General features: G+C 42.3%; 1 protein-coding gene and 2 pseudogenes across 3 annotated transcripts; 1 reads left to right on the forward strand and 2 right to left on the reverse strand.

Moving 5' to 3' along the window:
- Positions 1-2,933: 2,933 nt before the first annotated feature.
- Positions 2,934-71,908, reverse strand: ACSL1 (acyl-CoA synthetase long chain family member 1). 3 transcript variants are annotated; one of them, XM_087418358.1, is made up of 21 exons: positions 71,769-71,908; positions 48,640-48,866; positions 35,022-35,136; positions 30,704-30,768; positions 27,787-27,888; positions 25,358-25,457; positions 24,960-25,138; positions 21,167-21,199; positions 20,961-21,012; positions 20,367-20,440; positions 17,186-17,263; positions 15,282-15,416; positions 13,502-13,636; positions 12,768-12,863; positions 11,763-11,835; positions 9,859-9,947; positions 8,778-8,894; positions 7,044-7,187; positions 5,586-5,687; positions 5,406-5,477; positions 2,934-4,560 (listed from the first exon to the last, which is right to left on the reverse strand). In XM_087418358.1, the coding sequence occupies exons 2-21, from the start codon at positions 48,832-48,834 to the stop codon at positions 4,420-4,422; spliced, it is 2,097 nt and encodes a 698-aa protein (XP_087274484.1). In that variant the 5' UTR covers positions 48,835-48,866; positions 71,769-71,908; the 3' UTR covers positions 2,934-4,419. The 3 variants fall into 3 exon arrangements, with proteins under 3 accessions (XP_087274484.1, XP_087274481.1, XP_087274483.1); XM_087418355.1 differs by lacking the exon at positions 17,186-17,263 and adding an exon at positions 17,322-17,399; XM_087418357.1 differs by lacking the exons at positions 17,186-17,263; positions 71,769-71,908 and adding exons at positions 17,322-17,399; positions 71,083-71,273.
- Positions 71,909-83,424: 11,516 nt separating this feature from the next.
- Positions 83,425-84,401, forward strand: LOC101397762 (S-adenosylmethionine decarboxylase proenzyme-like; annotated as a pseudogene).
- Positions 84,402-96,183: 11,782 nt separating this feature from the next.
- Positions 96,184-97,188, reverse strand: LOC101398013 (non-selective voltage-gated ion channel VDAC3-like; annotated as a pseudogene).
- Between the last annotated feature and the right edge of the window lie 46,991 nt (positions 97,189-144,179).

Raw genomic sequence — 144,179 nt, forward strand, 5'->3', positions numbered from 1 at the left:
GCTCGATTCATGAATTGTTGAATAAAGCCAATTAGATCTTTAAAATTTACTCAGTTGAATTTTATTTTTTTATTTTATTTTGGTGAGGAAGATTAGCCCTGAGCTAACATCTGTTGCCAATCCTCCTCTTTTTGCTGAGGAAGATTGGTCCTGGGCTAACATCTGTGCCCATCTTCCTCTATTTTATATGTGGGACGCCGCCACAGCAATGGCTTGACAAGCGGTGTGTAGGTCTGTGCCCGGGATCTGAACCTGTGAACCCTGGGCTGCCGAAGCAGAGCACTCGAACTTAACCACTACACCATAGGGCCGGCCCCTGAATTTTGTTTTTTAACAGGAATAATAGTAGCATTTGGCTCAAAAGGTTGCAAACTGAGTCATCTATGTAAATTGCTAAGAACAGTGCCTAGTATGTGGCAATATTCAACAGTTAGTTACTACTGTTATTCCAAATAATGTAAAAATAGAGAGTGGGGAAAAAACATTTAACTACAAAATAACAAATTTACTTAAAAACAAACTGTTTTTCAGAGTTTAGATATAGAGTGAGGGTGTGTCACAGCTGCAGGGAGGGGCAAGACAAGCGCAGGGGACAACAAGGCTGCTGCTGAGGATTGGCTCTTCCCTGCTTGGGCCTCCCAGCTCAGGCTCTACTGGGAGACTCCTGCCCTCATGGCAGTTACTGGAAGACGCTTAGCACACACTGGGGCCTGGACATTAGAAAGGACTGCCTCATTCCGAGTCAACCACACTTCTTTTCTGTTTTGGCTGGAGAGAAGGATTTGAGATGGGACCATTGGGCTTTCGACGTGCAGTTTTGATTTGTGGGACGGAGAACCATCGTATATCTACTGCTGTTGAGCAGGCACTGACCCAAACCGTGCACCATGAAAGTTAGGAACTGAAAAGTGTTTGGGGATTAATATCCAGCAAACGTAAAGGACTCCTATAGCTCAATAACAAAAAACCAAACAACGATTTAAAAAATGGGCAAAGGACTTGAATATTTCTCCAAAGAAGATATACAAATGACCAATAAGCACATGAAAGGATGCTCAACCTTACTAATCACTAGAGAAATGCAAATCAAAACCGCAATGAGATTCCATTTGACATCCATTATGACGGCTATTATCAAAAAAACAGTAACCAACAAGGAATAGTGAGGATGTGGAGAAATTGGAACTCTTGTGCATTGCTGATGGGAATGTAAAATGGTAGAGCCGATGTAGAAACAAGTATGGCAGTTCCTCAAAAAATTAAACACAGAATTTCCATATGAAATCAGCAATTCCACTTCTGGGTGTGTATTCCCAAAATAATTGAAAGCAGAGACTGAAACAAATATTTGTACAAACCCATGTTCATAGCGGTATTACTCTCAAGAGGTAAAAGGAGGGAACAATCCAAAAATGTCCATTGACAGATGAATGGATAAACAAAATATGGTACATATATTCAATAAAATATTATTCAGCCTTAAAAAGGAAGGAAATTCTGACACATGCTACAACACGGATGAACGTTGAGGGCGTTATGCTAAGTGAAATAAGCCAGTCACTAAAGGACAAATACTGTATGATTCACTGATTTGAGGTCCCTAGAGGAGTCAAATTCACAGAGACAGAAAGTAGAATGGTGGCTGCCAGTGGCAGGGGGGAGGAGAAAATGGGAGTGAGTGTTTAATGGGTGGAGTTTCAGTTTTGCAAGATGAAAAGAGTTCTATGGATGGACGGTGGTGATGGTTGCACAACAAAGTAAACGTACTTAATGCCATTGAACTGTTCACTTAAAAATGGTTAAGACAGGGGGCCAGCCCCATGGCTCAGTGGTTAAAGTTCTGCGTGTTCTGCTTTGGCGGTTTGGGGTTTGTGGGTTCAGATCCCGGGCGTAGACCTACTCCACTCATCAGCCATGTTGTGGAGGCATCCCACATACAAAATGGAGGAAGACTGGCACAGATGTTAGCTCAGGGCTAAAAAAACAGGAAGATTGGCAATGGATGTTAGCTCAGGGTGAATCTTCCTCACCAAAAAAAAAAAAAAAAAAAAGGTTAAGATGGTAAATTTCATGTGTATTTTCCACAATTAAAAAAAAAAGGAAAAAACCCCTAGTGTTTCTATCAACCTCATTGCAAGAAGGGCTTTGTTCAAAATTTCAGGTCAGTGTTCAAAAAAGATGTATTTAATGAACACCTACTAGTTCCTAAGCCCAGTGTCCCATGCTATGGGAGGGAAAGAAAGGTAATACCTACTTTTAAGAAGAAAAGAAGAGGAAGGTAAGACGAGATAAGACAAGGACCTTGAGAACTAAAATGAAAAGGCAGAATGGCCTAGAAAACTTACCAGAGATACATGCATAGGGCTCAGGTTTTAGAGAAAGAAATCAAATGTCCTCACACCCAACACGAGATTTAAGGGACAGAGGGAGGAAGACATTGAAACACAACAGGCCACATAAGAAATTGAAGTTAACACCTATGGAAAAGAAAATCTTTGGAATGATAGTGTAGCGTAGGGGTAGAGGAAAAAAAAAAGAGAAAGTTGGCTGCTATAAATGAGACATCTTCTAGAACAGTTGTCTAATAAGAGAATTACTAAAATACAGCAGAGTTGAATCCACTCAGAACCACCAACTACAACCAGTGTCTCCTGAAATGTAGTTTTCCAGCAAAGTTTTTGCCTTTTAAAGAATATCCATATTATCCACACCATGATCTTCTCCACAACACAGTAGGACTATTCCCAGAGAACCTGGACAGAGGCCCCAGATCAGCATCTGTAGGTGTCAGGATGAAGGTGTTAGAGGAGGAAGACCTGAGAGGGAGGAGGCAATTGGGAGGGGCGTGAGCCTGAGGGCCATTCCTGCTCTTTGCTTCTGTACATGGAAGGCTGTCCTGGATATTACACCCGACATAAAAACAGAGGCTGCGCTCACTTGAAATGCAGCAAGATTTATTTTGGTTTCCTTCATTGTTTTGGGAAATTGTTTTGGTTTATAAAACATAGAAATAGCCAACACTTAAAGCAAACATTCAAAACCCCAATGTGACAAATTATTGACTTTTTGTGCAATTAAGAATACACATATGAAGTTAGGCTACCAAATAGTGTTATTACAACGACAATTCTTTAGTGCAAACCCTGTTGTGCTTCTATAATACATATACTCTCACATATCCAAAAACAATTGCTTTAAATATACAAATGACAACTTAATTCAGTCACATGTGGCAAAGACTTGCAGTAAAGTGAAATGCTGCTAATTTCCCAAATTAACTTTAAAAAAAAAAAATCTCTGGGGAAGTTAATCCCAGGAAACGAGTTTTCCAGATTTCTACACCCTAGAATTTTGGCTTGTCAAATACGTTTCACAGAAATCAGGTAGCATTATGATAGAAGAGTATTTGTTTATTACTGTCCATTTCAATAAGTATCCAAGTATATCCATTCCCTTAATATTTTTAAAGACATGCCTTGCCTGAGAGTTTATTCTGGGGAAAAAAGCCAGTTAATCACAACATGATCTTTTGATATGAAAACCACATTAAAAATCCGTTAGCCATCACAAAGATTGACTGGTTCAGTGAAGATAAAGTGGACTGTTATTTAGGCGTCACAGTTGAGCATGGCTGATTTGGGTAATTATTTCCTTCTTGAAATGCTTGTCTTCACTGTAGAGTCTAAGGCAGATCTTTTTAATAACCCCTGGGAAGGGATGGAGGGAGTCCCTCTGGTGAGAGGCCATTCATCTGAGACTCAATATCTGCACCGTTCTGAGTTGGGTCTGTCCTTCGCTTCACTGGGAACCTTCTGCGCCAAAGGAACAATAGAGGACTGTGGAGAAGGTCATGGGTTTCATAACCCTTAATCAGAAGGGTTGTGAGAGTGCATATGGGATGGGGAAGGCAAGGTGGCAGGGATTGAAAACAAATCTCTGGTCCACTTGTGACGTTCTCCAGCTGGGACAATTCTTTTTAAGGGACAGTGTCCCTCCAGTGCACTGTACTCTTCAGAGCAGCAGACAACTGCAGAATTTTCAGCAAGCAGCAGACATGTCAGAAATAGCAAAGTCCTAATCCCTTGGCTAGAAAAACAGGGAGACAGAAGTTTTCACACCCCCCTTTTTAACTGAGCAAGTCGAGAATAACTTAGCACATTTATAGTTTCCTCTTTACAATTTTTAAGGCTCGTTTTGGAAATTGTGTATCACCATAAACATGGTGTGCAACACGAGGTGGCTGTAAGGCAGTGTTCCATTTCCTCTAAGATTCCTGTGACGTGAACCCCCAATGCATAAGTCAAATACGGACATTCCCTTCCCTAGGCTTGCCGTCTTCAAGATTACCAATGTGAAGGCCATCAGGAGAAGAGTGGGAAGGGGTGTGGTTTTGGTTTCTTCTGAGCTTTCTTCCTCATCCTAAACTTTGATGGTGGAATAAAGTTCATCTATCTGTGACCTGAAATAATTCCGAAGCTCTACCCTTTTAGCCTTCATTGTTGGGGTCAGAAGGCCGTTGTCCACAGAAAATAATTCAGGGTGAAGAGTAATGCCTTTGACCTGCAAATAAACAAGGCTATTAAGGGAGGAAAGAGGACAGAGGCAACCTGAGTCTAAAAAGCACTTAAGGCACTGAAAGGGATAAAGGCTCTTATGGGTGATCCAATCCTTTCTCTCACCACCAAGGGTGGTGGCCTATTCTTAGGATACAATTCAGGATTGTATCCTGACCTCCAGGACAGGAGAATTCATATCCTTGATTAAAGAAATCCCTATCCCGGCCAAACCACTCCATTATTCATTCCTCAGGGATTTCTTTTTTTTCTTTTTTTGGTGAGGAAGATTGGCCCTCAGCTAACTAACATCTATGCCAATCTTCTTCTATTGTATGTGGGTCACCACCACAGCATGGCTTGATGAGCGGTGTGTAGGTCCGTGCCTGGGATCCGAACCTGCAAACCTGGGCCGCTGCATTGGAGCGCACGAACTTAACCACTACACCACCAGGCCAGCTCCCAGCTCAAGGATTTCTTTAGGCCATCTCATCCTCTTCTATAATCTATTCATAAAAAAATATTCAAATCCAAAACTTTTTTTATGCCCACTCATGCACTTTTTTGTTTTGTTTTGTTTTGAGGAAGACTGGCTCTGAGCTAACATCTGTTGCCAATCCTCTTTTTTTTTTTTTGCTTGAGGAGGATTAGCCCTGAGCTAACACCTGTGCTCACTTCCTCTACTTTGTATGTGAGACGCCACTACACACGGCTTGATGAGCGGGGCATAGGTCTGCGCCTACGCCATAGATTGAACCTGCGAACCCTGGGCCACAGAAGCAGAGCACGTGAACGTAACCACTATGCAACCGGGCCGGCCCCAGAATTCATGCACTTTGATGCAAGTCTTACCTGTTCAAATGGTTTTAGGCCAGCATCCCTCCCAAGTTTCACCATGTCTTCTAGGATAGCTTTTTTGATATCCTAATAAAGTAAGAAAAATAAGACACTTTCTGTGTTGGAGGTCCCTGCCCTTTACACCTAATGCAAAGTGAAGATACAGAAGGCAGACAGCATACATCAGAACCTCACCTTGTTTCTGCACAGTTCTTCAAAGGATCCTTCAAATCCTTTTTTTTGGGCCCATGCACCTAGTGTCTCAGCATCTGGCACCACAATTGCTATGAGAAATGCCTTTAACACAGACAAGTGAGTTATTACATGGCTTGTTCCAGATGGTCTCAAATAGTGGTTCGTTATTGTTCTGCATTGTGGACCCTTGGGAGAATCTGATGGAAGTTATAGATCCACTCTTCAGAACATTTTACCAGCCCCAGGAGTCCACGGGGCCCATGTTAAAAACTCCTGGCTCTAAAATACAGACAGCATCAGGAATTTTGCAATAAATGTTTTAAAAGAAACACTGGGAATCAAAATCTAAAAAAGCCCTAATTTTCACTCACTTTTGTGTGTGTGTATATATATATACACACACACTTTTTTTTTTTTTTTTTTGGTAAGATTAGCCCTGAGCTAACATCCGTTGCTAATTCTCCTCTTTTTGCTGAGGAAGATTGGCCCTGGGCTAACATCCATGCCCATCTTCCTCTACTTCATATGTGGGATGCCGCCACAGTATGGCTTGATAAGCAGTGCATAGGTCCATGCTCGGGATCCGAACCTGCAAACCCCGGGCCGCCGAAGCGGAGCACACAAGCTTAACTGCTACGCCACTGGGCCAGCCCCTATGTATATATATTTTTATAAAACAGGGTCAAATAAACAAAAAAGGTGATAGATATCAGATACTTGCTTCAAAAAAAGAGAAATAGAAAATGTATACAGATTCACTTTTTAAAACTCACCAACACCTCATTCTTTACAATTTAGTAACAATAAAACTAAATAAATATCAAAGGTATGGTAAGATTATAAGTCAAAGAAAAATAGGTGTATTCTCTCATAAGATAAGAAAATCTTCTTCTAAAATTATTTAAAATCTCAAGACTTGTAAAAAAGATTAACCTTCAGGAAACCAGACCCCATTCTCTTCCTTGCCACTATCTGTCCAACATTTCGGCAAACAGACGTTTTACTGCAACATTGATCTTGGTTTTCAGCTTTAAGTATATGTTGGCTTACAACTATGCTCAAAATGATTTAGGAGGCATAGCAGAAATAAGTTGGGTTTAATATGTTTGAAAACTCTAAACTTCCTTATAATCCATATATCCATATTTTCCCTCATAATTAAGTTAGAAGCATATTTTTACTCTCCCACCCTACCCTCACCAGTATTTTTATCCAACTTTGCTTGGTATACCAGATCACTCTAGTTAAAATAAAAACATAGAAATTAAACAGAAAAAATTTTTCTGGATAAGAAATGCCAAGCAGCAAAAACCAGTAACGTGTCAATAATAATCCAGCATGTCAGATGTGAAAGTCAATTCATACTCATGGCAAATTTGCCGTCCCATTTAAAGCCCCTGGCAGACTAGGCACCTGCCCTGCCTGTGCAACAGAGCTCACCACTTACAAAGCACATACCTGCAAGCTTTCGCCGTGGACAAACACCTGAGCGACAGGTTCACTCCGTATGTAGATGTTCTCAATCTTTTCAGGTGCTATGTATTCTCCTTGGGCCAGTTTAAATATGTGCTTTTTCCTGTCGATAACCTTCAAGGTACCATTCTGTTTATCAGAGGGGAGGGGGCTGTGAGTGGGTCCATGGCTGGTTTCCACCCAGTATCAACCACGCAGCAGGACAGGGCATTTGATATGCACTATCCTTTTATCCTAACAACATTCTGCAGGGCTCAGTTATTAACCCATTTTACAGGGAGGGAAACTAAGGCTGAGAGAGATTAAGTAACTTGCTCAAGGCCAGTGAGCCAGGTAGAGAGATAGAGAAGGGACTCCGGAGCCCACGGTCACTCCACTTCACCCTTGTCAGCCAATGAGCAGTGCTCGTTTGCAAGCTCGTTTGCTACCTTCGTTTGCAAGCTTCGTTAGTCTCATAGCTGATTTAGGAACATACATATCTGCCTATCCTACTTAGTCAAGTTCCTTGAGAGCAGAGACACAGACTCATCCTCCCCCAGTGCTCTGCAGAGTGAGGGCTCAGTAAATGTTTACTACACAAAGGCAGAAGTTCAGTTCCCTTTATCATTGTTTCAGGGCTGGGGTGGGAGGGTAGGGTCAGTCGATCGCCCCACATAATAACTGTGGGGATACTAGACTCTCTGGAGCAGAGGAGCCAAATGTCAGAGTGCCCACCTCTGGTAACCACTCCCCTCAGTCCGACTTTCAACACATCCCCACCCCAGGGTCACTCTCATGCTTCCAAAAGTCATCAGTTGGAAAGTTCTAGGGTTCTCTCACGCCACATCAGTTCTCCTCCATTTTCAAAAGGAGCAGAAGGTGGTCCAGAGAGATTATGAGATGCGTTCGTTAGAGCCAGAGCCAGAATTAGAACTGACACTTAATCCCTCTTGAACCTGGAAAGAGCAACTTAATTTATTTCTAAATAGCTTGGGTACTCTGAAATTGAAATTAATTTGGGGGGGCATTTTTCAAATCAATAAAAATTTCAGAGTATTAAGCACCTTAAATCTGTAAGAATCGAACAATATACAATAATAAAAATTACATTAGCCGTTTTAATGCTTGCAGTTAAACACAGTAATAACTTAGAAAAAGCAAGGGTTGTCAGCACAGCAAGCAAAATTGGTCAAGCCTATGGGTGGAGCTTCTTTTACAAGCCTCCCACTCCTAGGACGGACTCTGGTCTTTCTCTACAGTAAACAGTTCTGAGACTAAATTCAAAGGAGTTGGCCTAATCTGTGAAATGCTTATCCTATTTTTAATGAGATGACAAACCAAAGAAATATGTGTATTCACAAATTCTTGCCCATCATACATTCCTGGCAGTCTACTGCGATGTCCCCCATACCTCGTTTAACCAAGGCCTTGACATCAAGGCACGACATTGAGATGTAAAAAGCCATAGTCTCTCTGGATTTCAAATGGGAAGCGGCAACCAGAATTGATGTCAAGCATCAAACCAAAACATATTTGCCACAGTTCAAATGAAAATCCCACACAAGCATGCTACGAGTATAAACCTGTTCCCTGCAGGCAATGGAAGCGTCTACAGCATACCACTCAGCAAGGAGAAAAAAGTTAGGGTGCCACTGCAACATGGCTGTTGTCCAGCAAGTAGGATATTTCTTCCTGACAGTGGAACAAAACTATTTGTGAACAGGGGAGGTGACTACTTACTGGTAACCATTTTCCAATGTCCCCTGTGTGTAACCAGCCATCTTTATCCAGAACTTCTGCTGTTTTTGCTGGGTCCTTCAAGTAGCCTTGAAACACAGTTGGCCCTTTCACACATATCTGAACAAGAAAAGATTGGGGGTGGGAATTGGGTGAAGGCAGTCAAAAGACAAAAACTTCCAGTTACAAGATAAGTAAGTACCAGGGATGTAATGTACAGCATGATGACTAGAGTTGACACGGCTGTATGGTATATTTGAAAGTTGTTAAGAGAGGAGATCCTAAGAGTTCTCATTACAAGGAATAAAGCCATTTCTTCCTTTTTTTTGTATCCATGAGAGATGATGGATGTGAAGTAAACTCATCGTGGTAATCACTTCACAATATATATAAAGTCAAACCATTATGTTGTACACCTTAAACTTATACAGTGCTGTGTGTTAATTATATCTCCACGAAACTGGGCAAAAAGAAAGATGATTGGTTAATAGCATTTACTGGGGCTTCTCCAGAGAAAAGTGTGTGTGTGTCCCAATCTTTAGCTAGAAGCCCTGAATTCCAGGATCCAGAAGGAGCTACCACAGCCCCACCGCGATCTTGGCGGTACCTCCAATGTCCCTGCTTCCCTTTCTTAATGACCTCAGCTGCAGTCAAGTTCTAGGGCTAATGCTCGTTCTAAGTTCTGGCTCAAAGCTGCTAGAAAGCCCCACAGGGGATGAAATCACTTTGTAGTAATTAGGCTCTCCTTCCTCTGGCCAGTAGCTTACTAATATGGATCCAGGGTAATTAGCAGATGGAGCCGTGCCCCAGCACAGGCCACTGGAGCCTTTGCACGCTCTTGGGCCCAAGTTCCGATAACGTCTGGCAGAAGAAGGCAAGTGTTAGTGGCCCCCCTCCCCAGTACCCCTGGAGAATTAAAACATAAATGTATCTTCAAAAAGAAGCCTGTTTGACTCCAGGATCACCAATAACACCAAGCTCAATGGCTTTCCATGACACTGTGCTGAGAAATGACACTGCCCTCATCACGGCAGCCATTAGAGGAAATGACAATGAGGGTGAATGACTGATGGATGCCACTCACCTCACCCTCGCCCTTGGCAGCCAGGTAATTCATTTCTTCCACATCCACAAGTTTTATAATACAGCAAGGCATTGGGGCACCAACGTGGCCTGTGTATCAAATAAAAGAAGGATCATTCCTAAGGCGACTACTAAAATCCTTAGGCCAAATTATTTTTATAACAAACAAGCCTGCTCATCATAAGAACAGCTGGTGTAAACTTCTGGTTTCTGCAATTTTAGCCGCTCTCCCCCTGGTAAATTAATCTAGAGAGTTTATTCTAGAATAGAGACAAAAACATTCAAAAGTCTCTTAGGGACCTTTCTCAAGTGTGAGGCTCTGAATTACTTTTCAAAGTATAAATAATTTGGCTGCTGATTTTAAGGGTTTCTACAAATACCTGGAAGCAAGCTTTCTAAAACTTCTACCTGGCCTCTATGATCTGATGACCCCTGCCCATCATTTGTCCCCCCTCCCTCATACAGACTTCTTAACGTCCCTACTCTCTATAAGGAGAAAGAACATATGCCACTTTGGCAAACCTTGATTATTCTCTCACACACCACTGGTTCCGATCGATATCACATTTACTTCCTTAATATGAATGTACATATTTTATACTTAGGTTTATTAAGACAGAAGGGTGCTTCTTTTCACAGCTAACTTATCTGTCTTGCCAAAGGGCATTAGGATTGGGTTCTTTTCCCAAAACAAAAATCACAGAAATTAGATATGTTTCTAGAATGTCACAAATAATTCTTCCTATGTTTTAATAATTTTAGCTTAAAGAGATCACTATTCCAAATTCTCTAGCTGGTAAGGAACCAAGGATTAAAAATTAAATAAACAGGGCCCGCCTGGTGGCGTAGCAGTTAAGTGCTCGCGCTCTGCTGCTGGCAGCCCGGGTTCGGATCCCGGGCGCGCACCGACGCACCGCTTGTCAGGCCATGCTGTGGCAGGCGTCCCACATAAAGCGGAGGAAGATGGGCACGGATGATAGCCCAGGGCCAGTCTTCCTCAACAACCAAAAAAAAAAGAGGAGGATTGGCATGGATGTTAGCTCAGGGCTGATCTTCCTCACAAAAAAAAAAAAAGAAAAATTAAATAAACATCACGAAAAAGGTTCATATGCTGTTAGTGCCAATCTCAGCAGAATTATGCTACTAGATAGTGCCAGCTAATAGAATCTACTTTATCACATAGTACTCATATTTATAATACACCAAATAAGTCTAGGAATTTATTTATCACAGTGTGGAATACACTACCAGTGTGGATAGGGGAAAGCACAGAGGTTCTGCAGTCAGACCTAGGTTGGAATCCTGGCCCCTAAGCATAATGCTATGTAAATTCTTACACATTATTTACATGCTTTTTAACCAACAATCAATCATTTCCTCTCGGAGGTAACAGGACTTATCTCACAGGGATGCTGTTGGGATGAAACGCACATAATGTGCATCGTAAGCACCTAACACAGAACCTCATCCACGACAGGTGCTCAATAATTATTCTGGTGTTTGTCCTCCTTTTTTTCCTTTTGGGAAAAAGGACTTGTGTTTACTTCTTTCTGTAGTCTCAACACCTAGCACAGCACACAGTGTAAATTTAATTAAAATTTACCAGCAAATAACTAGACCCCAATCAATAACTGGAAAGCTCTGATAAAGGGCATCATCCTCAGATGTCACCCTCAGGATCTAGGTAAGTCCCCAGTGCCACCCAGCTTTACAGTCAGAGCCTCAAAATTACACGCCACTCTGCCCCAGGAGACATGTTCCTCAGGGCTCCCTGATTTACAAGATTGCTTGCCCCAAGGCCTAATCACTTGAGACGTAGCACTTGTTTAAGTTGATTAATGACCGAATCAATGATTAACCCAATTCCAACAATGAGCTTCCAATAAGGCGTCCCACCAATCGTACCTGCTGTCCAGTCTCCAGGCACAGTCAGACAGCACCCGGCTGTGCACTCGGTCTGTCCATAGCCTTCGTAAAACTGGGTCACCAAGAGATGAAACATTATCAGAGGGGGGGGCAGTTACCCTTTTGCTGGAAGTGCACAGGTAACTAAGTTGCTCTAATTCCTGAATAATGGCTGACTATGGTGAAACCTCTTTTCAAATTTTCCCTTTGGTAAATTCGTTCAATACTACAACAGGCTTTATTACAGCACCCAAACATCTTCACCCCCACACCAAACACGAGCAGCCATCCATGTTCATTTCCTACTTAACTTCTTGCGGACAGGCGAGGGAGAACATCGATGTGGCATGACAGGTCACCCACACACGACCTGCCCAGGAATGCACTTGCTCTGTCAGCTCCTGGCTCTACCCCACATGTCCCATTTGTCACTCAGTCTCTGCTGCCTCCCCTGCCCCCTCTGAAACAGGTTTGCTTATCACTTACGACCCATTCCCGTACCCTCATGCCTGACTCTACAGCCTGTTTTGTGCCTTACCCTAGATTAAACTACATAATGCTGGACACCAACACATATTCTCCTGCCTAGGGTCAAAGATATCTATATACTTCTTTCTCCAAACAACTATGAGTAATATGATCTTCCAAACAAAAATAAAATACACAAGGAGAGTAAGAATGACTTTTTTTTTTTTTCTTGTGAGGAAGATCAGCCCTGAGCTAACATCTGATGCCAATCCTCCTCTTTTTTGCTGAGGAAGATTGGCCCTGGGCTAAAATCCATGCCCATCTTCCTCTACTTTATATGGGACGCCACCACAGTGTGGCTTGACAAGTGGTGCATCGGTCCCCGCCCGGGATCCGAACCTGCGAACCCCGGGCCGCCGCAGCGGAGCGCATGCACTTAACCGCTGCGCCACCGGGCAGCCTCAAGAATGACTTTTGGAAAGAAGATTCTTGGGCCTGACAAAGTCTGAGACGATGAACTCAATGGAACCCACTCACCTGACAGCCGAGCGCTGCCCTCAGGAACGTCAGCACGGTGGCAGACACAGGCGCGGCTCCCGTGACCATCAACCTGACTTTTCCTCCCAGGCTCGACTTAAAGGCAGGGAGAGGGGAGAGAACAAGAGTCAAATGGCTGGAAGTAGGCGGGCTCCGCCAAGATACCCGCTTGACACCCTGCGTCCTGACCCACCAGCTCCTTCTCTGCAGGCTGCACAAAGCTCGCCAACGCCCGGGGAACTCAAAGGCGTTCATAAGAGGAACACCTGACACTATTCCATTCACTCTCACAGGTATGGAAATAAGCCAACACCTCTGCCTGCAGGGATTTTAAGGAATTAGAACAAGCGTGTAGTGGATTTGTGGCCACTACCACACTTTTGGCATTTTTTTAGACATAATATTATTCCACATACTTGATCACTCACGCCTGAAAAATTCTCTCAAGAGTGACGTACTTTTTCCAGAAAGCGAAACGAAATGTAGAATTAGAAAGGCTATGATATGCTGATTCCTTTTCTGCCCTAGAGAGCTACAATATTGCTCAGATTTATCTTGGATCCTGAGGTTTAGCTAATGGCTTTGTCCTTAATTTTTAGAAATGTGCCCGAATTAATTAAAATGTGTCGTTCTCTCTCTCACCTTCGTACCTCTCTTTAAGGAAGAGCCCCCACAGAAATTTTGAAACTCAAATTATTTAAATGATAAGTAACAGTTGTGAGTCTATTTGTCACCTGTATTTTGTGGAAGATGAGTTTATCCCACAGGCTGTTGTTTCTAATGATGCAACTGCGAAGCTCTGCTTCTTTCCTCTTGGAGGCAAAGTCCAATAGCCACCGCTTCAGTGTGGTGTTTGCCTGCCCAAAGATCTAACGAGTCAAGAAATAAGAATATTTCACAATCACTAGGATGACTAGAATCAACAAGTCAGATAACAAGTGTTGGTGAAGATGTGGAGAAATTGGGACCCTCACCCAGTGTTGGTGGGAATGTAATACGGTACAGCTTTAGAAAACAGACTGACAGTTCCTCAAACAGTTAAACACAGAGTTATCATATGAGCCAGCAATTCCACTCCTAGGTACACACCCAAGAGAAATGAAAATATATGTCCACACAGAAACTCATATACATATGTTCACAGCAGCAGCATTATTCATAATAGCCAAAAAGTGGAAACAACCCAAATGCCCATCGATGGATGAATGGATAAATTAAATGTTTTATATCCACACAGTGGAATATTATTTGGCCATTAAAAGGCATGAAGCACTGATATAGGCTACAACACGGATGAACCTTGAAAACATGCTAAGTGAAAGAATCCAGTCACAAAAGATCACATATTGCATGATTCCATTCATATAAAAGTCCAGAATAGGGAAATCTATAGATTCAGAAAGTAGATTAGTTTTTGCTTAGGGGTGGAGATGGGTGGCAGGGTGGAGGATGACAGCTAAAGGGTAGGTACAGGGTTTCCTTTTTTTTTTAGCTTGGGGAAGATTAGCCCTGAGCTAACATCTGTGCCAATATTCCTCTACTTTATATGTAGGTTGCTGCCACAGCATGGCTGACAAGTGGTGTAGGTCCACACCCGAGATCCAAACCCGTGAACCCAGGCCAAAGTGGAGCACGCCAAACTTAGCAACTACGCCATGGGGCCAGCCCCCAGCGTTTCTTTTTGAGGTAATAAAAACATTCTAAAGTGGACTATGGTGATGGTTGCAGAACTCTGTGAATGTACTAAAAACTTTTGAATTGTACACTTTAAATGTGTGAATTGTATAGTATATGAATTATATCTCAAGAAAGCTGTTTAAAAAAGATTTTTTAAAACAACCATTAAAAAACGAGAAGGTTCTCATAGATGACAGAGCCCTGCCTCAAAATAAAGAGCATTAAAACTGCCCAGTCCTAACTCATTTTGGAGACAGCCCACGCCACACACCAATCTCGCCCTGGCTGTGTGGTCCATGCTGTAACTGCCCACCATAGAGGACTAGCCTCCTCTCAGTTCCTGGCTTGGCTTAGTCACTTCTCTTAATGCGGCTAAGTAAGTAATATTTTACATGTACATGGAGCTTTCCAATTTACAAAACCATTTTTTATAATTTAAAAAAAAATTTATAAAACCATTTCATAGTTATTATTTTCATGTGATGCAGTTAAGAACTTTATACGATAGACAGCAGGGGGAGGAGGTAACAGTCCGTTGTATAGATCAGAAAACAGAAGCTCAAAGAGTTTATTGTACAAAGGAAACGACTTCCCACCTTACACTTGTATTGTGCCTTCCAGTTTACAAAGTGTTGCATGTGTGTTTTCTCTTATCATCCTTACCAACAGCTCTGTGAGGTAAATGTATTCTAGGTTTACAGATGAGTAAACTGCAGTTGTGGGAGAGCAAGAGGACTGTCCGTGGTCACACAGAAGGTACCCAGCCAAGCCCAATTCAAACTCAAGTTTCGGAACCAAGGGCCAGCACTCTGTCCCTGGCTCTGTGCTTGAACTTACTCGGTCAAACATCCGGTTCAGCAGTCTTGGAACCACAGGAAAGATAGTGGGTTGAAGCGCCTTGAGGTCATCCATAAGCAGCCTGATATCTCCTTGGAAAAACCCTATTTTAGCTCCATGACACAGCATTACACACTAGAGAGGTAAACAGAGGTCACCAACATTTTATCATTGCAGCAGGGCTTACACAACAGACACGTAGACACACAAGGCTTCAGTTTTAGCATTTCAGACCAGTTTCCAGAAATCTTAAAGTTCCTAAATGTAGGGAGCTTTTAAAAAAATGTTCTTGCAGTCTCCAGTCATTGTACTACATGAAATGTGGTATTTCTCTTGATCATCCTGAAGATAAAGGAGCTAGTAAGAAACCAGGGTATGTTGTTTTGGATGATCACAGAGGTTCTGCTAGTTTAGCTTCATGATAAACATCTGTTGAATGAATGACACGGTATTGTATAACCCAAATATTTTTAGTCTTCCAGAAACTTTACGTCTAATTTACTCTCAAAACAAAAACTTGGCTACCTGCCTGTAGTCCAAGCTTATTAAAGTCTCATTTTCTTGTATTTGAATCTAACTAAAAATTTCTGAAAAGCCACTGAATATGTTGCAGTTGAGACATGAGGACATCTAATACCAGAGTGGCTTGCCATTCAGCTATAACCTATTGCATGAATTTTTTCCGGTCTGATGCAAATTGCACTGGCAAGCCATATGCACTTGACAAATAGTCTGCCTATTTTAAATTTTAAAAAGAAAAAGAGATTCAAAAAGCAATGCAATGGAAGTACCAACAATTCCAGGCTTGCAAGCAGAAACCATGAGAAAGATACACCATGGTTCATTGTTTAAAAATTAACGTTCAGGAGGTTTTTGTTCAGTGGGGCCTGCCTCCCAGGCAGACTTCTAAAACTACAGTTAGGTACGTATGGTCCACCATCAACTTATTTGAGATCACTTTATAAACTCACAAGATCTCCTGAGGTGTGCAAGAAGCAGAAGTAACAGATGGAGGATGGGATCCAATGATCCTCGATCCTTTAGGGGTAAGCCAATCCTACAGCGCAGTGGCCAAAGGGTCAGCTCTCTATCAGTCACCTCGCTGTGACCAAGCCCTAGCATAGTGCCTTGTGTACGGCTGATGCTCAACAAATGTTTGTTAAATGAATGAAGGGTGCCCACTGTTTTTCCTATAAGGATACAATCCAAAATTGTCCAAGAAGAAAAAAGATTGTTCTCGGCTAGTTTTTAAATTAGTCACACAGTTGTGTACAGGGAGCCCGGGCAAAGGTCAGCTAAAGATCATCCTGCTTTTCCAAGGACACTCAGAAGATTGGTGAAAAAATGAGTCTTAAACCAACTTGTGCATTATGAACAAGCACAGTAAAAAACAGAGGCTTCTCACAGAGGCAGAAGCCTCATGAGGCTTTATATGATGGTCTTCATAAAAATTCTACTTTTACGGTTAATCTTCCTGGAACTATGTCCATACTTGTATCCTTCAAAAGTTTGAGCTCCTAATTTTTTTTTTTTTTTGTGAGGAAGATCAGCCCTGAGCTAACAACTGCCAATCCTCCTCTTTTTGCTGAGGAAGACTGGCCCTGGGCTAACACCCGTGCCCATCCTCCTCCACTTTATATGGGACACCGCCACAGCATGGCTCGACAAGCGGTGCGTCGGTGCGCGCCCGGGATCCGAACCTGCAAACCCCGGGCCGCCGCAGCGGACTGCGCGCACTTAACCGCTTGCGCCACCAGAGCTTCTAATTTTAAAGTGAATGATTAACGTTCAAGTATCCAGACCCAGAAAAAAAATTTATCCTCTTTTAAATAATTTGTCCCGTGCCTAAAACAGGGATGAGCAAAGCATTATCTACGGGATGACAGTCTGTACATGAAACTTACCTGCAGGAGCTGCTCATACATGTGTGCAAGCGGTAAAAACGAAATGTGTGTGTCACTGGCCTTCAAGGTCATCACTTTCTGTAAAACACAATGACGCGGCAGAACACAAACAAGAAAAATAAAACTCAACGCCTACCTCGACGACTCTCTCAAACATATGGGCGAGAGGCAAGAAAGATATCAAAGTGTCATCTGGGGAAGGCATGAAGGCAGTCTGTAAGCAAAGAACCAGCAAGGCAGAAAAGCATTAAGATTACCAGTAATTTCCCATTTTATTTTAGAGCATATAATACCTCAACACTAAGAAGAAAAAGATTTGCTTATGATCTGCAATTATTTCTCACCAAGGAATGAAATGAAAAGTCATACTTTAATTATTCAAATAGAGTGGAAGTCATTTTGAATGACAAAGGAAATCCATTCAAGACTTTAGTCAAAATAATAAAAATTTTGGGGGCCAGCCCAGGGGCTGAGTGGTTAAAGTTCCATGCCTTCACACTATGGTGGCCTGGGTTCATGCGTTCGGATCCCCGGTGCGGAACTACTCCACTTGTCAGCCATGCTGTGGAGGTGTCCCACATACAAAGTAGAGGAAGACTGGTACGGCTGTTAGTGCAGGGCTAGTCTTCCTCAAGCGAAAAAAGAAGAAGATTGGCAGTGGATGTTAGCTCAGGGCTAATCTTCCTCACCAAAAAAAATAAGAAGAAGAATTTTGCCCAGGGTCTGGCCTGGTCGCATAGTGGTTAAGTTCAGCGCACTCAGCTTCAGCGGCCTGGGTTCACAGGTTCAGATCCTGGACACGGCCCTGCACCATTCATCAAGCCATGCTGTGGCAGCAACTCACATACAAAATGGAGGAAAACTGGCACAGATGTTAGCTCAGGGCCAATCTTCCTCAAGCAAAAAGAGGGGCATTAGCAACAGATGGTAGCTCAGGGCCAATCATCCTCACCAAATAAAGAAATAATAAAAATTTTGCCCAAATTGGGAGGTTAAGGGATCATATGCTCTAATAATTTAGTGTTTCTCTTATCTCAAGCAAGCTCCAATTTCACCTTAAGGTAAGAAATATAAGACTCATTCCAATATAAGAAAGCATATTATGTTATAAAAGGAAAGTTAGACAGAGGATAAGAGAAACTGGATTTCTAAGCTCCTTCTATCTATGGTATAAGCACATCTTGAGTATCGTATTTTGATCAACACCTTTACCTTAAAGCTCTACTTTACCCCACGATAAATATCCCAATTTGCTTAACGCAAGCTCTAATCTGGCACCAGGGGATTTGTTCTCCTATGAAATGCTGATCATGATAGGCCTGCATCTAGATTAAGGTTGGACATCTGGTTTCCATTCCATGGCTACAAACGGGCTTTATGTAGGGTCAGGCGAGTGAGGCTTTGCCTGGAATGTTCACGTTATTAATACAAAGAATTCTGGCCAAAACCAGGGCTGCCAACAGCAGCCGCTGCCACACAGACACAGAAATGAAGGTGCTGTCCAGCTGCCTCAGGGGGCACGCACCCACTTCTGAGCCATGCCCATCCCTTCCCCAAAGCTGGGCCATCCTTCCTAATACTGTGATAACAGGTGAAAGTCCTGAGCAAACACAGTAGCCCCGGAAGCATGTGAGGTAGCCTGAACACGCTGTAATCTCAGATTAATCTTATTCAAGTGTGATCTGCATCCAAACTAGTTTCCTACTTCTCAGTAGGAAACTGTTAACGTCGTGAGAAACAGACTCAGTAATATCCATACTTTTCAATTTTCTGATTTAGTACCAAAAATAATGTGCATTAGCATGATTAAAAGTTTTACAAAGTTGCAAATGCCCCTGATAATTAATTTTCAACATAGTTTTGTAATTGTTTGCCTCAGTGTGGTGCTAATGCATTTGAAGTTTTCTGTGAAGGCCAATTAGTGAATTAAAATTTCGCTTTGCTACTAAATGTTGAATTCTGTTTAGAAAGTATATACCAAAATAGGTATTTGGCACTAAGAAAGGGTGAGTATAAGTAAAAGTGAGATTGACCTTCTGCAGCCACCAAAGATGCCGAGTCTCTAAAACCATTAAGCAGAGGCTCCTGCCACAAAAATTAGGGCCTATAGAATCCCTCCAGAGACTACAAAAGCAAATTATGTAAAATGTACAAAGGGTATGAGGGAAAGGCTTTATATTGTTCAATAAGTACCTTTTTAAAGGGCAAGTTTGAAATATACCCTTGGTGTTATGGATTGAATTATGTCGCCCTCAAAATTCATATGTTGAAGCCTTAACCCAATGTGTCTGTATTTGGAGACAGGGCCTTTAGGGAGGTTATTAAAATTCAATCATGTCATAAGGGTGGGGCCCTGATCCACTAGGGCTGGTGTCCGTGTAAGAAGAGGAAGAGACACCAGAAGCCTCTCTCTCATTCTCCATGTGCACACAGAGCGAAGGCCATGTGAGGCATAGTGAGAAGGCAGCTGTCTACAAGCCAGGAAGAGAGCCCTCACCAGAAAATGAATTTGCCGGCCCCTTGATCATGGACTTCTAGCCTCCAGAACTGTGAGAAAATAAATGTCTGTTGCTTAAGCCACTCAGTCTGTGTTATTTTGTTTTGGTAACCTAAGCAGACTAAGAAACGTGGATAGCAAACTTAAAGATTACAGGAAATCCACGGAAGTTCAAGACCTTAATCCTCATAAAATGGAAGTCAAATCGACCATAAAAAATAATAATAATTCAAAAACCTTCAGCAGCATTTAATATTTCATTGTTATCTTAAAGAAATTATTTTTCCCACACTGGAACAGTATTTTGTAAAAGCACAGAGAGTCATTTCTTCTGTTTTTTCCTGGAAACATTTATAGGGTGGTATCCAAATATACTTTTACTATATAAAAGTTATTTTATAATATTATATTAATATATTAAATATATAATATTTAAAATAAAATATTATTTTTAAAAAATTCTGTCAATTCACCTTAATGGTCATAGGCAAGAGAGATTAGTCCACAATGAAAACTATTTGAGAGAAGCTGATCTTAGATTGCATAAAAGTTCAGACTTTATCTATATCTCAGGAAGTGTTCCAAATACAGCATGGACCTAAGGCTGCCTTTAGCACTTTCATTCTTGAGGCCTAATGCTAGCCAATAAATATGAAGAAAAATGACAATATCCCAAAAGTTTACCTCTGTCATTTTCACAAAACCTGAACAGTCGCTCACTACATTTCGATGAGTGATCATTGCTCCTTTGGGGTAGCCTGAGGAACACACATGAGCGGAACAAAGTTAGAGGACATCTAAGAGTGACAGAAACTAGCAAAGCCCAGAAACCCGGTATAATTAGGGCCTCAAATGCCTCCCACGTTAGGTACACCCATGAATGCCAAACGTTGAGTAACAGTAAATTCCTGAGCAACCTGCAATCCTTTAAATGAAACCTATTATCTTAAACAATCTGTTTTAACATGGGCAAGTTTTAGAGTACGTGTGTGTAGCAATAAGAGAAGAAAAACCAGGAATTTTATTTCTGGAAACCACTGATATAGTTTGCCCCAGGAAGATGGATGAATCCACCGTTGCCTTCAATAAATGTTTGAGGAAATACATGGCACTCTCAGATTCTGAGAATGTCTTATAGAGTGACAAGAAGACAGCGCTTGAACCATTTCTGTCTCTTCTGCTCTCTGTCCATCTATGGTTCAAATAAGTCAACCAAAAAGGGGCAGGGAGTATACACTTCCAGATACCACTTAGAAGCTATTCCATTTCAAAACTTACCTGTAGTTCCACTTGTGAAACAGATTACCGCAAGATCTTCAGGGGCTGGAGGCTACAGCACATTAAAAAAAAGACGGTATAAATCAGAATAGAAAACAAAACTCTAAGCCATCAGACATTACCTAAGATTTCTATTTGTCTCCGAAATGACTAGATACTGGAAACTACACAGAGGGCTGGGGCAGGGTCTGACACAGTATTCTTACCTTGGGCTTCTGTCTGTTGGCTCTTCCCAAGTCCTTAATTAGAAGAGAAAAAAGTCTCAAATGAAAAAATTTTCTAAATGTAAAGAGTAAGGTCACATCAAGTCACTTCAAGCTGACTTTACTGTGGGATTCACTCATAGCTCAAAGACAACATAAATTTCAAATTAAATAAACTATGGCAATTATAATTAACCTGAACCGAAATATTTATCCATTGTTCTAAGAAGCCATTTTCCAGTTGTCTTCTCTCTTATATAAAACCATATAAATGGTATTAGAACTGGCCTTTGAAATAGGATTTATTCAAAAGACAGGAATCAGGGCCGGCCCTGTGGCTTAGTGGTTAAGTGCGTGCGCTCCGCTGCTGGCGGCCCGGGTTCGGATCCTGGGCGTGCACCAACGCACCACTTCTCCGGCCATGCTGAGGCTGCGTCCCACATACAGCAACTAGAAGGATGTGCAGCTATGACATACAACTATCTACTGGGGCTTTGCGGGGGGGAAATAAATAAATAAAAATTAAAAAAAAAAAAAAAGACAGGAATCAAAGTCTTCTACAACGTATTTCTTGTCCTCACTCCCACTTCCTATTCTGGCCTTTAACAAAGCCCAGCTCTTAACCATAATCCAAGAACTGCAGATGCTCTGCACCCTCCCAAAAAGAGAGCACAGCACGACATAATGATCACCCAATTCTGCACAACTGACATCTTTGACCTGAAGAGAAAAATCGATCTCTGCCAGATTTAAATGCTAGCCATTCTGGAGAAGATCCAATATCTGTACTCCCCACATGGAGCGGAGAAAGGATTTGGCAATCACCAGTTATAAAACAGGCCAGGCTGGAGGATCTAAGACCACTCTTTTTTTTTTTTTTTTGTGAGGAAGATGAGCCGGGAGCTAACATCCATGCCCATCGTCCTTCACTTTACATGGGACGCCGCCACAGCATGGCTTGACAAGTGGTGCGTCAGTGCGCACCCGGGATCCGAACCGGCGAACCCCTGGCCGCCACAGCGGAATGTGTGCACTTAACCGCTTGCACCACCGGGCCGGCCCCTAAGACCACTCTTGAATGGACACGAAGCTCAAGAACGACATTTCTGAGGTGCTGCAATTCCCAATGGCTGGCTCTCAGTGCCCACCAACGGTTCATTTTGATGTTGCTCAGTTTACGGCACAAGGCAGTCTTGGTGGCCACTTTAATATCTATTAATTTTTTTTAATGAGCTATTTCTATTCTTTTCCTATTAAAATTGAACAGCTTGAGGGAGCATATGCAGTGAGCAGGCCCAGAATTAAAGGGAAATTAAACGGGTGTGCTCAGGGCTGCGTGAATTTCTGCCCAGCTCACAGTTTTAAACAGTTTTTAATCTTAATCACATTTTAAATTATATATATATAACAGACCACTGATTAACAACAGGTACACTGATGTCCAAATCGAGGTCAACCAAGAGCTAGAGCAATAATAATTCTACCATTTGTTTTTCCAAAACAATCTTTATCCGGTCCAAATTTTTACTGATCTGTTCAAAATTCTTACATAACTTCTTGAGAGCTTCAAAAGTTGATGTTAAATAAAATAAAGCAATATTGTATGCAATTCGGCTTTTAATTTATTGGAAACAAACATTATCCAAATGAGTACACTATTTGCCGAGAAAGTTTTACAGCCTGAAACCTGTCTTATGTTATCATTTAGAATAAAGTACACAGCAAACACAAAAATAAACAAGTTTCCATCTTTAGGCAAAAAAAGAAGATCCCTAAACAGAAGAAAAACTGAATTCTAGTTAATAATTAACATGCTCACGTATTTAGGGGTGATAAAATCTGCAAACTACTGAAAATGCATTAAAAAAGGATAGATTGATGAGCGATGGATTAACAGGTGATCAAGTAAATATATTAAAATGTTAATTGTTCAATGTTACTGCAATAAACAAAAAATTAAAAAATAAAATAAAATGTTAATTGTAGACTCAATGGATATATCGTGGTCTACTGTACAATTCTCTCAACTGGTTTGCATGTTTAAGAATCATCATTAATAAAATATTGAAAAAAATCCCAAAATTCCAAATACTAATGTTTCCAATCTTGTTCCTATAAAAATATACATTAATAAAAACTTGATCACATGACCAACCATAAAGCTAATTCAAAATTCATTTTTTAAAAATTTAACCTGTTGTTCATAAAATTTTAAAAAACCAAACATGAATTGTATTAAACAGATAAGTATAAAACAATGTCTTTTATAAATAAAGATTTTAATAAAAACTTTATATTACAATCTTCAGTCACTTACTCATCTGAATTTTTTAACCTTAAAATTACTTCTTTATCATATAGCAGTCAATAAAGACCAAAAACTTCCCGTGTGTGTGTCTGTGTTGAGGGGCAGGTAGGGAGAAGAAGGAAAAATGCAGGAAAAAGAGATTACGTTACTGTGAAAGGGGATTACAGACAAAAAAAAAAAAAACAAAAGTGGGAAAATGCTAGATTTTAAAAAGCTAGCTAAAAACTCAATTTAACAAAACTGCACACCCATTAGCTCTTATGGACTCATGTTCTATGCTGCCTCGTGTGCCTCTGTGTGTGTGTGTGTGTGTGTGTGTGTGTGTGTGTGTGTATGAGGCAGAGGCCCTATTAGAACAAGTGACAGTTTCCTTATGAGTACTAAGTTTCCCAGGAAAAGTTTTATAGATCCTTACTTGTAGCCTCAAATTCTTTGTAGAAGGAGAACTATGAATAAGTTTTAAAAGCCTATTTAGGGGCCAGCCCGGTGGCATAGTGGTTGGGATTGCGTGCTCTGCTTTGGTGGCCAGAAGTTCACAGGTTTTGATCCCAGGTGCAGACCTACCCACCGCTCATCAAGCCATGCTGTGGTGGTGTCCCATATACAAAGTGGAGGAAGATGGGCACAGATGTTAGCTCAGAGCTAATCTTCCTCAGCAAAAAGAGGAGGATTGGCAACAGATGTTAGCTCACAGCCAGTTTTCCTCACACACACACACACACACACACACACAAAACCTATTTATAACAGTTCCAGGAAAACATTTACAACATTTTCAGAAAGAGAATGACTTACTCGAAATACCTATGACTTCCTATTACTATGATGTGTAAAAAAAAGAGCCTCCTCTTGCCAGCTCCTTTGGATTGAATTCTAATCCACGTCCAACTGAGGGAATCAGCTTCTTAGATGATCTGATGTCACACAACCCATTTAAATACGGACCACACTCAGTTTCCTAGAATGGTTTTTAACTTCAAAGTGGTGATTAACGTGACTCTTAAGAGATTTAATATGAAAATAAACCAAATCAAACATCCATGCCGGAAATTCACCAGGACTCTACAAAAGCAACCTGGGCAAAAGAATAATGAGGCTGATTTCTCTATCCGGCTCCATTTTACAGAGGAATCAGTAAGTAGAAGCCATCAAAGCCTAAAGAGGACGAACAAACTTAAATCTCCCCCTGAATATGAAAATCACATCTCCAGCATTTATTGGCGTGGCTTGTCAGTGCTCCACAATAAATGTGGCGCTGCCACTCACTCTATGAGAGCACTTCCTGCACGATGAGATGGATTAACACTGGGCATGCATGTAGAATTCCTCTTCCCAGTCATGAGACAGGAATTTCTGCTCTATATCTTTTACGGGTTGCTGAGACAACGGGCCACAGCTGGGATTGCATAGTCACACGGGATACCACATTTGAGCCAAAATGACCTCAGGGAAACCGCCCGGAGAGGTGGGCAGGGCAGAATGACTCACCTCCATGGCCTTCATGCTGATGATCTCCACCCCACACTTCTTGCCTCGTTCCAACAGATCAATGCCATAGGAGTCCATGAGAACTATGATTTTAAGGCCTGGGGTTAACTTATTTTCGACGCCTTCTAATAAGAGGTTGGCCTTATCTGGCTTGTCAACAAAAACCAGCAAGAGATCAGCTGGAAATGAAGAGATACAATGAGGAAGAAGCTCCTGGATATTAAAAGCTTGACTGTAGGAGATCTGACACCAGGTTATTTTAAGGACTACATTCTTTGAATAGAAAGGTAGATGTGCATTTAAATATAAAATCCCCATCAAATCAAATATAAGCAAACATAAAGTCATTGAATCTAACCAATAACTAGGCCAACATCCCCCCAAAGACGCGGACATACCTTTGTTGACTATGTAGGTGATTGCTTCGGTTCCCAGGGTATCATAGAGGGGGACAATCACCATTGAATACGCAAAGCATCCCTGTTCAATGATGACCCACTAAACAAAGAGGAAAGTCGGGGAGAGAGAACAAGATGTCATCACGGAACCACTCCAAGGAGAACGATCCTCTAAGGTGGAGACACTGGATGCAGCAAACTTAACATTTGTGTATCTATTACTATGTGCCCGGCACCAGGAGGGATTCATAATGAGGACAAACACTTGCTCCCTTCTTAAATGGAAAGTGCAATTTGCCTGAAGAATTGAGGCAAATATGCGAAAACATAATTAACAATACAAGAGAGTGACTGACTCAGAGACGAGAGAGCCCACGATGGGCCACCTTTGTGGGGGACGTAACTGAGATTGCCCCTTGCAGGAGAAGCACAATTTGGACAGATGGAGAGAAAGGCAAGGAGACTTGCACAGCAATGACTGCACAACTGAAAGCAGGGAGGAGGTGAGGGAGCAATCTGGCTGGCATGGAGGTTCCAGCAGGGAATGGCAAGGCTGGAGAGGTGGGAGGGAGCAAGCCTGTGGCTAGAGAAGCCTGGCTCTATTCCTCAAGCCACGCACAGCCACGGAGGGTTTCTCAGCTAAACAGTGACTGCAGGGTCTGAGGAAGCTCGATCTGGCAGCAGTGTGCAGGAGGGCCTGGGAATAAGGGAAGGAGAGACACACTGATCTAACAGGAAAATTGTTCTGGCAAAATCTCCCCAGAAAAGTGATGAAGGAAAGAAGTGATATCATAACTGGTCATCTTATCTCTAAACTCATCAGCCACGTAGTAACGGATCTGCCTACAAGGCAAATGGGGCAAGCTCACCCTTTCAACTATAATCCTCAGTGGCACCCATTATCTCCAGCTGCAGTTCACAAATCTCCTGCAGAACTCTGACAGGGCACAGATAAAGGCACAGCTGCTGTGGGAAGGGAGCACAATCCACCCATATTCACTTGGCCTGGAACTGATTTCCCTCCTTTTTTTTTTCCTGGAACCGATTTCAAATTACCAAAGTGGAGGTCAGGTCCAAGCTCCTTAGTAGGGTACAGGTGGCACACGTGGTCCTCTCTTCCCTGCCCTTTATCCTGCCACTCCAAGCTTTACCCTAGTAAAATGCTTCATTCCCCAACACAGACATGTTGCTAGATGCAAACATGAGGTTGTTCCTGACAACCTCATATCCTTCAAGATTCCACTTAGATGCCACCTCCAGGAAGTCCTCCTTGACTGAGCTTCCATAATCCTTTTGCCCTGTGTCCACACCTACCACGTTACAGAGAATGCATCAGCTTATGGGCCTGTCTTCCCTTACGCGGTACCTTACGAAGAGGATTCAAGTCACTGTCTTGCTTTGGTGCCTCACAGTGCCTGGCATACAGTAGGTGCTCAATAAACATTTATTGAACTAACTGATAAATATAGGAAGGAACCTACTCTGTGAAGTAAGGAATATGCATCCTAGTTACAGATTCATTATAAAATCCCACTAAAACAAAAATTTTGGATGTGTTTATCTGAACGAGTTTCCCCTAAAATGAAGGAAACTCAATTTCATGAGCCTAGTTCTGGTCCAGCTGTGCAAAATGTTGTTTTTCCCTTGGCACTACATAAAATTCTAAAAAACCAGGCTAATTTATAAAATAGTCAGTAGCACAGAATCAACATGCCTTTTGGACACAAGCAGATCTAAGAACCAATGCAATTTCTCCAAGCCTGGTGCTTGAACTTTCCCAAGCCAGCTATGCCATCAATTTGTTCACTAACACTGTAAGCAGGACTCCAAAAGAGCCTCTCACTGAAATTCACTTTAATTCAATGGTTTAAGAAGCCCCACGCAGGGGCCTAGATAGCCAAACAGCAGACTGCGTGTCTAAATTAAGGGCGGCTCCAGGTGAGGCACCTTCCCTGCTGCCAGAATTATTTTAAACTTTGTAACTTGATCAAAGGAAAAGCTCACACTTTCCAGAAAGAAAAGATGAGACTTTGCTACTGACAAAAATGTAACCAAGTTTCTCTGTAATTTATTAATGCTATGTTTCTAATCGCAGAAGTGGCCCTTCAAGTGAGAAGACTTCTTTGTTAGTTATTTGTTCTAATAACTTCTTTGCTTGTTTTTGTTTGGGGACCCAGTTTTAAAAAAACAAAAATCAATAATCAAAAAAAGAAAAGTGATTTTTTTTTTTTTTCCCCACCTAAAGGCTAAGGAGGCCCTGGTTTGGGGTTTCACATGTGTAACTTTCAAAGGTGTAACACAAAGCCATATTCTCAGCAGAAATCAGACTACAAAATCGGGTCTGGAGCAGAGGTGGGGGTGAACTCTAACAGGCTCTTATATCTGAGAACTCTGCAAACCACGTACAGTCGGGGGCTAGTGGTTAATACCTCACGTCTGTTCTGGGCAAAGATGCCAACGAACTTATTTGCAGCATCCTGGAAGCCCTTCTGGATCAGCGCTGAGCCCACACACTCCGACATTTCTGCAACCTGAAATGGGGAAGAAAAAATAGGGAACAGTCAGGCCCGACTCAAGGAACAAAGCCTACTGGGTGACAGCCGAGTCTAGTATCTCAGCCAGCACTGCACAGAGGAGAGCAGGAACAAACAAGCATTCCCGCAGTTCCAGAGTGTTGTAAAATACAAGGTTTTATTCCCCAGAACTCACTACGAAGAGAATTGATCATATGGTTCCTTCTGCAAAGCAAATGAATCTCATCCCAAAAGCTGAAGGCCACAGAGGATTGTATGTCAGCGTTTCTCAAATATTTCTATTTTATACTTTAGTTTTATAAAATCTGATAAAATTATAAAAGTAATGCAGGGACAGAGAATTTTGTTTTGTTTTTTGTGTTTATAAAGAGTAGCAAAGCAAAGCAAGCCAAAACCTGTCATTTGGTATAAACACAGAAACGGCAAGTTTGGGGGAGATCTTTAAAAAAATAAGTACGAGCTCTTATCATTAGGCTCTACAATTCCATTCTTGAGAATTTACTCTTAAGAAATAATTCTTAGAAGGAGGTTTTAAAAAACAATGCACAAAGATATATATTTCAAAATTATCTAAAGTCATAAAACTCTAGGGGATAAAAGACCAATGGCTGGGTGCTTAAGTGAATGATGGTAAATCTCTGAGAAAATGCTATAGAGCTGGTAAATATTATGATTATGAAAACCATAACAAACTTAGAATATTTGTAACAATTTTGAGCAAAATAAATAAATGCAAAAATGCATACTATTATTACAACTAAGGAAAAATAGGTAAATTCATAAAAATTAGGCAGGACCTGCCCCCATTCTCTCCCCATTCCTATCCCAAACTAACTAAAAAAAAATTTTTCAATTCTTTTCTTCATTGTCAGTTGGTGAATTCTCAAGAGCACTTTTAATTCACACCCCCGCTCGCAGGAAACAAAGCCACACCTATTCCTGCCCCAGAACCCCATTGGCTGTGGCACATAGTGCCACCCCTTGCTCTGCCTATGGGATGAGAGCTGACACTGGTGAGGTGACAGCAGGAATAACATGAATATGGTGATTACTTTCATATCCCATGGACTGTTTCACAAGTCCTGCTGGCATTTAAGGGATGGGAACCTGGGAAAGGCCTGCAGGGCTCAATAGGATAATAGGCATGCATTTATATCTCTAGAAAGAAGTCCACACCTGTCTCCAAAACACCTAGCTCCTACAAGGTCAGAATCATTGGGCTAGTGCAAAAAAAAAAAATGATTTAAATGTACAAATCCATGTTTGGCTTCAGTTAAGTCCAGTTTGTATCTTCACCAGCCTCTGACTAAAATGTACAATACACAGATTAACACCTTCAGAAACCCCAGGGATTTTCAATGTGCCTTGAAAAATCCAATCTGCAATGGTTGCATCTTCTCTCTTCCAGTCAACACACTACAGAAGTCATAGAGGAATATATTACTGTAAAGAACACTACAGAAGTAATCCAGAGGGTGCTGGGGACTCTGTGAGGCCTTAAGACCATCATGCAGTGTTATATGTCCAATACACATCACCTGTTTTTACCCCACCTGTGACAATGAGAGATCTTGACAACTACTATTTGGATGGGACACTGTTATTTGGCTCTGGTAAGGCAAAATAAAAACAGCAAAATCTTTCTGGTCACCTGGGCTCACTACTCCTTCTACAAGCAAGGTATGCTAAGCTCTGAGAGAGAGAGACAGAGAGACCCAAGCAAAGCCTTTTGCATTTCATCGCTCCTCAGATGAAGGAAGGGAGGACAGCGTGTGCTTCCGCCTCGAGAGGACCAGCGAACATTATTCCCGAGCTGGCTTTGTGGCTCCTAACGACAACCCCCCTCACATACACACCCCGGAACACACCAACTGCTAAAAGCATGTTTCACACAAAACACAGAAGGAGGAAGTTCATTTGTATTCATGATCGCCAGGATGACCTGCCCTTAGAGCAGGAGCTGTTTCCTGGACAGCTGTGCCAGATCCGGCTGTTCCTGCACGCGCTGGGTACTACTTGGACTGAGGAAAAGCAGGGGCACCTAGATTTATTGTAATCATGATAAAAATAAAAAGCAATGCTTTCCTGCTCTGCTCCCTGCCATTCACAAACTCCTATTTAAACAGCTGTAGCCGTGGACCAGTTGGGATTACTGAGTGACAAGAGTAGAAACACCCAGCTCCCAGCTTCCCTTGTGTTTATACAGAACACAGGTGTCTCTGAACATCTGTGCTGCTCTCTATGGCTGCCCTGGGGTTAATTGTCACACCAGTCCCAGCATCAGTGTGACGCATTAAAGAGCCCTGCACCAGATGGCGGGGACCTCACTTCTGGTCCTGGTTCTGCCACTAACCAGCTGTGACTTTTGGTGAGTCCCATCCCTTCCTGGGGTGTGTTTTCCTCATCTGTAAAAATGAGAGAGTTACTCTATATGGGGCTTCTCAATTTTTCTAGGACCTCTGAAGGCAGAGAGAAGTAATCCTATCCCCCCACGGGGTCTGGGAGAAGAGTCGTCTGCTTCAAGCACATTTCTAGAATTTTACCTTAAAAATTACACTATACTCCACAATGCAACACATCAGCTCTAAAATAAAGTGCTTTGAACCACCAGTTAAATTACTTAACCACTTTTTCCCAAATCTTTATGTACAACTTCTCCATTTGGATACCATATGTTTATCCTGAAGCTCTGAGCTGGTCCAGCACATACACTTGGTAGAAATCTTCCAGCCCTAACATCCAGTGGCTCCAAGAACTGACAAATTTAAGCACTACAGCTTGCATGAGGAGTCCCCAGAGCCAGAACACTCACCTGTTTGTATGAAAGCCATTCATAGGGTTGGTCTGGCTTCCGAGAGCCTAAACAAGGGCCATCATCTAAAAACAAAGAGGAAAAAAATGAAAAAACAAAGGATGGGCTTAACATGCATAAATATTCTAATTTGTATCCCATCTCATTCTATAAAGTATCAGGTAGACTCTAGTGGTCCTCAGATCAGAAACAATGAATTCAGATTGGAAATGATTTCTTCCTGGGGTTTGGTCTGATTTTTTGTTTATTTATTTCTATTTTGTTTCTTAAACGGGGCAGGAGAGGAGGAAAATGAGAGGAGATAAAGAAAATACAATCTTTAAGGATATTCAATTTGTGAAGTCTTCTTCAATATCCTATTGGCTTAGAAAGAAGTCAAAGGCTGAGTCATAAAGAGATCCTGGTGTAGGTTTTCAGAAGACAAGTTATACCAAAATTTCTAAAGAAGCTTAAAGCATTCTAACTCAGAATGTGAAAAGGAAAATATAATTTTTAAGTGCTCAAATTCTGATGACCAAAGGTAACAAGAATCACCTGGACTTGATTACACGGGTGAAGTCTAATTTTTTTTAATTGAAGTACATTTGACATACAATGTCATATCAGTTTCAAGCGTACAACACAGTGATTTGACATTTATATACATTACGAAATAATCACCACAACAAGCCTAGTAACCATCTGTCACCATACAAAGTTATTACATTATTGACTAAATTCCCTATGCTGTCCACTACATCTGCATGACTTATTTATTTTACAACTGGGAGTTTGTACTTCTTAATCCCCTTCACCCATTTCACCCATCCTACATGGATGAAGTCTCAACTGCAGAGAAACAAAAAGGAAGATAAGATGCAAAATGATGGAAAGTAAGGGGGCATTTGTGAAAGCACAAGTTACAAAATATCAGAATGTGTCCTGATTCCGATTTAGGTACTGAATAAGCAGAAGGAAAGAGAACCCAAATTCATTATTCACGTTAAGGGCTAGCACAGGAATAACTACAGCTCCAAATCATTTATATGTGGAATCGTACAAGTTTCTTTCTACGGATTAATCCCAAACTAACTTTATGCTCCGTTTATAGCTGTTGAAGGGAAAAGCTATGTCCACCTAAAAAAAAAAGCTGCCATGTTTAGACGACCAGAGCTGACCACATCCAAGAATATTTCCTACTTAGAAACACGGCTCTCTACCAGCTCTGTGCTACGCGGGGCCTGCGTGGCTCCCTCTGCAGGGACATCTGAGGTTGGATGTTTGGTCATCTCCCATCTGAACGGGGCATTTGCATTTCTGTTTTGAGACCACAGCCATCTGGCTTCACCATTCTAGGCTTGAGTGTGTTCAGATTTGGTTTGGGGATCTGGAGGAAGTGAGAAGGAAAGCAGAGCATGGCCCCACCTGGGGCCCTAACAAGCCTGGGCCTATTTCACAGAGTTACACCCTAGAGAAGAGAAATGTAATACAAAGGTGGATTCAAGAACCAGGCATGAGGAGGGGGAGGACCCAGGCAGGACAAACCCAGTCCTTCATACTGACTCCCTGGCTCTCTCTAGAGAGGTCCTGTGGAAAACAGAGAGGAGCACCAAAAGGGCCTTATTCCCAGGCCCTCTTCCACTCACAGGGACTGCAATCAACACTGAACACAAGTTCCATCAGAAGTTGTTTTCAGATGGAAAAAAAATACACCCGCTGAACTGCTGCTATTTTACTCTTCAAGCACAGGGATTAGCAATCTACGTAGCCGGGGGCCAAATCAGGCTTGTTGCTTCTTTTTGTAAACACAGTTTGATTGAAACACAGCCTCCCTCCTTCATTTCCATATTATCTAAGACTGCAGTCAGGAGCTGTATCAGAGACCATATGGCCCAAAAAGCCTAACATATTTACTATCTGGCCCTTTAGAGAAAAAGTTCTCAGGTTCCTGCTCTAAACAGTGTAGTTAACCCCAGGCTCACTTGGGGAACTTGAAAAAATATACTATACTCAGGACCTACTAACAAAATTTTTGATGTAATTGCACAGGGATGGGGCCTGGGCCTTAGTATTTTTTAAAAGCTCTCCAGGTGACACTAAAGTGTGGGCAGGGATGCGAACCACTGACAGAGAACTCAATCTTCATAAATGGCCTCCTAGGTACAGTTCTAAAATACTAGGTTTCAAAACTCTAGGCTGGCTTCTCCTGTCATTCAACAAACTCCTACCTACCTTATCTAGATGCTGGTTTTTGCTGTCCTGTAAAAGTCTAATCTTATGGGAGCCTAGGAAAATTAAAGCTTAGAATAAAAAGCTCCTCTAGGAGAAAAAAAGAAGAAAAAGTAACCCACAGAGCAGCTCCCTTCAATCACTAGCGGTTAAGAAGGCTGAACTTATTTTTCTCCAACTTCTCCGAAACATTCATTTAAGGCCTTCATTTTCCAAGCAAAGTGGCCAAAAAAAAAAGTTACACGACTTGTCTTAAGATCAGGGGAGAATAAGAAGTATAATGTAAGACACCATAATCCTAGATGAATCCCATCCTCTGCTAACAATGGGAAAAATGTATACACATTTATACATATACATGCTTTGTGGGAGTGGTAAAGAATATATATAAAAATACTTTCTTGTGGCCTTATGTTAGGCTGCTCTACCTTATGGACATTCGTTATCACAGACAAATCCTGACCCTAACACTAACTCCGAGGAAGTTCATAAATTAAATAATACATAAGTAAGTTTGCTTCCTCTTTACAGTGGGGCTTAATGAATCCACTACAGGAATACCGGGGCAAACACACCGAGCCGAGCAATCCAGTTTTACTAGTATCAAGTGAAAACGATGGGCACTTCTTGAGCACAGATTACATGGAATATATCGTGGGAGACAGAGTGGGTAACAGCACACAGTTCCTCCCTGTAAGGAGATAAAAATCTAGCTAGTGGTGGCAAAAATAAAAGCTAACCACTAAAAGATCTAAATAACAAAGCATGGACCCCTAAGACCATTTCTAGAGAGGAACCTGGAACAAGCAAAAATGAAGAGGCTAAAACAAAAAGGGGGTGAGAAGCAGCAGAGGAGACTCTCTCCTTCACTGAGGGTACATTAATGAGCACCACTGTGTGCCAGGCCCTGTGTCAGGGCTGAGAGAAGAGATGGCTGCTCTACCCAAGGAGCACCGGCCAGTGGGAGAACAGCAGGTAAACGCCTCTGCCCCCTGAAGGGGCTGTTACAGAAACGGAGATAAGATGCTGGGAAAGGAGGAAATGCCTCACGTAGAGGCAGGGGATGAAAACAATACACCAGGAAGCTTTTCTAGAAAAGGTGAAAGGCAATATGAGTTCTACAAGATTAGTAAGAATATATCAAGCACCCTGGGCTGGGGGTAGGAAAGAAGAGGCTTTATTTTATTTTATATTTTATTATTTTTTTTCAAATGGGGGAAGGAGAGGTATTGAACATCGGACTGTTTTAACTCCTCCTCCCCAATTGTCTTTTTTGGGTTTTTGTTTTTTTTTTTTTTTGGTGAGCAAGATTAGCCCTGAGCTAACATCTGTGCCAATCTTCCTCTACTTTTTGTATATGGGATGCTGCCACAGCATGGCTTGATGAGCAGTGCATACGTCTGCACCCGGGATCCAAACCTGCAAACCCCCGGCCCGGAAGTGGAGCACACAAACTTAACCACTACACCACCAGGGCAGCCCAGAGGAAGCTTTATGATCAGGGGGAAAAAAGTGCACAAAGGCATGGGGTTATGAGAGAGGAGAGGGGTCATGGCTTTGCAGGAAGTTCAGTATGACCTTAGGGGAGCACACACGGAAACTGGGAGGGAGAGAGGCTGGAAAGGAAGGCTGGAGCCAGGTGTCCTGGGTCTCCTATGCCATCGTTAGTAATTAAGGGTAGTCCCAGGAGCCAAGATTCCCAAGTGTGTCTGATGGAACACTGCTTCCTTGGGATATCAGTGTTTATTTCTCAAAATACGGGTCTCCTGGTCAAGTAAATTTGAAAAATGTTGGATCGAGCCCAATTAAACAGGTCTCTTGACTGCAGGAAAAGTCAGAGCCCATAATGATCTAATGGACGTGTGACTCCATAAACTACAGGACATACTGAAAACGTATGTGACCATGGAACCCCCTTTGCCACGGGGAACATCTAGAAGGCTACTGTGCTTTGGGACTCACTCTGGAGAAGTTATGGGAGGAGACTGGGAGACTTGAACAATAGGAAATAGGCAAAAGACATGAGCAAACATGCCTTTCTGAAGAATGATCACTCTTTCTGAATGAAAATCACTAAGCACTAGTCACACGAATTCAGTAAAATGCTTACTTGACACCTGTATACCCCTCTGGAAACCTTCGTATAACGTTGTGACATCATCGTAGAAATAGACCAAGGGCTCGTCACTATCAAGTAGCGTGGATCTCCGAGCACCATCACTACCCTATGCAAAAAGACAGACAGACAGACAAGCACGTTAGGAGAAAGCGTTACAAACAAAAAGCTTGACGTGCATGCCCACAATCCCCTCCAGCGGCCCTGTGGAGCAGCTGCTCTAAGAGTACTGCTCGAAGGAACTGAGGCGCAGGATGTGCTGGTGTGTGAACGTCAATCATTCCCCTGGAGACAACTGCAGGCTTCCGGGAAGCAAGGCTTGGACTGAATGTCTGTCAAAGGGTCCCTGGGAGAAGGAAACAGCGGAGGAAAAGAGAAAAGAGGTTCACAGATCTACAGGCACTGGTCCTGCCAGACAAGGCCGAGGAGAGTAGGAGGAGAACTGGAAAGCTGCCACCACCACACACGGTGTGACAGCGCTCACACCACTGCCATCCACGGCGCAGACGGCCGATGTTGAGTCAGCTCTTGTGGAAATGACACACCATTCAGTTCTACTTCCATAGTGTTATCTATATTCTTTTAAGGTTATTTCCACTGTTTTATCTCTTCACCAAGTGCAGTGCTAATCTGTTAGGATTAACATCATTAACACTGATAATCTGTTAGGAACTTCAGTTTCGCATAGTTACAATCATCAGCCAAAAAATGTACAGGTGTGCAGAGACAGTCTACACAGGTGTGATCTGTCACACTGACAGGAATGCAGCCTTGATGTCACTGGGCCCCCTTCTCTAAGCTGTCTTCATTTGTTGGCTTCGTAAGTACACGTGCCACGCACAAGAACTCCTAACTGGCAGCAGTGGTCATCTTAAGGGGCAGTTTGTGGCTCTCAACATGTGAGCTGCTGAGCTCTTGGGGCCACAGAGATGCTGCAAGGGGGCCAGACATCCCCAGGAGCCCCAAGCTCTCTTTGGAGACTGACAAATCAAAGCTCCACTACTATGATGTCAGAGCCACTCTTTTTTTTTTTTTTTTTTTTAATTTCAGAGAGGGGCCTTCACATTTGCAACAGTCAGGAAACACTTTCTTGGGGAAATGAGACTATGATACAAGGACTTCTGGTCCCACAAGAAAGGACCGTTCAGAAGTGGGAGAGATTGTTTCCGGCTTGAGGTCTGAAGAAAGAAGATAGGAAAGGCTTCATGAAGAAGGGGGCAAAGGGCTAGGTCTCAAAGAGCAGGCAGTCTGGGCAGGCGGAGCTGATGGGGAGACGGGACGTGTTCCAAGGGAGGAAAGGGTGTGGGAACTCTCTACAGGGGAACGACTGCAGATATGTTGTGATGGATTCTTTTTCTTCTTCTTATATATTTTTTTAATTAGAATCCTTCATTCCTCCTCCCACATACTCTCTTTCATCTCCCACCACCCCAAGTTATCATTTATATACCTTAAAAAAATTTAATAGCACAGAAGTGTATCAAGGCAAAAAATGACTAGCCCCTATTATCAGTTTGGTGAGTTCCTTCCAGACTTTTTTCTATGCTTATACATTTATATACATTCTTTCAATATCTACTCTCTGCTACATATGTGTGTTTAACTCCTGACCTAAAACCACTGAGTTTTCTGGAGTAAATATCACCCAATCACATATTCTATTCATCACACAGTCTTCTCTATCTCGGCAGAAACTTTCTAATACTGTAGCCGTGATTCTAAACATAATTATTAACTACAACATGCTTTATAAAACAAATAAGTTATTCTTCGTGTGCATAAAGATGGAAAAAATCTCTTCACTTTAGAATCAGGCATTATTATTTTAATCTCAGAGTCTGTTTTCTTCTCTGTACAACGGGATACCATGTGTCCACGTCCAGAGTTATTTTTAGTTAAACAAGAACTTTCCTGTAAAATATGAACGTGCAGAATATTACTCAGATACCCTATAACAAGCCTAACTACAATATCAGTCCTTCTTAGCCTATAACTTTTCTCCAGTAAATATTCAGATTAAAATTCAGAAGCAACTTTGTGGCTTTATAGCAAGATTCAGAAGCGTCTTCAACCCACAAGTCACCAAAAAGACCCAGGGCATCATGCGTAAGGTAGGAAGAGAAAGGGGAGGGGGACTGAATGACAGAAAATGGGAAGGAGAAAGAAACTAAAAAAGAAGTGTATGTGGTGAAGAGGAGCCGACTGCCATAAATAACCACCTCCTGGCCACTGGTCCAACCCATTCTGCCTGTCAACACATGGCCTAGAGGCGCCAGCAGCCTGGCAGCCCACAGGGAGGTCCTCATGACCCTCTGCTTAGGATGTGCCTTCTACGCCTCTCATCATAACACTCACTCATTCATGGTGTTACTCAGCTGTATCTCTGCAAAAGCAATACCGCCCTCTCCATGCATTCTGATGAGCAGTGCCCACAGCTGTCGAGGGGCAGATGAGAATCAGGTGATCAATGCACAGAGCTTGTTCTGAAGGAGCCCAAGTCTTATCCTTACATGACCAGAGGGCCTCCAAGGAGCACTGGCTGAGCAGCAGAGCACGGCAGAAGTCAGAATGAACAGACAGGAACAGGCCTGGAATCCAAGGAGGACGGGTTCACCCTAGAGCAAAGGTCCCCAAAGGATGGTCAAGGGAACACCTGGCCCTTGTAAGGAAAGCAAATGAGCTAGCCCTACAGCAGACCTACTGGATCAGAAACTGGGGGGGTGTGATCCAGCAGACTGTTTTAGCAGGACTTTCAGGGGATTCTGGTGCACGCCAATGTGTGGGAACCATCAGCCTGGAGCCATTAAAGTCCCCAGCAGGGAAGTCGAGAAGACTGGGGTAATGCTTCAGAAAGAAATCTACAAGGAGCGTGAGCAGTGTGCAGAATAGGATGGAGGGGGAAGAGACTAGAGAGAAACCAACTTATATGGGCCTGGACCAGGGCAGTGGCAAGTGGGAATGGGGAGAATGGTGACCCCAGAAGCACTAAGCGCTAATGGATTTGGAAGGATTTGGCAAGTAATTAGGTGTAGGAGAAAAGAAGGAGGGGAGAGTCAGAAGGCTGAGAAGGTAGCAGTTCCATTTTACCAAAAATAGAAGACTGCGGATTGGGGGTTTGAGAAAAAAGATTAAGTTTAGCTTTGGATATATGGAGACTGTATCCCTTCAAGATAGTAGGTCAACTTCCCTAGTCTTATTTTGGGAATCACCGCTCTAGAGTATACAATTTGATAAGACACTTTTAGCTCAATAATTTTTTGGTTAGGTTAATTTTTTTGGTGGTCTATAATCTTCAGGACTTTGAGAAACATGGAGGTAAAACAGCCAAACCAAAGTTAAAGAAGTTAATTATATCCCAGATAAAGCCATCATCTTGACAAAATAACCTGAGGACAAGATATTTATTATTATTCTAATTAGCAATTAGAATAATTAGCAAAAGTCTGAAGAGGAAGCAGTAAGTGCGCTCTACGCCAAAAAGGCACACCAATTTAAGGTATAGGTAAAACTGGGTAAAAGGTCACACTGTCATTTAACTGTAAGGCACACTGTAATTTCAAGAGAGGAGGCTAAATGAAATGGGGGTGGACGCCACTAAGCAACAAGATTTGTGCTTTGAGATTTGTTGTTGTATGAAATGATCACACACTCCCATAAAGAATCAGAATCATCATTTTTGGTGTGCCTACGTGTTACCATCTTCTTGAACAAAAATGTTATATGTAAACACTGGGTGTTAGCATCCTCAATGACAGCTACAAAGGTGAGGGACTGCATTCCGAGCGTTGGGGCGCACAGCTGTCACAACAGGAGCACAAAATGTCTCCATGTGCTACAAAACTGAGCCATTTCAAAAGCAGGGCATTCAATTAGGGGATTATTCCGGTACATGTGGCTACTTCTAGAAACATCTACTTAAACGAAAAGATACTTTAAATTTGGCCTTTCTGGACTTTTGATACAACCTGCTGATAGGGGGTTGAGGTGGGAGATTCAGTTGTGCTCGAGAAACAGGGAGAGCTAAGCAGACAACCCCACTAGAATGCGCAGGAAACTAGTCAATAAGACTGTAAGTCCAGGAGAATTAAGCATATTTTATTTCTTCTGCTATACACTTCTTTAATGTATATACATTGTTTTCCCGGTCTGAAAAAATAAAAGATGGTGAGTCAAACACACTACAGTCAAACCAGTAGTCACGAGTACATTCTCCAGCACGCTAAGGTTCCTCTGGAAGTCAGTCTCCCCACATGGGCTGAATTAGGAAATAAAAGTTCAAGTTTCCCTTGGGGGCAGTAAGGGGAGGATGACAGTGAACATCTGTGTATCAGTGGTTCCCAAGACTAGAACTGTCGGCAATATTTCACAAAAAGGAACGCTTGATAGTGAAAGTAATTTTGTGCCACTCCCATATCTAAATGCAAAAACAAATTACATCCTGGAGAATTTCTTGGGGATAGAAAGGCCCAAGCCTTACAAATTGTGGTCTCATTCATCTCCTCTGGAAATGGATATCTAGAGGCTATAACAGTCAACTACCCACAACGTTACTATCGTTCGTTTATTCCCTTTATGGAGAGAGAAGAGGGGAGGCAGGAAAAGGAAGGGAGAGAGGGAGGAGGGGAAGGAGAGAGAGCAGGGGGAGATGGAGAAGGAGAACCGGAACTTCCAACAAGACTGTTGAAGACTTGGCTGGATGTTAAGGTTAAATCCATCTCTAGGGAGAGCAGCAGCAGGTGGGAACCACAGTCTTAGGGTGATAGAAATGACTTTTTTTTACTCTTTCCAATATCCTCCACGTGAACTATACTCCTCCCAGCACTTACATTTTACACACATCTTACCCTGCCCAGACCACCATCAACTGCTTCTTTTTATGAACAGGCACAAAACGACTTTTCCATCCAGTGCCTCTTAGAGAGGCTTTCTGGCCATCAATTCTCATATCCAGCCACAGCAGATCTTTTTTTTTTTTTTTTTTTTTTTTTTTAAAGATTTTATTTATTTATTTTTCCCCCAAAGCCCCAGTACATAGTTGTCTGTCATAGCTGCACATCCTTCTAGTTGCTGTATGTGGGACGCGGCCTCAGCATGGCTGGAGGAGTGGTGCCTCGGTGCGCACCCGGGATCCGAACCCCGGCCGCCGGCAGCGAAGCGCACGCACTTAACCGCTAAGCCACGGGGCCGGCCCCACAGCAGATCTTTGACAGATCAAACTAGGGCCTTTAAAGGCCAGCCGACAGGTGACCCACCCAACCATATTTTCTGAACGATAATAGATAGGATATTTAAAGACTAGACTAGACTCCCCCATTATGCTGACCTGTAGATGTCACAGGGTTAACAACGAACCCTCTGGTTCACTACGCATGCTCACCATTTAACTAGCTAATTCCCAAGATCCTTTACACTCAAGTGTGCAAAGAGAGGGCAGAACCAGCACGTAACAATCAGTGCTGGGTGTTGTCATCCAAGCCCAGGAAAGATGGAAGGTGAGTGAGTACTGAGTACCTGCTGCAGGCCAGCCACGTTGCAGATGAGAAAACAGAGAGGAAGGCTCTCACGTCTCGGTCCAACATCTAAAACGTGGTGGAGCCGAGCTTCAAACTCAGCTCCAAGGCACATTCGGGAATGTTAAGAGATCTGCCTTACATGTGGTTCACGAGCAGGTTCAAAGTTGCCCACATGTGGTTCATCTTCATCTTTGAGGAGATGGGGCCCAGGTCACTGGTGCCTGACTGGGGTTTTTTTGGTTCTTCAACGCTCTCCTCTAATCCTCAGAGCCTTTTTCCTTTTCATCCCTGGTTCATTCTCCAGTTTCCAACTTCCTGAGCTCCTCACTATCCCAATCAGAGGATTTGTTTAAGAGGTGGGAGAGGCCGACACAGTACTTAGCAAACTATAGTTCTGTGCTGCCAAACATGTTTCAATCTCATCACCAGAAAATCTCAGCCAATCACAGAAGGGAAAATAGCACCCTCCCACCTCAGGGAAAGGGAAGAGAGTTTACAGTCACAAAATCCAAATTCCCACAAACACACATTGTTCCAGCAAAACAAGCCTGCCTATCACATCTCTCCATGCCTGCCATTCAGACTATGTGAGGCATTCTGCTTCACTTCTGACTCCTCGAAGGGGAACCAGCGTCTACTTCCTACTCTTTGTTAGCCTTTTAGACATTGGTGTGAAGCCGGGATTTTTGTCAAGAGGGTTGGAAAGCTTCCATTTCTCATTTTTCACTCAGCACAAGTTGACCCTGCTTGGGGGAGGCTATTTTCAAACTTAGATAAATATTACGGCACGCATCTCTGTCATTTACGTGTACACATGTCCCCTGCTTAACGAGGCCTGTGAGAAGCGGCATCATTTGTACAAAATCAAATTGTGTTTTCAGACCTGCTTTACTGTATTCCTATATAGGAAACTGGAGCTTTTTCTTTCTGGTTAAAGGGAACTCAGAAATAAATTGTTTTCCCCCCAAAACAATCACCTTCTTTCTTTGAATTCCTAAGGCAGCTACTTCATACTTCTGTGGGCTGGTCTTCTGTGGGCATAAAGATCAGCAACTCTGCCTTCCTTCTCTGTAAAGCCCGCCCCCCACCTTGCAGCGCATCTGCCCAACCCCAGTGCCCCAATACCTGCTCTGATACTTCTACCATCTCGTGCAAATCACTAGTCACTTTCGAGTCATCAGCCAAGTCTAATGACACAGAGAAACTCAGTTAAGTTTCCTATAATGTGAGTTTCATAAGAAAAAGTAAGTTAGCAAGGTTTTTCATAGTTTGTTATTAAGAAGCTGATTAAGTTTTAGAAAAGGTGCTCAAATTACCTATGGGTATGAAACTGCGGATGCTTGCACACTTCCAGAATAACATTTCTCAACAAAAAGACGCCCCTCCAAGTACATTCTCTCCATCCCACACCCACTGCCCCAACTGCCAGGACTGCTCGCTGACAATGCCCTCAGATGTAAACCTTTAGGAAAGCATGTCTGAAAATTCTCTGAGTACCATAGCAATCAAGCTGCCAGAGGTAGGACTGGAAGGGCAAATCTCTGCACACATCTTTCTTTGACCACAAGCACAACTATTCTGCAATCAGGAAAGAATAGGCCATGGGGAATAGTGACCAGGAACCTGCAATTACAAATGGTAAGTAAATGAAAGTTAACGCCTAAAAACAGACAGGACTTACGTAAGGGTTATTGACAGATATGAAGCCAGAGCATCAAACCAAGAGATTCTTACAGAGTCTTACATGCCCTTCTAGTCAACTGTTCCGAGGCTTCCCAGAGATGAGAAGTACATTTATGTTTATTTTTACAAACAACTGCAGAAACAACTAGACCGCTCCTAATATTTCTCCCTTCTTCTTAGCGTTGACCTTGCTACCTCCTGCCTGGTTCAAGTGTGTTAGTCTAATGCCCGCCTCTTACACTCCTTCCACAGGCGCGCTAGGCTGGTGTCAGTGGAGCAAGAGATTCCACCATCTGATTGCACTTGCCCTTCCTGGACAACTGTCTTCCTGCTCCGCCCTCGAAGCTTCCACTCAGGCTCATCCCTCACGGTGGTGTCTGGTCCTGCCCAACTCCACAATAGCGCCCCTGCTCAGAGCCAGCCCCTGCCATTCAAGTTCAGAAAGCCATCACCATTCTTTGTTTTTTTCAGCTTTATTGAGTATAACTGACAATATAACAGATTAAAGTGTATGACGTGATTTCATATACCCATACATTGTGAAAAGACTGCCCCCATCAATTAACACATCTATCGCTTCACATATTTACACTTTTTTTTTTTCTTTTTTGGTAAGAACACTTAAGCTCTACCTTCTTAGCAAATTTCAATTCTACAACACAGTGCAGTCAACCACAGTGACCACGTTAGACATTAGATCCTCAGACCTTACTCATCTGACAGCTGAAAGTTTGTACCCTTTTACCAAACTCTCCCTACTTCCTCCACCCGCCAGCCCCGGCAACCACCATTCTACTCAACTGTTTCTATGAGATCAACTCTTTTTTTGGCATGGCCATTCTTTATTTTTCCACCATTATTGGCTGGACTTGGTCTCCACAAGTCCAGTATGAGTCTTCAGAAAAACTTATGAATGACCCACTCTCTTCTCTTGCAGAAATTGCTTATGCCCAGTTTGCAAGCAGGTCTTTACATACACACATGTGTGTAAAATGAGTGATTACACTAGCCACATAACAAAATCCTACTCAGTAATAGTCTCCATTTGCACTCTCTAATCGTGGACTAAGGACGCTAGTCCTTGTCACAGTGTGCATGTGAGCTGGGAGGTCTGAGGTTTGTCTAGGCAAGCCATGGCATTGAGAAGGCCTCCTGTGGACTGTGACTTTTGAATTTTAAAACCATGCTATTTATTGAGCATTGCTTCCATAGGCTGGATATGTTATATTTAGTTTGCTTCTTTCAAATTCCTACCTGAGAATGAACCACAGTTCTAGTTCGATGGCATGAAAACAAGTCACTTTTATTACTCTTAGTTTAAGGATGGCCCTCGTCCTCTGCCAGGGATGGAAGGAGTCCTGAGCAATACTTCCTGCTGGCCTGTGTAAGCTCCTCAAGGGCAGCAGCCTCTTCCTCCCTGGTATTGTGCACATCACACGGCAGATGCTCAAGTACTTGCCGAATGAATGCCTGATCATTACTCTCTGTGACTTACAGAGAATTAAATCCAGGTGTCACATCCTCCACATCAGACGTTCTGGAGCACAAGATTAAAATGCTAAGGCAAGTTGCTAACTAATTATTTATCCCAACATATGGATGTTTAAATCGCAACCTTTCATGCAAAAGAGTCATCTAGCCAGCATGTGACCTGAATGTCATGAGATCATCTGGGGTGGAAATAAGTCATCCCACTTGGAGACAAGATGAGATACTCAAAGAACTGGTTCTGCCTATTAAAAGGTATGAACCCACGCTATAACCAAGGTCCAGAAACAAGTCTAAACAGCGAATCTGTTATAGACTAACTGCGTTAGTTACCGGAAGTAAAGTTTAATCTAAGGTCTGAGAATCTTAAAATGATAGCTTAGAAAGGCTAAAGACTGGAAGGTATAAAAAAGTTTTTACTTGCTACAATTTATTCCCTTCTCTAAAGTTTAAAAACAAAACAGATAATTTGGGTTTTCATTCAAGTACTTTATAATCTAGTAAGAGCTATCAAAAATCTTTCCAACCTAATTTGACGAGTAAGCCCTCTCAATGCACACGTGACATCTCTCATCAATTAAACAAATTCACATATTCTTTCTACTACCTCCTTCAGCAATTACAATGGTTCTCATCTATACTTTGTAATGGTTTGTTGCCTAAATCCCTTGAACTCTGGTAGGTCCTACAACCCCATCAGCACCAAGTTCTGCTCTGATTTTATCTACGTCCCACCTGGTTCAGGGGTAGAGGATGAGGAAAGGCAGAAACTTACCAGAAATCAGCTTTTGCTGTGCCTGTGGCTACTGCCCAGGTTTTGAGAGCTCCATCCCCTCCTCCCCCAGTCCTCACCACCACCGCATCCTCCACAGTTTCCGGTCCTATAACCACCCTATGTACAGAATCTCAGCCTCCATTTCTTACCTGTCCTTTTTCCTCCCTCCATTTTCATCACTATCTTTAGATTCCTTTGCCCACATATCCATATTCAGAAGAGACTGCTCCTGGGTTCAGAAGCTCTAGCCACTGACTCTTCAAATTTACCTAGACAGACACAAATTTTCCTTATTGTCCTTATTTATCCTCTTTTTCCCCACAGAGTCTTAGTTATAATACGTAACTTACAATGACATATGAAAGCAGCATAACAGAGTTCTAGATCTTCCACTAACTGAATGATATAATTTCACCTCTCTGGATTCCAGTTGTTTTCTCATGTATAAAATATGAGAATTAAAAGAGGAGACCTTTACAGAAGAAGAAAACTAACATTTACTGAATACTTATTACAGTCCAGGCAGACACTGCATATATCTATGCAGCCCTCTTAACAACACTGAGGGAGGGAGGGAAAGTACCGTCACTTCTGTTTTCCAGATGAGGAATCTGAAGGTCAAAAAAGTCAGGTGAGGGGGCCGGCCCCATGGTGTATTGCTTGGGTTCGGCATGTTCCGCTTTGGTGGCCCAGGTTCACGGATTCAGATCCCGGGCACAGACCTACACCACTTGTCAGTCACGCTGTGGTGGTGACCCACAAATAAGCTAGAGGAAGACTGGCACAGATGTGAACTCAGGGATAATCTTCCTCAAGAAAAAAACGAGGAAGATTGGCAACAGATGTTAGCTCAGGGATAATCTTCCCCAGAGAAAAAAAACAAAACAAAACAGGTGACCTTGCCCAAGGCTGCCCGATCTAAGCAGAGGGGCGAGGTCCAGCCTCTGCCACATCTCTCTGCCTCTCTGGACCCCTCAGGCTCCAACATGCTTTCCTGTGTCCCTTAACTGCAACCACCAAAATCTGGGCCCTGACCAGTCCCAAAGGGTTTCCAGTCACTCCAGTAAAGATCATCTTCATTAGGGTGACATGGGAATCTCCATCTCAGAGAACAGAATGAGATAAGCCAAAACTGGAAAACTTGCACATCACTTGTGAAAGTGATTTAAGAAAACAAAGAGACATACGGACAATAACTTGCTTCCATCCACTGCTCAAAGTTATAAAGCAACAGCAGGAAAAAACCTTTGGAAGACAGAAGTTCTTCCCTGACCCACAGGGAAAGGGCAGCCTTTGGGTCACTGTTGCAGGCTGGTGAACTGTAACTGCAGACACAGGGACACAGCTCTCTAAATAGGTTCCTGATCAAACCATGCTCAAAAATGTAAGAAAGACTTTGTGGGTTCTGTTCCTAACTCCAGCTTCTCTGTCCCATTCTACAGCATATGTGTTCACTGCCTTTCCTGTGCCGGTATATAATAGCATGAGTGCCAACATCCTCTTCAATACCCTGATTTATGAAAGGAAATTTTACAAGCTGTAACTTATAAAGAACCTCTGTACTGCTGGTTTAAAAAAGCGTAGCTGGAGGGCAGGCCCCCGGTGGTGTAATGGTTGAGTTTGCAAGCTCTGCTTCGGTAGCCTGGGGTTTGCAGGTTCGGATCCCAGGCACGGACATAAGCACTGCTTATCAAGCCATGCTGTGGCAGCATCCCATATAAAGTAGAGGAAGAGGGGCACGGATGTTAGCTCAGGGCCAATCTTCCTCAGCAAAAAAAAAAAAAAAAAAAAAAAGGAGGATTGGCAACAGATGTTCACTAAGGGCTAATCTTCCTCATACACACAAAAAAAGTGTAGCTGGGAAATGGCCAATGTGGGTAGTGATGAGAGGCAGCCAAACCAAACAGGGCAGATTCTTCTCATTTTAATATCCATGTAAAGTTTATGGCAACAGGAGGGGGAAAAACACCAAGTATGCGAACTGGGAGTGGGAATGAGGGTGGATACTGGCAAATGGTATTACGTACTTGTTTTCAAAGTAGGAACAAAACAACAATATTTTGTTCTGGCGATCAGCCGCTGCAAGAGTGCCAGATACAGGCGCCTGATTAATACTTAATGAAGTGAATTATGTTCCTCTTTCTGCCACAGAAGTCCGAATGATGATGCCAGCTATAGAAAAGCATCTATAATTACTAAGCATCACAACTTCAAGCTAATCTTAAATTCGATATTTTAAGTTTTTTAGAAATGCAAAGCAAATTTTGTATCTAGTCCTAAGACCTACAAATTCTGAAAATCAGAGCTAAATCTATTTCTATAAGCAAAGAGAAAAATCAGGGAGCCTGTGTACCAGGGAGTGGAACTATCAATTTTAATTTTCTTTTTGCTTATCTGCAGTTTTAAATTGTTCTACAGAGAACACATATGATTATTTTAATAAGGCTCAATGACTTTATGCTAAGTGGGAACTAAAAATCATACTGTAAGTACCTCCACAATTTCTCATACAATAAAAATTAGGCATTTTTTACAGTTACTGCTATATTATAAATATCTTAACTCTGCACTTGCCAAGTACTCTTTTCATAGCGATGGCAATGCTACTATGAGACACCAGGTCCGCTGCCAGAAAAGAAAGAAGGCCTGAAACCTCACACAGATCTACTAGAAAAATTAAATTCTACTCATTCTTGGTATATAATTAGCTGAGGTGAAATATTAAGTTTCCCCTTTAAACAGAAATAAAGTATAAAGCCCACTTTCCTCAGCAGTGGTTCAGTCATTCTATTTTTACATTGTGGCATGAATCAGACTGACATATCTTTTATATATTTTAAGAGTTTCACAATAATGAATCCAAGAAATTGTCACAAAGAACTAAAACCCTATAAATAACAAAAAGCTATGAATCAGGCCAGGGCTCTATCAGGAAGGACACACTCTCCTCCCCGTGGCCATCAGCCGGGGGTGGAGGGGGCTGGCCTTTCACCACTACATCTAAAAGCAGCAAATGAGGCAAGTCTGCATTTCACAACACTCTTGTTTATATATGTTGAAAGTAATAAATACTGGAAATTAATTGTGACTTAGGTAGGGGAAAGCAAGACACTACAAAGCAGAGAGTAGGTGAAGAGTCAGAGCACCACTGAGAACTTGGCTGCCTCTTCACCTTTTCAATCTCTCATTTTTTTTTTTTTTTTTTTTTTTTTGGTGAGGAAGATTCACCCTGAGCTAACAGCTGTGGCAATCTTCCTCTATTTTTATGTGGGATGCCGCCACAGCAGGGCTTGATGAGCAGTGTGCAAGTGCGCGCCCGGGATCCAAGCCCGTGAACCCCGGGACACCGAAGCTGAGCACGTGAACTTAACCACCTGCCACCAGACTGGCCCCCTCACATTTTTTTACTCACCTTCAAAAGAGATGCAGAAGGGAAGAAAGGTAGAGCAGGAGCACTAAGAATCTTTCAGAAAAGGTCTCCAGATTTCCCCATGCCATCCCACCCATTAAGCCCCAATTACGGAACAAACGCTTTGGTTTAATTTTCATAACGATGGGAGCATGACTTCTACGTTGTCTAAGTTATATACAACCATGGCCCTCAACAGCTCAACCTCAGATGCCTCCTGAATGTCCTCCTCCTCCATGTCCTATCCTAAATCCTGTGGCCATGTTATTCTAGCAAGTTCCTAGTCTAGCCTCATCCTATTTGAAATCCCAGAGTCCCTTTCAACAGCTGGGGGATGTGAAATCCTTCCTTCTGTAATGCTTGTCTGACAACTCTCTTCTCTGCTGGAACACAAGCCCTGCGACAGGGACTCTGTGCCTGTCCTTTCCCTCACGCAATCTTCTGGGCCTATCGCAATGCCTAGCACAGGGAAGAAGCTCGATGTGATTTCTGAAACGAGCCTCTGTGTGACTATGGGTAGACCCACACCAACCAACCAAGGCCACCTCCTCTGTCGCTCTGCCCTGTACTTTGGCCTCCACCTCCATTTACTATCATTGACCAATTTCTGTTGGTTGAGCACATTTCGGCTTACAAAGTACCCTGGCAAGCAAATATTTGACTGTGATTGTCATCATGATCAATGTGGAACTCATTGGGGAAATACAAAGGAAACCCCCACGGCAGGCCAGTCCCCCCACTTACCGCCACTTCCACCGACTGCATGGAGAGGTCACATGGCGGCTTCAAGGCTTTGGGTCTCGTGGCGTACCAGAAAGTGGTGAGGGCTGCGAAAGCTCCGAAGCCCATGAGCGTGTTGGTGGGAAGAGTGCGCACGTACTGTCCAAAGTCAGCCAGCTCCGGCATCCGAAAATACCGGAACAACTCGTGGGCTTGCATGGTCCTGTGCTGGTGGTTTCCTAAGCTGAATTCTGTCGGAAGAGAAAAATGTCATGTTCGTTCCAGGGAGGCCGGACTCTTTTCCAGAATTCCCAAAGGCCGACCATCTAACTCAATGGCTGGCTGACCAATCAAGGCATTAAACCCACAGTCTAATGGTCCAGGTCTTTCCCTGGTTGTCAAATTTCATTTTTCTAAAAACACTCGAGGAATTCATTTTACTTCTATCATCTTGTGCGAAGTCTTCATCAACCACATTAAAAGGATTTTACTCATGAAGAATCCTCGCTATAAAATGTTCATACTCTCTCTCTGTTCTCTTCCACCTAATCAAACGCACTCAACTCTCATGATCACGGATAATGCGGAGAAGAGCCACAAACAGGCCCAAACCATCTAAAGGCCATTAGTTTCCATTTCTTCCAACAAATCTCAGAACAAGCTCTCCAACTGGTAAAACAGACCGAAAAAATTTCAATGTGTTTCTTACTTTCCCATCCTCTTTGTACCATAAAAGCAACAACATAAATGCAGGGGAAACCAAAGTTGGCTATTGTGATAAAATAATTTCTTTGATATTCCTCAAGATACTGTAGCTAAAATATATAAACAAATTGGTGCACATAAGCTTTAAATCAACCACCAAATATCTAGAGAGAGATTACAGCGTAGTATTTGAAAGTAGAGAATAGTATTTAAGATCCCAGATTCTAGAGCCACATCTTGCCTCCACAGCTTGCCAGCTGTATGATTTGGGACAAATTACTTCGCCTCTCCGTGCCCAGTTTCCTCATCTATAAAAGGAGATGAAAATAGTGTCTATCTTGTAGGGCTTTTATAACAACTAAATGATTCAAAGAAAGAGCTTAGAATAGTACGAGGCACCAAAAATTGCTCAATAAATGCTGGGTATTATTATTATTTCCTCTACCAATACTCTGATTAGTCCTGTGTGCAGAACAGTAAGGTACAGAGGTAATATAAAAATAATATTTGAATACAAGGAGTTTACAAACAAAATTAAGAAGCCAAAACGCACAGAAAAAAATTTGATGAACAACCCAACATGTATGAAACCTCAAATTGAATGTCATAGACAATTTATACATAAATCAGTATAAAAATATGCAGTACAGATAATAAGAATAATTCTACTTAGAAAATTATTTTGATGAATAATCACTTTAAAGTATGTTTAGCAGTAAAGGGAAGGAAATAATAGTAAATGATCTGAAATACTTTTCTCAAAAACTTCCTGGCAATTCACTACGTGTTCAGATTTTAGCTATAAGTTCAGACAGTATTTGTGAGCTACTTACGATATGTTCTTTTAAATAGCTAGGTCACAAAACTGAAAATAAGTTTCTTTTTTCAAATAGAGACATCCGCTTTAAATTGCAATCTATAGTATCGTATATTTTTTTACAGAGCAGCAGAATACCAAGTGTTTTCACTGGCCATCAATACTATATAATGTATTTAAATATCATGTATTTGCTCAGCTCATGCAGACTGGTGCTACAACAGCTCTGGGTAGGTGTATGCGCGTGTGCACGCACACACACACACACACACACACAGAGGAAATTTTGACGTTTAACATGACAACAGAGAAAGAACAGATAAGCAAACTTCCTCAAGTCAGAATTCTGGAGAGAAAGCACCAGGACTTATAAAACCACTCACCATCTGTGCCACCACCAGCTGACTGCTAGGTGACACACCACTGCAGAAAGAGAAAAGGTGACAGGGGTGGAGCGGGGGTTGGAAGAGCTCAGCCAGTGCTTGCCCGGCCTGCCAAGGTCTCTTAGGGCATTAGTCACATGCCGAGTCCTGCGCAGCTGCCCACTGGGCTAAAGGTAACTGGAAGACAAAAATCTATACTTGACTCCCCAGGAGAAGAGAGGGTGGAGGATGGGCCAATGAGGAGCTGGGAGCAGAGTCACCCCACTGCTCCACCCATGGGCAGGGACAGGCATCAGTTAGTGTCACTGCCAGTGCCAACTCCGAAAACAGACACTGTTTTCTTTCTGCTCTGCTTCCCAATAAGAAGAGACAATGGGCATATTTTTAAAAACCTTTGAAATGAATGATCAGATGGTGGGTGGTATGTCAAACCAACATCAGACCGACCAAGAAAGAAACAGATTGTCCATAGTACACTCAGCAGATTTATTCTAGATGAATTCACAGGAATTGAGCTACTCCAATCATCTAACACATCTGAGTGTCTGGTGTGCCCTTGGCACTGTGCTGGGAGCTGGGAAGACAGTGCTGATGACCTGGTCGGGCTCTCAGTGGGCTAACCAGCTAGCGGGGAAGATATAAAATTAAACAGGCAAAATCTGGAAGGCGTGATAAGTGTTACCACCAGTGAGATCCAGTGATCAGGCAAGGCCTCTCCGTGGAAGGGAGGCTTACACTGAGAATTTGAGGATAAGTGGACAAATCGAGTCTGGTCCTTTGGCACTGGGCAGTCAGACTTCATAAACTGTACTGCAACTCTTCAAATGCAAAGCAACCTTATGCATGTGCACACCTGCCTTCCCCTCAAACCATTCCATCTTCTAGCTGTCTTCATGACCCCCACAGCACTCCAAGTCTGAACAGGAGTTACCCAAGCCTACACCCACACTTACACTCTGCCCTTCTCCCTTCTCTTCTAAAAGTCCCCAAAGTGATTTCTATAAAACCCAGATCGTGTGAATTTACAGGAGCTGTTTGACAGAATCACAATCTCGTGTGAGAATATTAATAATTCCCCCATAAACAAACACAGTCACAGACAGGTGATCAATTTTGTCTATTTTGAGCATCAGCAGTAGCCAAGCTGTAGAGAGCATTATGCTAAGAAATATCTATTTCTAGAAACAAGTCTAGGAAAGAAAATTTAAAAATAAAACTTCAGGAAATTACAGATACAGTAGCACCCATGCAAGAGCATTTTATTAGATACTAATCTGTAATGCTAAGTGTTTAAATTCAGCTGAATTCTTATCTGTAGTGGGTGAAAACTACAAGCTACAGTGGTTTAATTCATGCCTTTTAGCTGGCAGCCAGGTAACAAGCTGCAAACCGACTTCACTGAACAAATGGGAAAACTATAGTCTATGCACTAAAGAACTAAGACAATAACCTCATTTAGATCCATGTAAAGAACAACTAGCCAGCCCTGGTGGTCTAGTGGTTAAGATTCTTTGCTCTCACCTCCGTAGCCCGGGTCCATTTCCCAGTCACGGAACCACACCACCGGTCTGTCGGTTGTCATACTATGGCGGCTGCGTGCTGCTGTGATGCTGAAAGCTATGCCACTGGGATTTCAAATACCAGCAGGGTCACCCCCTGGTGGACAGGTTTCGGCGGAGCTTCCAGACTAAGACAGACTAGGAAGAAGGACCTGGCCACTTCTGAAAAAACTGGCCACAAAATAAGCTATGAATAGCAGCGGAGCAGTGCCTGATATAGCACCAGAAGGGGAGAGGATGGCGCAAGAAGGCCGGGCAGGGCTGCACTCTGCTGTCTAGAGGGCCGCTAGGAGTCAGAATCCACTCAACTTGACAGCGTTAACAACAAAGAACAACTCTCAAATGTGAACTGAGAGCATTATAAATCTTTTCCCTTTTATTTAACTGCCGTTAAGGAAAAGGTACTTGGGGTATTTAGAAATGGAGACAGATTTAGAGTCAAAGAAAATTAGCCACAATATATAGCCTAAAATGCTGTAGCTGACATAAACACAAGGCTTTAAGGCAGTCCCAACAGGGCTCTAAGAAGAATCAAGACTCATGTACTTGCCAACAAATGGTTAAAACTCAGATTTTATTCATATTCCAGTGGTGTTCTGGTTGGAATATTTTTTTAATTCTTTCAAAAGCAAATTTCCACAACATCATCTGAGGAAGTTTATAGCCCAGGCACATAATCATGCTGCTGTTTGCTAAGAATATGATTCAGTTGGCTTAAAGTCTTAAGCAGCCAGCATCTCTCAGTCAGGAACACACAAGACTATGGGCAGGGAGCTTCTCCTTCCTCTACAGCTACCCCTGCACATCCTTCCTCCCGCACCGACAATAAGTGGCTTTGCTCAGTTGGGTCTTCTGAATTTCCTATAAAGCTGGAGTCTAAAACCACAGAATGGCCGGGAATGTAACAACGGTCAGGGAGATCTGGCACAAGCCCAGTGCAAAAAACCAGAGCAAAGGACACCTTTAAACAGACCTGAGAAGAAATAGATGCACAGGGCAAGGTAAGAGAAACTGCACTGCACGACTGTCAGAAAACAGAAATCCTGGTACCCATCGGCCCAAACTCCGGGAAGAAGAGTTAACGACACCACCAGCATTGATCTAGTGTTTCAGAAAGGCTTTCACGTCCTATGTCTTATCTGAACATCACAATACAAAATGAAGATGAGGACACCAAGGCTAGACACTTAAAACGTTTCCCCAAGGTCTTCTTCCAAGACTGGGACACCAACCAGACTCTAAATTTTCCTCTACACAAACAATTCTTAACCTCTGTTGCGCCACTAGCCCTCTCCACTAAGAGCATCCACATGCTTCTTTGCACATAGGGCTCACTAGTTCCCCTCAGCCCACCCCAAGTTAGGAACTGTGACAACAACAGATGGCTTCTAAAGGTCCTTCCAGCACTCACATTCCATGGTATTATGAGAGCTCGGCATTGAAATCCATCGCAACTCTCAATGTCGTATCTAACCGCTAGCATTTATCCCATCACCCTGGCCTCTGAACATGGGGCTTCAAAGCCCACTGTACATAAAGGTTTGCCTCTTACCATTCTGCTTGAACCAGAAAAAAATGTGGTTCAGGGCCAGAGATGACTCACAAGGGCATCATTCTCTAAGGATGTGTGCGCGTGCACGCACACACACAGCTCCTGCAATTCTGCAAACTTATACTTACGTTAGCATTTTATTTTCTTCGTGTCATTTGCAAACCAAAAAACGGGTGATCTGGATGTTCCTCTCCTTCTCAAGTTCCTCAAGCTTTCATCCAGCTGAATAATAACAGTTTGATGGAATACTTCAATAGGAATGCAGCCCTCAAACAATCCCACATAAATAGCACCCTTGCTCTGGCAGCAGCAAATGAAGAAATCCTGACATCTCTCCTTAAAGCAGCAAGCCAAGGGGCAAGATGCTGCCATTCCTTGCTCCACCTCCTCTGCCTGGACAATAGGCTATTTACAGAAGGCTGAAAGCTCCCCCTTTGTCCTGCACTAGCTGGGCAGAGCTCGGCCTCGGGGGGGAACAAGAGAGCAGCAGACTGACCGTGCGCTGTTCTTTCAATGTGCCACTCCAAAACCGTTGGATTCGTGCTCCTTAACCCTGGCTGGCAAATTACCTAAGGCTAGATTTGCTTAAGCCATCCCCTCTTGAACCAAAAGAGCAGCTGGGCTCTCCCTAGAGAGAGGGAGGCACAGAAACTCCATAGAGATGCCCCAGCTCACCAATTAGAAAGGAAAACAGAGGTCACTGGCCAAACCCCATCCCACGCAGGAAGTCCTGACTATGGTCACTCCCCTCGGACCATCTCCTCATTCTGGGCATGAGAAGGAGAAAGACCACTTGGGCAACTTTGGGATCCCATGCACAACGAGCAAGTAGTTCTACTGGGAATTAGTTAGTCCCATCCACCGTCTTGAAGCCTGTCGTCCCAACTAAGTATTGTAAACCTTAAACCCACTTAATTTTCATTAAAGTGATTCTATGGATCACCAATTCAATTTCCAAGAGGACACTGAAAGGAGAAATGAGGCAGAGATGCTCTGTTTTTAGAAACCTGATTTATTGGAATATTCGAGTCAAGCTGAATAATTCTGCAGTAATCCACTCCCTGCCCATACCCCCTAAAGTTATCAGAGAAACAGTGGGACACAAAGCTTTTAAAAGCAAGTATAATACTTCTGATAAGGGCTTAATCTCCAAAATATATAAAGAACTCATGCATCTTACCAACAAAAAAACTACCAACCCAATTAAAAAATGGGCAAAGGACCTGAACAGACATTTCTCCAAAGAAGATATACAGATGGCCAACAGACACATGAAAAGATGTTCAAAATCATTAACTATCAGGGAAATGCAAATCAAAACTACAATGAGATATCACCTGACGCCCGTCAGAATGGCTATAATTAACAAGACAGGAAACAACATGTGTTGGAGAGGATGTGGAGAGAAGGGAACTCTCATACACTGCTGGTGGGAGTGCAAACTGGTGCAGCCACTGTGGAAAACAGTATGGAGATTCCTCAAAAATCAAGGATAGAACTACCATATGATCCAGCCATCCCACTGCTGGGTATTTATCCAAAGAACTTGAAAACACCAATTTGTAAAGGTACATGCACCCATGTGTTCATTGCAGCGTTATTCACAATAGCCAAGACTTGGAAGCAACCTAAGTGCCCATCAAGGGACGAATGGATAAAGAAGCTGTGGTATATATACACAATGGAATACTACTCAGCCATAAGAAACGATGAAATCCAGCCATTTGTGACATCATGGATGGACAATGAGGGTATAATGCAAAGTGAAATAAGTCAGAGGGAGAAGGTCAAATACCGTATGATTTCCTTCATTAAGTAGTAGATAATAACAACAATAAACAAACACATAGGGACAGAGATTGGATTGGTGGTTACCAGAGGGGAAGGGGGGAGGGAGGAGGGTGAAAGGGATAATTCGGTACATGTGTGTGGTGATGGGTTGTAATTAGTATTTTGGTGGTGAACATGATGTAATCTATGCAGAAATAGAAGTACAATGATGTACACCTGAAATTTTTACAATGTTATAAACCAATGTTACTGCAATAAACAAAAAATTTAAAAAAAATAAAAATAAAAAATAAAAAAATAAAAAAATAAAAGCAAGTATAAAGCTAGACTAATTTTTAACTAGTAAGATTAGGGCCATACCTCACCCATTCATATTGGCCGCAAGTCACAACTACCATATATGCCCCCCAAATAAACAGATTCCAAATATAATATGTCCAACTTGAACAGATAAACTCTTAGGGATTAGATGAAATGGCCAAATGTCTACTTATAGTAGTTTCTATGTTCATTAAGCTACATATGTAAGTCACATGACAAAATAAATTACTCTAGAAATACTTGCTTTTTTTCTATTCATATTTCATTAATATTTTATTAAAATTCTTTGGACATGTGTCTTCAAACAGGGTCGTAGGCATCTCTAAACCCATATATATATATATTTTTTTTTTTTGGTGAGGAAGATTAGTCCTGAGCTAACATCTGTTGCCAATCCTCCTCTTTTTGCTGAGGAAGATTGGCCCTGGGCTAACATCTGTGCCCATCTTCCTCTACTTTATATGTGGGATGCCTGCCACAGCGTGGCTTGATAAGCAGTGCGTAGGTCTGCGCCGGGGATCCAAACCTGCGAACCCTGGGCCACCAAAGCGCACAGGATGAACTACGCCCCCAGGCTAGCCACTCTAAAGCCATTTTTTGAGGATTAACAGTTTTCTGTGGCATATCTTCACATTTTTATCTTCCATTTAAGTTAAGCTGAAGCTTTTATTTTTGGTGAAGAAGATTGGCCCTGAGCTAACATCTGTTGCCAATCTTCCTCTTTTGCTTTAAGAAGATTGGCCCTGAGCGTTGAAGCATTTTTTAAAGTCACATTCGTGGCTATCACTGAGAAAATTCTCCCAAGTCACAGGAACACGTGTATAATGTTAGGACAGTTTACAAAATTTGTCCTATGGTTCCATGTTCATATAACAAAACCTCATACTTTATTGCTTTTTAAACTGATTTTTAAATGCTTTTTATAATAATATCCAATACTTGCCTTTGTAAAGTCAAGCCCCTACAAATAACCACCCAACTAGTGTTAAATTTCTTTGCCTTAGAAAAAGTTAAATTCAGCCAGTTGATCTTTACAAGGACCCAAGACCAGGATTGGCAGAGGTGGTTTCACGCCAAGGTACCTTCTCTACCTGATGTCATTCAAAATAAAGTGACCGTAAAATGAAAGTCTTGGGAAGACTCTAATATGAGGTCCAAAGAGCTCTGGGGAAACTCTCGCCTTCTATGGGGGCATGTACGTTATTTAATATTCACACGGGGGTCCAAACTTCGAAAATCTCGCAGACCCGATTCAGGAGGCTTGGAAGTAAAATACAGAACACAAACACATACACAAAATAGTGAATAACACGGTGGCATTAAGTACGGAAGAAATTATGAAAGAGATCACACACTCTCAGGGAGAGCTGCATGTGGAAGGCACAGTGGAGTTGGTCCTGGAAGGTTCAGGGTCGTCTAGGAAAATGAGCTCCATTCAGGCTATGGGGACAGAAACAGGACGATGGAAGTAACTCCCCGCCTCAGCTCTAGGATTTTGGCAAGTTCATCTGCAACCAATGACAGGGTTAAATTAGACAGGAGAGGGGAAGGAGGACGTTCAGGCACATCAGTCTGAGGTTATGATTTCTTTAAGAGCCTCTGTTCATTACACACTTACTAGTGTCAGGCTCTGTGCAAAGCAATCACACCTAGGAGTGAATGTAATCCTCCTAATGGTCCTCACTGCACGGGGCTGTTACTACCTTCACTCAAAGATCGGGAAACTGTGCCCAGGAGAAGTTCAATGTTCCGCCCCAGCTCCACACAAGAACAGGACTAGAGCCCAGGTCTGAAGGCAAAGACCACGGACCTTAAGAGGCGAGCGCTGTGACCCAGGCATATGGTGATTCAAATCTAGACAAAGGTGGGAGGCTATGCAGAGAATGATAAAAAGCCATGATACACAGTGCTTTAAAAAACTAGGATTTGAATCTCAATGTCCATCAGGAGATGAATGGGACAAACAAAATGTAGTATATCCATACAATGGAATATTACTCAGCCATAATAAGGAATGAAATTCTGATACGCGCCATGACACGGATGAACCTTGATATGCTATGCTAAGAAGCCAGATACAAAAGGACAAATATTGTATGATGCTGCTTATATGAGGGAGCTAAAATAGGCCAATTCATAGAGACAGTAATAAAGGCTACCAGGGTGAGAGGTGAGGGCAGGGAATGGGGAGTTATTGCTTCACAGGTACAGAGTTTCTGTTTGGGATGATGAAAACTTCTGCAACTAGAGAGTGGTAATGATTATACAACACTAGGGATGTACTTAACGCCACTGAACTGTATACTTAAAAATGGTCCTAATGATGGGGCTGGCCCGGTGGCGCAAGCGGTTGAGTGCGTGCGCTCCGCTGCAGCAGCCTGGGGTTCACCAGTTCGGATCCTGGGAGCACACCGATGCACCGCTTGGCAAGCCATGCTGTGGCGGCTTCCCATGTAAAGTGGTGGAAGACGGACACGGATGTTAGCCCAGGGCCAGTTTTCCTCAGCAAAAAAAAAAAAGGAGGAGGATTGGCAGATGTTAGCACAGGGCTGATCTCCTCACACACACACACAAAAAAAGGTCAAAATGGCAAATTTTGTTATGCATATTTTGCCACAATAAAAAAATTTTTTTAATCACTTAAAAAAACACACCAGGATTTGGTAACTAAATGGGTAAATCGGAAAAAAAGAGAAGGAATTGGAAGGCTGAGTTTTGGAGGCTGGGAGAGTAATGGAGGAACAATGAAGAGAAGTGGGGAGGGTGAGACAGGAAGGAGGTTTGTGAGCTCCCAGCCCAACTTTCCAGGGTCTTGAAAGCCCTCTTCCCTGTGTGAGTAGAACATTCCATCCTCACCCCATGCTTCTTTGGCAAGCTACCGTGCTGGCCCCCTGCCCCAACAGGGCCATGGAGGCAAGTGTCCCAGTGCACGCTACCTCCATTCCTCCTCTGACCTCCTGCCCTTCCTGCACCACACACAGCCTTTCCTCAAAGCCCACCAGAGAGTCTTCTCTATGCTCCATCCTGCTCTGCATCCCCTCTCCCTTGCTATCTCCTTTAACTACACCTCTTTTCCCTGGCCCTGTTTTGAGATGTCGAAATCCTACCCAAATAGGCCAGATGCCACTTTCTCTCATAAATTCTTCTATGAGCCCCTCAGTGAGAAGGAGTCAGTCCTTTCTCTGACCTCCAGAATACTTTAATTGTAGCCCTCGTGTGGTCTTCAGCATCTCCTATTTTCTACCTATGGTGAGTGTACGCTTCTCTTACGTAGACGCCTCTCTCTCCTTCTGGGCCGGGTCCTATCCCATCTGTCTTTATATGCCCCTGGGGCTTAGAGTGGCTTGCCCAGAACAGGTGCTTCATAAACATTTACTGAGTCATGAATGACCCTCTGTGATTCTGACCAATTCTCTACTGCAAGCCCCCGGAGGATGTATTTATAGAACAGTGACTCTCCCAAGAGAAAGTGGGTATTCAAAGCATTTCCAAACTTCAGCATCCTCCCTCTACACCCCACAGAGCTGCTGTGAGTCAGTGTGCCAGAAGGGAGTAAATAGCATCTCCCAGGTGATGCGGAGGGAAAGAAAAAAAAACGTTGCAAGCCACTGATTTAAAGGCTACATAAAAGTGTTCTCTTACCTACCTTCCCATGATGTTTTATATTTCTCAAATTGTCTCACTTATATATATGTCACCCCAAGGTCACATCAGGGCAAGGATCCCCTCTTTTCCTTAGCAGACATTTTGACATGTGACTACAGATCAGTTTAAAACCAAATAAGGTTGCCCGCAGGAAGGAAAGAGAACAAATATCTTTACTAAGTAGAACAGCAAATGCCAGAAGAAGGACTCGAGTCCTGAGCCTGACACCAGGGCTGGCCACCAACTTCTGTAAGTGAGTTTTCTATGACAGAAAAGAAAATCCTCCAAGCCAGAGAAACAGCCCAGGAGCTGGAGTACAATGGCAGATCTAGTGAGAGGAACCCTACCAGAAACATTGAGGGAGCCAGTGGGTGGCCATATGAGATGTAAGGAACGCTGGAAACAGGACCTGCCCAACACTCTCCAGAGCAAAACAAAAAAAACAAAACATATGGCTCTCCGCCCTTCTCTCTTCAGTGTAGATATGAAGACCTGCCATGTACATCCACTTGGGAAGATGATAATTATGGCTAGGACATGCCCAATGAAGATATTCAGGTCACATAAGGGCCTCTGTGTGGGACAGCAAGGATAAATTTTAGTGGTATGGATTTAAGAGGAAAAGTTTCCATTCAAAAAAATTCCTAAGAGGGGCCGGCCCGGTGGCGCAAGCGGTTAAGTGCGCGCAGTCCGCTGCGGCGGCCCGGAGTTCGCAAGTTCAGATCCCGGGCGCGCACCGACCCACTGCTTGTCAGGCCATGCTGTGGCGGCATCCCATATGAAGTGGAGGAAGATGGGCACAGATGTTAGCCCAGGGCCAGTCTTCCTCGGCAAAAAAGAGGGCTAGTCCTCTTCACACAAAAAAAAAATTCCTAAGAGAAGCAAGATTTTTCCATTGGTCTTCAAACCAATTTGATTTAATGCTGTTAAGCGATTTCTGTATATAGGTCATGACAAGGCAGGGAAGTTGACTGATAAGTGCTCGAGAAGGGAGCAGGCTTGGACAAAACAGACAGCCTGAGTCGATCAGTTTTGCTTCAGCTGAGGGAGACAAGAAGACTTGTTTGTTAGGCTGACCCAACCCTTCCTGCAAGAACCAAGACAGAAGAGGTTTCTGTAGGTTAAGCTTCCCATTCATCAACTGGAGCTAATAAGACATGTTAATTCAGCTGACATTCCGCATAGGAAGAGTCCTAATTATGTCTGTAGGACTGCGCGTTAAAAAAACATGACACCATAGTCTGGGGGAATTAGGCAACATAAGTAGAGCTTGTTATGATAGTAGCAGAGAAGGAAATAAAATTGCTGTTGCCACTAAAATAATCCAGAAGAACAGACTGTGCACCTTCCTGGCCTGCGATGAACCACCAAGGAAAACCCCGAAGCAAGAGGCTCCACCAAGAAAAGGAGAGAACAACTTACTAGGAAAGGGGACAAACCCTTCACAGTAGCCAGAGCTGGACTCAGCTATACTGAGGGCCTCAGGATGGGGATTTTGAGAAACTGCATAGAGAAGGTACCTAAGTCCTGGGGTTCCCTCAGATGCTTTGTCCATAGGAGTTACTTCCAGTAGTGAATATGGAAGGAGACAGAACAGAAACATGGAAAGAATACTAGACTGGAATGCAAAAAGCTCATGTTCTAGGATCTGGCTGTGCCCCTGATGAGCTGCAAAATCTTGAGCCAGCTCCCCTGCTGCCTGTGTGGGCCTCAGAGGGCACCAAAAAAGGAGCTGGGGGGCTGGCCCGGTGGTGTAGTAGTTAAGTTTGTGCGCTCCGCTTCAGAGGCCCAGGGTTCGCGGGTTCAGATCCCACACACAGACCTATGCACCGCTCATTAGGCCATGCTGCAGCAGCGTCCCACATAAAAAATAGAGGACGATGGGCCCAGATGTTAGCTCAGCGACAATCATTCTCAAGCCAAAAGAGGAGGAGTGGCAACAGATGTTAACTCAGGGCCAGTCTTCCTCACCGAACAAAAGAAAAAAAAGAAAAGAAAGGAGTGGGAACAGAGGAAAGCTATGCCCCCTTCCATTACCGACACCATGGAGCACCTCCAAGGCAATGCTTGAGGAGGCAAAAGACAGCCACATAATCCTGGCGTTCGGAACTAAATAACAAGATTCCACCTACACCCAGGGACTCCAGGTGACAGCAGGACATATAAAGAAAACAATCAGTGTTAAAAACCACCATTTCTAGGCGGTGGGCATGTAGGTATTTGTTTTATGATTTTATTAATCTTTGTACTTTGCTGTATATATTTTTTTAATTTCTCAGGATAAAGAAGATATAATTAGGTCAGGTCAGTTCATTTCCTCTCATATTTATGTTTTCCCACCTGCTCCAGAAAGGGCTTAGGGCGCAGAATGACAGATGGAGTAGAAGCCCCTCCCAGAAAGTACACATGTAAGCTCTCACCACCAGCCCTGTGTTGGGCCCTGGCATGGCCACTGTCCAGCTATTTGGGCAACTTCCACTTAACAGTCCCTTTGAGAAAGAGTCCCACTGCAAATTAACAAACAATACTCTGAAAATTGCAGGGAAAAAAAAACCCTGTCCCTAGTCCCTTGAAAACAGAAGGCTATAAGCATGCAGACACAGCATTTGTAGTGTTTTCTCTGCCTTCAATGAGTTTAGGATAACAATGAAAACAATCACACCGGCAAGAGTTAACCAAACTACAGACAGAAGATGACCCCGAAGAGGGAAGCAGTGGGGGGCCTGGGGCTCCAGGCCTCCAGCTGCGGGAGACAGTGCTGTGTATGGGCTGTAGCACGGAGGGAGGGCTGTCGGGAGAGCCGAGCGTGGAGGCAGGCCAGATGGCAACAGGCAGAGACAGGTCGGGGTAGGGAACACCCCAGAGCCAGCCTGAAAGCCGGTAGGTCAGCACTGGGAGCGTGGAGGAGGCTGGCCCGGCACGCGGGTTAGGAACAACAGTGTCATAAACCAGAGGCCACAGACACTGCCTCTCTCCCACGAGAGCATTCCTGTCAATAGGCTAAGAAAGAGCTGGCTGCACCACGCAGCCAGCTGTTGTGTATGGAGCCCTCCCCATCCCCACCAGGGCGAGGCAGAGAAGGACAAGGCCCAGTCCTTGCAGCTCAAAGAGGTCGCCACGATCGAATATCAGTGACCTGGGTAAGGAGGCTGAAGGGGCACAAGGTTGGGTCGAGTTACTTACACCTCTTAAAATAGATCAAGGTTTCAGAAGGACTGATAAGCCAGAGAAACGGCTGAGCAGAACTGGGGTCACTGGAAGACAGACCTCTACTCAGACCAAGGGAGGCCACTCCTGGCAAGTTTGGGAGAAATGAACTTTTGAGTGTGTACAGATTTCAGCAGGGAACTGCTGTGCCCCTAAAAAGCAGAGAGGAATGGAACTTATGAAATATTCTTAGGCTGTGTGGTTCCTCAGGACTGAAGGGGGCCTTTAAAGAGCATGGGACGCCTCTGACCTCTAAAATTCATCAGCTCTGTGGAAGACCTCAGGGGTGCTGGAGGAAGCAACCCTCAAAACAGAGAAAAGGTTAACCAGGATTTAGCTCATTGTATGAGGAGGGATAAGGGAGGAGTTGGTGACAACCATGGGACATGAGCTAGAATTACAGCAGGAGCTCAGGTCACTGTCAGAAGAGGGAGCTGGCCCTGGAGAAGCTGAAACCGCAGAGAATTAGAGAATAATGACCCTGTGTTTCAAAGAGGGAAAAAGAAAGAAAAGGAGATTGTCCGGTCCGGCTGTTACCTACTCAGAACAGGTGACACTAGTTTTGGGTCTCCATTTTCCCTTATGTTTTGTTTAAATTTTTACTATGACAATTTCCAAATCTAGTCAAAAGTAGACAGAGTAGAATAATAAACCACCACGTTACCTTTTACTCCAGCTTCAGTTTTAATAGTGATCAACATTTGGCCAATACTGTTTCATTTTATATCCATTTTTTTAAAACTATTTTAAAGCAAATCCCAAACATCCCATCCTTCAGGCGACACTTCTGAGGCCCATTTGGCTCTACGATCCTACAGCTTTGAGAACTCATTTGCGGGGAGTAAAACTGATTGCCCCATACACTGCATCCTGCCAACTGACTAAAGGTTTCAACAAAGCAAGCCAACTTCAATATTGACTGGAAGTGGCCAACCCAGCATGATATTTCATTGCCATGCAAGAAAAAGGTCCGTGTAAGCAAACTGCAAATATGTATTGAGTACCCTTCTCCATGTCAAGCACAGCGCTGCCTTAGAGGACACAATAGTGAATAAACTAGAAAAAAAGAAAACAAAAAACACCTTGTCCTAATGAGGCTTCTACATTATCAAGTTTTGGGTCCAAAAGCAAAACATACTCTGGATTTAACCTGACTCACCTGAAGTCAGAGACCAATTTGATATGATTCACAACCTAGTTTCACAAAGCCGTTTCTATAGCCTTTTATCTGACAGACTGAGTTCTCTCCTTTTAAAAATGGCATTCAGAGGTCTCTTGCCACGGTGATGGAGGAGAAGGGGTTAATTTTCCGGTTTCCTAAACTGATAATGCATCAAAAAAATAAAATGCATCCCTAATAAGTAAATGTATTTATTTATAAACTAGATACATGTACACTGTGCAAATATTTTCTGAACATTATAAAATACACAAATATGAATTAAAAAAGAAAGCTAAAAATAAAAATGTATAGAAGTTTTAATATTTCCACCTTGCACCCTAATGGATGGTCTATCCCCCCAACCCCAGGGCACGCATACCCCATTTTGAGGACTACCCCTTAATCTCCTGAGCAGTACTGCAACCTCTCTGGTCATGCGCCTGGCTGGAGTCTCCGTCACTTCCCAGCTATGGGCAGCAACAAATAAAACAGCTAACTGGGGCACCCTGAAAAGCTTGCCACACTTAGAAGGCAGAGCAACAGTGGCTGCCAAAGCCTGCCACCAGACTTTCCATCTTGGAGGGAGACAAAGATATTCAACATCGCCCTGTGATGGAAAGAAGCATGCTGGAGAGGGCAGGACACTGCCGGTGACCGTCACGTAGCCAAGTGTGGGAGGCCAAGTGGACTGGGTCAGCTGTTCTGGAGGAAGGAGAATCACAGCCGTGGGGCCACGGCAGGCTAAGGGGCCGGCCTCATCTGAGGAGGTCTGGGGTGGGGACCCCACAGCTTCAGCCCCTGCCTCAGGGGCCAAGGATCTTTAGCTTGCCTGAACTCTGGCAAGGTCCTAGCATCTGTGGCGGTTGACTCTGACTCGTGTCAGAAGAGAAAAACACAGACTGTCTCTGGGCTGCTCAGCCACACCTCCTGGATCTCAGCTCTGTCCTTGGTGAGGTGGCTGGCTGGACCACTTGACAGGCAAGGTCCCTGCCAGTTCCACATTCTGTGACACCTCTGAAGCCTGCTTGAGGCTGCACTGTCCCACAAAAGGAACAAACACCTCTGTGACCATGTCACTAGTGGCACAGAAACAAGGTAGGATTTTAAGTAGGAATACCAGGTAAACAAAGACTACAGTACAGTTATGTAAGATTATCTGGAACTTGACCCTGATCTCCTTCCCTCCCACATCCTGCAGAGCCCACAACCACCTGCTACTCCAACATAACTGAAATTACTCTGAGACACCTCTGATGTACAGTACTTCTCAACACAAAGCTCCAGCCAGTGATGCACAGGCTTTGGTGCAGAGATCTAAGCTTTGCACAGTATCATCATATACAAACCTGGAACATTTAAACGTACATTCTTGTCAGCAACCCCTTCTATGGGACATCTGACTATCTGAATGTCTCCTAGTCTCAGTCAACCATCAGAATATATTAAGTGCTTACTACCAGTCAGGCCCTATGTTAAATGCTGTTGAAAACACAGAAATGACAATGATTAGGTCTCCTAAATGCCCAGAGCTTAGAGTGTGGCTGGGGGGCCTATTCGGGGAAGCAAGATCTGCATACATGAAAAGGCAAATGAAGGACAGAGGGAGGGATGCTGTTCAAAAAACTGAATAACCGGTACAGCCAGGCATCAACCAATGGGAAAAGAAGTAGGCCAGTGCCACCAGAACAGGATCAGGAGATCCTTGCCAGGCCAGGCATTAACTCTTCAGTGTCTGAATTAGGGGAGGGGGCACCTGGGGTAGCGGATATTTTCTAACCTGCATGGGAGTATTTCAACATTTTAACCACCAGTGTGGTTGCTGATGCATCTCAGCTGAACATCAGCCTAGGGTTCCAGTGAGTGATCTGGAATCTGAAGATGGAGAGTCACTCCAAGAAAAGTACCGCTGAGGAGCAGGGCCATGATCAATGAGTGCAGGATGAGAAAGGTCATTGCAGACAGGTGGAGGTAGGCACGCAGGGCCCAGGAGGCCCTTCTAGGACACAAGAAGGCAGGTCAGGCAGAAGAGAGAGCTCACATACAGAGTCTTGGGGTGCAGAGACCTTGCTTCAACCATGCCACCAGAGTTTGCTTTTCAAAAGTCCCACTATGTTGTGGTTTGGGAGAGGCAAGGAAAACAGCAGGTTGGAACCCGATTCTAGAAGCCCACCAATGACCAAGCTAAGTAAAGACTTGGGACCTTACAGAGGGAGCCCTGGAAGGCTTCTGGGCAGAGGAGGGATTCGATCAGAGCTCTGTGTTAGGAAAAGTCATCCTCCTCCCCCTCTTTTTTTAACTAAAGACCTTTGCTGTTTAAACCAGAGGTGACAGACTCTAGACTAGGGCGGTGATACTGCGAATGAAAGGGAGAAATGAGTGTGTGTTGGACGATATTGTACAGAGAGTAAGTCAGGATAAGCAGAACCTGCTGATTGGCTGGATTTCAGGGCACAAATCAAGGGTAACTGCGAGGTCCAACCGTTCCCTGAAAAGGTACAGGGCCCAGGAACAAACTGCACTGTGTGTCATGGCCAGAGGGGAACACGGGTTGTGTAACCTTGGCTAAGTTACCCCATCTCCGCACCACAGGTCAGGTGAGTGAGTTAGGCTACTTCAGTGTTCTGGGTTGTTCTGAAGTGCCTCGGAGGGGACAAGGGAGACTGAGGAAGCGACCATGTCTGTGTGATCTGGGATGCCCCCCCACACACACTTCAACTATGCAGCCCTGCTTTTATTTATTTCAGATATTGGGATTCTGCCTAAAATTGTACTGGGAAAATAGGGTCATAACCACTAGATGATACCACGGTGCCTTCAAAGCCTGAAAACGCACAATTCTATTTTCGTATCTATTAAAAATTTTCAGCACGATCTAGAACATGCTGAGAAAGTCTGTTTCTGGTCAAAGTACCCCAAGATACACAGCAGAAAGCAAACCTGTGCGCCACGGTGAGGCCAACCTCTACTTCAGTGAGCGATGCTCCACCATCTCTGCTAAGCTGGGCCCCTGTTCCCACCCCACAAACTCTCTTCCTGCCGCACACCTGATGCATTAACCATGTGTCTCGATTGTTCTCCAGTGTTACAAGACCCACTCCCAGGGCAGGCAAAGCCTTCTACCCTTTAATTCTCTAGAAAGTCACAGCTGTCTAGGAGGTGATCTCATCACTCACTGAACCAGGCTCAATCAAACATTCTCGTTGTTTTCAGGACTCTGGCGGTAAAAGACGGAGTGTAAATGAGACCAGGGGAAATCAAGGAGCAATGGCACAGAAGAGGAACCAGCTCTGTCCTCAGTCTTGCCACCAGCTGGATAACCCGGAACTTTCCAGGCCCTCCTGGACTAAGAACCCTTCAAACTCTACAGAGGCACTAGAGGCGAGCAATTAAGAGCTCTGGCCCTGAAGCCAGACTGGCTATGTTCAAATCCTGGTTTGGGTGACTTAATCTCTGCACCTCTTCTTTTATCATCTGTCCACTAGGGATAATAGTAGGACCTACCTTAGAAGGCTACTGGGAGGATTAACTGAGGTCGCACATCTGAAGCACTGAGAACAGTGGGTCTTGGACTGTTAGCTGCTGTCATCACCCATCATGTCCTAAGCCTGCCCGTGCTCAGGCTGCGGCCACCGTCTTAATCAGCTGACACTGCTCTGCTTCGTAGCTGACAGCTGAGCCTGGAGGGAGAAACTAGCTCCTGTAGGAACTTACCCTTCACTCTGGTTAATAAAAGAATAAATGGTATTCAGGGCATTTTGGCCTTATATATACGGACATTTCTCCCACAACAAACCTGAGGGGAAGGTGCCAATTTCTACAGCAGCCAAACTGTACAAATGGACAGATAATACATTTACCAGAAGCCCTTCCCAGAATGAGGAAATGATGTAAAAGGCAACCCACATTTCCCCATTCGATGCCCTCATTTCTTTCCATTTATCTTTCCAAGCCATGAAATCCTTATTTCAACAGCTTTTGACTAGAACACATGAACCCAAAAGTCCATTAAAACCATTCATTCAAAAAATAATTTTCAAATCATTGTCAAGTTTAAAAGCAGAACATGCCCTAATTTTTTTTAAAGATATTTTTAAATATATAGGAAGCTTGGTCAACGGTTCTGAAATAGACAGTTGTTCCCAATTATCCAACAATAGGGGAAAAGTAAATAAATTAAGGTACATCCCACAAACCATATAATGCAGTCATCTTCAAAACTCATTTTTTGAAGAGTAGGTAACAACATGGAAAAAATGTTCACCATATAACTTAGGTGGTTAAAATTAAGTTATCAAAATTTTTATCTTCAATTAAAAATATATGCTTAAATTTTAAAAAATTGTTGAGAAAAACACAAAAAGGAAATACACAAAAATGTTAATAGTATTTAATCTCTTGAAGACCTTTATTTTTTATAGTTCTCAAATTTTCTATAATAAGCACAGACTCCTATTATAATATAAAAAAGTATATATATATATTTACTAGTATATAGTGTATAGTATATCTATATATACTTTTTTATATTACAATTTTGTATTTTTATATATATATATATAGCTTTTCTGAGGCAAATGATTTTGATTTAGCTATTAGACAGCTTTCAAATTTATTTAAAACTTGAAGACTGGCAACTAACTCACGGAGAGAATTTAACCCGGGTACGAGCCACCAGTTTTGAAATCTTAGACTTGGGAGACAAGACAATGGCCTGCAGCTGAATGTATTCTTCTGAGGCAGGCAGCACAGGGGAGCAGAGTCCCCAGCTCTGCCTAAGAATGCACCATCCTTCCAAGCCAGCTGCGTCTCAAGGAAGGCTCCATCATACTTATCCATCATATTTCATCCTCCCCTCTTGATTCCACAAAGGTTACAACTAACTGAACACTGCACTGTCTCCAAAACAGTCAAGAACTTCTTGGGCCGGCCCCGTGGCTGAGCGGTTGAGTGTGCGCGCTCCGCTACTGGCGGCGGGTTCGGATCCCGGGCGCGCACAGACGCACCGCTTCTCCGGCCATGCTGAGGCCGCGTCCCACATACAGCAACTAGAAGGATGTGCAGCTATGACATACAACTGTCTACTGGGGCTTTGGGGGGGGGGGGGGGAAGAACTTCTTAATGTCCGGATGTAAAAAAGCAGAAAAATTAACCTAACTCAAGATTACGTGACAGTTTTCTCTTATTACCGTGGTATGGGCAACTGTTTCAAATTACATATCACCTGGGGCTGACACAAACTAGAATTTCTTATGAGTTGGCATTCACCATTTTAGGTAAGGAACAGGAGACAAAATGACGATCTCAGAGTTGCGGCCACAAACACTGGTAAAAGTGCCTCTACTTTGTAGTTCATCAAGTCTAGCTACTACTTCAGGGCTTGTGTTTCTTTAAAAGCTCTCCGAAGCCCCTATAAGTACTAGAATGTTGAAATGCAAACTCCACCCTTGGCAGCTTCAGATCAGCTCTGTCCACTGAGACTTAGTCTCTGGGCATGACTGTCCAAGTAAAATGACTCTAATGTTGTGTCTGACCACTAAGTTGGACTGATAACTTGCAATAAAAACTCTGGCACCTTCCATCTACCTCCTGACTGACCACAGCCTGTCAGAGAGTAAGGCTTGAAGAGGCCTTAGGATACCAACAGGTTTGAGCTGCCTTAAAAGAAGTTCTTTTGTATTTTGCAACATAGGAGTCTAACCCAACCCATTGCATCACCCAAACAATATTGTTCATAAAACATTATTAATGGATTCAACTTAACAGAATTTGCTTAGAAAAGACTAAATGCAAACAAATAATGGGCAGATGCTTTAAATGACAAACTTGCACAATAAATTCAGCAACTGACCTTAAAAACTACATATTCCTCTAAGGTTATTGAGTATCAATATCTAGAAATTACTAGTATTCCTATAGTCTCGCTCTTTCCAGGAAAGTGAAACGAAGGGAAAGAGGAGAAATTCTGAGCTATAATGACAAAACAATCTGATCTTTCCCCAGCCCCTCCTCCAAACACAACCATTTTCCTACAAGACACCTACACCAAAAACGAAAGATGTAGGGGCCGGCCAGGTGGCATAGTGGTTAAGTTCACCTGCTCTGCTTCAGCAGCCCAGGGTTCGCAGGTTCAGATCCCGGGTGCAGACCTACACACCACTCATCAAGTCACAGCGTGGCGGCATCCCACATACAAAATAGAGGAAGATTTGCACAGATGTTAGTTAGCTCAGCAGCAATCTTCCTCAAGCGAAAAGAGGAAGATTGGCAACAGATGTTAGCTCAGGGCCAATCTTCCTCACCAAAAAAAAAAAAAAAACAAAAAACCAAAAGATGTAACAGGACCTGGACATTCAGCAAGACACTGGCATGCTGGTACACTTTCAGTTATCTCCAACTTCATCCAAAAGCAGAGATAGCTATGAAAACTCTACCTGTATGATATAAATAGATACCTGTCCCTACCTGCATTTGTCACATGTGTCTATCTCTTAAATGCCCCAAATTAAAAAGCCCAGAGATTTCTCTTTAGGCTGCCTGCAATAACAATAAAAATACTGCCAAAATATGCATAACACAGACAGGAAGGAAATATGTCAAAATGCTTATAATTGTGGGAGAAGGGTGATTTCTAAAGTCTTCTCTACTCACAGCAAATGCAGAAAACAGAACTCTATACTATACGTTCTATAATATGTCTATATTATTTGAAATGAAGGAAGGAGATATGAGGTGCTGCTTTTAAGGATTCTCTTTATTCTAGTCATAGAATTTTAGCTGGTAAAAGACTGTTGTCTAAAGCATGCTTTTCACAAATAAGGAGTCAAGTTTCAGACTGGGAAGGGATTCTCCCAGGTGAGTCAGGACTAGAAGGAACATCTCCCAAGACTGGCTCCACACTGATGGGAAGCAAGGGGTCCTTTAAAAGTTTCACCTTCTCAAGCCCACCCAACAGACCGTGGATTCAAGTCTTAAGTTTTAAGCCCATCTAACCTGCCACCTCCACCTGAAAATGCATAATCAACCAGAGTTTTTGATTGACTTTTTGCTTGTCTTAAGCAAATAACTGCTTACAATGGGATAATCACACGTGAAATTTGTGTCAGAAACTGTGAAATGTAACCAGTTTCCCTCATGCTAAGCAAAGATCAATAAATAAAAGGAAGGGTCTTGACAGTCTGGCCCTTTGGACACCCCTGCACCAACAAGAAGCTTTTAAAAGGCTTAATTTTAAAAGGCAAAGGACATTTTTACAATGGTCTTAATTAAACTCCATAACCTTGAACGTGAGTGGGGCGGGGAAGGGTTTGCAATTCTAACGTACACACCGATAGCCGGAGCGTCTGTCCCTAGGTTCTAGTCCACGTGTTCATTCAAGCCATCCACCACCACTCCCTGTCTACGCTGCCAGGTGATAGATTTCATCTTTGTTTCCTAATTTCAAAAACGCCAGGCTCCTGAAATCAACGACTCCATCATGGCTCTGTGCAGCGGCTACGGGCACTCCTGTGGAGACACCGCGAGAATTTCTACATACGGCAACCGGCTTCTGATGCTGCCTTTGACCCTCGTGCAAGCTCTCCGCGCTGGGCCCCCATCACGCCGAGGCCGGCATCACCGGCCCCACGCGATCTTCTCCCCCACATGGCAAGCTCGGGGTCTGGCTGCCCCGCCGCCACAGCGACAAGAGGCCGGTCCCGCGACGCGCGTCACCGGGCCCCCGCCGTGCAGCAGCCACGCGCCCGCGCCGCGCGCGGGGGGCGGGTGGGCATCCCCGGCTCGGGCACAGGAAGCGGCGGCGGCTCGGGCCCGGAGGCCTCCGCTGCGGCGGGAAGGGAGGCCGGAACAGCGGAAGGGCCCGCGAGCCGAGCGGCGGCTCACGCGCCTCCGCTGCGGCCGCCGCCTCCCGGGTCCCGGGCTCGGGCTGGCAGGGCAGCCCCAGCCCCGAGCCTCGGCCGAGACCCCGGGCGCCGCCGCGGGAACGCACGCGGCTCCCCGCGGCAGGAGCACTCACCTGCTCGGCTGGCCGGGCCCCCGCGCCGCCGGCTGTCACCGCAGCCCGCTGCCTGCCCCGCGCCGGCTCCCGATGCTATTTAAGGGCGCCGCCGTGGTCTCTGCGCGCTGCCTGCGCGCCCCAGCCTCTGCCGCCCTGGAGCCGCGCTGCTGGCGGGGCGCGTGCCGCGGCCGCCCCGCCCCGGCCCCGCCCCGGCCCCGCCCCGCCGCGCGCCAGCCCGGTGGCCGGCAGGCGGGTGGCGGGAGGCGGAGAGCAAACGCGGCTGGAGTGGCCTGAGCTGCCCTCGGGTGTCATAACGAATCTGGGGAAGGGCAAAGGGTACACGGTAGCGCCTCGACCCAGAAACCAGCCAACCCTGGGGGCTGCAGGGCCGCGGGGGCGGGGAGATGTCCTCTTGCATCTTCCACCTTCAACCACGTGCCCTGCCGACTTCTAGGCGGGCAGGGGGTCCTGCAGGGAGGGGCCCTGGTGGCCGGAGGGCTTTCCTTTCCTATTTTCTTTGGCGCCGACCTGTGCGGTCCCTTTTAACCTGATTTCACCACGGTCCCCGCATGGGATCCCTAGCTGGTAAGACTTTTGTCTGGACTTCTGCAATGCCCTGAAAATGAAGCAACCGTGGGCAGATCAGCCCCGGTACTGTTAGAGCAAGACGCAGACCTGACATTGCTTCAACCCGCCGAGTACTTGGAGCCAGTCTACCCTGGCTGTGCGGTTTTGAGAGGTTTCGCATCCCTGCAATGCCCATTTGGGGGCTTTCGGAGGCCACTGCAATTTTTTCATCAGGCTGCTATCCCCAGTGTTATTTTTCCTTGTAGCACCTGAGGCCTGCCAGTATCCTCAACCTCTAACAACGGTGGTCCCAGTTACAGTGGTGCTTGTGCCCAGCATTGGGTGGAGGGCTGTTGTCAGTACTGCTTTGAATTTGAGGCATAAGAAGAATTATTGTTATAATAAAAGCCTCTGATAATGACAGGTATCATTTATTTGAAACACTTCGCACACATTGTCTTATTGACTTTTCATCATAACCCTATGAGGTGGATGCTGTCATTATTTCCCCTTTTACAGATGAGGAAACAGGCACAGAGAGGTTGAATGCTGGCAAGGGCAAAACTACACTTAGAACTCAGGCATTCTGCCTGCAGAGCATGCGCATAATAACCACCGGACTATACTTGTACTTAGATTCCCGTGAGCATGCTCTCACTCCAGGCCTCAAGCATACTCAAGTTGACTCCAGCAAATAATATCCTAAGGACTTTCCCTGGACTTCTCTCACGTTTCCAGAACATCTGAACGTGGCGGCAGTAATTGTTTCCTCCCACAGTGTGCCAGCCACCGTGGTACAGTGATGGTGAGGGCAGCCCACTCTCCAATGGCCTCTGTAAACAGCTCAGTTCTTCTAGATCTAGACTCTCATTTAAGAGAAAAAATAGACTCCACTTTCATTTTTATTGGTTTCCACTTGGCTCATTCTTGGTTTCTCTGCCCAAGTCTCTTTCTCCCCACCCATGATTTCATCATTTGAGCCCCTCCTTTTTCCTCTTCTCCAACCAGTCCTTCAGCCTGGTGCCTTCTCCGGCACATTCCAGGTTCTGTGGTGTATTAGTTTGCTAGGGCAGCCATAACAAAGTACTGCAGACTGGGTGACAGAAATTTATTGTCTCACAGTTCTGCAGGCTGGAAGTTCAAAATCAGAGTTGGTTCCTTCTGAAGTCTGTATGGAAAGAATCTGGTCCAGGCCTCTCTCTCTGGCTTGGAGACAGCCGTCTTCTCCCTGGGTCTCCTCACATGGTTTTCCGTCTATATTGTCTGTGTCCATATTTCTCCTTCTTATAAGGACACCAGTTGTGCTGGATTAGAGTTCACCATAATGACCTCTTTTTAACTTGATGACCTCTTGTAAAGATCCTATCTCCAAATAAGGTCACATTCTGAGGTACTGGGGGTTAAGACTTCAACATATAAATTTGAGGGTGGGGGGTGGGGACACACAATTCAACCCATAACGTGTGACAATTGTCACTGGCTGTCTCCTCTTATCCCTTCCCCCTCCAGGACACTTTTCTCCTAATCAGCAAGCCTCTCCCTGGGTTCTAGCCCTTAATATAGATGATTGACAGCTCTAGAGGGGGAAAGGCACACAACCAGGAATTACATCTGGATTCCTCCTCTCTCTGGCAGAAGCTGCCGTGTGACATTGGTAAGCAACTTCATTTCCCAGAAGTTCAGGTTTCTCCTCTGGAAATAAGGGGGCTAGGCTAAATAATTTCTCAGGTCCCTTTCAGCAATAACACTTTTTAAAAAACCTTTCTCCCTAATCATTTCAAAAAGTTTCACAGTTTGTGGGGTTGCCCTGTGACAATCGGACAGAGACTTTGATGGGAGGCAGTGCTGTACAGTGGTTAAGGACACAGGCTTTGGAGTTGGGCAAATCTGCCTTAAGCCCCGTTTCATCCTCTGTTAGTCAGGAATAATAGTGCCTACTATAGAGGCGGTCACAAGGACTAACAGCTCACAGCCCTAAGTTTTCTCACTAAATGAAGGTTCCAGACTCCACAGTTAGGAGTTCCATTTTGTGACTCAGAGAGAATAAGAATCCAGTCTTAGACGTCTTTTTACTTTCTTTTCTGCAAACATCTGTCTAGCCAAGAGAACGAGAGCCAGTTGGATGTTGCTGTGGCGAAATTTCCTAATGGAAATTTGAATCTCTTTTCAGCTGTTCTAGCTTCCATTACATTTTGGTTTGATTAAAATTTTGTGGCCAATTCTGGCTAGATCCAAATCTATATCTGTCTAAAACTGATTAATCAATCTTCCAGAGAAGCTAAAGAGAGTCAAAGTCCTTTTTGGGCCAAACTGAGGGGCAGGTTGACAATGGCCTCGTCTCAAAAGCTCCTACTTGTGATTGCCAACTGCGAAGTTGTGATTATTAGTGATCGTCCACGTCTATGGCTTTTGAGCATCTGAAGTACAGCCACGCCAATCCATAATGGCCAACATGCTGTTAATTCCAGACCTTGCTAAGTGGATGGTTAAAGAAAGGGTGGGCATCAGTGACTAGGTGCATGTCACTCGGTCTGTTTTGAGGCTACATCTACATTAGGCATATATTCATCTCCCCCAGGAAACTATAAGTGCTTGGGGAGCAGGCACTGTATCCCATTAATCTTCATAATCCCTGCTCCCCACATTCCTCTACATGTCCTAGCATAGTATTTACACATAGTAGGTACTCAATTGTTGAACTGGATGCATTTTTCTACTCACATGGGATTAATGGCAATGAAGGGTGGATACAGATTTTGTGGAGTCTGAAGTTTGTACAATTTAGGGGGCCTCTTTAAGAAAATTACAAATACAAAATTGGATACAAAAGTCAATGTTTCTTTAGAGTGAAAATAGAAATCACAGTAAAATACAAATTTAAAAAGTTTATAACACCATACATTTCAAAAAATCCTGAAAAATAACCTAAAAATTTTATTAATGGGGGCTTGCCCAGTGGCGCAAGTGGTTAGGTGTGCACGCTCTGCTGGGGCGGCCCGGGGTTCGCCGGTTCGGATCCCAGGCATGCACCGACACACCACTTGTCAGGCCATGCTGTGGCAGGCGTCCCATATAAAGTGGAGGAAGATGGGCATGGATGTTGGCCCAGGGCTAGTCTTCCTCAGCAAAAAGAGGAGGATTGGCAGATGTTAGCTCAGGGCCGATCTTCCTCACAAAATAAATAAATAAATAAAAATAAAAATTTTATTAATGCTTTTTTCCTACCTCTATAATAAGTTTTTCCCCCTATCTTTTTGGCTGCATACCCATTCATTGCTCCTTTATATGACATTTTTAGTAAACTTTATTTTTTAGAACAGTTTTAGATTTACAGAAAAATTGCAGAGTTTTTATAAACTCTACACCCAGTTTCCGCTGTTATTAGCATCTAACATTAGTATGGTACATTTTTTACAGTTAATGAGCCAGTATTGATACATTTTTATGACTAAAGTTTATACTTTGTTCAGATTTCTTTAGTCTTTACCTAGTGTCCTTTTTCTGTTCCTAACCAGGACACTATATTACATTTTGTTGTTATATCTCCTTAAGCTCCTCTTGGCTGTGACAGTTTCCCAGACTATCCTTCTTTTTGAGGACCTTGATAATTTTGTGGAATACTGGTCATTTTATTTTGTAAAATGTCATTCTATTGGGATTTGTCTGATGTTTTTCTCACGATAAGGCTGGGGGATGGATTTTTGGGAGGAAGACCATGTATGACATTTTTATAATATAATTTTCTATAGAGAGAATAGAAGGAAAACTCAAACTTCAACATAGTTGAAGGAATTTTTTTAATTGATAGTTTTGATTATATGTTGATAAGAACCAAATCCATTGCTTTCCATTTTATTTAAGTGCTGACCAGAAGAATTTTCAGTAGTATAGATTCTGGCTATGTACCTTTGACCGTGGGTTTCTCTTTCACTGCCCACATGCTTCCAGATGCCTTAGGACAGACTGATAAGGAGATATGACAGCTGGCGCTGAACCTTCCTGCCAGGATGCTGGGTGAGTTGGTAGAGAGAATGGAGGAGTAGTCCTGAAGGCATTCCCGCACTGTTAGAAATATACATGCAAGTGACTGGAAATCCCATAAACATATCTCCGCAAACCCGAAGTAACATATGCCCAACTCCAGTTCCCCTTAGCTGGGTTCCAAAAATGACCTGGCCCCTTCAACATTACCAAGGGAGGGGTGGTGACAGAGGGGACTTGGAGTAGAGAGTGGCAACAGTATTAACTCATTGCAGCTAAGTTATCTTACTTGTGCAAATTTTACAGAAATATTTAATTAGGTGAACACGTTGCTAGAGCCCCGTCCAAGGTCTTACAAGGGGCTTCTGTGAGTGAGGGGCCCTGAAAATGAAGCTGTGGTAGCTTCGGAGTTGGCAGAGCTTTTCGTAGCATTATCGTGCTACTGCTCAGATTTGCTAGTACAGCTCTCTTGGGTTTCCAGCAATAGGGAAGAAGGGTGTTTCCACCAAAATGACACTGTTCTATAACTACTGATGATTATGACATGGTCTTCAGTGGCCCTCCTCCCGCACTCCTTTTATTTTTTAAACGCACTTGACCCACTGGCTTCATTAACTTTATGAGGGAGAGTTAGTCCACAGCCGTGTAGGCAGTAAGTTCCACGGGTGTATGCCTATTCCTACTGGGTGAGAGTCCACCAGCTCTCCTAGACTCACTGTTCAGGTCCTCTCCTGGCACTGCAGTGCTGCGCCAACACAGAGTTGTGGGACATGGCCAGGGCTTCCAGACTCTACCCTGCACCCCCACAACACTTGACTTTCTGTTTCTTGAGGTGCCATGAAGTTCAAGTCACTGTCAAATGGAAATGATAAATACCCCAATCTTCCAACTCAACTAGCTTCTCATCGTCAACCAGTAAAATTCAGACTCTTCACAAGAACTTCTAAGATGCCCATCGTAACCTGTCTCTGCTTTCCTCACCAACCAGCTCTCCAACCACTCCTCTCTCCAGCTGGGTGGAGCTACGTGTACTTGCAGGTTAAGAGCAAAGACTGCTTGATTCAAATTCCACAACTTACTGGTTACAGACCCAGGGCAAGGCACCCTCTAATCCCTAGCTTTCTTATCTGCCAAGTGAGTATAATACTGCATTGCATCCAACCTAAGTCACAATCAACTGTAAGATGCATCATTATTTTATGTATGCCTGAGAAAGAAAAAAAATATTGCCCATTATAATTGCAAGCTTGGAAGATGCACACTATATTGATTAGCTTTTGCTGCATAGCAAATCACCTTGAAACTTAGTGGCTTAAAACAGCAATCATTTATTAGCTCATGATTCTGTGGGTTGGCATTTGGGTTGGGTTCATCTGGGTGGTTCCTCTGCCGGTCTCTCCTGGGCTCTCTCCTACAGCCAGTCAGCTGGTGGATAAAGTGGGGCTGGATGGTCCAGAGTTGGCCTCACTCACACGTTTTATGGTTGTCAGGCTATTTGCTGAGGTCTCTTAGTTCTATTCCAAATGGCTACTCCTGTGATCTAGTTCAAGCATGTTCAAACAGTGGTCTCAGGGCTCCAAGCTCAGCAAAGGGGACAAGCTCCAATGTACAATTACTTTTCAAACTTCTGCTTGCATCATGTTTGCTGCTGTTCCATTGGCCAAAGCAAGCCACGTGACCAAGTTAAGACGCTGTGTGGGAAAGGATTGATTACCCAAAGACATGGATACAAGGAGGGGAACTATGGTGGCCATATTGCAAACAATCTACCTCACATCGTGATTCCAGAGATATTAAAACATGGAAAAATATTCATCTAAGAATACACAAAATATAGTCATAGTGATGGATGCTAACTAGACTTACTATGGTGATCATTTTGCAATATATACTCATATCGAATCACTATATTGTACACCTGAAACTAACATAATGTTGTATGTCAATTATATCTCAACAAAAAGAAAAAAAAGGAGAAGAGAGAAGAAACATATTAGCTGAAGGGAACATAGAGTTTAAGAATATTTATTTTATTTTTAACTTTCTCTTATAAAGATGGGAGAAATTAGAGCATGTATAAACCTATAAGCTTTGAGTCAAGAGCCAACAAAATGGAAGAGATTGGAAATAAAATAGGAACAGGGATTGTTGGTGGAGGGAGACTCCAATGTTGGAGGAGATGTTTTTGAGAACAGGTAAAGCCATTAGTTTCTAGCAGAGGAAAAGACATTTTTCTGGGACTGGAGGGAGAGAGGTCTAAATGGATACTGATAAAGCTTGAAGATATTATAGTTGAAAGAGGAAAGAATCTTGCCCTCCACTCTTATGACTAAAGTAAATCCAATATTCTCCATTCTAAAGAGTGCATACTCACAATGCCTTTTCCATCTCTCCACTTCCTTCAGAGATTACAGTCCCGAAGTCCTTCTGTTTACACAGATGGAATAATGTTTTCACAGGGGAAATAATGCTTCTGTGAGTTTTAGCTAAAGAAATGGTTCCTTAGTCAATCTGCAAACATGGAAGACTGTCCAGTTCAATGGACAACAATGGTACATATTGCTTTCCTTAAGGAGTTTCTGCTCTTGAGCGTTGCTGGCAGATCCACCATTTGAGCCCTCCATCTTTACGTGAACTTTAGTGAGTCAGCAGGTTTATAGAACAAAAGCTACCAATTCATAACACTACTGCTCTGACAAACCGTGAATTTCTAGTTTAAAACCTAGAGTGTCACTTTAAACAGTTTAAGATGACAAGATGAAATATATCACCAAGAAAGCTCCTTTCAAGGTATTTAAATATTAATCACACCCCTGTCTTCCAAGCGTCCTGTTCTCTTTTCGTTCAGTAATCACTCATCTGACTTAATAGAGGAATATATAAGCCAATACTTTTGAAAGTGTGTTTTCTGTTTATTAGAAGAAAACTATAATTTCTTAAAAAATAAAATCCTATATCTGTGAGCGATAATGTGATAAGAAATAGATATATTTGGTCATTCAGAAGACCAAAGTATGTTTCTCAGATATATTTGGTCTTCATCCACAGTTCCTGACTCACAGCTCCCAAAACCCTTGGAATTTCCTGAAGAATAAGAGCAATGGGGATGTCTGTTATTAATATTTGGCCTCTTGTCCTCAGTTCCTGAAAACGCTTCAAGGCCATAAAAGTGAAATGAGTGCGCTTGAAATGCAGTGCCTTCGTTGTAGCAGGTTGTCATTTCTATGTCATTTACATTTCCTGTGGGCGTGGCTTTGGACTCCTTGACAGCAGATATTCTGCATCTGGACATCTTCCACCCGTGACAATACCGTGCCTGGCACTTGATACGTGTTACTTAATTGAACTGACATGGCGCCTCCAACAGAACTGCTCTGTCCCCTAGGTATAATCTTTCTTTCCTCTGGAGGTGCTCCCACAGCTCTCTATAATGTGTCTGGTACATGACTTGTCGTATTCAATTGAGATTACTTGTTTGCGTAACACGCACACACATAGAATTTGCCTAATTCACCTTTATGTTACACAGAGTCCCCCAGCACTATGCCTGGTGGTGGCGGTGAATACTCTACAAATACCTGTAAATGAATAAAAATAGCACTTCGAGTCTCCACTTCTCTTACACTCAGGAAGGCCTGTGGCCTAGAAATCCAGAGTAAAATTAGATTTAGTATTTAATTCATCAATAGTTGTTTCCCGTTCATTCCTACAGCCTGAGCTCCCCTGGTTTTCCTCTCCATTTCGGATCACAACGTAGCTACATCACCAGGTGCTCGAGAGGGAATTAATTGCAGGCCTGGTCCCCATCCCTGTGGCCTCTCTGACCCTCCCACCACCACCCAAGGACCTATTACGTGGTAGGCCCACAACACCCACCAGTATTTTAAGTTCTCTCAGTGATTAGAATGTGTCTACAAAAACCATGGGGAGTGCATGGGACTTGGACCAGACCATTTGTCACCCCATGCCCCTGGGGACAGAACATTGGTAACCTCCCTGGAGTTGGTACATCAGCTCAGCGTGATGTTGAAACTGGTGAGTGGAGCAACATGCAGGCTTCCTCCACTTCTGCTCTTGTCTTTTTCTTCCTCTCAATTGCACCAGGCAAACACCAGCCCAACCCCTGCGTGTGGCCACAGCCCACATCTTAGCCTTCGACGGGCCACAGACCGCCTTGAGAATCTGATGAAAGATACAGATCTTCACCTCATAAACGTTTCCTATGTCTATGGGTTTCCCCCGAGTCCCTAGGTTAAGAGCCTCTGATTGAATAGAAAAGAGTATTAGATTTGGAGTTATAAAGATCTACATTCAAGGCCTGATTCTGCCTCTTACTAGGGTTAAAGAATGATTAAAGAAGACAATTTAGGTGATACAAACTTTAACACTTCATGAAGCGGACAGTCTCCATTCAGAGAACTGCAAAATGGGGTGGAAGGCAGGAAGCTTTTATAGGATAAAGAATAAAGAATAAGGAAGAGAAAAATAGAAAATGCCTGATTGGCTGGGGCCACATTGTCAAGTTTGATTGGGGTGAGAAGGAGCAAGGAAGTAAGCACAGAGCCCAGAGTGGGCTTGGCGTTTGGGGATTGGCTGACTGGATAGACCGCATTTCTGGTCAAGGGGAGCATCTCCAGGGACACAAAGGTTATCTACGTTTTGATTTGCTGATGGTGCACCCTGGGCAGGAGTGGCTCCATCTTGGGCCTAGAAAGTTATTTTAACACTGGTTGTGTGACTGATCTCTCTGAGCCTCAGTTTCCACATCTGAAAATGAAGCATAATTATAGCCAGCACTGCAGGTTGTAAGGGGCCTGCCACATGACAGGTGTTGGTTCTAACTTCCCCATCCAAGCTCCCAGGTGTGTTGTAACCATTTTCAAGTGCCTGGTGCTATCGATTTGGCACATGTAGGCAGCAAAGTGTTGAAGTTTCATTCTAAGTTCAGGTCTTCATGCATTCACCTAAAAACATTTGTTGAGCATTTATGCTAGCCACAGTGGGAGGTGTTAGAGTGTGCAGATACATGTGTGTCTGTGTGTGTGTACACCTGTTCGTGAAGGGTGTACAGAGGGCCAGCAATGACAGCCTCATGACACAAGTGCCATCACTGCACAAATCAGTATCTAGCTGTCCCCAGCCACACCTGGATTAACTGGTGACCCATCGAAAAATAATTGCTGTGTGTTTTTAAAATGGGAGCATTGCCACCATGGTAAATATGTTTATTAGCAAGGTTAAAAACAAAGTTGGTTTGGGGCCAGCTGTGGCATAATGGTTGGGTTCACACGCTCTGTTTCGGGGGCCCAGGTTCATGGGTTTGGATCCCGGGCACAGACCTACACCACTCGTCAGCCATGCTGTCGCAGTGACACACATACAAAATAGAGGAAGATTGGCACAGGTGTTAGCTCAGGCCAAATCTTCCTCAGCAAAAAAAAGTTGTTTTTTGGTAAACCAAGCTGTCTCAATCCCAGAGTCATGACCTTGTCATGTCTCCCTGACGTGTGCTAGTGACACTGTTAGACGATATTTCTTCTCTGAATCCCCGCACCTGGGCATGATAGGGCTTAGTAGGTGTTTAGTGAGTAAACACAGAAATGGTATGCTTGCTCTGTGACTCAGGGGAGGAGAGTGTGTGGGATTATGTTTCTGAAATTCATTTCTCCTTCAAATGACAGATACAGACAAAGACTAATGCCTTCTCTGACATCTTCCTATCAGGAGGAATCAACGTGGATGTTCCTTTCTTTCTTTCTTTCTTTTTTTTGTGAGGAAGATTAGCCCTGAGCTAACATCTGTTGCCAATCCTCCTCTTTTTGCTAAGGAAGATTGGCCCTGGGCTAACATCTGTGCCCATCTTCCTCCACTTTATATGGGACGCTGCCACAGCATGGCTTGACAAGCAGTGTGTCAGTGCACGCCCAGGATCTGAACCTACGGGCCCTGGGCCACCACAGCGGAGCGCACAAACTTAACCACTGTGCCACCGGGCCAGTCCCTGATGTTCCTTTCTTTAACACATATGCATCATAGCGGGTTGCCTCTTCTCCATCATGTGCAGTTCAAAGGTCAACAGAAACAGGTCTTAAGGACAGCGGCTTTTGAAACCCAAGACGGGTGCAGAAGGCCAAGCAGGAACATCTTGTCTTCCACAGTGAGGTGAGGCTTCATTGGGAGCATCACTCCTTAGGAGTAACCACTCCTTCCTAACCACTTCAAGAAGGCGCCCGGGCATATATGCCCATGGCAGTATAGGTTTCCCTGCCTACCTTTTTCACTGAAGATCCCATGTCTAGGACAGATTCAGGCCAGCATTGAAATCTGCCCAATCTTTCTATCTTTTGCCTTCTTGGTTCTTCTGCTACTTCACTAGAGAGTCTAAACACTGGGTCCTCCTCCAGGTTCCTGAGCCTGGAGATGTGACTGGCATTGGCAACGAAGGAGTGAGACAGGTTGTGATAATTCGGGGCCTCCGAGAAACAGCAGCCAAGAATTTGATTAGGTAGCTGGAGAAAGGTAGGATTGCCATCGGACTATAATACAAGTCTGAGTTTGAGAAGGAGAAGAAGGAAGGTGGGGTGGAAGATTTCTTGGCTCCCGTGCAGTCTAAGGAAAGTTCTGCAAGGCCAAAGGGAGTCCTGAGACTAAGTCGCCAGTCAGAGGAGTCCCGTGTCTCCCAGGAAGGGGCCTGTTCCACACTGGAGCAGCCTGTGGGAAGGGTGACCTCAGCAAAGGCAGAGATGGATTTCAGAGCAGAGCACAGCAGCTGGTGCCCTGGCCCAATTATGCCCCCTGAAGTTGGAGGTCTGCGAGGTGTATTCTCATGGCCGCCCTCAGTCCCGTGTCCAGAAGGACTGAGGAACTGTGACTCAAATATACAGCTATGTATTGGGGGAGGGGAGGTTGGTGAGGGAAAAAAAAAAAGAGAGGAAGATTGGCAACAGATGTTAGCGTGAATCTTTCCTGGCAAAAAAATAAAATAAAGTTAATATAAAATTATAGCCAAAAAAAGAGGAATCTGAACTTTAGGAACACAGTGGGAACAATCCGTGGCAGTGGCAGGAGAAGAGATTTAATGTAGTTGATTTTCTTTGGTCGTTGGTCGTTTGCTAGTCTCATCGCGATGGAAGCCACACAGTTTTTTGAAGGGACCGAGAGGCTGCCGGAGGTTTGGTTCTCCAGGCAGCAACCCAACACAAACCAAGGATCTGGGGATCAACGCACCATCCCAGTGGGACATACTTTTGAAGGATGTGCAATGTTCATTTACAAGTGTAACAAAAACTGGCAAGCAGGAAGCTTCTGTACTCACTGAGAGTAGCATGTTTGTCTCCAGGAGACGTTTCATTTTGAAGACATGTGGTACCACCCTCTTGCTGGAAACACTGCTTCCCCTGTTGAAACTTGCTAGGGCTTGTTGTTGGTTTGACTCCATTCAAAGCTTCTTTTGCTCTCAAGAATTTCACGAAGCCTTCTCACCAAGGGTACCCACACCAGAATGTCTAGGAAGAAATAGAGTTTCTTAATGCAATTTTCCCAAATGGAGCAGCATATTGTATGGGACAGGAATTCTGATGGTTGGTACTTCTGTACTTGGTCACAGAGAGTCAGGTAATCAGTCAACGGGATCAAACCCCGGAAATTCTGCTGAGTGAGCTTGACCTAGCAGTTATGGACCATGAAAGATGGTGTGACTGCAAAGGATGTCATTGTGAGAGTGGAATTCGTGATCTGATACCAGGTTCTGTCATTGATGCCACACTGTTCAATACTTGTGGGTATTCAGTGAATGGAAAGAAATCAGAGGGAACTTACTGGACTATTCACATCACTCCAGAACTAGAATTTTTTTGTTAGCTTTGAAACAAACAAATCAGAACCTCCTAGGATGACTTGATCAGAAAAGTTGTGAAAGTCTTCAAGCCAGGAAAATTTGTGACCACTCTGTGTGTAAATCAGAGTTCTAAATGTTGCACAGTGCTTTTTTCACTCCAGAAAACTAACGGTTTGAAACGTCTTGATTGCCAGAATGCTATGTTCAATGATTACGATTTTGTTTTTACCGATTTTGCTAAGAAGCAGCAACAGCAGCAGAGATGATGAAGAAAAATGAAGGAAAAACACAAAAAGAGAACATACATAGAAGAAGGTGGTGGCTGCTTTTGATACTTGGGGTCATGCTTTTCATAACCACCAGCTTGTAGCTGCAGAAAGTGCTAGATGTAATGATATCGTAATCATTTTGAATTGTATGCATTATTATATCAAGGAGTTAGATATCTTGCAGGAATGCCATCTTCAGTGTTTAGGTATCCTATGCCACTCTTGCTGTGAAATCGAAGTGCACGCAGAAAAAACTTTTTACTATATGAAACTTGACAACACTTGTGAAAACAATTCAATTTGGTTTATGTGGTGTAATGTTTCTCCAAGTTTCATCCAAAATTCCCTACAGACAAGGCTTTTGTCCTCGTTAGGTGTTGGCCTCAGCCTAACCATCTGGGACTGTTCTATTAAATTGCTGCCAGGATTTTACATCCAGTTACCTCCACTTTCTAGAATGTATTCTCTACTAATGTTATTGAAACTAATTTGTACTTTATGAGGATGTTTTTTGCAACAGCAATTAAAGGTATTCTTCTACAAGTCAAGTCCTTTTAAGAAAATGATTGTGGTTATCCATTTTTTGTATTACTGTTTTAACATTATGGCTTCCTGCACATCTGTTCCTGTAATTGATTTCGTTCCTCACCAGGGTGTCTCAAGAAAGCGATACACTGTTACACTGTGGGTTTATGCTAATCTTATACCCCAGAGACGGAAGAAGAATGGACCCTGAACTTAATTTTCTTTTAAGGTCAAGGGAGTTTGGTCTCTTTTTATTGGCATGGGCTCTTCCAGGAGATAGTGACAAAAATAAACTTCTTGTGTTTGTTAGCAAGGAAGGTACATAGATTGATATTAGTATATGTTGGCAGAACTGTATGGGAAGTGTGTGCCATTCTGTGCTCCTTAGTAAATGAGATTAGCTTCTTGTGAGTACCATGCCTTCACTAATGTGCTAAGTAGTAGTATCAAAGAATTGTTATCGTTACGTTTATCAGCAAGGAGATTTAAGATAAAGGTTGTATTGGATTCAATAAGTCACGTCAGCTCGGATCATTCACGTTAACTTTTATTTTAGCAGCTATTTCCACTAATGTCGATTAATATACCAAAAACTTTGGTTCAAAGCAGAATCAATGTCTTTGGCATCTTGTGACGTGTGACGGATGTGATGGTGTTCTGACTTCATCTGGTCCTGTTACTGGTGTTTCTTTCACCATGGTTTCATAGGCTCAAGTGAATGACTGCCCATAATGACAACATTTCAGGTTATTCAGACCTACACAGTGAAGCAGAATGCTATCTATAAAACTTAATGCACAAAATTCCAAAATGGTCAATGGGGAATGACTAGAAATACAGGCTTTCAAGAGCTGGCATCTTTTAGATATATTTGCAAATACCGTGAGATTTAAGCAGCTGAGAAAACAGCAAAGTTGACTAAATTTTGTATTTCTTCCTGTCCTCAGGAAATTTTTTTGATCCTTTCTGGAATGATGCAGTGATGTTTTTGCTCCTTCCGTATTTATAAACGAAACACTTTTTTTAGCGTTTCTAAACATAAAATCTACTTAGTTTGAAATCAAGTGATTGGAACACTTTTGGCTTTTATTTTAAGCACATTGTTGATTCAAAGTTTATAGAAGAAGCTTTCAATCAATGGATTAGTTGGATTCTGTAACTGGCACACAGTACCTAACGTTTCAGTGCTGTTTTGAGGACCGATGCTCAAAGTGGATTTTGTTCTTAAACGGTGTCCCAGTAGATTTGATGACATTTGTTGGCTTGAGGTCTGATTTTTTTTCCTAATAGATTTAAGATTTCTATAGAACGTTGAAAAACTGCACAAATTTATGTGAAACAAAGCCTAGGAAAATAAAAACTGTAGATTGACTATTAATCTAAATTAATCTTAGTATGTATCATAGAGGAGGGAAAATTTTGGTTCCATAATTTCTCTCTTCATTGTGTTGAACTTAAACCAGTTGAAATGTATTTCTATATCACAATTTAGGCTTCAATAAAAGTTTGCTTAGTCCATTGCCTAGTGACAAGACAAAAACCCCAGATAATTTCAGTATATATGACACAACCACCTTTTAAATAGGCAAAGCAAATATTATTTTTATTTTGCAGATGAGGAGACAAAACTCAGAGAGATGGAGTAGAAAGGTGGATTTGCTGTGAATTTAATGAAGCTTTATCTTCAGAGCTCCTCATTAGCACTGACACCTTCTTCCAAGGCCCTACGAGGGGCCCAGAATCATGGTCACGTGGTCATATGTTGTGTAAATTTTCAGAGGTAGGATATCTTGCAATTGGTTAAGCTTACGGTACTTTTTTTTCATCATTATATTTCCATTTCTGTGTAGACTACATCATGTTCACCACCCAAAGATGTTACCATCCCTCACTGTACACATGTACTGTACTTTTTAACCCCAAACTGACTCTCTCCCACACTTCCCAATTTCTGGTCATGTTAGCACACTTCTCAAATTCTCCTAAATTTGTCTCCTTGGGCTTTCCTTTTCCTTTGTCCCTTACCTCAGTCATCAAGTCCTGTGGACTCATCTTGGCCATGTTTGTAAATTCATTCCTACCTGGTCTCTCCTTATCCCAAGAATCCCAAGCCATCCCATTACATGTCTCCAGGGAATAGTCTGTTAGCTGTTTTGTCTTCCTTAAACACATTGTTTAACACATTGTTTCAGTTACATTGGTAATAATAGTATCATACATTAAATGCTTACTATATCAAGTGTTTTAGTAGAAGCTTTAAACACATTACCTCATTTAACTCTTTCAACCCTATAAATTAATGCTACTGTTACACACATTCTACAGATGAGGAAACTAAATCTCAGCAAGTTTATGTTTCTCAGAGTCATACAGCTAACACAGAATATGGCGTTGAACTCACATCTTGCCTAACTCCAAAGTTTGTCATGCTATGTATGCACTAAAAAATCTACAAGAGTCTCCTGTTACTTATCAGGTCAAATCTAGCATCCTTGTTCAACATCCAGTGTCTCCATAATCTAGCTTCCTCCATCTGCCTAGGTTACTGCCTTCTACTCTCCAGAGTGGTATCCTTCTTCTTAATTGCCCCCGCCTTCCTATGTAGTGGGTGGAGCACAGACATTGAATTATGATTCTGACATTTAATGCTTCTCTAAATTTGAGTTCTCTTATTTGTAAAATACCCACCTCATAATCCCAGGATTGCTGTAAATTGGATTAGATATTACAAATGGAAATGGCCTGGCATGATGCAAGGCACGTAATAGGTGCATAATAAATAGACTCTGCTGTGACTGTTACTATTATTTCTGCCTCTGTGCCTTTGTTCATGATATTTCCCATGTATGAAATGCTTGTCGTTCCTATTGCTCTAGCCTAACAGTTCTTGAAGGCCAAATCCCGTCTTTATTAAACCTTCCCCTTTATTCCAGCACACATTGATCTCTCCCCTCTACAATTATGAATGCACTTTTTATAATGACTAGATGACTGGTATTATATACTACCTTATTCTGAAATGGTTTCATGTAAATAAATCTCACACATTACTTGTGAACTCACTTGTATTTCTTCTGTTCTCATCTTTCTGTTCTCATCTCAAAGCTCCTGGCAATGTGCACCAGAGTGATTTGTTAATTGACTGATGGGGAAATTTAAACATTACGAGAAGTTTGAGAGAAAAAAGAACAAATTGGATATTATCTTGTTTGATTTGATTTAGCAACCAATGGTTTCTGGTAGGTTATCCTGCAAGAGGCCTGAACCAGGAGGGGAGGTTCAGAAAAATAGTTGGTGCCAACTGCGGTACAGGGAAAGAGAACAGTAGATCTCTGTATTATTGAGCACTTACTTTAAAATTCTTTCTCTTAAAGAAGAGATAGATCCAAGAGGAAATGACTTGAGATCCATTTTCAGGGAACGGTACTGAAAGAGACACAAATGGTGTCTCTTGGTTGGGTGAAGATGTAGCGGGCTGGAAATAATGCAGAGGGTATCCAGGGCATTCACGTTTGCAAATGACATAGAAAAAACAGGAAGCACATTTAAACAGAAAAACAGGAGGTTACATTAAAGAAGTGAGATTGTGGCTGATGCAAGAGTAAAAGGAAAAGCCTTACATGAACTCAGACCCAGGAAATTGGGTCATGGAAAGCCAGAAGCATTGCTTAACTAGCTACTAATGAAGGAAATTAGATAAACATACTATTTTGAAAGAAACCAGATTATGTTTATGAATGATCTGAAAGAAGTGTAAAGGGCCGGATAGGGATGCTTTCTTTTGGTTGCTGAGATTGAGTCACACCAAAGAGCCCATTTTGCTGTATTCATGAATTGCCAAAATAGGGAGAGCTCTTGATAGGCTTATGAACTCTGATGGGTGGGACTGGCCACTGTAGATGGACAAAAGTAAATTGAAAGGAGAGTATGTATCCATGGCTTTCAACCTCCTTCTTATTCTGCTCAGGGGATGTCGATTATATTACCTACAGTGAAGGCGGAGTAAGCGGTAGGAGTGTCATCCATCGCTTGTAGGGCACCATCTTTGACCACTTGTGCAACAAGGCTACTTACTCTAAAGACCCTGCAAGTCTCTAACTTGTTCAACTTAAAGTATAAGAGGAATGTATTAGCCAGGTCTGCTAACTGCTATATCAAACAATCCCAGAACTCTAATGGCTCACCTCATAGTCCCATCAGGTGTCACAGGTGGCCTTCCACATAATAATTCAGGGACACAGCTCCTCTCATGCAGTTCTGCCATCTTCAACACCAGGTTTCAAGATCATCCAATTAGCAATTGGGGGAAGTGAAAAGAGAACTCGCTTAGCCCCTAAGTGGCAGTATCACTTCCACTATATTCCATTCTTGTATGGCCTCACCTAGATGCAACGGTGACTGGGAAATTAATTTGACTGTGTTCCTAGGAGGGTGTTATAGGCTTGGTGAGTCGATCTCTGTGGAGGAAACTACAGGAGTGGGTTGGATAAAAAAAAAAATCCAGGCAATGATTAATATTCTTCTACCAATCAACATGCCTATAAACATGGAATGATTTAACTTTCTGTTTCAAACAGATGTTTTGGGTTGTGTTGACCCAAAAAGCATATGAGATCCATATGAATGGATCCATAAAAGCGTTTGAGTAAATGACGATTGTGAAAATTTATTTGTTGAATGTATGCTTTACTAAGTTAATGAAGCTTCTATAGTGATACGGTGGGAGCTAATTCTGCCCCACCAAGAAATAAAGAAATAAAAGGAAATCCAACAAGCAGAAATGAGAAAGGAACTATGAAAATTAATCATTTAGCCACCAATTACAGCATATACTGAGCGACAAAAAATACAGAACATTGAAATAGTTGAACTCCAGTGACTTCAAAGCTCCATAACGGCATCAAGGTGACATTCCATCTTAAAGGTTTATTGTCATTGTTTTAGGTCTCCAAACCACTTTCAGATTGAAGGAAATTATCAAGCTTTTCCTGCAAGTAGCCTACGTACAAAGTTGAGGTGTTTTACAGAACTTTTAAGGGTAGATTTGAGATTTTAAAAAAAGACCATTAAGATTTAGCTTACGTAGATAGAAAAGGTCATTCTCAAGCAATTGCACGAGGGATATGAGTTGGAAATAAAGACTAGAGCTTTTTATCCACGGTGGAGAAAATTTTCAGAATCTCCTCCTGGAAGACAGGCAGACTTACTTGAAGACATTAGCCTGATAACCATGTTTTTTCCCTCAGAGTCCTCAGGTAAGAGAAAAGATGTCTCAGCTCTAAATTCACAGAGTTTTATGGTAGAAAGATGTCATCAAATTAATGCCCATCTTAACTAGAAGGAGGTAAAGTCTCCAAGCAGTAAAATGATTTGCCCAAGGTCACAGGTGGAATGGATAGTCCAATTCTATTCCATAAAGAGACACTAGCAATCCTGTGGTTGTATTGAAATTGAAGCTACTTGGACGCAAAATATCATAGGTCCTTCGACAAAATGGGTGGTGGGAAGTAAAAAAGAAGGAGGGCCCAAGTTTCTGAAGCAGTGGGTAAAGAACGTCTGTAAATTAGGTGGGCAAGGCCTGGGACTGGGGGACACAGGCAGCCTTCCAGTGCTCAGGAGCCAAGATGACGAGGCACTGTTCCCTGAAGTCTGTCTGTTTACAGCAGGAAATGACACTGTGGGTCAGCTCAAGCCCTAGAGGTGAAGCCAGGCTGGGTGCTAAGGCCACTGACAACTGAACTGAGATTCAGAATCAGGCCGGACCCCCATGACCTGGAGACTCAACAGGGCAACAGATCAGACCTAAGGAGGGACTGCCCAGCTAGAGATGAGCAAAGGGAGAGAGAGATGATTCTGGAAGCTGCCGGATCTGACAGAAAGCAAGGTCCCTCGGAGAGTCACCTGGGCCAAGCAATTGTGGCCAGATCACAGTCTGGTCTAGGCTGGTGGCCCTTTCTTGATCCCCACTAAGTATGTGAGGCAGGGTGAAGAGACTCACGTTTTGCATCTGTGGCATCCAGGACTGGCTCTGGGGCTGGTAGTATGAGTGAATGTCACTGGGACTTGATTAGGAGGCCAAGGCCCCTGGAAGCAGTACAGATTAAGTGGAAATGTGGCGGATTAAGTGGAAATGAACAGACCCAGCAGCTCTGTGTCTCCCAAAGGTCCTAGAATGGTCCTCTCAAAACCTGGAATCTCAACTCAGCTTTGTCTCTTATTGGTTGCTTGACCCCGGCCAAATTGTATATCTAGGTTGCAGCTTCTTCCTTTTAAAGGGGGAAATAACATAACTGATAAATAGGGACACTGAATCTCAGTCAGCTTGTGATTTGCAAAAGTTCGGTCTTTGAGAAAATGGTTAGGTTGCTGGAAGGTGAGAGGGGCTGAGGCACATGGAAGTGCTCTCAGAGCTGGACAGTGCTGGGCAAGTGGGGGTGGAGAGGGGATGTACAAATGAGGCCGCTGGGGGCTTTTTACATTGCAAAGCCCTGAGATGATTCTCAGTTTTGCTCTGTCATAAGAGGAGCCAAAAATTAGCAACCATTTCTTGGTGGAGAGGTGCTGAGCCAGTAAGTCTACTAACGTCTGCCTGATATTTTCAGATCAGCTCTGAGTCTCTAGAAGACGTTTAATGGCCTATTGTAAGTAGAGAGAGGGCCAAAACACTTATGCAAAAGTTATTGCAGGACTATTTTTAAAGCAATAAAATCCTGACACCAGAAAAGCTAAGCTCTTAATCTTTTTGAACATTGATATAAACTACCATCAGAATGGGATAGAGTGAGCAGGATTAACAGAGTAACTGCAGTCTGGATGCTTCTGGAAGCCACAAAGCCCAAAACATAATAGGAAGAAGGATGGTAGACTGAACAGATACCACAGGTCTCTCTCATTCCTGAATTTCTGATTCTCTCTCACCCCCTCATCCATCATCATCAGACCCGTTCCTCTCTGTGTTGATGGGGTATGAGTTTACACCAAGGGAGAAAGTCCATCTCAAGCCAATATTGCTTTTCATAATTGTTTCCCTCCTTCCACTTATGTTTTTTCCCAAATATAAAAATAGAATACTCATTGAAAAGGATTTAGAAAACATAGAAAGAGTCAAAAAGGAAAGAATTTCTTATAATCTCAATATCTGTTACCCTTGCACTAGAGTAAGGGGCCATTTGTCTTGTTTACCAAACTCTATCCTCAGAATCTAGAAGAGTAACTGACACACAGTAGGCATTCAATACACCTTTTTTGTACAAATCAATCCATATTTTTTGAATGAATCAGTCAATATCCAGAGATGTCTTAATATCTGATTATACATTAGCCTATTTTTCAAAGCATGTATTTTTATCAACTTGTGTATTTTCAATTGTGGTAAAATATACCTAACATAATTTATCACTTTAACCAATTTTAAGTCTACAATTCAGTGGCATTAGGTACATTCACGATGTTGTGCAACTGTCACCACTATCCATTTCCAGAACTTTTTCATCATCTCAAACTGAAACTCTGTACCCGTTAAGCAATAACTCCCCATCATTCCTCCTCCATCTTCTGATAACCTCTATTCTACTTTCTGTTTCTGTCAATTTACATGTTCAAGGTCCTCATATAAATGGAATCATACAGTATTTGTCCCTTTGTGTCTGGTTTATTTCACTTGGCATAATATTTTCAATGTTCATCCATGTTGTAGCATGTTTCAGAATTTCATTTCTTTTTAAGGCAGAATACTATTCCATTGTGTGTATATACCACATTTTGTTTATTCATCTAGTGATGGACATTTGAGTTTTTCCAGTATTTACAGTTTTGCATCTCTTTTTTTTCACTTTGTAATATCTCATGAGCATTCTCTATTTTGTTTTATATTTCTTATTATATATAATATATATTATAAATATATTTACATATATTATAACTACATAATAAATACAATTATAATTATTATGTATATTTACCCATTTTATTGTTTTATTTTTTTGTGACACATTTTATCTGACTGAGCAACAGCTTCCCTAAAGGTGTACAATAGGTTATGTTTGAACATTTATGTTATCTCAGACTTTTGCCATGGCAAGTAAGGCTGCAACACCCTTCGACAGAAGGCTTTGTCCAAGTGTGTGACTGATATTCTTGTTTTCTAAGGCTAGATTCCTAGAAGGTGAATTACCCTGATGATCATGTTATCTCAACTACTCTTGTTGTTTTCTTTCCAATTTTCTTGTTAAATGGCTTTCCAGAAAGGTGCGTGGTGCTTCCAGTTGTGCGGGAGAAAGTTTATTATATCCTCTCCAGCACTGAGCGCTGTCCTCTGAAATGTCCTTGCCAATTTGATTGATGAGAATGGTATCTTGTTGACTTTGCATTTGATGGTTACTTAGTGTTGCTCAGACATATCCTCTAACATCTCTATGTTTCTTCACAGCAGCTCTTGTGACACCAGCAGTAGAGGAATCAGTGACAATGGGGGTAAGGGGGATGGGCAGGCTGAAAGGTGACGGAGCAGGTGGAGGGTGGGAGGTGGGGACTAGCTAGCTGTATGTGTGATTATGTGGGGCTCTGATAAGTTAGAGTCCCCCTGCATTTATAATGTACTGGGTGCCTACTAACCTCAGCCCTCTGCTATAGTCACTGTCATTACAAGCTGAATCCTTCTCTCGGTCTCTAGGGCTCACAGGCTGACTGCAGCTCATCTACAGATTCAAATAATTTTTATACAGTTCCTTTAGCTTACCACCAATAGGTGTTATTATTTTCTTTTTGCAGATGAGAGAATCAAGACTCAAATAGATTAAGGAACTTGTCAAGGAAACTCAAGTGGTAAGTAGTAAATCCAAGATTTGAGCTATCTGACTATAAAGCTATGCCTTTTCTACTACAGCCACTTATAAAAAGCTTCACATACTTGAAAAGTACTGTTAATTTGCACCAGGTATATAGAAAAGAATATTTATTTCTTTCACTTTACTTGGGGGTATCTCTTTTATAGCATCTTTTATATCAATCAATGAAGTGCCCAAGTGAATTGATAAGTGTTGGAATTTGCTATGTTTAATCTTTTAATGTTAAGAGCACGGTGGAAGGCAGCAAGAACACCAGCATCGAATCCTGGCTCTGCTGCTTGCTGTTTGCTAGTTTTTACATTGAGCAGGTCCCTTTACCTCCCCAAGCCTTGGTGATAAACAACGTCTTAGTTCACAGAGTTGTGAAGATTAAATGAGACAATATACGTAACTGAATCCAGCAAAGTATCTGGCATGCATTGTGACCAATAAAAGTTTTTCAAGGCCATGGTGAGATGGCATTTGGCAAAAGGAAACGAATTGGGGACAATTCAGGGGAAAGGGAAACAATGCATTTAATGCTAGTCTACATCTGTAAGGAAAAGGAAGGTTTATTTTTCTTTAACCTTTTATTGAAGTATGACGCAAATACAGATGAGTGAGCATATCATCATTGTACGGCTCAATGAATTATCCCAAGCAATCAAACTCATGTAATCACCTCCCAGAACAAGGAATGGAACATTCCCAGCAACGTGGAAGCCCCCTTTGTTTCTCCTCCCAATCATTTTCCTCTCATTCCTTCCCAACTGTAACCACTTTCTTGATGTTTAACACCAACGGATAGAGTTTTGCCCATTTTATATAAATGAAACTTGACCCCTACCTCATACCACACAAAAAACATAAAGCATCTAAAAGAACATGGATGACTCTCACAAGCATAATTTTCAGTGGAAAAAAAAGTCATTCAGAGAAGAATATCATTTACATAATATTGAGTCTTTTGAGTAACAGAAATTCTTAATATTAATGTAGCCATATTTGTCAATCTTTTCCTTTACAGTAATGCTTTGTGTCTTGTTTAAGAAAGACTTCCCTACCTCAAGATCATGAAAACATTATCCTGTTCTTTTAGATGTTTTATAGGTGGTGTGAGGTAGGGGTTGTTTCATTTTTTTCGCTATATAGATAGCCAATTGACTTAGTATATTTATTAAAAAGATTTTCCTTTTCCCTCTGCAGTGGCATTTCAGACAGGAATCAAATGTCCATGTATGTGCTGGAGTGTTTCTGGATTTTCCATTCTGTTTCATTGGTCATTTGACTGTTCTTACACCAATACCACATTGTCCTAATTATGGTATTTTTATAAGTTTTCACATCTAGTAGGGTAACTCCTGTTTGTGGCCCTTTGAATTTCCCTATAAACTTTAGATTCACCTTGTCAATTACTACAAAAAGTAAACTGAGGACTGTTTTGAGTCTATAGATCATTCCTAGAGGTTGACATATTCTACATTACAATAGAGAATCTGCTAATCTGTGAACATAACATAACCTTTCACTTATTATGGTTTTTAATTTCTTTCAATAATATTTTACAGTTTTCGTTCTAGAGGTCTTGCACATCTTTTGTTAGGTTTGTTTCTGCATATTTGATAGTTTTTCGTATTATTATAAATGGCATATTTTTAAATTTTTATTTTTTGCTTGTTTTGGGGATAGAAAGATAGAATTGATTTTGTGTATTGGTATATCCAGCAACCTTGCTAACTAAACTCACTAATTAAGATTAATAATTTATCTGTAGATTCTTCTGGATAGTCTGTGTACATCACCAAATTGCCTGTGAATAGGTGCAGTTTTAGTCCTTGTGTTCATATTCTTATACTTGTTTTTTTATCTTCCTTATCAAATTGGCTAGAACATTCTTGTCTCATTCCCAATTCCAGAAGGAAAGTTTTCAACATTTAATCATGTTTGTGTCCATTTTTTATAGGTGCGTTTTATCAGATTCAAGCAGTTCTATTTATATTTGCTAAAAGTTCTAATCATGAATATGCATCGAGTTTTGTCAAATTCTTTTTCAGCATTTATCTAGAAGGTAATATGATGTTTTCCCCTTTATTGAGTTAATGTGGCCTATTTCATTTTTTACTCACGTCAAACCATTTTTTCCGTTGTTCCAAAAGTGATGGTTCATTTTATTTTACTCTGATGCAAAACCAAAGATTCTCCTGCAGCACAGAGACGGATATATTAAAAGGTCACAAAAAGTGCTGTGGGACTTGCAGGATGTGATGCGCAAACTGGAGGATTAGGTCATTTCCTTTATAACGTGACCCTCCATTGTCGCTGAGAAACACGTGTAAAATATGACTGCAGAACTGAACTGAAACGTGGCACAAACACGACAACTTCCGGGCATGCCTTCAAGTCCCTCCTAAGGGAGGGACTTGCGATCTCTAGACTTCAGCATAGGGAGGATTACAAGTTTTTTGAAGAATAAAATGTTCACAGTTTTGAAATTTCACAGAAGAACTTGAAGGCCAAATCATAGTGAGTTCATTTCTCTTCACCTCCAGGGACAAATCTAATGCTTTACTCAAAACCACATTAAGCTTCACATTCAATCTCAACCCGACCTTGTGACTTCCTGCGTTCAGGTTCTTTCCATTGGTTAAAGCTCATAGGGTCAGTTTGACTCTTGGTCGAAGGTCTGAGTATAACCCTGTCCAATCAGGTTGGCATTATTTACTTTGGCAGATAGAGAAGTTCTACAAACCAGCTTGTACTTAGCAGTGATGTCAAAATGGGTGTTGTTACTGCCAGCTGTCTAAGCAAGGTTTATTAACACTTCAATTTTCTAATTAATCTTCTTGTAAGCGGAACCTCCACATTCAGTGCCATCCTTCACATGAATGTGCAGCTGGAAGTCTGCAGCCTTGTGACCCAAGGCAAAATTACTCTGTGACAATTTGGATTTGGCTGTGTCAAAACTCATCTGATAGCCAGGAGGCCAACCTTCAAAGGCCAACAAAACCCAGCCACAGATGGTTGGTCCAGAAAAATCTATATCAACATTACTGCCAAGACTGAAACAATCCGGTTTATAGGAGGCCTTCAATTTCCCACTCTAGTTTCCTGTGTGTTGGTACAAATATAGTGTCAAGGGTCTGTTCCAACCCTTCAGCCGACTTATTCTCCAAAGTGATTTCTGTCCCAAGATAGATGGAATGTCTGCATTCCATTTTTGGGTGAATGTGTTCATAGTTATAGATCTTATATTTGGTCTCTAGGTTGCCTGATACTTTCCCTGTATCAATGTAAGTATAACCATAAGTAGAAAATTCCGCTTCACTACAAGACTTGGTTCTCAGATCTATTCTGACTATACTAAACCCACATCCTCTGTTGAAGACATCCTTGGTCGCCTTTCCTAGGTCACAGTAAGTTGGTGTGGTACACATCTCCAATTAGAGGGCCTGTTTCCATTCTGCCAGAGCAACCTAAATGCTAAACCATTTTTGTATTCTTGACATGGCCCAATTTGGTCACAATGTATTCACCAGACATTGCTGGTTTTGCTTTGCTAATAGTTAGTTTAAGTTTGTTTTTTTTTTTACATTAATGTAAAACATTATGTTATAGTAGCCTGCCATTGTCGTCTCTTACAGTGTTCTTGTTTGGTTTTGGTATCAAGGTAACACTGGCCTCAGAAAACAAGATGGGAAGTGTTCTTACTTTTTCCATTCTCTGGAAAAGTTTTTGTACAATTGGCATTATTTCTTTCTTAAATATTTGGTAAAACTCACCAGTGCAGTCGTATGGATCTGGAGTTTTCTTTATGGGAAGTTTAAAATTATGCATTCTATTTCTTTGATTGTAGAGATTGTAGAGATTTTCTTGTGTCATTTTAGGTAAATTGTGCTTTTCTAAGAAATTGTCCATGTCGTCTAAAATTTTAGTCATTCACATAACCTTGGTTATAATATCCTCTTATAATATTGCAAATATTCGTAGGATCTGTAACAGTGCCCCCTCTTTCATTCTTAATATTGGTTATTTTTACCTTCTCTCTTTTTGACCCATCCCACCAGGGATTTGTAACTTTTTTAATCTTGCAAAGAACCAACTTCTTGTTTTGTTAAGCCTGTCTATTATATATTTGTTTTATATTCCATTTAGTTAGTTTTATATTCCATTTATCTTCAAATGATCTTTTCATAATTTATTTCTAATTTAATCCCACTATTGCCAGACAACAAATATTGCTTAATTTCAATCCTTTGATATCTGTTGAGATTTGATTTAGACCCAGCATGTGGTAATTCCTATAAATATTACAAGTGTACTTTAAAAAATGAAATCCGTAGTGTTAAAAATTCTTTATATATCAATCAGGTCAAATTTGTTAATTGTGAAGTTCAAATCTGTATTTTTTGGCCTCCTTAATGAGAGAGGTATGTTAAAATTTAACACTATGATTGTAGATTTATCTCTTTCTCCTGTGGTTAGGTTAATTTTTGCCTTACACATTTTGAGTCTATGTTATTATGTGCATACATTTTTAGAATCACTATATCTTTCTGGTAGATTAAACTGTTTATTAATATGAAATATTCCTCTATATCTCTAGTAATTATTTTTTCCTTAAAGTCTACTTTGTGTGATTTTAAAATAATAACCCTGGTTTTTTTTTGGTTAGTGTTTGCTTGGTATACATATTTTTAATGACCTTACTTTCAATATTTCTGTATCCTTATCTTTGTTATATGTTTCTTATAAGCAGCATATAGTTGTTCATTTTCTTAATTAGATCTACTATCCTACCATTTGCTTTCTAGTTGTCTCACATGTTCTATATTTCTTTTCTTACTTTCTTTCAAATTTATTATCTGTTTTTACTATTCCATGTTCCCATTTATCATTTTGGTATTTACAAATTATTTTACTATTCTTTTAGTAGTCTAGATATTACTATATCTACTACCCTAGATATTACTATATATATTCATCAGCATTAAATACAAATACTTTTACCTCTTCCTGGGCAACGCTAGGACCTTGTAGCACTTTAACTGCATTTACCATTTTGCCCAAATTAGATGCTATTTTTTCATATTTTTTGTAAATTTAATTAATTTTATTAAGATAGAGTTGACACTCAATAAAATATACCCATTTTAAGTGTACTGTTTGATGAATTTTGACAAATGTGTACTCATGTAACCATCAAGTTATCAAACATTTACCCTACCCTGAAAACATTGACCTTACCTTATTCTTTCATGTTGTCAGTTCCTCCACCTCCAAGCAACCACTGATCTGCTTTCTGTTGTTATAGATTCTTTTTGTACTCTTTTGTGTTTGACTTCTTTAAATCAGCATAATGTTTTGAAATTCATTCACGTTGTTGGAGATATCAGTATTGCATTACTATGTACAGTAGGGTTCACTACTACATATAGCTGAGCAATATTCTATTGTGTTGATATTCTACAACTTGTTTATACATTTACCATCTGATAAACATTAGAATTGCTAGGTCACGTGTAAGCACATGTTTAACTTTTTAAGAAACTACCAAATTGTTTCACACAGTGGTTTTGCCATGTATTTTGATTCTTATAAGACTTTATTATCATGATTTCAATCATCAATAATCACTTATATTTCCCTTTGTGTTTATCTTTTATTTTTCTCTTCACTTCTTTTGCATCTCTGAGCTGCTGTCTGAATCATTGTCTTTCTGCCTGAAGAACATCTTTAAGTATTTTTGTTAGGGCTGGTTTTCTGATGATGAATTCTCTCCATTTTTGTTTGTCTGAAAAATGTATTTATTTCACCTAGATTTTGAAGGATATTTTTGATAGTATTGAAATATAGATCTCAATTATAGTCTTTCAGTGTTTTGAAGATATCATTCCATTATCTTCTGGCTTTTATAGTTTCTATTGGAAAGTAAACTGTCAGTCTTATTGTTGCTACTTTGAAAGTAATCTTTCTTCTTTTGTTAGTTACTTTTAAGACCTTTGTGCACTTCATTCTCAGCAATTCTCCTTTGGTGTGCTTAGGTGTGCTTCTTGAATCAGTAGTTTGATATCATCCATCTGTTTTGAAAAATTCTCAATTGTTATCTTGGCAAATATTGGTTCTTGTCCAATTCTCTCTTTCTTCTCTTTCTGGACACCAGTTACTCATATTATAAACTTTTCACTGTATCCTCTACGTTTCTTAGTCTCTTTTCTGCATTTATTATCCCTTTGTCTCTCTGTGCTTTTATTTTGCATATTTATTATTGACCTTTCAGTTTACTCATTCTCTCTCCAGCTGTTAAACCCATTATCAAACTTTTCTATTCTAGAAATTTCATTTTAAAAATCATTTCCAGTTTTCTCTGTAAATTCTCAGTTTTGTCTTTTATTTCTGTCAACATATTAAGTACAGTCATTTTAAGGTCTGTGTCTGATATCTGGATAATTCTAAGTCTATTTTTATTGTATTCCCCCCCTACTTGGTTATCTGTCACAATAACTTGTCTCTTTATATTCCTGATTATTTTTTTAATGAGTATCAGGTATTATATATGAAAAATTGTAGAGATAAATTGAAGTCTAAGATGATGTTCTCTTTCAGTAGAGAGAATTTTGTTTTTCTTGTTAGTAATTAGGGGTTCCAGTCAACCCAGATAACTTTAATCTAATCAGGGATTGAGATTATTTGAAGCTTGCTTTAGTCTCTCTGAAGGTCAGTCCATTTATAGCTCACTCCTAGTCCTACAGTGTAGCCTTGTAGCTTATCCAAAGCTTAGAGGGTTACTGGGATCCTTTTCTTTGGTATTTTATGAACTCTGGCTTTTTCGCCATAACTTCATGAATTGGCGAGTACCTCTGCTGAGCCCCTCAGCCTCTCTGCTGCCCCTCCTGGAAGCTCCAGAGACCCCAGTACCACGCTCATCTCTCTGTGGTTCCTTCTTTTCTAAGATCTTGGCTCTTTGATTCTTCGTGAACTTCTTAATTCCCTGAAGCCTTCAAACATTTAAAAAAATAATTGTTCAGCTTTTTTAGTTCTCAGCAAGAGGCTTAATCTGAATTACTTAGATGCCCACAAGCAGAAGTGGAACTCCCAGGAACGAAAATGTTTAGGTATAAATGGAAAGGATCAGAGTGAAGAAAAAGGCAGACCACAAAATAAAATATGAGACATCGTGTGTACACAAACATAAATATGAAGAATATGAAATGAACAGTAGAAATGAAACATAGTTATAGCCTCTTAATATTCTCCAATATCTCTTTATCTTCAACTTTCCCTATATAATTATTATACCCTATGACTAATCATCTCCTCACTTTGGTATATTTGCCTGCGAAGTGGAAGGAAATTTGTTATATAAACCCAAATTGTGGATTTATTGGTGAGACTATACAGGAAATTTAGAGCGGAAAAAGAAATGATACACACTGCAGTTACTTAGGTAATAAAACAAGAAAATAAGATGCAATTGGTCAATCAATTGTTAGAGACAAAAGTTGCCATTCAAAAAGGTATTTGATTAAAAATGTGAGGATATTAAAGACTTAAAATATAAAAATTAGGATAACTGTATGGTTGTTATGGGGGGGGGGGAAGCCAAACTAAGAGCAGAGTGGTACCAAAACAAAAGCCTAGAAAGAAAAAAAATCTTAAAAGAAAGTTTATCACCAACAAATATAATAGAAAATGAAGAGGTGGTACAATAGGAGTTAAGGAAAGAAAAGTTCTTAAACAGAAAACTCCTTTAAATATAAATTCTTTTTGAAAAATCAGTTTTGCATAAGTTAATCTATTATTTCCTGCCTCAGTAGTTACAATGGTTTTCATATATTTCAAGAATTTTTGTTACTTTAGGACTTTATAATCAGTTCTCTAGGATCACCACTTTGAACCATAATCTTTATTGAACAGATGGAAATATAAAATGTGTATGGAAATAAGATGAATCTACACAGACTCAATTTATCCTGGACCTTGTTTTTGGAATAAATTCCTGATATAATTTTTGTTTTCCTCGTACTGGTTCTTTTTCATGAAAATCTACTTACAAAAGGGTTCCAGTAAAGTGGTTAATCGAGGATTTGAAATGAAAGTACAACCGTCAGAGTTGCAGCAATTCAGTACCACGGTACCAAATCAGAAGATGCATTTATTTACGGAGGAGAGGAAAGGAAACAGAATTACTGAGGATGGAGTTAGAAGCAGTTGAACAAACATCATAGCTTGAAGTTGTTCCTTGGTTATTATGACAAGAAAATATGCTGAATGATAGTGAAAGCAAAACTAGCCAACCAAGGGTAGGACTTAGGAGTATCATAATTAGTATACTTGAGAATGAAAGTATACACCAAGTATAGCACTACAGGTGCTCAAGCTTGGTACATTCTAGAAGTCAACATGCAGCATAAGATGCTAGATAGACATAAAAACATTGAGCTCTTTCAGTCTTGCTTTTATAATTGAAGCTTGATAATATGGAGAGTATATTACAAAAAAATATATAGTATTGTAGAACACAAACCTGGTGTATGAAAACTGAAAACTAGGTCTAGAAAGACTGTGTTCACACAAGCCGTTAAAATATGAGTGAAAATGCATAGATGACACTCTCAAAATGGGATAGATTTTTCTTAATCTGACCTTCTGTCTCAGGCTGTCTTCTTGTGGATTTCTTTTCACTTATTATTATGAAATGGTTTGATGAAAACATCCACTGTATTGATCCAGAAATCTTCCTCTTGTTTTCAATTATCCTAAGTTGTCTCCAGTTATCTCAAAGAATGGTATGAAATCCTCAAACCAATAAATTAATAGTTTTAATTTATTTTAATTAAAAACTAAATATATGACAGAAGGGATTTTTGGAGATCACATGGGGTGTTGTAAAATCAAACAATCTAAGAAAGCATCCTTTCTAAAAAGTCTGGTAATCATTGCATTATCTAGAGTATGTCTAAAAATACTAGATAATTTCCATATGTATGTCTCAAGGTGGCATGAAGCTGCACCGTAACAAAAAAACCAACGAATTGAGTGAAAAAGTCATGGTTCAAGGATACATAATCAAAACAATTGGTTGATTTATTCTTTTTGCTTTTCATCAAGTTGAGTCATGTGCCACCTGTAAAGCTATTGTCTCTCAAGTTCCCACTTATCTTCTCTGCTCTGCTTTGTAACCCTGGGGCTGGGACCCAACACACATGTTTTCCTTTGCGGCTGGCTCGCTTTGGACTGCCAATAGAGCACTATAGGAAGACGGGTAGGCGGGAAGAAGGAAAGGGACGTGCTCCTTTTGGTGGCTTCTGGTGGGCTTGCTTCCTGTTTCCTTTCTGTTTGCTTTGTACCCACTGCAGGTGTACCTCTCGTTCCAGAGGCAGCAGTTTGCAGTTCTCCCACTCATCAGAGAACCTGCCTCGTTGTGCTCCTTCACATACACTGGCACTAGCCAGTGGCCTCTTGTCCTCAGAGGTCTAGGTTTCTGTTCTGGGGCCCCCTTTTCCAAGCTTCTAAATTTTCAACATTCCAACATCTCCCCTTTATTGGAACCCTAGGGGAGGTTGCTGCTTCCTGCAGTTGTTGATTCAGTCTATAAAATATGATACCTTAGTGTTCCATTTTTGCCTTGTCAGTTACTCTGATGAGTAGAATAATGACCCCCAAAGATACCCAGGTCCTAATGCCTGAAACTGTGAATACGTTACCTTACACGGCAAAAGGAACTTTGCAGTTAAGTTAAGGATCTTGAAATGGGAAGATTATCCCGGATTATCTGCGTGGGCCCAATGTAATCACAAGGGTCCTTATGAGAAGGGACCAGAAGGATCAGAGTCAGAGAAGATGTGACAACAGAAGCAGAGGTTGGAGTGATGTGGGGCCAGTAAGACAAGAAATGCAAGTGTCCTCTCAATGCTGGAAAAGGCAAGGAAACAGATTGTCCCCTCTTGCCTCCAAAAGGAACACAATTCTGTTGACGTCCTGATTTTAGCCCAGTGAAACTGATTTCGGACTTCTGACCTCCAGAACTGTAAGGTAACAAATCTGTGTTGTCTTAAGCCACTAAATACGTGGTAATTCATTACAGCGGCAATAAGAAGCTATTACAGTTCCTTAGTTGATAATACTTTATGTTAAATTCTGTCTGTTAACATAACTGCTGTGGTTTGTGTATCCTGACTTTGTCTGATTCAAGTGGCATCTGTGTATCTAGTTCTGTACTATTAAAAGGTTAAGTACTGTGCAGTCATTCATTTACTTCAAATTCTCAGGTCTCAGTCATATCTTCTAAGGTGAACATTAGTTTGTGAGGACGTACTTAGCATGGAATATTTTACAAATAATCTTCTTATTTGTCAAATTTCGTCCTTCTTGTTAAGGCCAACTTTACATTTTAGAATGTAACATTAAAGTATATGAACTAAATTCGAAGTTAAAAAAAAAGACACAAATATCAATTTGTAAGGTTGTCGCGACCATCAGGAAAAAACCTAGGCAAGATCTGCGGCACTCGTGATGGTCACTGTGTGGGAAGCAGGGCAGAATGCCCAGACTAGCTGGGACTGGGAGTCTGGTTAATGGTGACATGAGTGAATGTTGTTTACCTAGGCATGAAGGCAGACTGGGAGATGGAGGCAAGTGCAAACTCCAGGAATTTAGTGCAGGTATGAAGTCTTACCTGTACACAGGAATTCAGGTAGTTGAACTGAATTCAACGTCCAGGAAGTGCCCAACAGACTAGACGCAAGGCTACCATTATGGTTTTTCTTTCTTTTTTTTTTTTTTTGTGAGGGAGATCAGCCCTGAGCTAACATCCATGCCAATCCTCCTCTCTTTTTATTTCCTTTTTTGCTGAGGAAGACTGGCCCTGAGCTAACATCCGTGCTGATCTTCCTCCACTTTATGTGGGACACTGCCACAGCATGGCCTGACAAACGGTGTGTTGGTGCGTGCCTGGGATCCGAACCTGGGCTGCCAGCAGTGGAGTACGCGCACTTAACCGCTACGGCACGAGGCCTGCCCCCATTATGGTTTTTCAATGGACAAATAGGGTTCATAGTTCAGGGGAGTCTACAAAGCAGTAAGGAACAAATGGATCCACACAAGGGTCTCAAGAGAAAGGATTTTCACCTCTATTCCCAAGGCAGGTACATGAGTACATGTATTGTTTACTCTGATTTCTGTACCATCTACCCTACGGTGTGAGGATATGCAAGGACTCCAAGTCTATTTATAGATATATAAAAAGAGAGAGAGAGAGGAAGAGAGAGAGATTTATTTTAAGGAATTGGCTCATTAATTAGGGAGGTTGGCAAGTCCAAAATCCGCAGGACGGGCCAGCAGGCTAGAGACCCAGGAAGAGCCAATGCTGCAGTTCAAGTCAGGATCCCTCCTTGTTTGAGGGAGGGCGGTCTTTGTTCTATTCAGGCCTTCACCGATTGCATGAGGCCTACCCACCTGATGGAGGACAATCTGTGTTACTCAAAGTCCACCACTTTAGATGTAAATCTCATCCAAAAACATCCTCACAAAAACATCGAGACTAATGTTTGACCAAATATCTGGGCACTGTGGCCCAGCCAAGTTGACACCCTCTTGCCTAGCTAATGAGGTAGAAGAGGATATTATATTTTAAGACCAGAGGATATTAACATAGCCTTGCTCTAGGCTTTTCTTTCCTCCCATCCCCTGAAGACAGTAATCTGAGAACTAAATTATATAGTGATCTCTTCAAACACAGGCTCTCAAGCTTAGCTGTTTATTCCATTCTCTGATCAGGCTGAGCTTCAAATTCAAAATATGTGTTAATTGGAGCTTAAACAAACACACTTTTCTTTGTTTCAAGTTGAAAAAAACGCCATATATATATATAATTGCAGTAAAACATCACATATTTAGAAAGAAGTAATCTGGGAAACTTTTTTTAAACTCTTACTATTGTTCTAAACAATGAATAAGCAAACTGTCTCCTGTACACACAATATTACATCATGCACTTTAATTATGACAGTAAATGCTGCCGAAAGGAATTTTACTTTCACTGTTTCATATCACTCTTTCTAATTAATGTCAAGGTGTCCTTTCCATGTTTAGGGTGTATACAACAGGTGCACATATGTGTTGTGCCTGTGGGTATGTGCACAAATGCACACATATTCATGAATGCGCACACAAATATGCTCATATGCATACAGATTCGTCCCCATGTCAGTATCCATTTATAAATATAGCTTGTTCCACTCCCCGGCATGCATGTGAATATACACAAACACATATAATCTAGTTGATTTCCTTTCATTAACTTTTGTCGGAGATTATGATGAAAAGCTAAAAGAAAAGACAAGTAGACATTTTTTCTTTTGTAATGAGAAACTTTTCTTACATAATGTAATTGCAAAAACAGTAATAATCTCTTTCCCCTAAAGGGCAGGGGGAGGGGGTTGAGAAGCAAAATCTTCTATAAAGCACATGCATCTTTCTTGTCTAAAGGAGAGGGAACTGCATGAAACATAGGACCAGCAATTATAATAGCAAGACATGCTGAAGGAAGTAGGAAGTGACCATTCGTAGCTGAAGGGAACCATAACTATTAGACCTCTGATTGCTTTCTGTTTCTTTGGCAAACTATTGTGTGTCACTTAGTGTTTGGGCAAAGTAGTGCTGCACATCTCAATAGCCCCTGAAGGCATTATAATCCTAGAGTACAGAATGATAATTAACAAAATAATTGAGTTATTAAATTGGTTTATATTCAGTATAACACTGAATCTGTTAGAAAGAGAGAATAGGTGTTGAATCAAGATGGAAAACTGAGTGCCTGTTTCTACCTCTCACCCAAAACATCCAGAAAAAAATACCTTAAAATTTGAAAAGAATGAATTAAAAAGAGAGATATAAAATAAGAAGCAGCACAACCAGAAAGCTTAAAACGTTGAGAAAATTCACGAATGGTAAAAAGCAGACGGGATCATATCACTTGAGGAGATCCTAATCCAAAACACACGCAGGAGAAGGGAGCTATGGAGTCAGGAGAGTGGCTGGCGGAATTCCAAGCTCAGGGTCAAGGGAAAAGAGGAGCAGAACTGAATAAATAAGCAACTTGGCAACTGAACAGCTGAGGGAGATGTCTTGTGTGGAGCAACAGCATCCGCAGAGTTTAGCCCGGGCTACAGCAGGGCTGGCCAGGTGAGCAGATCCTGTGCTGCCACTGTCCCCAGAGAGGTCTGAGGTGTATATTAGATGTCCAAGTGGGGATGTCAAATAGACAGTTGCAAATCTGATTGTGGAACTCAGGGGAAAGGTAGAGGCTGGAGAGACAAATTTAGAGTCATCCCATATGGATACTATTTAAAGCCATGAATCTACATGAGGTCACCTAGGAATGTGTATAAGGAAGAGAAGAAGGCCCAGAACCGAGCCCCAGGACACTCCAACATGCAGAGGACAGGTTATATCTATGTGACACTGAAACAACCAGTTAGTTCAATTACTAAGTTTGTGAAAATATTAATTGAATGGGTCATTGACGGTTATGTAGAATGGGGCTTGGCTCCCTAGAACAGAACCAAAACACGTTCTAGTCCCCCTACCAAATCCAGGACAGTCTGGGTTGACTGCAGCTCTTTGAGGAGAAGAAACTGTCTTTGCTCGTCTTTATATATCCGAGCTGCCACACAATAGGTGCTTGATCAATGTTTATTTAATGAACTGATTTATAAATTTATAACTTCCCATTGTTTGGGAATGATTTAGACTCAATTTCTAGTTGTTGTTAAGCATTTTCTCCCCCCACCTCAGATGTTTGCATTCCATTTTTCTCCCTTTGCACATAATGTCTAAAAACATACCTTTCAGATTCAAAAACTTTCAAATAGTAAGCGACATCCTTCCTTTTCACCTACCTCAATGTTAAATAAATATTGTTATCATTTTATGATTTTATTTCTTATTTTCTGGCTGTACAATTTCACTTTTCCATCAGGACCTTTTTGTGAAAAATACTGGATAAGAAAATGGTCCCTTCATAGAATCCTCCAAGGATGATAATGAAAGGCGACTATCCGTGGATAAGAATTGCAACTACACGGTCCAGCTACTGTTTCTGAAATGGAGAATTGACCTCCATGATGACCTCTGAGGTTCATTTCTTTAACGGAACCAGCAGGTTTTCTTGTACTGTTTTATTGAAATTAACAACACTCACGTCATTTCAGAATTCTAACGTCTATTCAGATAACAATGGGTTGAGTACCTGACTTATATACTTAATCTACCTGCTTATTGATGTCAGCTGTAGTTGATGGTAGCTTCCATCATTGCAAAGAGGGGGCAAAACAGACAAGAAAAACAGGTAAAAGAAAAAAACATGTATCATGGAATATTTCCACGCCCATCAATAGAGCTCTACTTTATAATTTTTTATGACTTCAGAGATTTGCATTTTATGAATTTATAACAACTCACTTAATCCAATCTACCTTCTTGAACATTTAATTTTCTCCTATCATAAACATCTGTTATAGACAGTTTTGAACTCTAGTCTGATTATTTTCTTGAGATAAATTCTTAGAAGAGGAATGGTAGATTAAAGTACATATATTTTAAAGGATTTTTGACATGTACTGCCAAATGGCTCTTCAGAAACGTTGTACCAACTTACACTCCCATTATCAGCGACCCTTTTTCCTACACCATTGCTAAATTAGGGTATTATCATGGTTTGAAATATTTGTAAACTATATGGGTGAAAAGGGTAGCTTATTGTTGTAATTTACATTTCTTTGCTTACGTCTTTCACATTTTTGTTCAGGTCCAATTTATCAAGCTGTGAAAAATACAACAAGAACAATGAAATGTAGTGCCTCTTCTTTTTTCCAGGGTGCCTTCTACAGTGGCTGATTTCATTCAACAGGCTTCCATCAATGCCTGGACAGTCACACAGCAAGGCACTGATGAGGCTGACAAGTATGAGCCTGTGTCCCAATCCTTTGCTTCTTGCACTGAAACTGTGGTCTTTCACAAGACAGCAGAATGGTGTCTTAAGGCTGAAGAAATATATTTCTTTTGAACAGAGTTCACCTAGTGATGAAAGATCTTTGCTGTTGGGCCTTGTTGGAGTAAAAAGAACCTGGAGAAACCAGAATATGAAATGACCAACTTCATGAAAGGCAGATCCAACAGCAAGAGGCCCTTTGCTTTCTGGGCCAAAGATCAATCAAGAGCCTAACCTTCAAATATCCCCTCTAACGATTTAGCAGAAAACTTTATAACTCTGAGACAATTAAACGATGATTGGCAGTGCCTGCAGTTTGAGTTTGTGGTTCATTCTTGCCGTCTCTATTACTGATGCGAAGTGGGGTGAGCCTTGGTTCAGACAAAGTACTTTGGTTTCTCCACTGTCTGTTATGCAACCAGGCTTGCCCAGGTCAGTAGCACAATGGGTTGAAGGCTTTTAGGCTTTTAGAGGATTACAAATGATAGCCTATTATGGCTATAAATTCAGAAAGTGGCATTTTATAACAGTCAATGAAGTGCTTGGGTTTCCTAAAAACAGAAATTGTTATACTGCATATGGCCATCTTTTTCTTTCTTTTTTTAATTTTATTTATTTTTTTTAATTGAGGTCACATTGGCTTATAGCATTATATAAATTTCAGGTGTCCATCATTATATTTTGACTTCTATATGGACTGCATCGTGTCCATCACCAAAAGTCTAGTTGCCGTCCATCACCATACACATCCATACACATGTGCCCCTTTACCCCTTTCGCCCTCCCTCTTTTTCTTTAAAAGGGAGAAAAAGATGTACTTCCAATTCAGGCAGGATATTGCAGAGGAGAGAATGCTTTTTGGGATTAAGTACTTGCACAAGGCAGGGGAATGAGGGCAAAATGCTGATGAAATTCCGAAACCCAACATACTGAAGGGTGGGGAAAAGTCTGGCAAAATATTCAAGCCATAACAAAGCACTTCCCTTATAAAAGGCCACTGGCAGTCAGTAGTGTCCACATCAGGTCGTCTTCTCCTCCCCAGCCCAGTGCATGGCCTCAGTGAATGCCCTCATGTCTGGTCCTCAAAGAGAACAGCAGGGACAACCCCTTCAGGAGATAGGACAGAACTTGCGTCTTAGAGCCAGGAGGGACCTCAGAATGTGCCTCATACAAACTCATCATAGCAAGTTAACAGCCAGCCCAGAGGAGTGGTACCAGACACCCAGCTGGGCCATCTTCCCTCTAGGATGACCTCTGTCCACCCACCCCAGGGGCCTCTCAAGCCCCCTCTTCCATCGGCTGCTCCTCTTGGGAGCAAGAAGAATCCTAGATACATACTAAAATATATTTACAGATAAGATATATCATATCTGGGATTTCCAGGGGAGGGGGAATATTGGTGCAGATATAGATGAAACAAAATTGGCTATGAGTTGATAATTGTTAAAGTTGATAATGAATACGTGGAGGTTATCGTGCTAGTCTCTCTACTTTCACCTAGGTTTGAAAGTTTTCATAATAAAACACTTTTTAAAAAAATCATGAGACAATTTTTAAAAAAAGGAAAAAAATACCCTTTTTACAAATTAAGTGAGGCCCGGCCCCGTGGCATAGCGGTTAAGTGCACGTGCTCCGCTGCTGGTGGCCTGGGTTCGGATCCCAGGCGCGCACCAATGTACTGCTTCTCCGGCCATGCTGAGGCGGTGTCCCATATAAAAGTGAAGGAAGATGGGCACAGATATTAGCCCAGGGCCAGTCTTCCTCAGCAAAAAGAGGAGGATTGGCATGGATGTTAGCAGGGCTGATCGTCCTCACACACACACAAAAAAATTAAGGTGAGAGGAGCTAGGAGATTCCTCCAGAGCATTGGTCTGGTACATGGATTTTGGTCAATAACTATGGACAACAGTGATAATGATCAGAACAATGACATGTGAAGAGACTGATAGAGAGAAACCCAGTAGATATAAAGGCAGTCCAGGAATCAACCCTTCTGACAAGCACTTCAGATGATTCAGAAACAGGTGGTCCAAGGACCACAGTTTGAGAAACTCTTTACTAACGAGTTAAATAACGTAGCCTGATTTTTAGCTTCCAATTAGGCTCATTTCCTTTAATCTAGCAAGGCCACTCCTACAGTAGGACGTGGGCAATGAACTCAACTTACATCATTAGCCCAAAGGGTTTGAAAAGCGTGATGCTAAGTAAGTATTTCCCAAATGCTACATACCTATTTACTGCACCCCCAACATATTTATTAACAAAACAATCTTCCATAGTTCTTAATAATCTTTATGCATCAAACTAAAGCAGCACCACTGGTTAGCAACCATATTGTTAGGAGATTTAATATAAAAACTTAATTATTAAGAAAAAAAGACAGGAAAATACTGAAAGTTCTTAGCATTGAGGAAAGCACTTAATTTAAAGAATGTTTTTTAAAAAACTTATATCACTTATTGGAACAAAATATTAATATGCTAGCACTTCTTTGGCAGGTCTAAGGAGCCAGGTCTGGTTCTGGGGGAGAAGTAAGCCAAGAGTGTTCCCCTCTTGGTCACAGTTTCTAATTTTGCATCAAGTCATATAGTCTGTGAGACATTGAGAGCATAGTTGTAAGAAAATAGGACCTCTCAAACCTTGTTTTAGGATTGCAGAATGTCACAACCCCAGTGGAGGGAAATTTGGCAACATCTCTCAAGATTACCGATGCATGTAATGCCATTTGACTCAGTAATCCTCCTGCTGAGTATTTTCCTATAGATACAACTACACAAATGTAAATGATACAGCATAGTTGCACTGGTTGTAATAGCAAACAATTGGAAATGACCCAACTGCCCATCAGTAACAGATGGTTAAATAAGCCATAGTCATCCACACAATGGGTGCCATGCAGCTGCAATAAAAAAGAAGAAAGAAAGAAAAGATGAGGACCATCTCTATGTTCTGTTACAGAAAAGCCTCCAAGTTGTTAAGGAGAAAAGCAAGATGCTGAAAAGAATAGATAAGAGAGGAAAATAGGAATATATGTTTTTATTTCTTGATTCTGCATAAAGAAAGCTTGAAGGAAGTAGAGAAAGTAGTTAACTATAGATAGGGTACCATATTATTTTTTGCCTAAATGGGATATTTTTATGAGTGAAAGGAGTCACTATTAATTTTTATACCAAGGTAAAAGCTATAGCTTGGGGCTCTCCTAGACAAACCAGTGCATATAGTGGTCCTACCTAGAGGGGTGGGGATGGGGCTTAGGGAATAGAGTAACTGAGGCAGGTGGCAGTGAGACTTCACGAGGTCCACCTTGATATATTGCTTTGACCTTGGATCCATGCATATATATTACCTATTGGAAACAACGAGAAATAAAATTTAGAAGATATTTGTGAGCACCATGGTCATTGTAAAATTTGTTGCTAGAATTTAATGGTCTTTAATGGTGGGTACACACATCATGATATAGCAACTCCCTACTGGCAATGTTTGAAGACAAGACTGGAGCATGTATGAATATAGAACTACGTTCTCACAGGTGAATTTTCCAATTCAACTGTGGATATTCAACTGTCATTTATTCACCCATCCAGTCATTCATTCACCTTTCAGCAAATATTCATTGAGCACCTGCTATGTGCTGGGCTAAGTAAGGACCGGGGACTCTCCGACGCTCAGGACAGATCTTGACCTCCTCTTGGAGCTCTAGGTCTGGAGGAGGCTGCAAACAAGCACACAGGATGTAAGAACAGTCTGGTGAAGTGCAGTTGCCAGAAAAGTAGCAATGCTGTGGGCACGTGGGCTTCCCTGAGGAGAGCAGTGACTAGTGGAATGAATGAATGAGTGCAATAAAATAATATGACCTCACATCTCTTCCAAATCTGCAATTCTCTTGTTGTTTGACACACAGAGCTACTAATATTTTGGAAGAACATGGGATAGGGCATGGGATAAACTCAAATTGCTCTGCTTGGTTAAAGAGAGTGTCTGGTAAGAAAGAATAGTCCAGGGTTCTCCTCTTACACTGACTTGCTGTGAGACTTTAGGGAAGTCAACAAGACTCTCTCAACTTTAGAAAATAAAAAATAATGGTGTTTGGCAAATTCCTGTCTAAGGTCCTTCTAGATCCAGATCTCTCTGTTCAACTTGCAGATTTTTTATCTCTATGTTTCCCTCTGCTTCAGTAGCAGACATTAACTTTCCCATCTCAGGACCTTTGCACATGCTGTTCCCTCTGCTTGGAATGGACTTGCTCTTAATTTTCACCCAGCCAGCTCCTCCTCATCTGTCAAGTCTCAATTTCACCTTTTCAAAGAGGTCTTCCCTGATTACTCTATCTAAGTTAAGTGCCCTTGTGATTTTCTGTTTCCTTCACAGTTCTTATCATAATTTCCAGGCACTTTGTCTGAAATTGTAAGCTTTGTAAAGCAGGAACAGTGTCCATCTTGTATCTCTGGGGTCTAGCGCCTGGGAAGTGGTAGGTTCTCATAAGGATATGTTGAATGAATTGGTGAAAAAGTCCTTTCCGTCAATCATATTCTAATATCTTGAGTTGAGTGGAGCTTGCATAGATAACCTCTCAAGTCCCTGTTTCCAGATCAAACAACAGCTGTGTCTTGTCCAGACGAATTTGGCACAATCTCCCCCACACCCTACACCCATTTTCGGGGGAGCGAGGGCTTGCTCTTGGGTTGCTGCAATGCTGAAGTGATTGCAGACTGCCGTGGCAGGTTTTGGAGGCGGTTCACTCTGCTTCCACATCTGCATATTTCAGAGACGTAGCTCCCACAGGACATGAGCTTTTCTGTCTGGATATAATTTTTGCAAAACTGCTAATTATTTACAGCAGTTTATACAACAGACATACAATTCTGCCGGGGCTAAAGTAGCAGAGTTGAGAAGAAGCTTGCCAATTATGTGTTATTTTGGACCCCCCTGCACAAATCTATTCTCTAACAGACCAAAAATTATCTTCCCTTGGGCCACTGCCTCGCCACGATCGTTTTTCCACTTCTGCTTTTAAATTGAACTTGAGAGGCTGCAGCTAGCTCAGTTCAGTAGTGACCACTGGGGGACCGCCACCCTATTCAAGTACTGACTCAACTCTCCGTTCATTTATCAATGACATCAGCCTAGGCTAGAAATAAAAGCTGAGGGAAAGCTAGAAATAAATGCTAAGGAAAAGCCAGCTAAGGGGAACAAAGTTTTTTTAATTGTTTAATTGGGCTCTGCAAATTATTGTAAAAATGTGTTCATAGTCACCGTTTAATCAAACGTTCTCTTCTCTTGCCTCCTGCTGACGTTTGGGCCTCAAAGAATGCCATAGAACAATAGAACACGGAGTGCTGGCTAGAGCTGTAGACAAGATTCCCTGCAAAAATTCATTTTGCAGGGGACAGCGTGGAGGCCCATGTGGACGTGCGCATGGCAGAGGTGGGAACAAAACCCTGGTGTGTGGTGCCCCACTCCGTCCTTATGTGGCTCTCCTCCTCACGGGTAGGCCCATGTCCTACCGTATTTACTCCAGTTCATCTCCACGTCCCACCTGCCAGCATTAGGGCGAGGTGAGTTCTGCGTTTTCCATTTTCTGCCCAGATTAGGCTGACTGCCACACAATGAGGAAGCATCCCATCTGTACCCCTTTTCTAGGGCTGCTGCCACATAGAACTACAAACTGGGTGTCTTCAAACAACGGAAACTTGTTGTCCCACAGTCCTGGAGGCTGGAAGTCCAAGCTAGATCAGGTGTCAGCAGGGTTGGTTCCTTCTGCGGGCCGTGAGGGAGAATCTGGTCCGTGCCTGTCTCCTGGCTTCTGGTGGCCCCAGGACTCCATAGCTGTGGCCGTGTAACTCCAGTCTCTGCTTCCGTTTTCACAATGTCATCTTCTCCCTCTGTGCATCTTCACATCACCTTCCCTCTGTCTGTCTCTGTGTCCAAATTCCCCTTTTGACAAGGGCACCAGTCATTGGCTTAGGACCCACCCTAATGACCTTATTTTAACTTGATTACCTCTGTAAAGAACCCGTTTCCAGATAAGATCATATTCTGAGGTACTGGGGGTAGGACATCATATCTTTTTGGGGGGACACAATTCAACTCATAACACCATCTAATACCTTTTCTCTGTCAACTGAACTGCAAAACTCCATCTGACAGGTGGACAGGGAGAAGACAGAAAATGAAGCACAGCTAAGGGGAGTCTGTCTAAACCAAGGTGGAGTTTACCCAATATGCAGGTAATAGCTGAAATTAAAAAGTTTTGGTGTTATTATTGTTGTTCTCCTTATTTGCTTTCAACATTCTCCCTGAGCAAGTTTTCCATCATTCATTCATTCATTATACATTTATTGAACTCCTGCTATGTGCTGGGTACAGTTCTAGGGGCTAGATACACAGCAATAAACAAAACACAAAAATTCTGGTCCTCACAAAGATTCTATTCTTGGTGCAGGAGAGAGACATAAGTATGTAGTATGTCAGATTATAATAAATCCCATGAAGAAAATAAAGCAAGGAAGGGTGAGCGTGCCAAGAGAGAAGAGAAATTTTAGGTTAGATGGTGAGGGAACAGCTTACTGAGGAGGTGACATTGGAGCAAAGCCATGAGGAGGTGTGAGGAAGCCATGTCGATATCTGGGGGAAGAGCTTTAGAGGCAGAAGGAACAGCAATTACAGAGGCTCTGAAGGAGGAGTGTGCCTGGAGCAGCTGAGGACCAGCGAGGGGGCCAATATGGCTGGAGCAGAGGGAGTGAGTTGGGGGGAAAGGGCAGGAGGAGGTGAGGCTGTGGAGGGGCAGGGAGGTGCACAGGACCGTAGGCCTTGCAGGGCATTGTAAGGACATGGGCCATTCATTTCACTCTGAGAGAGATGGCGGCCATTGAAGGGATTTGAGTAGAGTCACAGGATCTGACTTGCATTTTACAGGAATGCCTTTGGCGGCTGCACAGAGGACAGAGTCTAGGGCAGCCAGGGAGGAGGCAGGAGATCAGCGAGGGGGTCACCGTGGTGATCCAGCAGGAGGTGCTGGGGGCCTGGTGAGTGGAGGTGGTGAAAAGAGGTTGCATTCTGGAATCTAGACAGACTGCGAGGGTAGAGCTGACCGTCTTTCCTAATGGACTGGATGTCGTTTGTGGGAAAAAGGGACGGGTCAAGAATGACTTCAAGATTCTTGACCTAAGCAAGTGGAAGGATGGAGTTGTGTCAACTAAAATGTGAAAACTGGGATTTGGGAGGAAGAGCAAGAGCTCAGCTTGGAACAAATTAAGTTTCAGATGCTTATTTGACACCTAAGTGGAGATGCCCAAGTGCTTCCGCCTATAGGACTGAACAGACACTTCTTAGGGTTTAAGGCCCTGCATTTGTCATTTCCACACAACTACCCAACTACTCCTTCCCAGTGCGAACCCCAGTGTTTCTCCTCCCTCTTCTCACTTATTCCTGCCCCTAAGACCTCTTCAGTGATTTTCCTCTTTCTTGGAATGTTATCTCAACTCATTTCTTCCTGTCTTAATTCAAACCACCCTTCAGTTTTTATTTATTCATTCAACAAACATTTACTCTGAACCAGACACTGCAAAGGCTGAAGTTGGGCGGGAGTCCCTGCACCTCTCGGGATCCTTTCCCTTCATCCACAGTGCTCTCCTTTGCTCTCAACTACTGACTGAGCCCTGGTTACCTGGAGCCCTCCTTCTGGCCTCTAGTCATATCCAGCCCTGATTGTCATTTGACAATTGGGGTGAGTATCCTGCTCCCTAATGAAGATGCCAGGTGTCTGCCTTGAGCACTTGGTCCACATTCAATGACTCCTTGTGGGATTGAATTCACAGCTCTGGCTCATTTGATTGGTCTACAGAGCCTCGCTCTCTGGGTGCACCTCCAGACTCAACCCAAGCTCCCCCCACCTCCCTGGGGGTCTCCCAGATTAATAAAGGAAAAGGAGGGAGGAGGCAAAAAAAAGAGGGAAGGGAGGGTCCAAGCTGTCAGGGCTGGACTCTGGCCTTGATGTAATGGGCTGTGAGCCTTTGATTCCTCTGCTCCAGCACACAGCCCTACCCTCCTGAGCCCAGTTACTTAGCATTTCTCTGAGAAGGAGGTTTTGTGGTGTCATATAAACAGCATGGGCTCTGCTTTCAAGCCAACTTGGGGTTGAATTCTGGCTCCGCTATCAGCTAGCTGGAACATGAAGCTAGCCACTTAACTTCCATCATCCTCATCTTACTCACCTCTATAAGGACATCCTGTACTCTGCAGGGTTTTTGTGAGAACCAATACATGCGTATAAAGCAGATAGCACAGTGCAGACAGAGAACCTGCCCGGGAAGTGAATGCCGTATTCCCTGCAAAGGCCCATCGGGACCTTCTCTGATCTGAGCTAGACTATGCCGATTCCAGTGTGGTCAGTTCCCCGCCTACTGGCATTGGCCACTTCCCAAGAGCAACGTCCTGAGGACTCTCAGAAGTGAATCCAGCTTGAGCCACCTGCCCTGCAAGGGTGGACAGTTAATGAGTATCTGAGAGAACCAGGAATGAGAGAGAGTCCATAAGGGGGTCACAAAGGAGCCACGTGAAGCCTATTCATCCTCTTCCCTTGGATCTCTACAACTTCCCTCACTCTCAGTTTGATGTGACTTGATCCCAATAATTTTAGATGCATGGATAGTGAGAGGAATTTGAGCCTCTCTCTACTGCTCTAAGAGAGTAAGTATGATTAGACACAGGTGAGTTGTTGCTAGAAGGACCAGCCACCATGCTCCTGAGGGACAGTGGAGTTAGTCACAAGGCTCAGTCTACACAGGCCAAATCAAGTGGAGTACTCACTTTCAACTCAGCCAAGAATATCTGAGTAGCTGAGAAAGAAGGATGTGATTATGGATTTAAATTACAGGAAAACAGTTCTCGGCAACTTCCTTCAATGCAAAGATATGATTCCATTTAATCCTTTTCCCTCTCTGGGGTGTGTGTTCCCCAGGTCATAGACGAGGACATTGCCCAGAGCCATTGCAATGGCAGAGTCATGCTCAGAACCCAGGTTGTCTGACTCCAAGACCAGTATTCTTTCCCTATTTCTCTCCTGCCTCAGATATGGGTCTCAACCCCCCTCTTCCACACGACGAGTATTCATGACAATCATCTCACGGACTGAATCGCACATTTTATGCCCTGCTTGACTCTTTGAAAGGACAACATATGTTATGCTTTTTTTTTCTGAGGAAGATTCACCCTGAGCTAACGTCTGTGCCAAGCTTCCCCTCTTTTGTATACAGGTCGCCACCACAGCATGGCCGCTGACAAGTGGTGTAGGTTCACGCCTGGGAACCAAACCCCGGACCACCAAAGCAGAGCGTGCTGAACTTAATCACTAGGCCACAGTGCCGGCCCCTTGTTACACTGTTTAAGTACCCATTTTCCTGGTATTTATGAAGAACTTGAAGCTTGGGCATGGAAGAATCTATCTGAGGGCTGACTTTCCTCTGCTTGAGTTAATGCAAAATGCAATTGTCAAATCTGGGTAATTACAGCTGCTTTTCCTCCAAACCAGCAGGAGAGAATCAGAACCTAATACCTTTCTTTCATTTGTGTTTTTAGGTACAAAGGTGAAAACTCTCCAGAACTTCTCGGAACTTCTAACAGACAAATATTTACTAGAAAAGAGCATTGGGCTAAAAGTCAGTGGAAAGTTCTGCCTAGTCAGCAGCCTTTAGTTTTGTACTTGCACCATCCCCTTTAAACATCCCAAATCTGCAGGCTCGACCTCACTCTGGCCTCTGGGGCCAACGCTGCCCACAGCCTAGGGGGTTTAACCCCACACTCTGACTTCCTGTTCTGGCTCCTGCTAGGGATGCTCTTCCTTTACTCCCCCAAATGGACCCCATGTTTGACCTGATCATTGGCTTCCTGCCCTATTTCTTAAACTTGAATACCCATGTTTGCATCTTACTAACTGCTTGAATTCCTGTGGGGCTGAGTTTCTAGTGCCAGACACTCTCCCAGGCAGAGGACACCTGTTCCTGAAAATGTGCCCAGTGCCTGGGGCCTGCTCCCTGCCGCCAGGGCACCAAACACCACCTGCCTGAAAGATCTCCCAACATCACCTGCTCCCAGCTTTTCCTGGATTCGAACAGCTGCCGATTACACGACCTCCCTCTGCAGCCACAGCCTTCTGTTTCCCAGACTGTAGCTGCTCTTGGCAAAGGCCTCTTAGTGTCTTCTCCAGGTGCCTGTCCCATTCAGGTAGGTACACCTAGTTCCAGGTTTTAATCCTCGTGGTCTGTCCCATGTGACAGAAAACCAGGTCACGCAAGCCATGTCCCAAGACAGGGAGGTGAGGAGAAATGGGTTTAGTCTTGGCTCTTCTACTAATTGGCTGAGTGACCCTGGGCAAGTCATATGACCTTCCTGAACCTCCCTCCTCAACCTCAGAATGGGTGAGTACCAAAGGTGCTACATGGGGGGAGGGTGGGTCTGGAGCTCCACTAGATCACCTGCAATTTGGGGATTCTGTGTATTCCACATTTACACAGTTAATTTCACAGCGAATAAGATGAAGGGCCCTTGTTCTCAATGCACAAACACATACCAATTATGGTTAACTTTATGTATCAACTTGACTGGGCTTAGAGGATGCCTGTAGCTGGTACATTATCTCCGTGTGTGTCTGTGAGTGTGTCTCCAGAGGAGATTAGCAACTGAATGGATAGATTGAGTAAAGAAGATTTCCCTCACCAATGGGCATCATCGAATCCACTGAGGGCCTGAATAGAACCAAAAGGCAGAGGAATGGCAAATTTGCTCTCTCTGAGCTGGGACACCCATCTTCTCCTGCCCTCGGACATAGGTGCTCCTGGGTCTTGGACCTTTGGGCTCAGACGAGGATTTACACCATTGGCCCCCAACTCTCAGGCCTTCAGACTCGGACTGAAATACACCACTGGCTTTCCCAGTTCTCCAGCTTGCAAACAGCAGATCGTGGGACTTCTCAGCCCCCATATAACATGAATCAATTCCTACAACAAATCTCTCTCTTTCTATATATATGTATTCCATTTCGCTGGAGACCCTGACTAATACAACACCCTTGCCTTACGCACAATTCTGCTGTGTTTAAAACAAAACGAAAAAGCTTAGCTGTCATAGGCTGCCAGACAAGACCATCTCAGTGGAGCTTGAGGCCTGAGAGAAGGGGTGCAGCTACATGGAATGGATGCTCATTACTCTCTGCCCCCGAGCCAGGTCTTGCCTGAGACTCATTCTCAATACGGCACGCCAGGCAACCAGAGTTAACTGATCACAAGATAAAACTTATTGCTCTCCTTCCCTGGCAAATCCCACTGTATATAACAATTGCCCACAAAGATATTAACTCAGGTGAAATCTCATGCACATCAGAGACAGCTTGGAAGGAGGAGGGCTGGCACCAAAGGACAGAATGCTGCCTGGTGGGGGTCTGGGAAGAGGAGAACAGATGCTGTAGCCTTTCTCCAGCCCTCTCCCCAGGGTTGGTGCCTGTAGGAGCTTCGAGCGTTTTCAGACCTAACTAAATGGCCCCTCCTTCTCCCCTGTGCTATTAGCACAGGCGACACACCGTTTTCTGGATGACAAGGACAAGTCCCCTACCAGATCTCCTTTGGTTTGGCAAAGCTCTACCCTAGACACATTTTGGGACAAGGAGAGATGATTCCTCACTAATGCATCTAAATTACCTATTCTGGGCATTTCTAAGATACATTTTTTTAAAACTGATTTCACTTCGGGCTGGCCCCGTGGCTTAGCGGTTAAGTGCGCGCGCTCTGCTGCTGGCAGCCCAGGTTCGGATCCCTGGCGTGCACCGTCGCACCGCTTCTCCAGCCATGCTGAGGCCGCGTCCCACATACAGCAACTAGAAGGATGTGCAACTACGACATACAACTATCTACTGAGGCTTTGGGGGAAAAATAAATAAATCAATAAAAAAAAATCTTTAAAATAAATAAATAAATAAAACTGATTTCACTTCTTACACTTGGATAATTTTGTCAATTTTAATTTATAGACCAGAAGAGGACATAATTTAAATTTCTATCTGTAAAAACTAACAAAGTAGTTTGCTTATGAATATATATTTCAGTTTCTTTGACCAGCTACCATATTTGTTATTGGTTCTCTGAATTTGAAAAGCTGAGTTTATTTTTCAAAATAAACAACAACAATAAAGTCCTGCCCACACCCACCAGGGAACGTGGAGGGCTGGATGGGTGGGGGTGTTGGCAGGGTGGGGACTCACCTTAGGTCCCTGCATCTGTCCTGCCCTACATGGCATGTGTTAGAAAGAAAATGTTCCCATTTTTCACAACAGTCTTGTAAGGTAGTTTGGACAAGTGTTACTCTTATTTTGCAAATGAGGAAATTAAGGCCCAGAGAGGTTAAAGGGCTTGTCCAAGATCTCATGATTAGTTATGACTCGAAGGAGAATACAGTGCCCTGACTTCTGCTGTTCTTGCTGGGACAGTTCTGCTCTGACATGCTTATGCCCTTTCTCTCCTCACCATCTCTAGAGACACATTTCCATGCACTGAATATCAGTGCCCACAAGGGACTCTTCTCCATTACTAGCCAGCCTCAAATGAAACTGTTGCCTTAACTGACTCTCCAGGGAAGCAGGCACGGGACCACAGTCACAGCTAATGCAGGAGGGATGTAGGGAGAGAGGTTTTCATCCTCTGCATTGCTAGAACATGCCTACATACAAAGGAAGGAATCGGACTTAGACTTCAGAGTGAGATGTCAGAACACCATTCAGATGGCTATAGGCTCCTGGTTCGGTGATCAACCTGACAGTTTTCTTCCTGACCATTCCTTGCAGGGTGACGTGAACAAAGCAATAAATCTCTTTACACCTCTGGGTCTTGGTCCTTAAAATGGGGAAAAATAAGAAATCTCACCTCTTGCAGGATCTGCATGAGGATGAATCAAGACAACTCACTTTGTAAACAGTGAACTTCTGTAACACTATCACCATTATTATTATTAGGTAGAGTGCAGAATATACAAATAACAGATGGTTTCTGCTTCCTGTTAGAGAGATTACAATCTGGGAGGAGTATACACTATATTCACATGAAAATGCTTTAAAGACAACTGCATTCCTGAAGAGCTACATCGTTCAAAACACACCTAATTCAAGTCTTATTTTCCTATATGTAGTTACAATTGCAAAAGGGGTGAGAGGAGACGTACTCAGTGCACAAGTCTACAATCATAGCAGCATATTTTTGCTTTAACGATGCTGTTTTAAAAATGTCCTAGAACTAATCCCTTTTATTTTGCAGAGACTTTCTCCTAAATTAACAGCACTGTGGGTTATGGCCAGTGCCAGGCCCTCTTTATCTATTGCATCTAACTCCATTTCATAGTAATTTACAGCACATTTTCAATGCCACTACTTTATAAAAGCTTAGATGGTACCCCCATAGGCTAGAAAAGATGTCAAACTATTAAAACAATGAATGTTAAAATAACAGCACTATAGTCACTGTAGGAGAGGAAGATAATTCCTCTACCCTCTAGGTCCTTCTGGCTGGTCTAAGAATTAAATTGACATGAGACAGACTAACAGGAGAAAATCAAAGTTTAATAACATTTATATATGGGAGAAATCCAGGAAAACTGAGTAACTCACCAGAATGGCCAGAGCTGCCACCTTGAATAACATCTTCAGCTAAAGACAAAGGAGGATGCTGGCGGTGGTGGTTTGGGACTTCTGAGGGGAGGAAGGCAATTCACATGGAGATGGAAATGTAAATGTTTGATAAACAAGTGTTTGCTGGGCCATCTACAGACAATGTGACCCGAGAGGCACATTTTACCTTACACTACAGTTACCTTATGGTATTAGCTCCTTCCTGGAACAGGCCTTCTGTCTTAAATTCTTTTAGGCAGTTAGAGGGAAGGTCAAAGTTTCTTTGAGAGTCTTTTGTTTTTAAAAAAAATCAAAGCAAAGAGACACATTTTGGAATGGCTGATTCTGGTCCCCCATGTCACCAAAATCACTCATGAAAGCCTGGCCTGTGATTGGCAGCATGACTCGCCATCATGCTGATCAAGGGCTGGGGGGGTTTCTGTTTCCCACTAATGGGACTAAACGTGGATTAAGTTTCATGAGGTCAGTACTCTGGCTTTGTTATGCCATTCTGGACAAATCATACAAATTTGGAGGAGTTTGCACTATTTTTAATGTTGCCCATTCAGCAATAGTTTATTAATATTTTACATAGTATTATTTAAAATTTGCATAATTTGAATTTACATGAAATGTGAGTGCATAGTTGGAATGAGGGCAACAACTTAGAGCAAACAGCATTCAAGTGGCCTCTAAGCTTTCCACATAAAAGTGGGAACAACTGACTTGCGGGGGTGGTGCTGGCTAATTGGGGAATACTTTTTGAAGAACGAACATTTTGAATACGTTGAATAAAAATACGATTTGAATAGAAAATAATTTGGAATGTGTTGAATAGAAGACATATTCTAATTACTATAATATGCCAATTCTTTGGTACTGCTGGAAATTGCTTGATTTCAGAATCAATAGTTCTGATTGCTTCACTTTTGAAAGGACCTTGGATCTTTCTATTTTGAAAAGTTCCACCATCATCCCTCCGGCTTTGCTCAGAGGCATGGTAAACACCGGGGGAGGGGGTGGGGAGCAGGGGAAGTTAAGGAGTTCTGCCTGAAATTCCTGGGGGCCCCAGAATTCAAGCTTACTTTGTCAAGCATGGGGCATGCATCATGTAACATTTCACAATAACTAAACAGTAACTGTTAATATCTGCCTGAAAGATGTTCTATCTTTGGTTGCCAAAGGATACATTAAATCCTTTTTGATGTTTGTTTGAATAATGGCATAGATAGGTTAGGTTGCTTAGGGGAACACAAAGCATATTTTTATCCTGAATGGGCAACTAGAAATCTTGACTTTAAAACAGCAACAAAATTCCTTCTCTGCTTGAATTACCACATCAATTGATTAATCAACAAATATTTATTAAGTTCCTGCAATGGAACCTTTGACTTCCCTGTTTAATAACTCTCGACGAATTCTTTGGTATCCTGTCAAAGAAAATATTTCCTCTACCAAATCTTCTTAAAACATGTTTATTTTTCCATTTCATCTTTGGACTCACTAAAGGTGTTTTTTTGTTGTTCGTTTTGGGGTCTTTTCCCCGAAGACATGGATTAGTCAATCCTATGCCTCTTTCCGGTTGTAAATTCAGCAACTTTAGGTCAGGAAATTAAATTTGTTTCCCTGTTATAAAAGATAGACTCAAGGGTTAAGATCAGCGGTTCAGTGGTTCCCAAATCTGGTTGTGCATCCAAATCACATGGGAACATATAGATATTGTGGAGATCAGAATTGGCCACCCCAAAATGTGTCTCTTTGGTTAAGGACAAAAGACTCTGAAAGAAACTTTGACCTTTCCCCTAACTGCCTAAAAGAATTTAAGATAGAAGTCCTGTCCCAGGACAGTCCATCACCATTTATAACTCTGGGTATCCATAGACTGTGAGGGTCCTTATTAAGCCCATTCTTATCAAAGTTCTGTCTACCAAACATTTGCATTTCCATCTCCATGTGAATTGCCTTCCTCCCCTTTGAAGTCCCAAACCACTACCCCCAACATCCTCCTTTGTCTTCAGCTGAAGATGGTATTTAAAAATGGTGGCGGCTTTGGCTATTCTGGCAAGTTACTCAGCTTTCCCGGATTTCTCCCATGTATACATGTTATAAAGCTTTGCTTGATTTTCTCCTGTTATTCTGTCTCATGTCAATTTAATTCTTAGGCCAGCCAGAAGGACCTAGAGGGTAGAGGAATTGTTTTTCTCCCCTACAATATATAGGCATAGATATGTAATTGAATGGTAGCCAATGTGCCATTAGTCCGTAGAAGTTCACATGGGAACCACTGACTTCATCTTACAGGCAAGGAAACTGAAGGTCACTCGATTTGTGGCAGAATTGGGCCAAGGGACCCTAAGCCTCCCAACTCACAGTCCTGTTTCGGTTCTACTGAAGCTTCCAGTGCATTTAATAACCACTAGGATTAAAGAGATAAACATCTTTCAGTGAAATTCCAGATGGATTTTTGAGCATACCTATTTTATTCTTCTCCCCCAGGTGTCCACTCTTTACGAGTATATTGGGTCTCAAGTTCTTTAATAGCAAGAACTTTTATTAAAAGTGATCAGTAGCACATAATCCTATACAAAGTACAATTGAAAACAAACCACAAAGACTCAGTTTCATCCCATTGGGAGCTTGTCAAGTTAATCATTCAGCATTCACTGAAGGCTCACTATGTGCAAGGCTCTAGGCCAGGCTCTCTGAGGATGTAAGAACAACAACTAAAAGATGTGTTAATTACAGTCAAACTGAAGAGAGGGAACCCAAACATATAAAAAGATAATGACACCAACTTGTGCAATAATAAGTTCTCCTCTCGGGTGAATTAGGGCAGGTTAACTGCTGTAACACACAAACTCCCAAATGTTCAATATTAATTTCTGGTCAGTGGGCAGCTTTCCTCCAGACGGTGATTTAGGCTCCTAGTCTCTTTCCATCTTTTAGCTCTGCCATCTTCAGCACCAGTTTCCAGCCATACTAGCTATCTGTTGACAGTGCTTTAAAATGATTAGAACCATAGAGCAAGACTGCTTCATGGTCCTCTCCTCACTGAATCACTTAGAAAGTGACTCTTCTGTTTGGGATTGTGTAACCATTAGAGAGCTCCCGGTTGAGTGTCCTGCCCAGCCTTTGTAGCTCTGCAGGACCTCTCACACAGGCGTTTTGTACCTGAACTTTCCCTCTGGTCTCCTCCTCTACTTTTATTTTCCCTTTTTTCCTGATTTCTTTCTTTCTTTTTAAAAAATATTAGTAAAGTATAAATTTTGGTAAACCAAGAATTATAAATTTAATAAGTGAACCAAATCCAAAAATGTAAATGCTATTATGCCATCTCAAAGCCTTTTCTAACGGAGTACAATATGCGTAAGTAAATATATGAAAATAAAATCTACTGCTATTGAATCCAAAGAGGAGAACATAGCAACGTTGCCAGCTCCTGTGATATTTTTTAATCCAAAGAACTAGTAGCTAAACAGAATATGTTAGGTCCTCTTCCTAGACTGTGTGGTGACAGCCCTCCTACCCATCTCCCCAGCCCATGGAACCGGGGGGACAGAGGTCTTGAACGGGTTCCCCTTTGTGGCCAGGCAATGGGATCCCGCCTTACCAACAGAATTGCTTTGAAAGCAACCAAACAATGACAAAAACCCTCCTTTTTGTGGAGTGGGGTGGGGGACAGAGAGGAGATCACTGAGAAAACAGATTAACCGCAGGAAAGCCCGTATTTTAAGATCATGTAATAATAGGAAAAATTTTCACTGCAAGTATATGCGCAGCCCCTCCTGCTGATCTGGTAACAAGATTCCATCCCTGCTCCTTCTCAGCACTAGGTTGGGCAATTTAGGGAGCAGATATTTTCTGAGGATTCTTTTTGGCTCTTCCACAGGCCCTCCATGATCCTGACATTGGCTACCACCCAAGGCTGAGTGCGAGAAGATGACATGGGATTCTCTGGTCAGATGGGGCAGCCCAGATGCTGGACAGACCACATGAGAAAACAGAATACATGTCCACACATATACATGTATATTCAGCTTTCATACACATATATAAAGTGCTTTTTTCTGGTTATGCAATATATGCTTATTGTAGGAAAAACTCATGGAAAATTTAGAAAAGAAGACAAAAATCATTCCTCACCCCATCTCCCAGGGGCAAACTACACTTTTATACATCTCTTTCCTGTCTTCATATATATATATATGTACATGTATATGTGTGTGTGTGTGTGTGTGTGTGTGTGTATCTCATGTAATTGGGTTTGTATTATATATGCTATTTCGTAGTCTTTTTTTGGACACAACATTATGTCATGAGATTTCTGTCCATCGCACTGAAAAATCTTTAAGGACATTATTGGTAAAAGCTAATATGAAAGGACCATGATTTCCTCAATCATTTCACATTATTGAACATGTCAGTTGTTTCCAGCTTTCAGTGTAACAGAAGGGAGAGTCGTGTTTACCCATGAGTCAGTTGCTAAGCTTCTGCAGTGAACCTAAACGAAGCGAGTGCCTGGATGCCCTGCTCTGGAGGAAATGCTAAGGGTGGATCTGCTTTCAAATATTGTAAATCAGTGGCTGTGTGTTTGCTCTGATGCCTATATTAAAGAACGCTGTATCTTCCTGCCTCTAGATAAGGATGTGCTCTCTAGGTGAAGCTAGAGGCCCCTCATTCCGTATGCTGATATCTAGGGAGAGCGTATATACTGACTTGCCTAGCCGGCCCCAGTTTATGTCAGTTGTCCCCGTGAAATTAGTAATAACGCCCCTTCTCACTCTTAAAAGTGTTTGCATTTGGAAGATAAATGTTATGGTCACCATCCTATACCCTGCCTACTTCACTCATCCAAGTTCCTGCCAGAGAGGCATTTCAGGTGATAATGTTCTCCTGTCCATTCAAGGGCGGTGGTCTCCAGGGCCTGCAGAGACTAGGAGGAGCAGCAGGGCCTCTGGATCTCCCTGAAGCTGCACCCCAAGGTCGCTATGCCCCTGGGGTGCATAAAACTTTCCACCTTCCAAACATATACAGCATGTGATAGAAGCATTTCTATTGACGGTGACGGAAATTTGACCTTATATTTTTATGTATATTACATGGATTTAGTCTGTTTTTGATTAAATAACTCAAGAGTATAAATATATATTTGTCTTATTTGTAGTTTCCTAACACAGCATTATGCACACTGTGGATACTCAATTAAGCTATGGACTCACTGTCTTTAAGATTGACATCAAGGGCCGGCCCCGTGGCTTAGCAGTTAAGTGTGCACGCTCTGCTGCTGGCGGCCTGGGTTCGGATCCCGGGTGCACACCGACGCACCACTTCTCTGGCCATGCTGAGGCCGCGTCCCACATACAGCAACTGGAAGGATGTGCAACTATGACATACAACTATCTACTGGGGCTTTGGGGGAAAAAAATAAAGAAAATTATAAAAAAAAGAAAAAGATTGACATCAAAAATCCTTAATAAAACTTGTGACAATTCTGATGCAGAAAAATGTGCTCCTGGACAGAGCTTGAAGAAGGGACAGTTGAACTGGAATGTTGACAATGTTGTATTTTGAATTCTAGCACTAAAATATTTTATTTATTTATTTATCTGTGAGGTGATCAGCCCTGTGCTAACATCTGCCAATCCTCCTCTTTTTTTGCTGAGGAAGACTGGCCCTGGGCTAACATCCATGCCCATCTTCCTCCACTTTATATGGGACACCACCACAGCATGACCTGCCAAGCAGTGCGTCAGTGCGCGCTCGGGATCCGAACCGGCGAACCCCAGGCCGCGGCAGCGGAGCGTGCGCACTTAACGGCTTGTGCCACCAGGCCGGCCCCTAAAATATTTTATTTTTTATCTAAGTAATCAACCTTGCATTCATTTTTTAAAAATAGAAATAGCTCTATTTTTATGTGATACGAAAGAAAATATCACCAATAACTTCAAAATAAGCACTGTAAATATTTTGATTCATGTCTTTCCAGACTTTTCCTATGTGCCATAAATGCAACCAGCAAACAGATGTGAGATGGGCCCCCATCCCCTCCCTTGGGGGGCAGCATTCTATTTCTATCTCTAAAGAGAAATAATCAGAATGTTGGCTACACTTTCTCTCGTGCAAATGTCCCCACTGGATGTTCTCCTGACACCATGAACTTCCTCCATTGCCCATGTTGCTGTGTGGGACTCTGAGTGTGGGACTCTGAGTGTGGGACTCTGAGCAGCTCCTCCAGCTGGAGCCTGGGGGGAGGTACTGGGTGGCGGTGGAGGGCTAGGACCTCCCCTTTGCCACCTGACCCTTTCCATCTCCACCAGAGTAGCGTGCCAGACTGCAAGGTGAGGATAATTATAGAAAGGAATTACAATGACTTGACCACTCATGTTCATAGCAGCATTATTCTCAATAGCCAGAAGATGGAAACAATCCAAATGTCCACCAACAGATGAATGGATAAACAAAATATGGTATATACATACAATGGACTATTACTCAGCCTCAAAAAGAATAAAATTTGGATACATGCTACAACATGAATCAACCTTGAAGGCATTATGCTAAGTGAAAGAAGCCAGACACAGAGGACAAATACTCTACGATTCTATACCGTACCTGGAACAGGCAAATTCCTAGAGAGAGAAAGCAGAATAGAGGTTACCGGGGTGGGGGGAGGGAGGATGGGGAGTTAGTGTTTAATGGGTACAGAGTGTCTGTTTGGGATGATGAAACAGTTCCAGAAGTGGATAGTGGTGATGGTTATACAACAACGTGAATGTACTTAATGCCACTGCATTCTACACTTTAAAAAATGGGTTAAAATGGTAAGTTTTACGTTATGCATATTTTACAACAAAAAAAGCCACACACAAAAAAGAGCAATCACAATGGAAGAGCTCAGAGCTTAAGTTCTATCTAAAGACTTAGTCCTCCTCATGACCTCTTATGACCTAGTCTTCCCTGGGAGATGCCCAGGGATGCTCCAAACCCCTGCAAACCTGGTGTTCTCATCTTCCGATTTGCATCCATGCTCCTCCTTTTCCAACACAGCCCCCACTTCTTCCAGTGTCTCCATGTATAAGTTCACCCCATCCTCTGAAAAACTCCACTCCTTCCCATAGGATGCGCCTCAGTCTTGGGTTCTTCCTCCCACACAGGGCACCAGGAGGGCTGCAGGCGTGCTGGCATGTGACTAGCTGATCTAGTAAAACAAATACATCTCTCAGAGACAAATGTTGATTCTTTTTCCTGGAGACAATAGCGTTGAAACCCATCCTGAGGAACTCCTCAATTAGGAGGCACTTGTTCTGCTCTTGAAGTCAGTGGGTCCCCATTAGTGGGCAGAGGAGAGTTTGGTTTCTGATGTTCTTCTAAGCCCTGCTGGAATCAGGAAAGGGCCTTATTCCTCTTTAATGTCCACTTTCTCATCCCCTAGGAGGACCTCAGAGCCATTTCTTATAAAAGGTGGGGAGCAGGTGGCAGTTTTTCCTGTCACATATACATAGAAACTCAGGCAACAAAGTTTTGCTTGGGCTAAAGCTGAGATTCGGATATGCTGAAATGTGGAGCAGCAGAGACGGTCCCGGTGCTGGGAACAGGCCAAAGCTCCTTAAAATCAACGGATGATAAGAGACATTTGAGCAACAGTCTAGCCACACCTTTGATTTGCCAGAAGCTCCATGGGAAGAAACTTGAATCCTGTCCGGATCTGGGATTCTGACACGTGCAGAAACGTCTGATGGGTTTGGCGGGCTCTGACAGACATGAGGTCTGAGCACAAGGTCCCCAGAAGAAAAACTCCCCACAGGTGAGGAAGGAAGGTTGAATGAGCGAGATAGGCCTTGGGCTCTGAAACTCTGCAAGGCTATGAGTGATGTGCCCTGACTTATCCCTATGGTGGGGCCAAACACCCAGGAAGGAGAGTACTTGTAAAGAATTAAATAAAACTAAAGAACAATCTGCCTGGGAGCTTAAGTCACCAGGATAAAGAATCCGTTAAAAAGCCTGGGGTGGTGGAAGGAGTTTTTATACAGGCTGAAGATGTCTGGAAGCCAGTGGTGATGGAGCAGGAGAGGAGAGAACAGACACCTCCAGGGTCATTGGAAGCGATGGGTGGCTGGACTATGTGAGTAGCTCAGTAGTTGGGAGGAAAGTGGCCTCAGTGGGCAGCCAAGGGCTGTGGGATGACCAGAGCAGCAGGGGGACCAGCCCAGTTATTTGCAAAAGGTCTTCCATCACCATGCTTTGCCTTATCCTCAGGGAAGCTGGCAAAAGGACATTGCTTCTGTCAGTGGTTAAATTTTGAACCAGATGATCTTGATAAAAACTAAACATCCTTCTGCTCTCTGCCCCACCTGCCCCTTCATCCATCCCAACAAACAAAAACAAAAACATAACATAATATTAGCAATACGGCATATGAAAGGTCTAGTCTGGACTCTGAAAAGGAGAAAGGCCTCCATCAACCCCTAACCATTTCTATCCCCCCAAATCACTGCCACCTGAATGCTACCTTCCAAAACAAGACAGGGTTTGTCCCTCACATTTTCATCATCAGGTTATCACATTTCTTTGGGAAGATGAAGTGATGTTCCTGTTCCTATGGGGGTTGGACCAAACAAGCCAAGGGGAGAAATAATGTATTCTTAAAAGGAAGGAAGTATACTTCTCTGAAGCATCTCGAAGACAGACGCCTTCTGTGTAAGAATTCCCAATAAGTAGTGAGACACACAAGGAACAATCAAATGGACAGAAGCCTTCGAACGCGCCACGCATACTCTGCTCTCTTTTGCTCTTACTACAGTGTCACACGCCATGGCTTGTGCAGTCTTGTCCCCAAACAGTAAAGAACAGGTTGAATGTAGTGAAGGAGCCCCCAGAGAACCAACAGTGCCCAGGGTTTGTAAGAGAGGAAAGAACACAGAGGGCCTGATTTCTTCCCAGAATTTCATTGCTTGTTAGCCAAGCTGGGGCTTCCTTGGTGTGCAAAGCTGGCATGGGACCTTGCCCACAGCAGGCCTGGCCAAGCAGTAGGCAGTTTCTAGGAACTCTAGGCGCAGTTATGGTGTCGATTTGTCAGGTCCCCGGGCCAAAGGTAACACGGGGCCTCTCCTCTCTGCCTTCTCACACTGGACTGACAGTCAGGGCCAGGACGCTGACCAGTGGGGTCATAGGAACAAGCAATGAATGCAGTTGCTTATTAGCCTGTGCACACTCAACCCATCTGGCAAGCACATCCGGTCCATTCTGTTCCACCATTAAAGACTCCTGCCTTTGATTTGGGCTCAAGAGAGAGCATGACTTTCCTCCATCATATCTCCCATAACGATGGGCTGCCAGATGCTGGTGTCCCAGTGGAGTTGTCCCAATGTCTTAAAAATGTTTTATTCCTCATTCTAGAGAAGATGGAGACTGTAGTTACAGGAACAAGAAATGTATCAAATGAGAGAAGGGACCTGGGATGTCCCCAAGAACTGAACATGGCATCTCACGAGCTGTGTCAATACTGGCTACTTTCATTCCTTCATTGTTTCATTAAAATAATTGTGTATATGTGTGTGCATGTGCGTGTATGTGAGCATTCATGTGTGTGTATGTGTGTGAGGTGACTTCTTTCCGCCCTGAGTCACAGTTTACCAGTTTACTTGGAGCCACAAGACTTGAAGTAGATGGATGAGGGCAAGCTGGATTAAAGGAAGCTTGAGGCACAGTGGTTTGCCATTTGGGCTGAAGACAGATTCAGAATTTACTGAACTTTTCCAGTGCAGTTTTTGGTAATGGGGAGTGGGCCTAGTAAGGCTGAAGAGAAGTTTTAAAAAGAGACACTGAAGGGGGCACAGCTGCCATAGGGGATGGAAATTTGGGAGGAAGGGTATATTTACGAAGATTTTTAAGGGGCTTTAGTGATTTGTGGTGTGACTCCCTCTTCCATATGCCCAAGACACCTCCATTAAAAATCCATGGATATTACACTGTCACAAGGATATAAGCAAGGGGATAGGGACTCCCTCTGACTCGGAGACTCGGGAAAGACTCCACTCAAGAAGCAGCATTCAAACTTCATCTTGAAGGATGGGTGGAAATTTTCTAGAAAGAAAAAGATGGATAGGAAAGTGTGTCTCAAAAGTAAGCCCAGGACAGACATTGTTGATTAATTTTTCACTGGTCTGAGGGGAAATGAGAAAAATAGGGGCAAGGTAGTCAAGTTTTTCAAAAAGCTAGATTCATTCAATTTAAATGAACTTTGGTTTGAGATGATGTACTTTCGACTTTTGGAGTGTTGCAGTTTTTCTTTTTCTTATGAAATCAAGGTGATAATAAATGGTTTATTATAATTTATAGTCTCTCTTCCTTAGCTGAATAAAAACAACACACATTTCCCACATTTAAAAAAATGTACTGGGACCGGCGCAGTGGCGTAGCAATTAAGTTCACACACTCCAATTCGGCAGCCCAGGGTTCGCGGGTTCAGATCCCAGGCGCGGCCGATGCACCGCTTGTCAAGCCATGCTGTGGCGGCGTCCCATATAAAGTGGAGGAAGATGGGCACGGATGTCAGCCCAGGGCCAATCTTCCTCAGCAAAAAAGAGGACTGGCAACAGATGTTAGCTCAGGGTTAATCTTCCTCACACACACACACACACACACACACACACACACACACACATAAGTACTGGTCTTTGAAATTCTAAGACCTGAGAAGTGTGGGCGGTGCATTCCTGGCTGAGGGAACGGACAAAGCAAATCCTGCTGGAGCAGGCCAGGGTGTACGTGGAGAACCGGGAGGAACACAGTGTGTGGCAGAGGATGGGGACAGAGCAGTGGTTTAGGGTTAGATGGGGGAGAGTTTTTCATAACGAGCTCAAACTTTACCCTTTAGGAAGCAAGAACCAGTAGGGGTTTTGTAAGCAGAAGAGAGAGCTGATTATATTTGTTTTGTTGGAAGATTAACTTGAGTTCCAGAGAGGCAAGATAGATTGGAGAAGAAAGAGATGAGACAAAAAGACCAGTGATGTAATATTTCGTGGATAAGATGAAAAGACCAGCGGCAGTAGAGATAAGGAAACAGAAGACTCGAGAGACTATTCTTTTTTTTTTTATTGTGGTAACATTGGTTTATAACATTATATAAATTTCAGGTGTACATCATTATATTTAGGTTTCCATATAGATTACATCATGTTCACCGCCCAAAGACTAATTACAATCCATCACCATTCGCATGTGCCTAATCATCCCTTTTTGCCCTCCTCCCTCCCCCCTTCCCCTCCGGTAACCACCAATCCAATCTCTGTCTCTATGTGATTGTTTGTTGTTGTTTTTATCTTCTACTTATGAGTGAGATCATACGGTACTTTACTTTCTCCCTCTGACTTATTTTGCTTAGCATAATACCCTCAAGGTCCATCCATGTTGTCACAAATGGCCAGATTTCATTGTTTTTTATGGCTGAGTAGTATTCCATTGTGTATATATACCACATCTTCTTTATCCATTCGTCCCTTGAAGGGCACCTAGGTTGCTTCCAGGTCTTGGCTGTTGTGAATAACGCTGCAATGAACATAGGGGTGCGTGTATCTTTATGCATTCGTGTTTTCATATTCTTTGGATAAATACCCAGCAGTGGAATAGCTGGATCATATGGTAGTTCTATTCTTAATTTTTTGAGGAATCTCCATACTGTTTTCCATAGTGGCTGCACCAGTTTGCACTGCCACCAGCAGTGTATGAGAAGTTCCCTTTTCTCCACATCCTCCCCAACATTTGTTATTTCCTGTCTTGTGAATTATAGCCATTCTGACGGGAGTGAGGTAATATCTCATTGTAGTTTTAATTTGCATTTCCCTGATAGTTAATGATGCTGAACATCTTTTCGTGTGCCTGTTGGCCATCTGTATATCTTCTTTGGAGAAGCATCTGTTCAGATCTTTTGCCCATTTTTTAATTGGGTTGTTAGTTTTTTCGTTGTTGAGATGTATGTGTTCTTTATATATTTTGGATGTTAACCCCTTATCACATATATGGTTTGCAAATATCTTCTCCCAATTGTTAGGTTGTCTTTTGTTCATGGTTTCCTTTGCTATGCAGAAGATTTCTAGTTTAATGTAGTCCCATTTGTCTATTTTTTCAATGGTTTCCCTTGCCTGGTCAGACATGGTACTTGAAAACATGCTGGCAAGACCAATGTTGAAGAATGTACTGCCTATGTTTTCTTCTAGAAGTTTCATGGTTTCAGGTCTTACATTCAAGTCTTTAATCCGTTTTGAGTTAGTTTTTGTGTATGGTGTAAGATAATGGTCTACTTTCATTCTTTTGTATGTGGCTGTCCAGTTTTCCCAACACCATTTATTGAAGAGACTTTCTTTTTTTCTCCATTGTATGTTCTTGGCTCCCTTGTCGAAAAGACTTAGAGACTATTCTAAGATAGCATTGGCCTCAAAGACATTCCATGGAAGGATGTAAAGAATGCTTTAGGTCACCATTAAATAACAGAAAAAAACAGTGTATCCAAGCATATCTGAGGATTTCTCCAAGCTGAGTTGTAAAGACTGCAAATAGCCTATCAATCCTTTAGGCTCACAAATCCCAGTTCCTGAACCAACTTGAACAGTTAAGGGCACTGGGGTTACCAGAAGTGCATTCCACCTAGGAAAGTATGCCTTTGGGTCCATTGGCCAGGACTGTAATCTGGCATTTTTTGAGAATAAGAAATTATGTATTCAAAAGACTTTGGGGGCCAGGCAATTTAAGGGAGCAGAACAGATTTGCAAGTATGATGATAAACTGCAACTGACACTTGGCCTCAGTGAAGGGGCGACAATAGGGAATGGCAGAGACTGTGGCAAATTGGAGCTCATGTGCTCTATTTAAGAGGGCAGCTGCTAATCTGCACCAGCCTATTGTAATGTGGGAAAGAGGCCAGATCTTCTGATTTTTTTGAACAAAGCTAGAAATCTGGGTTTTTGTTGTCAGCTAATTCAAGTTAAACAACCACAACACTATGGGAGTCAAAACCCATTTTGTTTGCAAGCTGAATTTGTTCCACTGACCTCCAATCTGAGATCTTTGGTCCAGGGATTAGATAGCTATTAAGCTAATATATGTCTACACCAAGACCTCACACAAGAAAGAAAAACGTGAAGCCATTTAGTGATATACCTAAGATTTGCATCATCTGTGGGAAGAAAGAAAAGGATATGAATTTTTTTTTTAAATGAACAGTAATCCTGATTCTCCACTTCTGTTTCCAGAGGAGGTAACAACGTATTTTGGAAACTATACTTATAACCTCCAAGCAATACTGCAGCTATTACCACATTGGTTTTTCACAACTGCTTTATATGAAGGAAGAACAAATGTTATTATCCTCATTTGACTGATGATAAAACTGAGGCAGAGTGAGGTCTGTAGTTTCCTTAAAATGGCTGAGTGTGGTGGCAGCAGAGCCGAGTCTAGAACCTTGCCTACTGTCACCACATTTTGCATCAGTCTACACAGCCACCTCTGATGGGCTCCTCTGGTTTATAGGGATAACCAGGTGTAACCCCTCTTGGGACAGACAGTCTCTCTCTGTAGCTGATGATCTCTGAAAGTGGCGTAGAACATCAGTGCATGGTGGGAGAGAGGGTTCAGGAAGCTCCGGGGGCTCACCTGGGATGTTCATGGTCCCACACTTAGCCGTTGCGCCAACAGAGGCAAATAATAATCTAGGTGTGTGAAGAGCGACCTCTCTTGTCTGCCTCATCCCACAGGTGTTCCATTGGGAGATTTACTTTCCTCAGCTCTCTCCAACAGCAGAACGTCGATCAGGATTCCTTTTTCATCTCCTCTGCTGTTTTCTCTTTTTTTAAATTTTATTTATTTATTTTTTTCCCCCAAAGCCCCCGTAGATAGTTGTATGTCATAGCTGCACATCCTTCTAGTTGCTGTATGTGGGATGCGGCCTCAGCATGGCCGGACCAGCAGTACGTGGGTGCGCGCCCAGGGATCCGAACCCGGGCCGCCAGCAGCGGAGCGCGCGCGCTTAACCGCTAAGCCACAGGGCCGGCCCTCCTCTGCTGTTTTCTTAAGACTTTGGGAGGGGCTGGATTTAGGACTGCTGCATTGTTTCTTAGGTTCCTAACTCTGGGGTGATTATTCTCGAAAGTCATTTTTTGAGTCTGTTTCAAAACTTGCATTCACCTTTGCAGATTGACATGAAAACACGCAATATTTGAAAAAATATTCATACACATAAGCAATGATTTTTAAATGTACACTTGAGGAAACTTGTATAACATCTGAGAAATGAATGAGAAATCAAGGGGGCAAAATATTATAGTAGTTTAGAGCAGAGATGCTGGGGCCAGGACGCCTGGGTTTAAATCCTGGCTCTATCCTTTTCCAGTAGTATGATTGTGGCAACTGACCTCCACAAGCTTCCTAATAATTGTATCTATTTCATAATGTTATTGGGAGGGTTAAATGAATGATGTAAATTGGATTACCTGGGAAACAGACTCTGAATGCAAATTAGCATGAAGGCCTTTTATTGGGGGTTGCTCTCCAGTGAGAAAGGACAAAGAAGCAATTTGGACAGAGGGAGAAATTTGATTGTGATTTAAAAAATCAAAAGCCTCAGCCAACCTCACAAGGAGCTCTGAAGCTGGTAGAACCTTCCAGAGATGTCCCAAGTTGGGGTAGAGGGACTAGGTCTTTATACCCCGACATGGATCAGTCATCAGGCTGCCCTGGGGAAGGCAGTATGCCTCAGGCAAAGTGGCTTTCTTCAGGCAAGAGCAATTCCCTGATGGAGGCTGGCACTGGAGAGCTGTTTGTAGGCAACAGGCCAGCAGCTGGGGGAATAAGCCCTTCACTCTGGAATGGAGATGGGCCAATGCAAGAGAGCATCCGCTACAATGAGACAATTCACCCACCAAGGCTAATTTTATATATGCAGGGAACACATAATAGAAGTGACTGATTCATGATACCTTTCAAGTATTAGGTCACTTCTTTATTTTCAAAGCACAAACAAAAGTAAATACATAATCAGAGAAGAACAGAATCGTAGAAGCTGGGAGGCTTTTTAAGGTTTATCTCCTCTAATTGCTTTATTTACAGATGAAGCAAATTGAAGAACAGAGAAGTTTAATGACTGCCCTAGGTCATGGCAGAGCCCAGATTTAAATTCAGGTCATCGGACTTCAGTGTCCCTGCCACCATGTCACAATAAAACACATTGTACCAGGAATGGCTAATAGATTTCATCTTTTATGCCAACTCTAACAGAGTGGTAGTGGCTGCCTAGATGAATATGTTGAGAAAGAGATTCAAATGAGAGCTTTAATAGAGAAATCACACCAAGAGTCTCATTCTAAGTTTTATAACTCTCTTGGCCTAGATGGTCAGAAAAATGACAAGCAAGTTAAAAATAACATTTATAGAGAAAAGTAGGCTATTATCTTAGAAGAGAAAATGGCAGATTTGGTCAATTTGTAGCTCTGGGGTATCTATCTGGGTCTTTTTTTTCCACAGAAGATGGTTCCTTGAGTTATATTTTCTCTTTCCTCGTCTGCACAGTGAGGGTATCGGACGACATAATTGTGGAGGCTCCTTTCAGCTAGCCCTTGAATGCATCCAGAAATCTCTGTTGAGATGAATGATCTGGGTTGTCCCCTGGGGCCAGTGAGAAGGCTGAGGACATTTCCTTCTGGAGCAGCCTGAGTGATTGCATCTAGGTGAGCTAGGATACACATCCTCATTCCTCACAGCAACGCGAAGCTAGAGCTCCAGAGTCAAAGCTTATGGGAATAAAACTTAAAAATTTTTTTTATTCTGGCAAAATATACATAACACAAAGTTAGCATTTCAACCATTTTTAAGCGTACAGTTCAGTGGCATTAAGTACATTCACAATATTACTCAACCATCCCCTAGTATGACTCAAGATCTGTTTCATCATCCTATGCTGAAACTCCATACCCATTAAACATCCCACCCCCTGGTAACCTCTATTCTGCTTTCTGTCTCTATGAATTTGCCTCTTCTAAATACCTCATTTAAGTGGAATCATACAATATTTGTCCTTTTGTGTCAGGCTTATTTCACTTAGGATAATGTTTCAAGGTTCATCCATGTTGTAGCATGTGTCAGAATTTCATTCCTTTTTCAGGCTGAATACTATTCCATTTTATATATATACTACATTTTGTTTATCCTATTTTGTTTGGCTTTTATGAATAATGCTGCTGTGAGCATTGGTGTGGAAATAATACTTTTTGCATCCAATTCGTGCCTGAAACCTTAGAATCACGAAATCATTGGAGATCACTTATTGTTCACATTATAGATGAGGAAACAAAGGCCAAAAAAGACCAACACCTCACCAGTGGTAGCCTTAACAGAAGGCACCAATACCATGAGATATAAAACTTGGATTCAGGGGCTGGCCTGGGGGCATAGTGGTTAAGTTCACACGTTCCACTTTGGCGGCCCAGGGTTCGCAGGTTTGGATCCCAGGCACAGACCTACACCGCTTGTCAAGCCATGTTGTGGTGGTGTCCCACATACAAAATAGGGAAAGATTGGCACAGATGTTAGCTCAGGGACAATCTTCCTCACCAAAAAGAAAACCAAAACTTGGATTCACTATTTGGTGGAATCATGGTAAAATGAATGCACCATTTTTTACAATCTCTGATCAGTTTACTTGTTGCAGACAGAAGAAGTTTGATTTTAAAATAATATGACTTATTTTAATAGATATCCAGTTCTTGTCAAACCAAGTGGTCAAACCTATTGTTTTATAACAAATTATCCTAAATTTAGCAGCACACTGTTTTGTTATGCTCACAAATTCTTTGGGTCTGGGATTTAGATAGAGTATGGTGGGGATTGCCTTTCTCTGTTCCACAATGACTTGGGCCTCTGCTGGGGAGACTCAAATAGCTGGGAGTCCAGCTGGGCACCAGATTCATCTGGAGATGTCTTTATTCATATGTCTGATGCTGAGCTGGAATGCCTCAAAAGCTGGCTCAGCTTTGACTGCTGTTTAGTGCATCTACACTTGACCTCTCCATGTGTATTGGGCTTCCTCACAACATGGTGGAATCAGGGTAATTATACTTCTTACAGAGCAGCTCAAGGTTCTGTAAATGAGTATTATGGTCAACAAGGTAGAGACAGCAGGAGCTTTTATGACTTAGCTTTGGTAGTCACATAGCATCACTTTCACTGTACTCTATTGGTCAAAGAAGTCACAAGCCTGCTCACTTTCAAGATAGGGGACACAAACCCCACCTTTCATGAGAAAAGTGTCAAAGAATGTGTGGCCTTGATTTAAAATCATTGCACCTAGTGAATATTGCCCCCTTCAAAGTGGATACCAACTGAATATTGTCTCCTTCAAAGTGGTTCCATGGGGATCCCATGTAACTATCCCGAAGCTGCCATCTTTGCTTACAGCTTTCTAGGATGCCTTCTGGAAACAGATCTAGACTCTACTGACTATCCTTTTGACTCATTGGTGATGGTGAGTCTTTAAAGGTGGATTTGATTTGGGGGACATCCAGTGATGGAGGTGGAAGGATAACAGAAGATTCACCAAACATTTAGTGGACTACCAATATGTGCTGGGCACTAGGGAGAGACACAATATATAGTTCAATTTTTAGTTAAAAACAAACTAACGAAGTTGAGTGTGAGTAAAAAAACCTAATCAGATTGATTGTCTTGTACGTCTGGTGACTGCCCGTGAAGGTACTTTCCCAAAAAAACCACGTTAAGTACCATTTATATTCTGAGCAATAGTTGTGCCTCCAAGCCACCCCAAGTCTTTGAAGGAGAGCCATCATATGGGTAGGTAACTTCTGGTGTGTTTTTTAAAAAATCACCTTTCATGATTTTTTTGTATGGGTGTGAGGAAGATTAGCCCTGAGCTAACATCTGTTGCCAATCTTCCTCAGTAAAAAGAGGAAGATTGGCCCTGAGCTAACATCTGTGCCCATTTTCCTCTATTTTATATGTGGGGCGCCTGCCACAGCATGGCTTGATGAGCAGTGAATAGGTCTGTGCCCAGGATCCGAACCTGCGAACCCCAGGCCGCCGAAGGAGAGCACAAGAACTTAACAAACTACACCACTGGGCTGGCCCTCCCATGATTTTTCTAATCATAATTTTCAGAGGTAGCAAGTTAACTAGACAAGAACTATGACTCCATATGCTTTCTTCTACTGGATTCATCCAAATGGCGGAGCTGTGCAAGAGAAAACAGAAGTACATATTCTTCTACTCAGGAAATCACACCAGGTCAGTTTTGGTCTCGTATTGACTATTCAGGCTTCCTGAACACGGCCTTGGGGCTTTCATGTTTTAGATATGCAGGTTGTCAGGGAAGGCTTAAGCACAGAAAGCAGTATTCTTACAGACTGGCCCTGGTGTCCTCACCTCCTGTCTATTTGGAGCCTTGTCCTAAAGGGCTGTTAGGTTGCCAAGGCAACCAGCAGTCCTCTGTGAAATGCTCCCAGCCTTTCCCCTGAATACACAGACAATTTGTGTCTGTAGCTTATGATCTGACATTTTACATAGGCCCACAGGAGAATTTTAGCAGTGCTCAGGTTGAAGAGGGTAATATCCACCTCACAAACTCAGTGATAGCCCAGAGGCCAGGCCAGTAGGCAGAGCACATATGGATGGTAAAATCCACCCTTCCCCACCCTAAAAATGATTGCCATCTCTGTGCTTTTCAAGGCAGCCCAAACTCTCTTGTATTTTGTATCTCACTTGCCCACAGACCTGCCTCTGTGAGAGGCCTATTTAATTTCAGCATTTCTTCAATTACGCTAACTAGGACACTTATCTCTTTCCCTCTCTTAAAGGACATAGAGTGGTCCAACTAATGTTCTGGGTATTAGTCCTAAATGAAATAGAGATCACAGAAAACAAATGGCTGGATGAGTCAGGACGTGGGCTTTTCTAAGAGGACAATCTGGCCCACATGTTAGCCTGAGCCCTTGACCTGTCATGAAGCTGCTAGAAAAAGATGTATTATTGAGATAAGAGCATTGGGCTGAGAATTAGCATCCTGGCCTTCCCTTACTGCGTGACATTCTCATCTGAAACTCAAACACATCATCAGCAAGATGGGAATCATAACACTGACTTTGCAAGGTTGCTTTAGAAGTCCTTTGTAATATTTGACGCATTCTACAGGTATTTTTAAAGCCTTTAAGACTGTTCACTTTAAGGACAGTATTAACCAAATCTTCCAAGTAAAAAACAAAACAAAAACCCCAAAAGATATTTTTACAACTTAAACCTTTAAAAGAACAAGATGATTGTGATTCTCATAGGTCTTGAACAACCTGCCATTCTCTAAATATTAGAAACAGAATATCAGAATAGGAAACTTAAATACAGAGACTGATTATTAGGAGTTAACAGTATCAAAGGTTTACTTATTATGTGGGGCAGCCCAGGAGCCGGCTCAGACTTTCTCCTGCAATAAGTAAGCCAGGTTACATACACTTTAGACATTGGACACAGAGCACAGAGGCAGGGCATCCATGCAGAGCAGACTGGTTAAACAATCTGATAACTCAGCTTATTTTGAGTCAGGTGAACTTATAACATGTCTGGAAGATCTCAAGCAAACTATTTTCTTTATTTAGGGAAAAAAACCCTCTGAGTAATAAGACTAATAAAACCAGCCTACTTGAAACCACTTGAGAAGTACAAATACCTCCTTAAGTCACAAGAATCATATCTGTCCCATGAATATAGAATGAAAAATTAAATTTAAAAAATTTTAAATTAAATTCACTTATTATGCAATGCTTTCGTGTATATTTTTCCCGGCAAGTGAGGTAAGGTGAAAAGATCATTTGACCTTAGAGACTTGAGGTCAAGTTTTAGCTCCAACAGTGCTCAGTTGTATGTACTTTAGCAAATTACTTAAATTTCAAGGCTTTACAATCTCTTAAACCTGTAAAATAGCTTTAAGTGTGAAGTGAGACACTTAAATGAATACATGAGACAGTATTTGTAAGGATTCTAGACCTCAATTTACCACTAACAAATTTCATGACCTGAGGCCAGCCATTTAGCCTTTTGGTACTTCAGTTTCTTAATCTGTAAAATGGGGTAATAATCCTTACCCTACCCGTATTGTACAAGGATGTTATTAAATATAATTAAGTAGTAGACGTGAAGGAGCTCTGAAGCTCAAGGGAGACAATGCTGCCAAGCTAGCACACAACCTGAGACCACTTTCTTAGCCACAGTCCCAGAGGCACAGTTCACAACTCCCCCTTATCCCCCTTACCCCAACACCTCTATCCTATCCTCACCTTCAGTGGCTGACTTTGCTTCCTATTGCACTGAGAATATTGAGGCAGTCAGAAAAGACCTTCCATGCGTTCCCACCACCATGACCACCTCGCCTCCAGCATCTGCACCCACATCCTCTGTTTCTCTGTATGCTCTTACCTGGAACCAGCTTCTGTCTTCATGGATTTTTTCCTATTATTTGTCCATTTTCTGTTTTGATTTCTGCTCTAATCTGTAACATTTCTTCTTTCTACTTAGTTTGGGTTTGTTTGCTCTTCTTTGTCTAATTTCCTGAGGCAGAAGCTTAAATCATTTTTATACTTTTCTTCTTTTCTAGCATAAGTATTAAATTATGCATTTCCTTCTAAATACAGCTTTAGGAGCCTCTCACAAATTTAAATATGTAGTGCTTTTGTTATCATTTAGCTCAAAATATTTTAAAATTTTCCTTGTGATTCCTTCTTTGGCCTTTAGATTATTTAGGAATGAGTTGTTTGATTTCTAAATATTTAGGGATGTCTCATATATGTTTTTATTACTAATTTCTAATTTAAATCCAAAGATTTGGTCAGAGAATATATTCTGTATGATTTCAATCCTTTTAAATTTATTGAGACTTGTGTTATGGCCCAGCATATGGTCTATTTAGTAAATATTCCATGTACACTTGAAAAGAATATATTTTCTGCTATTATTGGAGTATTCTATAAATGTCAATTAGGATGAGTTGGTTGGTAGTGTTGTTCAAGTCTTCTATATCCTTACTGATTTTATGTCTACCTGTTCTAAAGTTATCAAGATAGGAGTGTTGAAGTTTCAGACTATTGAGGATTTGTTTATTTATCCTTTCAGTTCCATCAGTTTTTGCTTCATGTATTTTGAAACTCTATTATTAAATGAATACACATGTAGGATTATTTATTGTCTTTCTGATAAACTGACTTATTTAACATCATGAGATATTCCTCTTTATCCCTGGCAATATTCTTTATCCAGAAGTCTACTTTGTATGATATTAATACAGGCATTTCAGCTTTTCTATGATTAGCATTTTATTGGCATGTCCTTTTTCATCCTTTTAGTTATACTCTACCTATATCTGTATATTTAAAATGCATTTCTTATAAATAGCATATAGCTTGATTTTGCTTTTTATCCCTATTTTTTATTGAAGTGCTAAGACCATTTACATTTAGTGTAATTATCAATATGGTTGGTTGAGTTTAAATTTATCATCTTTATATTTATTTTCTATTTGTTCCATCTGTTCTTTGTTTGTTTGTTTTCCTGCTTCTGGATTAATTTAGTGTGTTTTTACTGTTTTATCTCCTTTATTGGCAATTATACTTACACTGGTTTTTTTTGTATGTTTGTTTTTGTTTTTTTTTTTAGTGGTTGTTCTAGGGTTTACAATAATATTATATCGCTTCATATATAATGAAAAAAACTTACAATGCTGTACTTCCATTTTCCCTTTCCTGACC

The sequence above is a fragment of the Ceratotherium simum genome, chromosome 28, assembly GCF_057802395.1.
Source record: "Ceratotherium simum simum isolate JZ-2026a chromosome 28, ASM5780239v1, whole genome shotgun sequence".
NCBI lineage: Eukaryota > Metazoa > Chordata > Mammalia > Perissodactyla > Rhinocerotidae > Ceratotherium > Ceratotherium simum.

Coding starts and splice junctions, on each gene's coding strand:
- ACSL1 (XM_087418358.1), bottom strand. CDS start 48,834: ATGCAAGCCCACGAGTTGTTCCGGTATTTTCGGATGCCGGAGCTGGCT. Junction 17,264..20,366: donor GTTTTGTGAAAATGACAGAG/GTAAACTTTTGG, acceptor TGTGTTTTACAG/AAAGTGATGACCTTGAAGGC. Junction 11,836..12,767: donor GGGCAGCGCTCGGCTGTCAG/GTGAGTGGGTTC, acceptor TTGGTGACCCAG/TTTTACGAAGGCTATGGACA.